At 37.5% G+C, this 132451-nt stretch overlaps 4 protein-coding genes across 10 annotated transcripts; 2 read left to right on the forward strand and 2 right to left on the reverse strand.

The window, feature by feature from the left end:
- Nucleotides 1-2983: 2983 nt before the first annotated feature.
- Nucleotides 2984-61143, reverse strand: LOC124160390 (eukaryotic translation initiation factor 4B-like). Its single transcript, XM_046536227.1, has 11 exons — nt 61044-61143; nt 60477-60599; nt 60211-60395; nt 41026-41145; nt 39593-39788; nt 27934-28410; nt 27162-27384; nt 22829-22922; nt 20199-20283; nt 13136-13269; nt 2984-4245 (listed from the first exon to the last, which is right to left on the reverse strand). Exons 1-11 carry the CDS (start codon nt 61054-61056, stop codon nt 4150-4152), a joined length of 1746 nt encoding a protein of 581 aa, XP_046392183.1. The 5' UTR covers nt 61057-61143; the 3' UTR covers nt 2984-4149.
- Nucleotides 61144-61193: 50 nt separating this feature from the next.
- LOC124160398 (leucine zipper transcription factor-like protein 1) lies at nt 61194-82350 on the forward strand. 7 transcript variants are annotated; one of them, XM_046536242.1, is made up of 7 exons: nt 61194-61417; nt 61605-61770; nt 62206-62429; nt 62990-63075; nt 71593-71787; nt 71891-72011; nt 81539-82350. In XM_046536242.1, the coding sequence occupies exons 3-7, from the start codon at nt 62418-62420 to the stop codon at nt 81656-81658; spliced, it is 534 nt and encodes a 177-aa protein (XP_046392198.1). In that variant the 5' UTR covers nt 61194-61417; nt 61605-61770; nt 62206-62417; the 3' UTR covers nt 81659-82350. The 7 variants fall into 7 exon arrangements, 6 of the variants coding, with proteins under 6 accessions (XP_046392198.1, XP_046392226.1, XP_046392208.1 ...); XR_006865158.1 differs by lacking the exons at nt 62206-62429; nt 62990-63075 and adding an exon at nt 66002-66153; XM_046536270.1 differs by lacking the exon at nt 62990-63075 and having other exon boundaries at nt 61195-61417.
- Nucleotides 82351-84360: 2010 nt separating this feature from the next.
- Nucleotides 84361-98126, reverse strand: LOC124160429 (ras-related protein Rab-8A). Its single transcript, XM_046536286.1, has 6 exons — nt 97963-98126; nt 97246-97306; nt 95004-95142; nt 92373-92462; nt 85805-85918; nt 84361-84959 (listed from the first exon to the last, which is right to left on the reverse strand). The coding sequence occupies exons 1-6, from the start codon at nt 98084-98086 to the stop codon at nt 84855-84857; spliced, it is 633 nt and encodes a 210-aa protein (XP_046392242.1). The 5' UTR covers nt 98087-98126; the 3' UTR covers nt 84361-84854.
- Nucleotides 98127-109267: 11141 nt separating this feature from the next.
- Nucleotides 109268-119673, forward strand: LOC124160438 (evolutionarily conserved signaling intermediate in Toll pathway, mitochondrial). The gene is made up of 4 exons (XM_046536292.1): nt 109268-110144; nt 110258-110484; nt 116098-116308; nt 119306-119673. The coding sequence occupies exons 1-4, from the start codon at nt 109667-109669 to the stop codon at nt 119626-119628; spliced, it is 1239 nt and encodes a 412-aa protein (XP_046392248.1). The 5' UTR covers nt 109268-109666; the 3' UTR covers nt 119629-119673.
- Nucleotides 119674-132451: the final 12778 nt, after the last annotated feature.

Here is a 132451-nt window from a genome sequence, read left to right on the forward strand (position 1 = left end):
ATCATCATGAATTGGTTTTCTGCCCACTGGCAGGTCCCAAACACCTCAGTTTCCTTGTACCATTTTTTTAACCTCACTTCATCCGTCGTATTCAGCCTTCTTCCTCCTCTTTTCTCCTTCCTCTGTTCCCTTGACTGCTGCATTTAAAATTCCGTTCCCTCTGGAAATATGCCCAATCCAACTCCCCTTTCTCTTTTGTATAGTCCTCAATTATGTTGTTTCCTCCAAAAATTTTTCAAGCACCTCCTCACTAATCCACCCACTTCACTCTCTCCAGCCTCCTCATATTTCAAAAGCGTTGATGCTATCCCTGTCTCTTCTTCCAATGGTCCACATTTTGCATCCATAAAACACAACACTCCACACTCAGTATTTCACCCAGGGGTGGTTTCAGGATCAAATTAGAGGGGGAAGGTTCATGACTGGGGTGTGGGGAGTATGAAATACTTCTCAAATTTCTCTCACATTAAGGATATGTAGCCATGCATTTGCATGTATCTTCCCCTGTACTCCTCCTCAAGGGAAACTATTAATTAAACTAATTATATAACATCAAAGATTTTTGATAAAATTTGGGGAGATCTTGACCCCTGTGACTCCCCCATCCTGAATCTGTCACTCATTTCACGTCTCTTCCTCTTCTCATTAAAAGCTTCCATTGCTATTATTGTCTTTTTCATTGTTTTTTATACAGTCTTACCCAACCTGGGTTATATTTGTGGTATATATGTGGAGTTAATAAAAATGGGAAATACCTTTGGGAAGGCCCTGAAGACCAGAAAAACAGGAAATTTAGCAACCCTTTGGTCCCAGGCTTTCCAGATTTGAGGTCCTCAACTGTATTACTTCCAAGAAGAATATTTATTAGTCTATGGACGAGGGCATAAAAAGATGAAAATTTCAATGGGCACACTTGGAAATAAATTAGTGACGTCAAATGAAACCATATTTTCTCTTTCATTGAAAATGTAATTTTTAGTTTTGTCAAAAAATTCAAAAGTATCCCTTAATGAATGATGACTTAGAAATCTTGACTAAGAAAATTGATTTAACCATTTTGATGGATTATAAGTTGAAGAATCAATAGATCTCCTTGGAAGTTGGAGGATCAATGGACAACCTTCTTTGTGTATACATACATATTTGGGAGGCAATGCGAGGTAAAACAGGGTTTGATACTGTAAGTGTCGCTATTTGGCCGGTGACAGTTCGGGTTGAATGGACGCTTTGAGAGAGGCAGGGCCTTACCTCATGGTCAAGCAGAGGTTTATTTTTTTGTATGTGAGTGTTTGGATTGTTACTGCGTGCGAGCAAACGATGTGAGCGTGATTCATTTTTCCCTCCCCCGCCCACCTTCAATTCCCGCTTTCCCGAGTCCCCGTGTTGTGAAGTGAACGAAGACATCCCCCCTCTACCCCCATGGTAATGTGACTCGAGAGGGCATCCATTTACGAACCCTTCCACTGCCCCCACCCCAGGTACACCCCCCCGACTTTTAGGGATAAAAACCCTGAGAGAGTGGTCGCCGGGAGGAGAACGAGTCGGGTCACGCTGGGCGTAAGATTGCCAGCTAAAGAAAGAAGTCAGCCTGGTTTTTTGAAGTGTTGCTGGCGAATACGCAGTTGGAGGAGATTTATCAGGATGTGGGGTGGGTGGACGGGCTAAATTGAAGTGCGACAGGAGAAAGGAGACTGACCGGTAATTTTCCATTGCCAAAGGAAAGCCATCCCGCACTACCCCATCAAGGAGACACGGCGGAAGGCAACAGGCCTCACCAGGAGCCGCAAAGAAAAGCAGGAACTCAGCCCTCAGCGTTGATGCGACCCGGATCTGACACGTACTACTGCCCCTGCCCCAAACTAAGACATTTCCCTCCCCTCCCTAGTTAAGAAGATTCCGTACCAGTGTCGTATACGAACCCCAAAATCGTCCCCCCCCCATTCAGTGCAGAAGAGCCGTAGTTGTTTCACTTGTGTTTTCTCAGTTTTCTTTTGATGTTGTATTCAGTAAATTCTCGCATATGCCCGCAAGGAAGCGGGAATCTGATGTATGATTATGTAGCGTATTTCTCCGAATATAGTCCCCCTCTGAATATAATAAAAAAAAGTTTGAATTGAGTCCCCCCCTTTACTTTTACCTCAGGCATTCTTGGAAAGAAAGGGGGGACTATAATCAGACATACACGGTAATTACGGTTAATTGCTGTTTTCATTAAATTTGTGTTAAACAAAGGATTTGTAGAAGGCTCGCATTCTTTCAAGCGCATCGATCACCAAGAGGTCACCCATATGTTCCTTTCCCTTCTCGTGCACCCTGTCCCCTTCCCCTTTTCTTGTCCACCCACAATCCCTCCCACTCTCCCCTTGACAAGAGGTCACAATACCGACAACCTGAATTTAGTCTGTTTGTCGATTAAAACTGGGCAATCATTGAGCACTTTTTTACTTAGGAGATCAGTTTATTTAGTGGATTTTTGTTTATCTCTTATAAGGACCAGTGGATAACAAATTGGTTACTTTCATGAAGTATTCATTCTTATCTAAAATAACACATAGGTTGCCTTTATCAGCTTTTACGCAATTTTTTAAAGAAATAATTTGGTGGAGATTGTTAGGTGAAACTTACGGACTTTCTGTTTCCTGCAAGGTTGCTTCTTATTTGTTTCTGACATGCCTTCCTAATGTAGTCTTAGGTGGCGTTGTCGAATGATCTGAGGGATCCTTCAATGTGAGCAATTAAATCATCAACAGGGAGGGATTATGCGGCCATTTGAGTATTTTCCTTTTGCCAGTTTTGAGGCCATAGAAGCTCAACCCCCATTATTACTAACTTGAGTCAAATATGTCTTTTTCTGGTCTTCTTGAATGCATTCATTCACATCGCAAAAAATTAAGATTTAGAAGTGGCAAGATGGGCTCAATTGGCACTAACATAAGGCAGCAAAAATGCTAACACTCAATTCAGTATTTAAAAATGCTTTGAGAATTTCACGAAAGGTTTATTATAAACAACCATGATTTTAGACAGCTCAGATGTATTTCGGGCCACTTTGATGTCTTACTTGTACATAACTTGGTTTGAAAAAATGCAGAAATTTGTAAAGGAAGGAAATATCTTAATTCACATCTCAATGCATATTGAAATGAGGAAAAAAATATTCTATGGCATATGATTTGTAGGACCTGTCCAAGAATATCATTGGTGCACTGCATTTATCCAGACATCAAGCAATGACTCGGAGGATGAGCAGAAAGATAGTCATGAAATTACATTCTGGTCCCCAAAATTATTCAACCATCCAATCAAATTTGACAAAAGCCTATCTCAGGCTTTTGCAAGTTAAATGTAGCCATTGAGAGGACAAAAAGCTTTTCACCATTGTAGTAGAAAGAAGATAAGGAAACTTAGGTTAGTACATCTTGCAAAATTATACACCAACACATTTAAAAATTGCACTCACTACAAAAAGAAAGATGATGCATAGTATTAACAACCAGTCTTACAATAATCCTTGTAAGGCATACGCAGAAATCCAACAGGAAAACAATAACTCAAGGACCAAAGGAAAATATATCAATGTGCAATGGCCTCAAAGGAAAACAGAACTGTTAAAATATTTTAATTCCATTACACTTTACCATTAATTATAAAGTAAAAACTTATTTAAACTTTTTAACATCCTGGGTAGTAAAAATTTGACAGCATTTTTGTTCCAACATGGTAGTACTTTTAGTGGCATTCTATAACTATTAAGGACTATTTCAAATTTAATGTTGCAGCTCAATGTAAACCCATTTCCAATCAAATCATACTTCAAGGTTTACTAAAAATCATATACTTAAAAATTTTGGTTACAATAGTTTTGGATATTTCTGGTCAGCCTTACTAATGAAATATGCCATTACTTAACACATAGAAAACTGCAAGCAACACCACTATTCATTTCATTTTAGTCAGATGCACACAATTCCAAACTTCAGCCTTCAAAAGTGAATTTCAGCCCTGATTGTTCAGTCAAATTTCAGCAAGAACCACTGGCACTGGCTTTGTGGTTTTCCTAATTATCTAGAATCTGTGATCCAAGCCATTTGGTAAAACCACAGGGAATAATGCAACCCTGACTCTTCCTCCCCACCTATCAAGAAGAACCTAATCGGAGTGGTCAGCATCTTCATCTGGATGTGTTTCATACTTTTCTGGATCTTCATCTGGCAGCGAGGCAAATTTGTTTGTGGCAACAAAGCTCTGTAATGGAAACAAGTACAATATGAATGGAAAACATTGAAAAAATTGAATAATAACAATTTGGGGAAATATGGAATATGCTAAAGAAAATATTATTCTCTATTATAGATGGATGGATATAGGATTTCTTTTGATCCAGATTCGGGTCAGGTTCTTGATTTCAGGAGTCGGTGGGATATTTTTAGACACCAAATGAATTTTTAATTTCCTACTACAAAACAAAGTATGTAAATGTCAAGTTTCGTCTTGTTTGCGTGTGATTATACTAAGCTAGTTTCTTGGAAAATTGTGCTGTTTGGACTATTTTAAGTATTGGTCAAGCCTTGTTGTAACCAGAAAGCTTTGTGCCAATCAATAGGAGGGAACACTCAAAATTAGAAATTGGATTTCGTTATTTTAAACCAAAAAGATATGAATGAAAAACACACACGCCATATTACAGAGCTCAAATTCGATTTTTAACCGAGATAAGTAGCTTTAAAAGTCCGCTAGGAGCTTTGGCTACGCCCACGACGCGAAACATATTTCTATTGGCTGAAGCCGTGTGACGTGTGAACCTCATGAATGCCGCGGGAGTAACGCTTGAAGAAGCCATAAACACATTGGGTTCGTGGAAATAGTGGCCAAAAGTTAATCATCATGGTGAAAAAAATGCTAATTTTGTTCTGGCTGATTATCGAAAAGTACTGACATTATCAACTGAGGCTTGATGAACAATTTTTTTGTCTTAAAACGAATCATTTCATTGAAATGAAACTTCTTAAGATGAAATGTTTAAAATTTTGATAGAGACAGTAATCACGGGAATTATAGTGGATGCTTTAATTTATGGACATACCATCCTAAAATTCTTTACCTATTAATGGTTTTTAGTTTCCGGATGTAAATTATGAAATAAATAAAAAAATGTGCTATAGTTATAGCTGTTTTCTTGCTCTCTGAAGTGAGCAAGTTCGGGGTTCTCTCCATTTCTTTTAGGATTAGCATTCAAATTTCGTTGGAACAGCATTTTTAAAGCAGAGGCCTCGCTTTGGTCAACTGTGCTCCTGATAATTCTTCGAGTCAGTTTCGTTCTATAAAAAATGGTAAGCAGTTGTCATCAAAATGATAGAGGAACTCAGAGATGGGGATTTTACGTGAAAATATCCATTAGTTCCCTTGTACGGTGGAACTTGGTTATAACGGCATCGGCTGTAACATCAACTCGGGTTTAACGTCACATTTTATACAGATCTGCCAAAATTGAACATTTTATGTCGTACGAAAACCCGTTTATATCGTCAACAAATATTGCGACGCTCGGGTATAGCGTCAAAAATTTTGCTATTCTTAGGTTGCAAAAGTGGTAGTGTGTTTGTATAATGTCCCAAAGTTACCACGTAAAGAAACCATGTTTAGAAACATCAAAAGCAAAAACATGTCACAAGCTGGACGTTGAGCTGGTGACAGGATGCAATTCTTTTGTTTAATTTGTGTCTGGAGGGAGCGGGGGCTGTCCTGCATACCTGGGTCTTATCCCTTCCCACTCCCACATTCTACAAGGTCACTGACACAGGCACACTGTATTGCGTAGTTTGTTTCGTTAGTTATGGTAGATCATCAGTCACATCATAGTAAACAGTGCTGTATATAGCAGAACGTTTGAGTTTTTACTTTGACCTTTCACTCAGATTTAAGGCTGCTTTTTTTATAACGTCACTCGGATATAACGTTAAAAATCTTCTGGTCCCTTTGATGATGTTATAACCAAGTTCCATTGTATTTACATCTGAGCCACACGTACAGTTACTTTCAAAAGTTTAAGGACAAAGTTTGTGGCACCACTAATGCTTTTAAAGAAAATTTAGTATCCTATACTACTTCCGTAGTTTTCTCCTCTGTTCCACTAACATTCCGCTTGTGAGTGAATATTTATATGCACTCAAAGGGATAAATTATTTTATACTGCAAATTTATCATTCCGCTTCCATTTATGCAGGATGTAATGATTATTTCGTATGCATTTACTGCATACTTGAACCGGTTTTCACCCTTACTTTTTATAATACTTACTTTTTGAGTAATTTTATGTTACCAAGGCGGCCAAGTGGCCATCGATTTGAGCTGTGCTAATAAAGGTTGAGGGATCGGGACTGTCTTTCATAATTTTTCAGCTTTTTCTCTCGTATTCTTTCTTATTCACAGGTTGTATTCGTTATTTCGCTAATACGCTTTCATCGAAGCTAATGCAAATTTTTTAAATTAAGAAAAAAAATGGTGGATAAAACCATGAAGTCGGCATTATCGTACAGTTTGAAGCCTAGCGAGAGGAGTCACACATTGCATTGTATAATTTGACAATTATTCTAGTATTCATTCTGTATGCATTTGCCTTAATAAACCTGGCGGCACTGTGACTCAAATGTGCTTATTTCTGCTTGTTGTGAGTAATACGATATCGTAGTATTTCCTGGAGTACAAATTTGTGATTATGATGTATTACTTTGTACTATTTGACACATCACAAGGTGAGCGTCGAAGACCATTTCCATTGCAGGGCTTTCAATGTTCAAGATAGAAACAAAGAATGAAAACCGGGGCAAATGTGTAGTAAATGCACATGAAATAATCATTAAATTCAACATAAATTGAAACATAATGAAATACTTGCAATCAAAAAGTAAAATTTCCCGTTGAGCACGTATATATTTAAGCACATACGGACTTTTGCGAAGTGTGGCTAAAGACAACAAAAGGAGTAATGGAAACTAAATCCCATTGAGAAGCAGAAGAGACTTACATTAAAATGGCCCTCATAAATTCTATAACAGCCCATCTCTGAAGGAATATGCTGTCTCCGTGCAGGGTCGTACAACTGCCTTCTTCGGTCTGGGTCATTTGGCACAACAAAAAAAAGCTTTTCTTGTGTTTAACGAGAGGTAGATTCACATTAGGCACACAGCAGTACACCTAAGCTTTCCTCCCACTCATTTAAAATTCTCCGTTCCATCTACCATTTATTTATACTCGAAATAACGCCTACGATAATGCACTCCTTATGCAAGCAATGCAGATATCATGAGATTCACACGTCATCAACATGGCGTCGCCCGAGAAATACGTTTTTGGCGCGAAATTCAAGATGAAACTTCAAACTCTTCTAGGGGCGAAATTATTCAGCGCTCAATGGTAAATTTTGTGAGAGGCTTTCTTACACCCATTGCTTTATAAATCAAGCATACTATTTAGTAGTGTAATCCCTTCTATTAGAGCTTAAAAGCTTAAACTTTGCCATAGATGCCTAATGTTTAGTCTCATTCTCATTTGAACCTCATGCGTGTCATACAATTTCTGTAAGCTATTGAGAGAAAATGGAGAATTGACGTGGAATTGAATAGTGGAAAATAATTACCTAACGAGCTAATAAATTTTTGAAAAAATGTTAAACAACTGATATTTAATGAAATTATGTAAAGCATAAACAATCGTGAAGGTAATGTACAATTTTAAAAGACTAATTTAGCTAGTAATTATCAAACCGCATTCCACGAAACACCTAAACTGAACGAAGAAATTATAAAATATACAGGGTGTCAAAATGACACCCTCCAGCATTTAAGGTAAATTTGAATTTTTAAGACGGACAAAAGAGAGAGGGGTATCCTTAACACTGTCATCTTATTAAGCCCTAAAAATGATTGAAAGTCACGAAATATTTTATTCTGCAACACTCTTTCAAGGCCAGCTTTGAAAAGGTGTTCACGTAGGATGTCAAAATGACACCCTTCGGCATTCTAGTGTTAATGGAAAACAGCAAATCATTGACGAATCCTTGTTGATGACTATGCGAAAACCTCTTAGTTTCTCAGAAATTAATATGTAATGCTATTCACAATTGAGATAATTTAAAAATCTTTGACTGCACTTCCACTAGCAAGAAATGTTGCTCTTTCAAAATCATCCAGACCATCAATCAACTGCTTGATAGCATCCCACTGTGGTGTAGTTATGTCAACATTAAAACTCAGTTTTAAAGACAGCCAATATTATTGTTTGCTTCTGTTCCAGAATTGCCTCATTACACTGGACGGCATGAAAATCGGCCCTGACACCATTCCTGCTCATTCTTATGTAAAATGACCCCCTAAATCCAACTATGAACTCAGTTTTTCCCCATCACTCACCACTTTGGGGGAGCTCCCCCCTCCAATTTTAATCACTTTTCGGTCATTTGGAGGAATTAAAAGGACTATTTTGGCATTTAAATTTTTTCTAGGGGTTTTGAGGGGAGAAAAAACCTAAAAAATTAAAATTTATGTTATATAGGTAAATTTGGGGGGAATTTATCTCCATAAATTGTGTAAAAACGCAGTTAAAATGATCAATTTTGCATTTTTTTTTCTGCAAAATTTCACGTATTTAAAAAAATTTCCAGCTTCCGGTTCACATCATCCTCCCCCGAATCATAAAAATATATAACAGCAAGAAACATCAGTAATAATAAAAATGTTTTGATGCATAGAATATCAACAATAATTAAAATATGTAGCAATTGCTCGGAAACTTCACTTTACTACGCTGGCCTGTCCTGCTCAGGCTTGGACGGAATTTCTCTTGCTTTCGCAGCTAAAAAAGGAAAATTAATACTTTCTCGATATACGAATAATATAAGATTGAGATTTCTATATTATCATTGCAGTTAAAAAGTATTCTTTCTCCTTAATCATGGAGTTCATCAAAGTATCAGCCTCTCCAATCGATTATGAATATTGAAGTTGTCACTTTCCCTCGGTATACCTCTAGTGATCGCAGAGTCAACTCTTTCGGTGTTCTGGACAAGGATAATTTTTTCAAAGTAGTTTAAATTGTGCAAAAAAGTAAAAGTTGTTTTACTCCGGCTTTTTCCATGTGAATGTCAGTATGTGGGCTTAATTTGTGGTTATTACCGTGATATAATGTGTAATTATATTATGTGTGAGTAAAAATCATCCTCATCGCTTCAGCTATGATCGCGGTGAACTGACTTAAACATCGCAACAATATCCTCTTTCTTTAATTCTTAAAACCGCATATAAATTTTACTCTGGCTGCCAAATTGGCGGTCATGGCTAGGATTAAGCTCCACGTGTTTGCTGTACCACTTGTTAGAGTAATTTGACGAAATACTTGGTCAAACTACTATTGCCACTTCTGAACTGCTTCCTTTGTGAATACAACAGCCGCACCCGAGAAAAACATTGCATCTTACGGAACTGCCCTGTACAAGAAAGCTTCAATCATGGTTATAAAAATGTCGCTCATGTTTCCCTAGTTCCGACAGAAAATATTCACTTGCCACCATTGCACATCAAGCTAGGACAGATGAAATATTTTGTGAAAGCAATTGACTACACAGGAGCTGAATTTCAATTTTTAACTTAAACCCTTCGTTTTAGTGAGGCTAAAACCAAGGAAGAAATTCGTGGGCCCCCAACATAGGAAACTTTTCCAAGATTCGATGTTTATGAAACACCAGAATCATAAAGAAAATTGAGCTTGCCTTCGATTCTGAAACATGTGTTAGAACTTTTTGGGTGACAAAGAAGTGATGATTATGTCGCCCATGTCGAGGAATTGCTGTCAGCGTATTAGGCCATGGGGTGTAACATATCAGTAAAAATGCATTTCCTACATTCACACCTGGACATTTTCATAGAATATTTTGGAGCAGTTTCAAATTAACATTGAGAACGGTTCCATGAAGATACATATCACCAAAGGAGAGGAGAATTTTAGAGAAGTTGAATGCGGGCATGTTGGTATGTATATTAGGCCTACTGCTGGTTTTTGTGTGAGAAACTTCTACCTCAGTGCATAAAGGAAATCAAACACCAAATTACTTATGTTATTCATCGTTTTTCACATTTGTTATTTTTCTCTTTGTTGATGCGCGTGTGGTATTGAGGGCGCCAGCGTGGTAGCGTACCTTCAGAACTGTTGGTACAAATTTTCATTATTTTTTCTATGCCGTGTTCTTAAATATTTTTATTATTGCTAATATGAGCTGTTGATTTATTTTTCCATCATTCTGGGATATTTCGGGTAGGGGAAGATGAAATGGGAGCTGAAAAATGAAGAAATTAAGTGAAAAAATTGCGAAAAAAAAGGAAGGTTGATAATTTTTAATGCGTCTTTTTAATCATTAAGGGAAACTAATCCCACCAAATCTACATTCTTACCATTAATTATCATGTTTTAGAACTTTTCACCCCTCAAAAACATAATAAAAAAATATAAATGCTGATATAATCGTTATCATTCCTCCAAATTATTGCAAAAGTGATGAAAATTAGAGGGGGGGCTTCCCCCCGAAAATGGTGGGTGATGGAAGAAAACGGATGTCATATTTGGATTCAGGAGGTCATTTTAAATAAGAATCAGCAGGAATGGTACCAGGGCTCGAGAAAAAATTATTTTTTGCCGTCCAGTGTTATTTGTAAAAGGGAGTTCCATCTGGTGGGTTGATCCTGGATGCGCATAGAATGAGAAGTGGTGAATATAACTTTTTGAGGAGTATTCATGGAATGCATTCTGCCAGGGGCCCTCAAAGGTGGTCGTTGAAGTCACCGACGAGATGACCCTGCATTTTTACTACAATTTAATGAAAATTTCGATTCTTTTTCAACTTTAACGTGTCATTACGAAGCCGTCAATTGCCCTAAAGAAAAAAATTGACATCAGGGGAAGCCTGCATGCTTTTAGACTTCAAATCTGTTATGATATTTCCGATTAGTGGAACAGTTCAGGAGCTGTAGCTGAATGCGTGACGGAAGGTACCTCAAACGTCGTTTTTTTTCCTACCATTTTCAATTTTTTTTGGGGTTTTCAAGGAGGAAACTGGGGGTTTTAGGATATTTTACCCCGATCATTTTCGGTTCCCCATGTCGAACGATATCTATTCACCATTCTTATCCGCAAATTTGATGTAGTTTGTCTCCTTTCCTAAAACGTCGCAGCATGCACTTAACGGGTAGAGTCCTCTATGTTGTTCCGGAGTCAATTACCAACAATGTATGCATCATGTATGGTGTGAAATTCAAAGTAGTCAAGATCGTACTTTCAGAATAATTTTTGAGATCTCAAATATTGTATACTTCAAGGTATTCAAGTTATTTGAATATTTGCTGATACTATTCATTATCTACATCATAAACCTCACCCATGCAAATGTATAGATGACTAATCTTTATTGACGAAATGTATATAACTTGTAGAAACATTGATATAATCAGAATTCAGTTTTTGAATACATTAATTCTATGGAAGAACGAATACGACAATAAATAGTGCATTTCGCCAAATAAATGGAGGTCAGATTACTGCTTGGACTGAAATAAATGTAACTCCAGTTATTTGTGTTTACGTTTCAAATAGAGATAGGTTGAATAACAGATTTCTTGAACTCAAATATCGAATTCGAATATTATATCATTGCTCGAATATTCGAATACCTCGATTACTAAAATTGCTCAAAGCATAATAAACGTACGTTTCTTCTTCTATTTCACTTGATGAATATATAAATAAAAAAGTATTTAGTGGAACCTCAATCTATCGTTTTCAAGGGGATGGACGAAAAAACGATGAATGCGGGAATGTTTGACTAGGTCGCCTATGCAGCAGGAAACCCAAGATTTTGGTGAGTAATTGTGTAATTTTCCTTTAAAGAATTCAAACAGAAATTTACGTGATTTATGGAATATTTTAATTTTATGGAAACAATTTGGGCATATAGTTGATTCAACTAACATCTCTCTCAAATATCCTAAGGGGACACACCACCTCGCGAAAAAATGATTTCATGCCGTCTCGGCATCTACACTGCTACGATGGATTTCTGTCTGATGTATACATTCTTATCTACCAAACCCCAAAACTCAAGTGAAAAAGAATTATTTTGCAGTAAGTATGTTAAATAATTACATAATAGAGGAGACAAGAATTATTTAAATTAAGATTGGTATTTGAAATAATGACACAAATATTGATAGTTACCTCTGCACTGGCAGTTTAACTTGGCTAAACCTTCGAATTGTACTCACAAACTTTTGGCCAATTTCTGTTACAACTTTTTCACCTAATTTTTGATAAGGTTTCCCGTTGATTGCTCTTCATTATGAATGAGGCTACACAACAAAAAAGCCTCCATTGCAACATTAAAACTTCGTGCCATGTCATGTAGGTATAGTCCGACATAATCAGCACAGCCAATCATTGAAGCATCCACCTTGGGATAATATTTGAAGAAGCCTTTAAGAAACCTGATTCCATGATATGCCCCTAAACTTATTTTCCTTTGCACCGATCAGATCCACCAACGTTTTCGAATGCACACGCAATTCACCATAACTTAAAACACCCTGCACACTGACGAGATACAACAAAATGACGTCACATGCCGAGGAGCCAATAGCCGAGCATTTTCATCTGCTCAATATCGATGCAAAAACAATGCATATTAATTATTACACAACTAAGCATCAATTAATGCTTTTAATTGAAAGATCTGAAATTTAATTGAAATCAACTGCATTTCAATCGTAATCCTCCTTGGTGCAAATACTCTATTATTTCCAATATCCATGAAAATTCCCACTGCTACTAGCGAGAACAGCAATAAAGAAAAATTAGTTCTTTTGGCATAAATAATCTTCATAAAGGTTTTGAAATTTTCTCAGTTTCAGAGAAATATATATCATCAGTCAACTTCAAACCATTCTAAAACATTGATTTTTAGCTGGAGACATAGTGAGATATGGATTAGCACTAAAACCATCTCACTGCAACATGAATTTTGCATAAGTCATGCCACGGTGAGTTCTCAGTGAGAAATGGCTAAGATTCATTGAGAATTGTGGCTAATAGTACTTACAGGAGGACCTTCTTTGACATACTGAGGCATTCTTGCAGTATTGTCTTGATCAGATGAACGAGAGTGTGGTCTTCCGGTGCCTAAATGCTCTTTACTTTCATTGCCGTCAGATGAGTCTGCACCTTTAGAAGAACCTGAAATATAGGAGCAAACAAAAATATTGAATAATTGTTAATTATAAATTAAAATATATGTAATTCTACATTTAAACAACCAAAAACTGAATTTGGATGAAAAAAGTTGTGTATATGACTGACAAGGAGACTTCACATAAGTGATGTCAAGAAAGAAGATGAAACCTTTTTATTTGAAAGTAGACACTCAGATAGGAATACTGTTGAATGGTTTTGTCCATATATGCCCGGATTTGAAAGAGAAAAGCATTTAAAAATATGGTCACCTCGCATTTAATAAAAAATTTTGCCCATTGTTTCAAGGTCGATTTAGCCTAGTGGTAGTGCTTTGCGTTTCTGCTTTGAAAGACCAGGGTTCGAGACTCGGAGAGAGAAAATGTTTTCCAGTCTGCCACTTTCTCCATTTTTTTGTAATCTGTTCCATCTTCTTCAGATTTGTTGATTTCAGATGTTTTACATTTTTTTGACTAAGTTGATATTGATGTCAGTAGCTTACCCTTGCTTCGAATTTTTCTTTCCGTTGCCAATATTCATCCAAGGAGGAGTGATAAAACTGTGGTGCTGGCATCGAAGTGAAGGGAACTTATTTCCAAAGCAAAAAATTTTGAATGTACTGTCTTCAAAGAGTTTCCCAGGTTCCAAGTGGGAGAAAGATATGAAATCAGAGGGAATGAAACTCGACAAGCTTAAAATGATTGACAAATGGGTACATGATCGCTTTGTGGAAGCCAGAAATAAGAATGAGCCGGTGATGACCCGGACTATACAAGAATAGGCTATTTCAGCACGAATTCAGCATATCTCCAGGATTTGAATTCTCTGCCAGTGCTTCAAGGGGTTGCATCTTTCAAGAAGAGACACCAAATGTGCAAAGTAAAATACTTCAACCTCCTGTCTAGGTTGTTACTTGTTAAAAGAACTTCATTCTATCCCTCAGACCTTCAACTATTCAAGTGTTGAGGACAAAATTTCTTTCTTCCTTTCCAAAATCCTACTACACACAAAATTTTAGCCTTTTAACTTCGAACTCAATATCTCAGAACATGGAATTCGCTTAAATAGGTTCTTGGCAACAAAATACATGCGGGAAAAGTTATTAAGCAACATAAATTAAGTTAAAAGGGCATTTCCTGACAATTGCCAAGTTAAAGAATAAACTACTGGACAGCAACAAATGTAAGAAGAGCAATAGCGATACTTAGCACTTGGAATACTCAAAATTTATCATATAGGTATACAGGTAAAAATCTACTCACAGGAGGAACCTGAGAAACTCTTCAAAGACAGTATGTTTAAAATCTTTTGCTTTGGAAATAAGTTCCCTTTACTTCGATGCCAGCACCACAGTTTTATCACTCCTGCTTGGATAAATATTGGCAACGGAAAGAAAAATTTGAAGCAAGGGTTAGCTACTAGGTATGGTCAGATCGGATACCTCAGATCCAAATATCCATGGATATTGCCCTTCATCGGATACATAGGATCTTAAGTTGCGGACGACATCGGATCTGGATCTGATATTTTAAATAATAGATTCAGTGAATTAAAGTGGAAAGAGTTCTGATTCTCTCTTCGAATGCACTGTCGCATGCAATTCTTGTCCTATTCATGAACCATTTTGTTTGAAAGCTCTCGCAGAGGTTACATAGCAGAATTTCAGCCATGGAAAATAAAAAAGGCGGAATGTGACCAGCACATAATGTGACTCTTCTCAAGAGATTGAACAATCATCTGGGGAATCTCAGCGTCATAGGATAATAACTATCCCTACCCCGTTTCACCAACTGACCTTTTCTGTCCTACCTGCTTCAATTCTCTGTTTCTAGACAACAAATGCTAGGTGAGTGGCATTCTGGGCCCAAAGATGTCTCGATAGCTTCGACAATTAGATGACATGCACGATATTCATAAAAGAATTAGACAATATTTATTCCATTCCTGACAATATTTATTTTTCAGCTCAAATTGAAAGCCACTAAGTATTCTATTTACACTTAGACTATACTTATATGCAACAATGTCCAAACAGCAAAATTGTAAAAGAAACAAGCACAGCATTAACCCCTCAAACAAGTAGAGACATAATGGAAACACCAACTGCATGCATCACTTAGCGTAGAGGTTTTCTAACTAATTATAACACCTTCATAATCGAAAAAAACTTCATTTTTAAAAGAAATCTATAGTATATCCATGATTTTTCAATGTTTTGTTTCCTTTCATGAAGGTAAGTAATTGTGTTTTTATATTTTGGAGGTCCAAAACCCCCGCATCTCACCACACCACTGGTCAGTGGTTTATCTGAAGATTTTTCCTATTTTATATTTGAGCATGTAAAGATAATTTTAAAAACAACTTGAAAGCCTGTGAAAATGATTTTTAATTTATAAAAATATTGAAATGAGTATGAAAATCTAAAAAGCATTCCTTTGATTGAATATACCCAGAATAACCTTGAATAATTACTTCGTTTAATAGCAGGAATTTGAAAATGCATTTGGATCCGAAAATATCCGATCTTAAAGATCCGGCTCCGAAAATCAAGGATCCGATCCGAATCCGGATGCGAAAAAAATCCTGAATCTGTCCATCCCTATTAGCTACTGACATAAATGTCAACTTAGTCAAAAAAATGTAATAACGTCAGAAATCAACAATCTGAAGAAGATGGAACAGATTACAAAAAATGAAGAGAGTGGCAGAGTGGAAAAAATTTACTCTCTCCGAATCTTGCACCCTGGTCTTTCCTAATAGGTTAATAATTGCAAAGTAAACAAAATATCAACACAATCTAGGAGAAACGACGTTTTTATTCATGAAATATCTCTATAATGTATTCCCAAATAACCCACTTCAGAGAATTGATGTTTGTGAATTAATGTTCTTTCAAATTATTTGTATATGACCTTAAAATTCCGAGGTGGTGCCAATGGCAAGATGGTCGCTATGCCCTCACATTATTCATGGACACAGAAATCATTCAAGCTAATTAGAACATACACAATTATGTTTTACACGGTGAATGATGGTCATTTGCAAGATCATCCCATAAAATTTCACTTCGTAAAATGGCCTTTATTTCAAAGGAGGACATCCCATCAATTCTTGTGAACTCAATAGACATTGTAAGCAACTTTGTAGAATGATCTTTGGTGAAACACTGTGAAAAAAAAACTGATTTCTATGAGAAGTGACGGGTGTAAATAGATACGTGTACAGGGATTGTAAAAAGTGAAGAATAATTTGACATTCCCTACGAAGGAGTAGTTTGTAAATAGTGTCAATAATAAAATTTATGTGGCATGGACGTAAAACGTTTTCAAGCCTGTACCTCATTAGTAAGCACCATCCAAGATACCATTAGTAAGTACAGTGGCGGACAAAATTAATGCAAAGCTCATGGGCATCTGAAAGTGGCAAGTTAAGGAACTACTTGTCTTCCAAAATATTGCCCTCGTAATACTCTCATACAACCAGAAATTTTAAAAGCTATACGCCCCTTATACCAGGGAAATAATCATATCCATCGCATTATGACTTGGTGCAGAAGATTCAGGCACACATTCTTCCCCATATTCTCAGAAGCATGCTTTGCCCATGACTCACCTAAAATGGAATTTACTCTCCTTAGGACATCAGTCAACACAGCCGACATATTGGGCATTGAGACTGCCTTAGGACACAATCGTTCCAGTGGCATAGAGGGTAAAGTATCATGCAACGAATCAGAGGTTCAAAGGATCTAGTCTCATGATGATTTGATGATGCTCACACACTGAGGACATTTTTGTGATCTTAAAACTGAGCAAAACCTATCGGGAGGCACAAAGGATGTTGCATGGTTGCTGTATTCTAACGCGATTATTTGTTGAAATTCAATTCCTACCTTGCAGAACCATTAGGGCAGTTACCTGTGAAGTGTATTTTGACTACCTTTTCTGCATCATCCAGCCCCGTTTCAAGGCTCCGAACATTAGCTGCATGTGCGATGTGTCACGGCCTGCACTTTTTCCCCGTTCAAGGGATAACTATTAGAGTTCCTCAAAGGAGAATGAAAGTATATTCTTGAGCCACCATGAAACCTCTGAGAAAACAGTTGTCTGTTTTCAATTCAGTATTGTGATGCTTTTCTCAATATTCTATGTCCACTAATAGTTTCCCCGAGGATTACATTGAAACAACTTTATATAATGGAATAGAAAAGAAATGCGAAGCCAAATTTATTCAAGTTACGGAAAATTTTATGTTCAATTTAAACTTCAAATATTTCTTTCGTGTAGATATGCAAAGCAATTGTTCAATTTGGTCACAACCCGATTGCTCTCATGCTCAAATGAGAAGAGTAAATACACGTTTGTGAACTTCATAATAGGGTAGTTTCCTTCATCAAAGAAAACAAAAGGCATTGATGGCGATTCGTTACCCACCATTAGTGTATTCATAATACACAAATTATTTGGTTTTTGAAATACCGGTTTAGACGAATGGCAAGGGTCAAATTTTATCCTCATTTGAAAAAGGCCAGATTGGCGCCCATGCGATTCCACTCCACGTGACGTCACAGGGACCTAGTTTCTACACGAGAGGATAGGAGTTATGCATCGTCAGAGGCTACCAATGCATGCATGAGGCACAGAGCTCAGGGAAACATGTCTTAATAATCACCTATTAAAACTGTCTAAGGTCGGAAAGTTTTCTTCGCTTGATAAGGTATTAATAAACCTTTTTTAAGCCATGCGCTACCAGACAGGAAGGTACTCAGCTACCTGTTAGCATCCTGCGTCCTATCAGCGCTCAGAGCCTCGATCAAGGTCACCTACCAGGCGGGAGGGGGAACCAGAAATACGTCACACGGAGAGATTTCCTTACCCGTCGCGTTTTCGCGCGCTTGAAATTTTTCACTTTTCATTTGATCGCGAAAAATAGATATAGTCATTTAAAAATCTAAAAGCGTGAAATACGTACTCCAGGAGTAATAATCTTTCGATTTAGGCAATAAAAAAATAATAGGAAACCACCCTATTCTTTTGAAACTTGATACGAGGTTAGTACCAAAAGTAAGGTTCACATATTTTTTACAAATAGAAAACTTGGTTAATTGTTATTAATTTTCACATCGTTGAAAAGCTTACACTTTTGCCTATTTTTCAACGTAGTCTCTATTTTTTTTACACACTTTTGAAGACGGTGCTCCAGCTTTTGTATCCCTAAGTTGAAGAAGTCTCCTGCTAACCCGATGAGGAAGTGTGTGACCTCTGCTTGGACTTCATCATTGCTCTTGAAGCGTTTGCCACCGAAGTGTTTTGTTTCGGGGGTGTAATGGAACACCCACGTTTCATCTCCCGTGATGATAGACTCTAACAACTTCTCCTTATTGCCTCCCTGCTCACAATGTTGAAGAAACTTGCCAACAGTCAAGGCATTGCTCCTTGTGTCTGTCAGTCAGCATCCAGGGGACCCAGCGAGCACACATCTTGTGATAACCCAACGTTTCTGTTAAAGTTCTTTCAATTGTGCCGAGGGAAGCTTGAGGAATGCGTTCCACAAGTTCACAGATAGTGAACTTCAAATCTTTGACTCACTGTTGATCTTCTCGACAATCTCATCTGATACTGGAGGTATTCCACTCCGTCCTTCATCGTGAACTTACGTGCAACTCTCAGCAAAAGCCCTGCACCATTTGAGGACGTACTGAACGGACATGCACTCTTCACCATAAACTTCAGTCAGTTGTTGTTGAATCTCCACGAGCGATAACTTCCTTGAGTGGAGAAATCGGTTTACTGCTTGATCCTCACACTTGGTGGGAATGGGGATCAACACTTAGATTGTTGATGGTTGCAAAGCCGACCAAGAGTAAGGGAACCACTGCACATGGCACAGTTGTACAATTTAGCACCTACTTTGGCCTAGCACCTTTCCTCAACATAGCTCATTGGGAACCTTACTTTTGGTATAACCTTCTAAATAATCACATACATATATGATCCCTACATATGCATATTTGATTAAGAACAAATTTTAAAAATTAGATCTTTATTACAATAGATGTATCTGAACTCAGCTTTAAATGTTTTTTAATTCTATAAACTAACATTAAATGATACTCAGAAAATTACAAATGATCAATTTCATGTTATGCCAAGTTATTTAGAAAACTGCAAATATAAAGAAATTTGAATGGGTTGAAAGGGACTAAATGGAAATCGACTCTATGATTGAGTAAATAGGATAGAATGCCTTGTTTTCTAAAATATTTTTTCGTGATAATCAAATTATAATTAATATTTTCCTAGCTAAACGTTAATACATCTCATAGACTGATATATTTTTCCTTGCGAATTTCAGGCATAATCAATCCATTGATTCTTGAATCTATTCCCTCTTTTTCAAATAATGTTTTTTTCAGAATACTCAGATCTAGCTTTGCCATTTAATTTTGTGGCTGTTTGAACAATTTTTATGCGAGTAACGGCTTTGCCACCCAAGTGCGAGGGATGGTGACTCTCCGCTGCACCACAACCAGCTTCGGCAGCACACTCCTCAGAACAGCTTTGCCGTTCCGCAAAGCTCTGCCCCCTAAGCCCCAAGGGATGGCTTAACCGGCCAGGGGAAAGGGTAGCGCCTGCGGTAGCCGGCTTCTACGGCACACTCATCAGAATGGCTTCCCCGTTCCTCGAAGCTGTCCCCCAGGGGGCTTTGCCAGCAAAGGGAAAGGATAGAGTCCACTGCACTACTTTCACTTTTAAGATACACTGGACATAAAGAGAGCCACTTTTATTTTTACCACTTACTTTCTTTGCAAGAAAAGACAGAATGGCACTAAAGTATCCACCATCCACATTATCACAAACAGGATATTTAAGAGAATAAGAACATCAATCTAGTAATGTACAACTGCAATGTAAGGAATTTACGATTAAACTTACCAGACCCAGACTGGGAATCATTGGCAGCTTGCATGTCATCATTTGCAGGCCTTTCCTTATCAGTAGATGAATCCCTGGCATCTCTCTGGAAAGGAGGGGAAAATGGTCAATGAAGTCACGGAGAAAAAGTGAAACATATCAATAACATGGACATGCACAATACAATATTTAATTATATAATATGTAGTGGCAAAGTCTAAATTGTTTATTTTGAATACATTAAGCTCTTGATAATATGAAGTCATCGAAGAATTGGCATTCTGTAGTGACAAAGTAATTTCACGAATTTTTATGAAGATGCACAAAATATTTTCTTTTGTTTTTTCATAAATTCTCTTGTTAATAAAATGAAAAAAAAATTGCTTTATTCCACAATTTGTTTTAAGGTATGACTAGTTTCAACAGAGCAGCAGTCATCAGATAAAAAGGGTTGAATCAAAGACTTTTCTTATATTCGTTTTTAGGTTATGGGGTGGGGGGGGAGGGAGAGGAAGAAAGTAGGAGTAGGAGAGGAAAGGAGGGGGTGGGGTGGATGAATGTTGGCAGGTTTGTGTGTTTTGCCAGGCTGTTGATGACTAACGTTGTGGTGAGAGTGACCATGGGAGTGGAGAGCAGGAGAGAATTGGGGCTTTTAATGGGAGGGGTAATGAGGCTTCCAGGAAGGGGAAAAGTTTTTCAAACAGAATGTCATTAAGAAGAGTATGTTTCTTCATTTGCCTCCTTATCTCCAACTCCTTTTTTCTGTCCATTCTCCTCCATTTTTCTTTGCAGTGCAGAATTTTCGTGGTGAAATCACTAGTGGGGTTTTCTTGCCACAGGTGTTCCGCAAAGTGGGACTGGGAGAGGTTACACTTCCCGAAACACCTATTGTGCTCCTCTGCTTTCATCTGGAAATTGTGGCCTGTCTGTCCAATAGAGGCCGAAGAACTATTGTTGCATTCTAACAAATATATGCCACTATTCTCTTAAGGATGAATTATATCCTTGGATTTATTAAATTTTTTAAAAATTGTCATTATTGTAAAAGGTAATTTTTCCCACTTATATGTATCTATGAAATATGTAGCATGTTTTTTCCTCTTAACGAGAGTTTCTTGAGGAGCATTTTATCTACCAGGGCTCTGTTGTATCCATTCGCCATTGCCATTGATTTAATTCTTTCTAAATCTTCACTAAATTTCTCTTTGGAGAGGGAAATATTCAGCAGTCTATTCATCAGGAAGTGAAATGTCGGTAACTTAGATCATGGAGTAAAATAGAGCAACTCAAGCTCACATTCCATCTCTAACTTCAGGAACTTCTCTGCTTCTGAAAAAATCGACTTCCTAAATTTCCTTTAACGAGGTTAAACACAAAATTGATTTTTGAAAATTAACAGAGCTATTTTACTAATTCTGGTAAAGAACTCTTTGGTGGACACAAAAAACCCTTGGCATCCTAAGTTATTCCTGAAAATATTTTCTCCATGATTAGTATTTGATTCCTGTCCTCAATTGATTTCTTTCCAGAAATGTTTTTCCTTCCAGTTTATGCATCCATTTTTAGCCAAGACCTCTAAAGGAGCTTAAAAAAATTGCCAGACTTAAAAAATGATGACTGAGCTATATGGCCACACAGCTCTGAGTTATGAAATCAATATACGCAACGCAACCTGGATCAAATGAAACAAAGCATAACTTATGCTGGACTAATGATAAAATATGGTTTTGTTATGCATGAGAATGAATTAATTTCCTTCTCCAATGAATTAATTTCCCTCTCCAAAGAGAAAAAAAACCTTGATTTACAAGTGTACAAAACTTTTCCACATAATTTCATCAGAGGTTTCCCAATAGTTGAAGGAAACATTATATTACATTCTTATATTGAATATTTTTTACCTTCAAATGCTAGTTAAATGAACATGACATGTTATTTTGTTATAACTGTTTCCCTCGCTTGTTATTATTCTTGTTTTTGTAGAGTTTTTCCCTCACCTGATCAGTGACAGATGAAAGGAGTTCCGTGAGTCTGGGCTTACACATGAATTTCCATGATTTGACAACTTAATGCCAAAAAGGTCACGAACTTAAATATTTACAGGTATTTCATTGAGACTCCAACAATGCGTTTTATTTTGAGAGTCTAAAAGGGCGATATGTGTTCTTTCAAGAAAAATGTCTGCATAAAACTGCCAATCGATACAGACTTTAATTATTGCATCCTAAGAATAATATCAGCTAGACACTCAGGAAAATTATGTATTACTTTAAAACTACGTTATCAGTATGCATCAATTTCAGCATTTCTTTAATTGCAGACCCTAATTAAAGTAAGCGATGAGGCGTAGAGCTGAATGGATGAGAAAAACAATAATTTCAATTATAAACACGCAGATTGAAAATCACTAGGTGAATCACGGTATTTGATTGTAAGTACTAAAAATTGTTCATTATCACTATAGGAAAGATTTTTAAGGTTAATACAGCAAGACTGAAGAATTCACTCGACTTCTATCGTAAGGCACGATGACGTAGCACCTCCATACACTGACACCCCGCAGCGAAGCCATGGTATTTCTGGTCCCAACAAATTCGTTGCATGGAGATTTTACTGTATTAAGAGTTATGTCACTGAAATGGTTAACATACCTGATTATTATCAGTAGCTCTCTGTGAACGTCGAACCCATACATTCTCCTTACGAGGCCTTTCTTCCTCTGCATCCTCATTCCCACTCCTTGGCCTGAAAAAAATGGGTTACTAGTTAAGTTATCACTCCCTCACAACACTATCAGCAGAGATTCTTCAATGACTACCAAGCAAACCCTCGGTCCCAACAAATAACCAAATAATCTCCCTAAATCCAAGGCATCTTAACATCGAGAAATCTAAATATTTTCAAGCGTGGCCCTTTACAAATCATAACTTTTTTTGGAGAATCACGATTACTCCAATTTCGTGACAAAAAGTTTTTCGTGACCCAAGGATATCAGACCACCACGGTTAAGAAACTTTTTTTCTCACATTTTAAAAACTTCACAAGAATTCTTCTCAAATATGATTAGTGGCTGCACAGCTCCCAAATTACAATTCCAACTCTCTCATTCAAAGGTAATTCAGCCAGGGCCAAGGTATTCACACCCATGGCCAGTTACAATGACCTTAGACACTGTTATCTCATGTTCCCCAATTTACCAAGCCTCTGAGCTAACAAATCAAGGACAATGGCAACCTCAATTTCTAAAGAAGCAAGAGACTGACCGTAAGGGCAGCCCTCTTCCATATAATTGGGCTTCTCAAACCCATTTTTTGATAAACTGCTTCCCAAAGTTAACAACTGAAAGTCTCCAGGTCCCTAATTTCAATAGCACCAAAGATACCAAAGAATAGTACTTCTCTTATATGTCTCACAACACACTTTTCCTCTTTCGCCAAAATTTTGAATCCATTATATTCCAAGCTGAAACTTACATGATAAAATTTAACAATGAATAAAAAATGTATTCACAAACCCATATTTTATATGAACTAACAAGAAGAAAATAAGCCGCCCAGCCTTGGCCCAAGGCCCCAAACTAACATTTAACTGGTCAAGACTACCAGTTCACAATCAAAACCATGGTGTGCATTCACTTTTCATTTGACACTAGTCATAGAATATTTATCACCATATGTTTGAGATAGAATTGATACAGACAAAACATTTGATTTAAGATGTTGAATTTGATGTGCACCATGTTCTTGATTCTGAAATGTAGGCCCGTAGTCTTAGTCTACCCTACATACCCCTACATATTAAGGAAGGTGGCTATTCATGAGAATAAATGCAGTGGAACCCCTATCTATCGTTCCCGCACTGATCGTTTTCCCACATTCATTGTTCGCCGTTCCTGGTCCCAAATAAAGTTCCATAAGGCAATGTAATTTTTTCCCGCATCCATCATTCTCCGAAGTATCGTTTTCCCGCATTGATTGTTTGAAGATCGTGGTCCTGTAGTATAATTTTCCTGCATCCATCGTTTGACGAAAATGAGACGAAGTGTTTACAACGTGTTGTTTGTGGCCAATAATGACAGACACCCACAGGAGATTGAATTACTGTAGGGAGAAGCTGAGTGCTGTGCCATAGTTACAACAGCGCATTTCTCAAGATCCGCTATCCCCCTCCACTCAGAACTCGCCTCCCCCCCTCTGAAGCTTTCCTCTTCTCCGAAATAAAAAAAAAAGGTCTCAGCTCGCGCAGGGATCGCATTACGAAGACCATAGCTTCGAAACAAAATACCAAGTTACAAGAGAACAATAGAAACGTGTTTTGCGCCCCCCCCCCCCTTTTCACACCTGCTGACCTTTTTCAGCCTAACTGCTTCAAAGTTCCCAGTTTCTGGAGGTCACGCCTGCATGAATCACCTATTAGCCCAAAAGGTGTCTAACAATGAATTTCCGCAATTGGCATTATACTTTTATATTCTGTTTCTCCCTACTAACAATATGAATTCATCTACTCATCTGGCGCTACGATAATTAAAATTAATTTATAAGTTGCCTCCTCCTTAGAACAAAAAATTTCATGGCGCAGTCATATGTTTATGCTTCACCCTCTGCAGTTTGTTCTGCGTAAGACGCACGCGATAACATCAGTTCCGAACTTCACCTCGTACGAGTGGTTCCGTACTTTCCAATGTGGGTTGACTTCAAACTAGCTAGTGTTTTTCGTGTGGGTTTAATAAAGTAAGGTTTCATTTTTTTTTGTTTTAGTTTTATCTGTCTTCGGACCATCGCCCTTCCGAAAACACAAGTGAGTACTTTAAAAGATGGACTGAAAATAATTGAATACGAAGAAAAGTATCCGGGATAGAAGCACTTGAATATTGGAGAACGCCTCAGGCTGTCCGCTAGCACATGACGGTAGGGGTGGGGGTAGAGCGAGCTACCAGGTGAGAACAGAAGTGGAATGAAACCGAGGCTCAGGCGGGCCGGCCGCTGACGATTGACGCAACATTGTTCACGCTTTACACATGGCCTAAATTACATGAAAAATATATTTATTAGACAGGAACATTACAAATAATGGACTTTTTTCTGGCCTATATGATCCATCTCACAACCAATCAATGCGCTGGTGAAAGCGGTTGTTTTAGGCATAACATGCACATTGCTCTCGTGAATACTTGTACTGGAAATGGCGTTTCATGGAGTTTTACAACAGAGAGAAATCCATAATAGCAGGGTAAATGCCAGGTAGTGAGCAAACATTTTTAGTTAGGTGGTGTGTTCCTTTAGGATGTTTGTAAGAGATATTATTCGAATCAACAATATGACCTAAGTGTCTCGATAAAGTGCTAGTATTCCTGTAATTGGCTAAAATCTTCTTTGAATCCTTTAACAAATATCATGATTATGCGCCAAAATCCTGCGTTTCCTGGGACATTGGCAACCTATCCAAACATTCCCGCATCGATCGTTTTCCCGCATTCATCGCTTTTTTCGCCCATCCCCCTGAAAAACGATAGATCGAGGTTCCACTGTACTGATTACGATTAAACCACGAGGAAAAATAAGGTACAGGCGGTCCCCGACTTTCGTACACAATGCGTTCCCGAAAACTTGTACGAAAGTCGAATGTACGAAAGTCGAACCATTGACTTCCATACTAATTAGGGGTTACGTTCCAAAAGAGCGGAATATACGTACTAAAACCTTTTTTTTCACGGAATTCATTTCAATTGACTTAATTTTAATAATATGTTAATAAAACTCCTCAAATCATCTAATTTCTTTCGAAAATATGCAGAAAATGCAAATAAAAGTTTAAAAAACATGAACTCCGTTGGCTATCGAGTGAAACTTCCTCTTGGCGTTTAAGTTGACATTCCACTTATTACGTCCACTATAAATAAAAGGACATATCAAGAAGCATAACAAAATGTATTTGTTGAGCCCGCACTCTGGATACCTTTTAATTTTTACACCAAAATTCGATATTTGGCAGGTGACATTCGTGATCGCGTGTATTCTGCATGTTATTCAAAAAAGACAAAATACAAACGGAATTCGGGTGATATTTCGTGCAATATCGTTGCTGAAGGTTTACATGAATTAAACAGCACTCAAACGAAAAAACACAATGAGAAAGAAGGTCTTACTAGTTTTATTGAAAGCTATTCGATGTCTAGTCAACTTCTTTTGAAAAATATCTTCAATGAAGGCATTCTTCTTCTCATGATAAAGGAGCCTATAGCAGGCAGTCTCTCTCCCAAATAAATCACCCAGATTAGAGTCAATTACCAACAGTTCCCTTCATTATATACGTTCGTATTGTTCGCATACACTGCCGATACTGCCATTTGAAACAATTGAATGTTGGGATGCGCAATAAACATCGCGGGAATTTAAAAAAAATTACAGACCCACGTCCGAAAGTCCGAATTTAGCGTACGAAAGTCGAGTAAAAGGTGTCAATTTTGAACGTACGAAAGTGCGAATTGTACGAAAGTCGAGTGTACGAAAGTCGAGGACCGCCTGTATTTTAATTTTATGGAAAGAATTAGGGTTGATTCAACAAAAGTTGATTCAACTAACATCTCTCTCAAATATCCTAAGGGGACACACCACCTCGCGAAAAAATGATTTCATGCCGTCTCAGCATCTACACTGCTACGATGGATTTCTGTCTTATGTATACATTCTTATCTACCAAACGCCATTTCAGCGGCACACCTATCTGATACTCGGCTTCATCCAACTTCTTATTTTCAACAAGTAGCTCGCTTTACCCCCTCTCCTACCGTCAAGTACTAGCGGATAATCCGAAGTGTTTTTTCAAAATACACGCGCTTGTCCACCGGATTTTCTTCTTATACAATTATTTACAGTCCATCTTTGGAAGTTCTCACGAGATAAGCAGATGAATTCGAATTGCTATCAGGGAGAAACCAAATATCCTGAGAAAATATCCCTTCAATTTTGTAAAAAAAAATCTTACCTAGGATCTGGATTACGAATGGATGCAGGTGCAACAGCATCACTTGTTCCACGTTCTTTTGCTAGTCTCTTTTCAATTTCCATTTCCCTAGCAGCTGTGTCCACAGGTTTGGCACCACCAAAAATGGATGAAGAAGCAACAACCGGAGCAGCATCAGGCTTCTTCTCTTCAGGGGGCTTTGTTCTTGGGGCCAAATTGAGTTTTGGTCTGGCTCTCCCTCCATCTAATAAATGAATAACCATTCAAACCAATTAAATAATGAATATGAGTTTCTCTAAAAGCATTGAATGCATGATGAACTCATATTTTAGGACAACAAGGAAGGTTCTTTAATTTTAGTTCCTTAGAGAACTACGAAAAATATTTTTATAATAAGGTAAAGCATTAAAGAAGATACTAGTAATAAGGCTTTATCATGCACAATGCCACAGAAAAACAAATAATTGTGAAACAAGAGATTCTTTGACACAAATTTTATCAAAACTTACACCATTAAAAAATTGGTGAATACTTAAAAAGCCGTGTTAGCATTAAATATAATGATAATATGAAAATAATGGTTGAGGAATACACATATTACTCCATTTTATTAGAAAAATTAGAATGCCAAATTCCACTAGAGAATTTAGGGAGTGAGTGCTCTCCATCCTCATGTCTCATCATTTCAGTCACCTTCTTATTAGCCTCAGAAGCTACTGATCATGCATGGTGGTGAAATAGCCGAAAAATATTTGCTAGCAAGATACTTCTTAGAGAAAACCAACATACTTACCCCTTTCAGAACCACCATCATCCTTTTCATCACCTCTTCGAGGAAAACCCACGTCCCTCCGAGCGGCATCTCCACCCTCACGTCTCATCATTTCACGGTCACCGTCACGTCTCATCATTTCACGGTCACCGTCGCGTCTCATCATTTCACGGTCACCGTCGCGTCTCATCATTTCCCGGTCACCATCACGCCTCATCATTTCACGGTCACCATCACGCCTCATCATTTCACGGTCACCATCACGCCTCATCATTTCACGGTCACCATCACGCCTCATTTCACGGTCACCTCCCCATCGCTCTTGGAAGCCACCACCCTCTCTATCCCGGAAACCTCCACCACCTCGATCCCTGAAACCACCTTCCCGGTCCCTGTCCCAAAAGCCAGCCCCAAAATCTCGCCGACCACCACCTCCCCTGTCTGATCCTCGGTCAGATCCTCGTTCAGGTCCTCTGTCAGGTCCTCGGTCTCTGAACCCTGCAGATCAAAGTATGCAATCAATCATAGCACCAATGAGCTTTAACAATATACAGTACACTCCTGATTATCCGGATTAATGATGGGGAAAGACAGCACGAATAATCGGAAAACACAGATAACCCAAACTTTCACTTTAACGTCTTGTAATGTTCATAATTTACGTAAAACAAGCAATATATTATTATTTATGCCGTTATTCTGTTATTTTAGAGTGCTTCCCGACTCGTTGAGAGCTTTTTTCGTCAGTTTCATCTTTTTAGTGGTGATAACATGGTTGTAATCGTATTATTAATGCTCCATAGAAGGCCTGGTTTTGAAAACCGCACATCCTTGCTGTGTGAATACCGATGCGGAAAAGTGGTACAAAAAATGTTGGAAACTAAACTGTCAGGCACCACGCCATGTACCCGCATCTCGCATCTGTGATCATGGAGCGCAGTCGCATGGTGTGAGGCTTGGAAAACAGGAACACAGTGCTCCCGTGAATACAGCTAGCACGCGATCACTTCCGTTTTACGAAGGGGATTCTAACGGAAATAATAAGCTCTGTGTATCCTAGGATTAATGCAGTAATTCCGATGCGCCCATTTTTTTTTTTTTTAAAGATTACGGAAAATATTGAGTGAGAGTGAAAATCATGCACGGATAATCCGCAACACGGATATAATGCAGCAGGATAATCTGGAGTCTGCTGTATTATCTTAAAAGGCTTAGTTTTCATCTCTAACTCAGAGAAGGCCTCCATCAGAGAAGGTGAACTTTGAGTAATAGTTCGGGCTCATTTCTCACCAGACACAACCCTATCACACAGAGGCAACTACCATTATCCAGCTCCCAATTATCTGGGCTATTTTCACTCATTACACAAAAAATTTGAAGGGTATTCTGAAGGCAACAAAAGTGAAAATCTTTTAGATAATCAATGTAACTTGATAAAAAGCATCTTACTAAGGAAGTAAAACATATATACATCCAATAACATTGTGTAAAAACAAGGAGACATCACCAAATTGATGTTCAGGATCTGGATGCGGATGCTATTTTCTCTAACTACAGGCGGTCCTCGACTTTCGTACAATTCGCACTTTCGTACGTTCAAAATTGACACCTTTAACTTGACTTCCGTATGCTAAATTCGGACGTTGGTCTGAATTTTTTTTTTAATTCCCGCGATGTTTATTGCGCATCCCAACATTCAATTGTTTCAAATGGCTGTATATGCGAACAATACGAACGTATACAATGAAGGGAATTGTTGGTAGTTGACTCTAATCTAGGTGATTTATTTGGGAGAGAGACAGCCTGCTATAGGCTCCTTCATCTAGAGAAGAAGACAGCCTTTATTGGAGAGATTTTTCAAAAAAGTTGACTAGACATCATCAATTAGCTTTCAATAAAATTAGTAAGATCTTCTTTCGAATTGTTTTTTCGTTTGAGTGCTGTACAATTCAAGTACACCTTCAGCAACGATATTGCGATATTGCACGAAATATCACCCGATTTCCGTTTGTGTTTTGTCTTTTTTGAATAACATGCGAAATATACGCGATCACGAATGACACCTGCCGAATGTCGAATTTTGGTGTGAAAATTAAAAGGTATCCAGAGTGCGAGTTCAACAATTACATTTTGTTATGCTTCTTGATATGTCTTTTTATTTATAGTGGACGTATTAAATGAAATGTCAACTTAAACGGCAAGAGGAAGTTTCATTCAATAGCCAACGGAGTTCATGTTTTTTTTAAACTTTTATTCACAGTTTCTGCGTATTCTAAAGAAATTAGGTGATTTGAGGAATTTTATTAACATATTATTAAAATTTAGTGAATTGAAATAAAATCCGTGAAAAAAAAGGTTTTAGTACGTATATTCCGCTCTTATGGAACGTAACCCCTAATTAGTATGGAAGTCAATGGTTTGACTTTCGTACATTCGACTTTCGCACAAGTTTTCGGGAACACATTGTGTACGAAAGTGGGGAACCGCCTGTATATAGGTAAGGTAGAAAAAGTGTCATGGCTTTCTTCCACATAGGCCCAGGTCTAGAGATATTCACATGTAAAGATTTTGCACAGCATGACATCCCTTGAGTAATCGCTACCTCTTAACTACGGCCGAGTCGGCGCGGTCAAGGGCACTAGTCCTCTAACCTTGAGTGCGTGTCCCGGGTTCTACTCCCAGTGTCGGCAATATTTTTTCTCTCTTCTAATTTTTGAAATCACCGTTACATTTTATCCCCATTCGTATTGTTAAGTTACCTTGCGATTCTTTTATTTTCATATCACTTTATAGATTGTAAATGAAACTCCGAATTGTGCCTTGGGGGAAACTCCGAATTGTACCACGCGAATTGGGGGACATATATAATGACTTACACGCAAATTTCCGGGGAATTTAATCATCCTCGCCCTAGCCATTGCTCCCACAGCCTCTTCGTACATTCGTAATCGCAAGTCTTTCTTCTCAACAAATAAACACCATTGTCTATCATCACATTCAGTTACTGATCCCAGCCAGTTTCCACTCCTACCCTTCCAGTGACAATGACCCTGCTTTCCAGCAGCCTACTCAAGCCGTTTTTGAGGTCTTCTTTGTTTAGCTTTCACACCCGTTTTCACAAAATTGGGCCTCGGCGCCTCATTCAGGGATTATTGAGGGTCAGCTGTGGAGGAAGGTTGTTGGGACAGAAGTCTTTGAAGGATGCTAATAAGGCAGGTCATAAGGGAGGCATGGTGAGTGGAAGGATATTCTGTTTAAGGATCGAGATTTGTTAGGAAGACAGTGGGTGGGCTGTGGAGAAAATCCAATGGAGGGAAAGCCTAGTGGAAACGACATTTTGAATAAAAAACGTTGAAGCCGGAAAATACCGGTGCTTCAGAAATGGAAAAAGACATTGAAAGGGGAGGCACATGCGTCAAAAACCAGGAAACGATTCTTGAATAGATGTACAATTGCTTAACTGATGCGAGGCAGAGGTGGGCATAGGTGCACATGATGAGCACATTACACAGAAATTCACGTGTAAGTAATTACATACGTCCTCTAATTCGCGTGGTAAAGCATAATTAGGAGTTTCGTTTAAAATCCAGAAGTTGATATTAAATTTGAAAAATCATGAACTAAAAAAAACGAATGGGGATGAAATGTAACAGTGATTTCAAAAATTAGGAGAGAGAAAAAATATTGCCGACTATGGGACTCGAACACGGGACACCCACGACAGGTTTGAGAACTAGCACCCTAGCCCGTGCCGCCACGGCCGTAGTTAGATAGTGGCGATTACTCAAGGGATGTCATGCTGTGTGAAATCTTTATATGCCTCTAAAACCCGGGCCTATGTGGAAGAAAGCCATGACACTTTTTCTACTTTACCTATAAAGTTTCAGGTAATAACATCCGCATGCAGATCCCGAACATCACTTTGGTGATGTCTCCTTGCAAGTCTTTTTTTTGGTCAACTTGATGATTATATCAAATTAAAAGGAAGTATTTAGATGCTCCCGGGAGAAATTGAAAATTCAGCTGCATTCATTTCCATTATTGACCAATGCATTTAAAACTTGACTGTGTACTTACATAGCACATTACATAAGCACAACCACAGTCGTGCAAGTATACATTTACAGTAGACTCTCATTAATACGAACAACGTTATTACGAAGTTCTCGTTTTTACGAAGCAAAGGGTTGGTCCCGACGAAAAGGCCTATCCAAGCTGTAGGAAAAGAAACGTTATTACGAAATTTTCGTTATTACGAAATTACAAACCTCAGTCCCGGTCCTAGCGGTTACAAAATGAACTTTATTACGAAGTTCCACGCATAAGCTATGGCATTTAGATGGATATTCATAACGCAATGTTTCAATAATCACGCCAAGTATAAGTTCTCCTCGTGCACTGTGACCAAGAGTGTCATTTATGGTTCTTTCTTCACCATATGCGCAACATCATATAATACGCTTCATTCCAGAGGAATCATGGTGAAAAACTCATATTACAGCTTGTAAATTTCATGTACAGTTAGTTCTCTTCCTAGGCACATTCGATTTACGAACTTTCAGAGACGACAGCATTCAAAAATTTCAAATTTAGAATTTCACACCTTTTGATCTGCCTGTTGCTATGCGGTGCAACGTAGAGGAAATCGTACTCATATCGGCATAATCTGAACAAAGTATCATTCATTCCGGTGTGAAGTTAGGAACTGTTCAGAGTTTTGCCCGTTGTTCCTTGCCGCGGAGAGCAATTTTTTTCGGCTCCGGCTGCGTTGCACGCCCAGCTAGATCAGTTCGTCACAATCGAGAGTTAGCACACGATTGCTATGAAGTGTTGCATTCTGCAGGATAACCGTACTCCTCGTTGCCTTGCATACAGTCCGGCCAACGAGAGTTGTCCGATGACGGCACAATAGGAGGTGCGGATAACTCTTCGCCAGCACGGTATGCAGCCAATCGCTGTCCCCCAAACGCACCTCACACCATCACCTAGTCATACAACATTGTCAAATGCATACAGATCAGCGAAATAAGCCTGATCCGCTAAAACATGTCCTTTCTATGAATCCCCAAAACAAGTGATTCTTCCACTGTGTCCTTCACGTTCGTTGTCCTTTCCGTCTCCTTTCTTGATTGAGCCCTTAATAGGCATGTCACTTTCTTACCTGGCAACGCTACCCCGACCTAGACTATTCTGCCTGTCATCGGACAACTCTCGGCGGCCGGACCGTAGGTTTATCAACTTAGGAACAAGGTCTTGGAAAGCATCTAGTTCGTAAATCGGACTTACTGTACTCGGGAGGATATCAACCCTCGATTACGTCATGCCGCATGCCGAAACGGAAATGAATTTTCCTGTTTATATATATTTCCGCGTAATTTAATCGAATTTATCACATACGGTTTTTTCGACGATTCCTAAAAGAAACGTTCATACGAACTTCGTTATTACAAACCTCCGGTTTTTTGGTACCGTGAACTTTGTAATAACGAGAGTCTACTGTATAAGTCCTTTTTGTTTAAAAATAAACCATTGCATCAATTACATTAATTAAATGCCAATAATAAATCTTCTGCCTTTTATACATAACGTTGATCGATGAATCTGGTGGTTTCACTGTCACAGTTAATACACGTAGGAGTGTCTAGGATTACGAGCAAATAACACACAAAAAATACCAGTAAATAACTACATTCTTAGATACATTCACACACACATACACTCAATCTTTCACGCACAGAAACATACTTTCATTCTCTCATATCTCAATAAAATAACGTGAAAATATCATCATTTGAATATTTACTTTGCTGGAAACATCTAAGAGTATTTCCAAAGCACGAAGCTAATTAAAAGTGAGCTTTTATTCAGCCAACTCCGTCATTAACGTGCAAAGTTAGTGGGGAAAAGCTTTCAATGACGCAATATTCATTTACAGATGCACACAACATGAGAGAACGAGAAAATGCAGCTTAATAAAATCTTCCGCCAGAAACATGTAAACAATTACGCAATTAATATTGTGTGTCAACTTTTTCTTAACTTTTTTGCTGCATTCATTGCCAACACTCAAAATTTCAATGCCGTTACGTGGGTACTGAAAAATTCTTTTCCACGATAAAGATTTCTGCTTGAACTTCATTTTCTTTTAATTCCACAGATGGAAATGTCCAAACTTAAGAATACAATTTTTAAATAGTTGAAAGTCGGAGTTCGGGTGTGCATGCTGTATGCATAACGAGTTGTATCGTACAGGAATGAGCGCAACCACATCCATCGCTAGAACTGCAAATTTTCACATTCATTGCTGACTTGGGATTTATAAGCAATTTTTCTGCACAAATTAATGAAAATTCCTTCGAGGAATGACAAATATGGGCCACTTTGTTATTTTTAGCACGAAAAAACTTGATAACTAATCGATATTTTTTCTACCATAGGTTGTACGAGCGAATATCTACTTCTTTGCGCTCGCATTCGAAAATTAACGTAATCATTTGAAATACGGTTATCACTTACGTAAGTACGGATTTACGCAAGTTGAGACATACGTAACTCGGGGGATGCCTGTATTGACTTCCATACTAATCTAATAAGGGGTTACGTTCCAAAAGAGGGGAATTTACGTACTAAAAACATTTTTTTTTCACGGATTTTATTTCAATTAACTAAATTTTAATAATATTAGTGATGGCTCGATTCGATTCCTCAATTCTCGACCAAGAACCGGAATCGAAGACGAGTACTTCTCAAGGTGAAAAATCGATTCCGATTCCAGTAGTACTTCAAACCACAAATTTATATACGACCGTGTTTCCAACAGTTGTTTGAATTTTCCCGCCACGTAATCGTAATATCAAAACATATCTTCTTCTTCGAAAAATCGAGTCGAGTAGTTAAGGTTACAGAACTTTCGAGGCTAGTAGGTCCAGCAATCTGCCGACAGGAAGCGCTATCATGAAACTCATGTAATAATACAGTTTTTAAAGCCGATAAGTCATTCTAATGCCTTGGCATTGGTAGTTTCAGCTCGCCGAATACACTATAATTGTCGAGGTGAGCGCCGAACACTTTTACGCCAGCCGCGGCGGCCAATCGTCTTCTTACCCTGCGCACACTGGTCCGAAATCGGAAAAAGCTGGAATGAAGTCCATAATGACCTTTTTGCAGATATAGACTTGAAACTTAGCGTAAATTCTCATAAATCATTACGTGATATAGATTTGCATGCCATTTTACATAAATACGACCCTTTAGTGAGATACAGTGGCCCAAACATGACCAATTTTTCAATACCACGCGAGATATCGTTTTTCCTCAAAAAATCTTTGAATTTATCCAGGTGGTTTTGCATTGGTATGAGTTTTATGGAATAAAAAATGCAATATTCCTTTGACCTGGTGCTTTTCCTATGCTTTCAATGACTTTTGAAGATTTTGGCTCTCATCTGTTTGGTTTTACAACGCAAAATGGCCGACCCGTTTTTCACGTGAAATTTGACATAAAGTAGACATCTTTCGTCTACGAAAAATACAACTCGGAAAATTTGAACCACAATATAGAGTAGTGATTTCTAAAGAGTACTAATTAGAAATCAATGAAAAAAAGTTTGCGACGAAGGAAATAAGAGCAAAATTTCAATCACGCGTCAAGGCTGAGCTACACGCCGCATAACTCTGAGGCTGATGTTAAAAAGGATTATGTATAGATCGACTAGGCCATTTAGCGCATTACTTGAGTGAAAATACTAAGGATTGGATATTTTTCGGAACCATACCACGCATAAGAAATATGGCTTGGGTATTGAAGTAAAGCGAAGAGATTTAGTCATCATGCTTAAGAGAGAGAAAAATGAACTGTTCCCATGAAAGGCAACAACCGATACCCTTTTTCTCCCTTTCCACCTTCGCCGAGGTGAGTCGCGCAGAAGAAGGAGTTTTCACATTACAAGGCTCTTTTAGCCTTTTTTATTACGGTGTCCGTCCGATGTGATATTCATTTGTAGCGTTTAGTTTCTTTCTTGAACTCAAAAAAGCAAGAGATTTTAAGGTTGATTAAATGACGTGAGAAGCATAGAATTTTTTTGGCTCTACAAAACTAAAGTTTAGTTCTATAGTTCGTTTGCTTTGTCCACTTCAATTCCATGAAGATTCAAGATCCAAAAAAATCGTTGATATAATTTTTAATAAAAATTCCAAAGTCTCCGAAATCTTGCAATTTTGGTAGTAAAGTACTTGCCCAGCCACACAAGTGTGTAGAAAAAGGCAATTTTCTGCAGGCAGTAATACTGTAACATGGAGACGTCAAAACCTGCTGGCCGAGCATGTAGAATAATTGGTTTTTCTGCTTGAGAATTTGAAAGGGCCAAATATTACATGATTCATATACGTAGTATGTAATCTTTATTATAGCTGTGAAAATTACTATACTCAGGGCTCTCCCTGGTAGTTTGGATACATATATATGGTCGACATATTACTTGGGGCTAATTAATTTCAATTGTCCCTATGGAACTATTGAAGACATTAATTTTCATTCATCTCCTACTTCTGACAATAACCATCAACGATCCTCATTATATTTTCCTTCTTACATTAGGCTAGACATTCATCATAGAATATTGGATTAGAATATATTGTAGTATGTATTATTGTATTGCCTGGTTCAGAAATTGTCATACTCGACTCGACTTGATACTTGCGAGTAATTTTCAACTCGACTCGAGATCAAAAAGTGCTACTTGGAAATCCATATTATATTCCGAAGGAGCAAATGCAGACTAGGGAGCCTGTGACAGGTATATGGTCAAGATACAGTGATGCATTTGGAAAAGTAAAGTTGAAGCTGAAGGGGAAGCTTAGTTATCAGAGATGAATGCACCACCAAATTCCTTCCCTGGGAAATACTGGAAGACTACTATCTCCTACCCAAGGCTAGCAAGACGTTTCTTGCCATACCGCCATCCACTGTGTTCAGTGAAAGAATTTCTAGTCCTGCAGGAAAAATATGTGATGTAAAACGCAACAGGCTTTATCCTGACACAGTGAAGATGCTTTGCTTTCTGAGCAAAAATTTAAAGTCTGTAAAAGGAGAATTTTGTGGGACATTATTGATAATAATAAGATATTATCAATAAAAGATAGATATTAAAGGAGATACTTTTATTTTAAATTTAAACGAGTGATAATATTCTAAAGTAATACCTATCATGTAACGCCACTTTCCAGGTATGTCCTGTGTTGAAATTTAGCTATTATATTTTAATTACATAGTGATGATATGAATGATGAATTTGTCAACGGATTCTTTCACAGAGTAATATTTTTTAAGTGGTTTTCTTGTTGCCTGGAATTAAGTGATATTTTTCTTGGAGCCATGGCATCAGAATCGATGGAATCGGTATCGGCAGAATCGGAATCGAAATGTTAGAATCGGAATCGATAAAATTTTGGAATCGACCCATCACTAAATAATATGTTAATAAAATTCCTCGAATCATCTAATTTCTTTCGAAAATACACAGAAAATGCAAATAAAAGTTTAAAAAAAAACATGAACTCCGTTGGCTATCGAGTGAAATTTCCTCTTGGCGTTTAAGTTGACATTCCACTTATTACGTCCACTATAAATAAAAAAACATATCAAGAAGCATAACAAAATGTAATTGTAGAACCCGCACTCTGGATACCTTTTAATTTTCACACATTCGGCAGGTGACATTCGTGATCGCGTATATTTCGCATGATATTCAAAAAAGACAAACGTAATTCGGGTGATATTTCGTACAATATCGTTGCCGAAGGTGTATATGAATTAAACAGCACTCAAACGAAAAAAACACAGAAAGAAGATCTTACTGGTTTTATTGAAAGCAACTTTTTTGAAAAATCTCTCCAATGAAGGCTTTCTTTTTCTCTTGATGAAGGAGCCTATAGCAGGCAGTCTCTCTCCTAAATAAATCACCTAGATTAGAGTCAACTACCAATGATTCCCTTCATTGTATACGTTCGTATTGTTCGCATATAACCCATTTGAAACAATTGAATGTTGGGATGCGCTGTAAACATCGCGGTGTAAGATCCCCGATGCTCGAGGGGGCGTCGTCGATCAATTGGCAGGGATTTTTGGAAGGACTCATAGACTATAGACTTCGGAGAGATCATTTTATTCACCCGTTCACATTATCCGCTGTAACACGTCTCTCTCCGCAACGTCCGCATCCCAACGGCCCCCTTCGCTTACCTCCCCTCCTCCCCCTTCCCCATCCTCAGCCATCGTCTTTTTCTTTCACCCAGCTCTGCAGTTTCCCACGGGAGGATGGAAGACGAGAGTAAAGCGACCCGACTCTTCACAGAGACAGAAACTCATGACTCGGGAAGGAATATGAAGGAGTGTGTAGGTGATAGGTTGGGAGCTTGGAAAGGATGGGAACGGAAGTTGAGTCTGCTGTTTCTGTCTCTTACAGCGGGAATTTAAAAAAATTACAGACCAACATCCGAAAGTCCGAATTTAGCGTACAGAAGTCAAATAAAAGGTGTCAATTTTGAACGTATGAAAGTGCGAATTCTACGAAAGTCGAGTGTACGAAAGTCGAGGTCCGCCTGTAGCTGAAGAAGTAGGTGATGGATCAAAAATATCTGGTATCTTAATTTTTCTAACTCTATCGCTATCGAAAATAGTAAAACAAGGGTAAATGAGCCCATTCAGTGGCAGATCCAGGATAGGGACAAGGGGGGGTCTAAGTGGGTAAAATATTGCAGCAGTAGTGGGGGTCGGAAAAAAATACCATTCAATCTAGTGTAAATTGGATACCCAACGGGGTAGATACTAGATAGAGCCCCTATATTGTAGATTGTACCAAATAGTATTGTAAGACTAGAAGTTTATCTTATCAAATGCACACAGAAGCATTTCTTGCGTAGGTAAACCAAAAGTGTTTTTGCATAACTCAACTTAACTTTGTCTCTCAATGAAATCCCATAATTTTTTCGTACTAAACCAGCACAAATAAGTTTCATACACACACATTAACCGGGTGACAATAAAATGATAATGATTTTCCAAGATGTCTTCACTTAAAGATAGAGATCCACCTTAATGAAAAGGAATAGAAAAAATTGGCCTAATAATTAAAGAGTTGTGGACTGGTGTGAATGTTTGGATTTCAGTCCACCGGCATTTTTTCTCAAAACTGATCCAGTGAGTATTTCATGATACAGAGTTTTGCATTACTTTCTTTCCATTCAAATATCTATTTCATTTACTCATTCCAGCATATACATTTACACCACCCAGAGCACTGGATGAAAAAGGATAGCTAAAAACTCACAGAATTTTCCTGAGCAAAGAGATGAGCATATCTTCAAGGTATTGGATTATTAATTGATCAAACACAGACATTAATTCAATAACAGTGTAAATTTTCAAGCTCTCCTAATAGATCCCTAGGGTATTGTCATCTCTATATTACAGGCTTCTTTGGAGCAACTAAAAGGATTATGTAAATAAAAGGATGTTCATGAAAAGAGTCAGCTGCCTTGGTAGAAGTATCCTGAGGCTCTAAAAGCATTTTCTTGATGTTTAAATACTCTTTTCCTATGTTTAAGGTAAAATGACATAATCTTTGATGTAGCTTAGTCAAGAAATACTATTAGTATTGGGTTCTGATTTTTAGTACAATTACCAAAGCCTCCTCGATCACGGTCACCTTCCCGGTCATCATCTCTTGGCCCTGAGCGCCAGTCTCCAAGAGTGCGATCTGGACCATCCATGTCCCGACCCATTCCTCCACGTCTCATGTCACGACCCATACCACCCCTGCGGTATCTGTCATCACCGCCATCAGCCACTTCCACTCCTACTGATCTACCTTTCATATCCTACAAAAATCCAAAACAAATATTATAAAATATCAACTTGAGTACTAGCATTTCCATTATCCTCTATACATGTCAAAAAATCAATTGTAGGATTAGGGTAGACATGTGAGGGTCAATTCTGCTTCAAGCCGATAATTAATTACAATATAAATAATAAATATAAAATAAACCTGTACAAACCAACATAAATAGGAGTGCTTCATTGAGATAGGATAATATGTATAAAAAAAGTAATGGGATAAAAAAGACAAAATTCCACAAGCATAATGAATCAACAATAAATAAAAACCAGTAACGATGAAAACCAGATAAATCATATGGAAAAAAAGTTGCCTTCTCTCTGGGATAAAAAATTATGTGGCGCAGTCACATGGTCATGCTTCACCCTCCGCAGTTGGCTCTGCATACGCAGTATGCGATAGCATCAGTTCCAAATTTCACCTCGTACGAATGGTTCCGTGCTTTTCAGAGTGGGTTGACTTCAAACCAATGAATGTTTTCCGTGTGGGTTTAGTGAAATCAGATTTCATTTAAAATTTTTATTTTTATTCTTTTTCAGACCATGGCCCTTCCAAAGAAACAAGTGAGAACTTTAAAATACGGACTGAAAATAATAGAAGAAGAAAAGAATCCAGGCTAGAAGGGCGAGAATATTGCAAAATGTCTCGGGTTGTCCAATAACACATGACAGTGAAAACAATAAGTGTGATGAAGCATACATGAAAAATATATTTATTAGACTGGAACATTTCAGATAAAAGACTAATTTTGGCCATTGTAACACACCTCACAACCAATCACTGTAATGGCGTAAGCAGTTGTTTTAGGCATAACATGCACATCGCTTAAGTGAATACGTGTACTTAAAGTGGCATTTGATGGATAAATTTTTTACATAAGACAGAAATCCATAATAGCATTGCAAATGCCAAGATGGAGTGCTAACATTTTTTAGTCAGATGACATGTTCCTCTAGAAAATTTGAAAGAGATACAAGTCAAATCAATCATATGCCCTAGCTGTTTCAATATATATTCCTGGAAATGCGGTTAATTTCTTGTATGAATCCTTTAATGAATATAATACGTAAGAACCAAAAATCATGTGTTTCCTGGAACATAGGCAACCTAGTCAAACATTCCTGCATTCTTTTTTTTTCGTCCCACCAAGGTTAAAGGAGAGGAAGAATTAATTGCATCCCAAAATTCATAAATCAGAGGTAGAATATAATACTTACCCTATTTGTGAGGTGCAAAGCCTTCTTCAAGCTTTCACGCTCCTCAAATTCCACATAGCCAAATCCTTTCAACTTGGAGCCCTCACGGCCTTCATCCCTAGGTAATCTGAGGGTCTTGATCTGAAAGAATATGTAATATACAATATGCAGATAATGATGATGCAGAGGCTTGCAAGCAATTAAAATGGAAGAATTAAAAATAAAGAGTAAAGTAATAATTAATTCCTTAAGGTACTTAATTAATTAACTTTTCCCTCGTCCTGGCGGGAGAGTCATAATCCCCATACCTAACCATGGGAAAGATAAGTCCGACCCAAATTCCTACTGACCGATATCTCTCCCCAGCTGCTTATGCAAATTAATGGAGAGAATGGTTAACAGGTGGCTCATTTGGTGGTTGGAATGCCGAAACCTTCTCTGCAATATTCAATGTGGATTTAGAAGAGGCCGCTCCACCTTGGACCATTTGGTGAGGATAGAAAATTACATCCAAGAAGCCTTCCTCCTCCGCCAACATGTAGTTGGGATGTTCTTTGATCAAGAGAAAGCCTACGATCGAGTGTGGCATAGAAAAATCTTGCGTACTATGCATGACTGGGGTTTTATGGGCAACCTACCGATTTTTATTCAAAATTTTTTATCTTATCGTAGTTTTAAAATAAGGACAGGGCAGTATATTACACATTCCTACCCTTTTGACAATGGAGTTCCTCAGGGCTCCATCTTGAGGGTCACCATCTAAGTCTGCAAATGTTTTTAAGTTTTTAAGCCACATATCGTGGGGAGCAGACCGTACCACCTTGCTCCTACTGTACCGCACATTTGTGCGGTCTAAACTAGACTACGGCTCCTTCGTTTATGCACCTGCTCCCTCTTCGTATCTATGAGCTTTAAATTCTTTGCATAACATGGCGCTACGACACTCCCTTGTGATATCGTAGGACTTGGCTTCTCTCCAGTTATGCAGCCAAAATTCTATCCATGACGATCACCCATTTTACGACATACTATTTAAACCCCGTTTTATAAATGTTTTTAATCGAAGGACTAGGGCAACGAGACCCGTAAGTATTCATTTTAACGATTTTATTCTCCATGTGATTTACATTTTCCCGACATATACCCTGTTACGTACTCTACCCACGCTCCTTGGTTGACTCCCACTCCTGTTGTTCATATGGTTTTACTATCTCGACCAAAATCCGCCACTACTCCCTTGGAGTACCAGCTAATTTTTTATGTTTCAGGGGAACCACCCCCACTTCATCCCCATTTACACTGACGGATCAAAGTGCAACTCAGCCTGTGCAGAGTTCTCTACTCCCCACGGAGCTATGAAGGCGAAATTACATCCTCTGTGTAGTGTCTACACAGCGGAACTTTTTGCAATTAAGTTGACTTTGAAAGTTTTAAGTGATGATGATGGCTCCTTCGTCATATGCACCGACTCACATAGCTCACTACAATCTCTTGCTGGTTTCTCACCCATGCACCCAATTGTTCAAGATATTCACTCCATGCTGCTATCCCTCTTGAGAAAGGGAGTAAATGTTTGTTTTCTCTGGGTTCCGGGATACGACGGCAGAGCGGGGAATGATAAAGCAGACATCTTGGCCAAGGAAGCTCTAACAAGGGGAGACCACGTACCTTGCTCCGCCTTTTTCAATGCCATATTTTTTATGGCAGTCGGGATGGCGAACACATCTCTGAACTGATAGTGGTTCCATAGAATGGGCCTTAGATTGGCTGTAATAAATTAATTTCTAAGTGGTATTTTTAACCAGCACTATGTAATCCCAAAATAGCGCCCTCCGTCCAACAACAATAGTTGGTCTAGTGGACAGAATGTCCAGCTCCGACTTGGGGGGCTCGGGTTCGATACTTCGTCACGGCAATATATTTTGAAGTTTTCATTTTGATCATACGGCGACAAGTTTTTCACTAATGTTAATTGCAGCACGCATTGGCATGAGAAACAATTTTTATCATCACAACGGCGTTTAGGTATTTAAATGTGACGAAGAGTACACATCAAGGCTAGTTCCCCACGAAGACCTGAGAGCGTCGCTAAGAAAAGCTGTACTTGAATAGTGGAGGGAGTTGTGGAGAACTCAGAACGACAACAAACTACGAAGCATCAAGGCAACAACGTCAGCTTGGCCCTCCTCCACCAGGAACAATCGAAGGGAGGAAGTAGTAATAACACGGTTGAGGATAGGGCACTGCCCTTTGACTCATGCCTTCCTCTTTACCGAAGAGAAGCAAGCTCCTCAGTGTGATGAGTGTAGGTGCCCCTTAAGTATCCGACATATCCTTACAGTGTGCGATAAATACCGTGATGAGCGGATACGGTTCAATATAGTAGACTTTGAATCCCTTCTCGGAGACTTCTTTAGCAAAATATGAATGTTCCTACTTATTTTATGTCAATAAACTAATTGATGACCATTGGAATAAATGATGTGAATCAAATGACCGATCAGCGGTGCAGAATGACCGAGCCGTCGACGCACCCAAACACCCAATTCTACTACTTATAATTAAAAATAAAGCCATCCAATTTCAGGCTTACAGCTCACAACAAAAAGCATTGAAATATAGCTAGGAATAACAAGATCAAGAAGAAAAATTCCATGATTTTATATACAGTAAAACCCCTTTCTTGAGATAGTACATTAACTTTAGCTAGTCCACTCTAATCACATGCTGTTTGAAAATCCGCAAAGTAGGCTTACATGTCCTGGCTATATTCTGTGTTCTTCTCCACTGAGGACCTCATTGCCACTATTGAATCAAGTTAAACTTTCCTTTTCTGAAACCAAAATGATCTTTGCCCAAATACTTGTTTTCCCCAGCCTCCATTTGTCTGTTTAATATCCTCAGTATCGCCCTGTGCAATTATAGGCTACACTAAACTCTCCCTATGACCAAGTTCACGGGACCGAACTGAATGTTCGTAATAATGAAGTTTGTATGGATGTTTCTTTTAGGAATCATCGAAAGAAAAAAAAACATGCTATGTCAAAATTTCTAGTCTCTTCGATCTCCTGCACTTATTATCTTCAGAGCCGAGTATATGTTATAGGGCCATTCCATGGAAATAGGTAACTTTTGGAAATAAAAATATTTTTTTATATTTAACTTATTATGTCATTATTGTCTTCTTATAAGGCTATATTATGAGTATTTACTAATTATTTCAGTCAAATGTGCTTAAATATGTAGGTGACATAGGTTCAAAGTCGTCTCTTCATCAGCTGTTCAAAAATTACCATTTTCATAGGATGTGTTGCCATATCAATGCCTGAGTAAATGCTATTTTTATTTGTCTTGGTAATTATAATGTCAAAATATAGTACCATATAAGAGTTTCTATCACTAAGTTATAAAAATTTTGCAATAATATAATGGTAAAACACAGTGTTTAAAAATACATTGTTTCTTTGTCCCGTACGTAACAAAAAATAGATGACTTTCTTTTTTCACCAAGTTTCTTGATAGACAGCTACTCAAAATATGATTTTCTAAACAGGTTTTGTGTCAAACTAAATGATTCTAATGTTAAAAAAATATTAATTGAATTTAAACATAGCCTAATGTTCAATTTCTTTCTGTCCCGTACGTAACGTTACGTACGGGACATTGCACAAAATTGTGTGCAATACACATAAAAATGAATTCACTATGTCATATCATTACTTAATGTTTCTTGTACATTTGGATGTTGTAATTAGTGCAAACTCTAAAACAGAAAATGAAGCCAAGACGGGCCGGGCACATTTAGGCCAGAAAAGTCTTGGTTTACGGTAATTAAAACTTAAAATAGTGCGCTTGGCTCTCAAAGTTGGGGAGTTTTGCATCGGTTAGCAGACGGGCCAGGTATTATGTTTATGTCATAAAATTACGAAGTGGCAGAGGACTAGGTGCTGTGGTTGAAAGTATGCATTGTAGTAAACATAAGAACAAGTGAAATTTTAGGTGCATAGAGGGAGGGTAGAGAAGGTTAGTAAAAGTAAGGTGAATGAACAGGTAAAACATGATTGTTTAACTCCTATGTTTTATTTGATTTTGTCACCCCCCAATTCTTCAAGACAGGAAGTAGGAACTTAGTTTCTTTTGCCTCAGTGTGTGGTAGACCTCAGATGTGAAATCACTGGGATAGTTGTTCTCCATTAGATGTTTGGTGATTCTAGAATCTACAGTCGCCTTAAGCCAGCATGTCATACATGTTTCAGTGTGCGAGTGATTATAGCACATGTTATTTTTGTGATTGATTACTACGAGGGGATCAAGGTCAGAAAATAATCTATGTGGACTACGTGAAGTATTTTTATTTAAGTAAGTTTACATAAGCACCACAGAGTAATGCCTGAAACTTTTAAGATTAGAAATTTAATATTTTTTCAGAATTTAAATGGTGGTGGAAAAACCTAAGTCAACTGCTGCTGCTAGAGGAAAGAACATGCATGTTAGTCTCAAAGCAAATGATCGTGATCGGTTCTTAAAAAAAGAAAGGAAGACAATAAATTAGTTAAGAAAAAAAGCAGAGAGAAAATATTACCGACAAAGAAAAAGTATGAAAGGGACAAAACGACAGGGAAGAGCAGGCAAACTTAAGCTAAAAAATCCAGCTCACATCAGTTCTCCTGAATGCAATTCTGGAGAATTGACTGAATGTCAAGAGACTAGTAAGGATGAAAATGATGCTCTATTCAATCTGCCAAGGATTTTGCAGCAGTCGCTTTTGAAAATTGTTCAAAGACAAGTTGTATTGTATTGTTGTTCAACGTTTTTTTCAAGGTATATTCAAGGAGTAGATTATAAAAATGATACCATCATCGAAGTGAAGCCTTGGGACAAAGTTCAAGCAGCACCACTTATCCTTAACTTTCAAGTGATATGCAACAAGAAAGTTTTTCAGGACAGAAACACGTTAAAGATATCAACTTGAATTTAGACCTATTTGTATAAGTGAAGACAGAATTTAGAGGTCAGTGGGTTTTAGTGCAATATAATGGCAATTTATTTTGAGGCGAATTCACAGAAATTGTCTCAGAGAAGCAACTGTAAGTTGCAGTCATGGTACCCAGTGGCACAGCGAGAGGGGGAGGGGGGGTTTGGGGGATAAACCCCCTCCCCAAAGAGCTCAGATAAATTTTTAAGTTTAATCTAATTTAGTTAATTGGATTAACATTACTTATAGATTATTGTAAGGATTAATAAAATATCCCTCAGAAAGTCGTAAAACTCCCATTTTGACAACCATTTATCTTAAAAATTTTCTGGGGAAGGGCCCTCCCACCTCCTGCTTGCCTTGGTAGGTATTCCATACCCCCCAGATCCCCACTATTAGTCGTGCCTAAAACCCCCTCTAGCCTTAATTCCTAGCTGCACCCCCAATTGTGCCCACCGGTCCTCCAGGGCATTATAAATGGCCAATGCCGCCCGATTGTATCGTATACAATAAAGAGAGAGGTGATTAAAGCAGAATCTCCTCCTACAGTGATGAACAACAAAAGACCATATAAATTTAACATTAAAGATCTTAAAATACGAACTCTAGTATCTTTCTCATAGTCTTTTTTATTAATACCATGGTAACAAGATTTTAGTAGTTGCATAATATTTTTGTATAATAATTGTATTATGACTAAGCTACGCTAATTGATCAAGAGAATAATTCTTATAAACATATGATCTTCTTCTATTGTAATTGGCTTAACAACCTTTTCTGATAAGTGTGTTTTTGACCATGTCAACTCTGCCTGTTTTCAATAACTTTTAACCTGAAGTATACAATGTCCCGTACGTAACACCCTTGTCCCGTACGTAACAAAAGGTAAAAAAAATTGTAACTCAGTTAAAAAAATTTTGTTGATAGTGTTAAACATATATACCTGAAGCACCCTTATTAAGGTATATAAAAAAAATAGCACAGCATTATGAAAATTCTAATTGAGCTGAAATATCATTTTTCTTAACATGAGCCAAACAAGTGGTTGACCCAGCTTGTCCCGTACGTAACACGCACTTATTTTTTCTTGCAACAGTTACAACAAAGTGTTAAAGCCAAAACTATAGCTTGAAAAATAGTTTAGGCCTACACCTAACAATTTATAGCTGTTTCAATGAAATACAAAAAATATTAAGAGCAGAAATAATATTTTAATGTTGTAAAAATTAGTACAAATGTCCCGTACGTAACGGTGGAATGGCCCTATACGTGATTTAATTATATGCAAGTCAATATACGAAGAAGATGTGTACCGAGACCTTTCTCGTAAGTTGATAAACCTATGCAAGGCATCGAGGAGAGTGGTCATCCTGCTGAATGCAACACTGCATAACAATCGTGCATTAACTCACAATTGTAACAAACTCATCTAGCTTGCAATGAAGCCGAAAAAAATCGCTGTCTGCAGAAAGAAAGAATGGGGCTATTTCATCTCAAATCAGGCAGATAGTGCAAAATCATGTCAGGTGACCATTGCCGATTTCTCTGAAATTTATATATGTGAAAGCAGTATCCTTATGATGAATAATGATGCCTTAATCTCAGCTCAGAACTGAACCGTCATAAAGTTACCGTCCTTTGAACATTGCAGTGTCAGGCCTCAGAGTAGAAACTGAAAAATCACATAAATGCTGATTACTAAGGAAACATGGCCTGTAATGCAGTGGTTATTGTTTCATTTTGAAGAGGATTCATTTATGCACATTATGGCATAACTTGCAAGTCATTTGAAACAATAATAAACAAATAGGACTTGTTTAAACAATAAAAATTAGTCATTATTTAACACGTTCGCGGCTATCGTGAAATTTGCCGTTTCTTCCCCATGGGCGTCAATTTTCATAAAAATTAAATCGATCCAATCATGTTAAAATTAATGCACACTTCTTTGGTATAGTTGAAAATGATGAATTGCAATAAATTTTGGAGAACCTATGCACTTTAGCACCATATTTAGTTATTAATTAATCCCCTTTTGTGTATGCAACCACGCATTACACGTTTTATTTTTTCTGTATTTATCTATTGTCACCTAAAATACTTTCAAAATGTACAAAATGGAAACGATGAAATAATTTATCCACTTACTCTTATTATGAGCCCAGAATGCAATATTTAGCTATTAATTAATCCCCTTTTGCATATGCAACAACGTATTACACGTTTTATTTTCTTCGATATTTATTTACTGTCACGTAAATACCTTCAAAATGTACAAATAAGTCGTGCTTTTAGATATGAAAACCATGAAATAATTTATTTACTCTTCTTATAAGCCCGGAATGAAAGCATTTAGTTACAAGTATCGGAAAAAATTCGATATTTCATAGTTTTTTTGCAACTGTTTCGAATTTATCTTCTGAGCCTTCATTACACTCTTTCTATTTCGCTATGATGCCTTGCTTCGGTTTTATTGCTTTGGGAACAAAATACATCGGGAGGAAATCATAATCTCGTTCCTACTGTCATTGTTAGAGGTTCTACGCTTTCAGAAAGTCGCGAAAATGATTATCCACAAAACAACCGGGAAAACCTCTACCTTTGTGACGCTGGCGACCGACCGCTCAGTCAGTAGCACCCTATACGAAACAATAGCTTTCCCTTCTCTCGCCTTTCGGGGTGGACGCTCCATGGGATTTTGTAGAGACTCAAGACGGGCCTAACTGCACTTGTCCGGCGCTAAGGAAAGGCTAGGGCTGAGGATATTCTGCACCCACCCTCATGCCTCCTAGGAGAGGGGTGGTGGTTGGGGCGGAACCTTTGAATCTATTATTTCCATAGTCTGCGGATAAGAAACCAAATTATTATTGTCATAGGTGAAGCTTTGCTTGCAGTTTTATTGCAGGCAGACCCACTCGTGGGTGCAGTTATTATCGCTTACCCACAATTGGGTGTTGCAAGTAACCCTTAGGAGGCTAATCCCCCGACAGTTTCATTTTTGACTAATCTTGTGCGGCATCGCTTCTCACATAGTGGCCTTGTCGCAACAATGCAATCCACACGTCGAGTTTCAAATTAGTCGAGCTGAGTGGAGGGCCTTACATGTACAATGGTGACAAAATTTTCCTTGCAGTGAGAGAAGAACTTTCAGTCTTGACTAATAAACGAGTGCCACTTGATATACGAGTCTAATTTCCTTGTCTTTTTGTGGAGCAGTGATTTTTGTGTTATTAGTGGCAAAGAAAAATTAGAGGAGATGGCTGACTCAGATGCATCTCAATTTAGTTCTGACTCCGATGATTCATACATTCCATCCAATTTCGAAGAAGACAGTGAATCTTCATATTCAGAGGACGAAATTGGGGAAGATTCTCCTGAAGAGGAGGAGCATGTCGCGTTATCAAGCTCCAATGAATGGGGAGACTGCACAAATGGTACAGATGGTACCTTGGAGAGGTCGATTACATTTTAGGCAGTACCTGCCTGGAAAGTCTCATAAATATGAAGGTACTGCAAGGATAAGTAGGAAGAGATGCCTCAATTGTTACGAGAGAATACGTAAAGAAAAGGGAACGAAAGAGGCAAGCAAGAGGTAAAAAAAAGTGAACACATTTTGTGAGGAATGTGATGGACACCCTACAATGTGCTTGGATTGTTTCAACAAAATTCACCATTGACATTGTCAAAGAAAATAAGTGAATATATTGAAAATACAGGCATCCCCCGAGTTACGTATGTCTCGACTTACGTAAATCCGTACTTACGTAAGCGATAACCGTATTTCAAATGATTACGTTAATTTTCGAATGCGAGCGCGAAGAAGTAGATATTCGCTCGTACAACCTATGGTAGAAAAAATATCGAACAGTTATAGAGTTTTTTACGTGCTAAAAATAACAAAGTGACCCATTTTTGTCATTCCTCGAAGGAAATTTCATTAATTTCTGTAGAAAAATCGCTTATAAATCCCAAGTCAGCAATCAACGTGAAAATTTGCAGTTCTAGCGATGGATGTGGTGGCGTATGTGGTTGCGCTCATTCCTGTACGATACAACTTGTTATACAGCAATCTCTGAAGCGCCAACGCAAAGGTACGACTTACGTAAATTTCGACTTACGCATAGTCTGCCGGAACGCATCTCTTACGTAACTCGGGGGATGCCTGTAATGTAAATGAGTGATTATATTGAAAATAGTTTGAAATTATATTTGAGATTCGGCAAGTTTTCGTTGTGCTCACATGTATTCCCCATTTATAAAATTGTTTCCATTGACCCAATTAGGATATCCAAACTGAAAATGACATTAATTATAGTTTTGAAATGTTATCTCCATTTTTTTTTCGATCTAAATGATTTTTCCGGTGGGTGCTACCCTCTACATATCTACGAAAGTGGAACATCTTCGATATGCGAAAGCCATGTAATTGAAACGGTGAGAGTAGTAGTATTTCAACGTGTAATCAAGGAAGGTAATCGTCCTTCTTGTAGGGCCATCTTACAGTCTTATTCCACGTAAATAGTAGGAATATTTTAGTTAACCTATCTTCGTCGTAAAATGTAATAAAGCCAAACCAACTTGATTTATATTTCGCTATACTTTTGATAAGCGATGCAAAACATAAAATTTACGTCTAGAGATTGCCGTGTCATAGAAAATAATGGATCAATAACGAATCAACTATATGAAGCTCTCGTTTACCTTCAATATGACTGCAATATTCTTTACTTTCTTTTATTACTGAATAAGCTTCATAAAACTGCCTGCGGAATTGATATGATTGAGAACTTCGTACGCAACTCAACTAGAATTTTTTTAAACCCCTGTAATAGACGGATAGGCAACCCGCAATGCAATAATTACGTATTGCATGAAATTATGGAAGTTGATTACCGATGATAGAGTTCATTTGAATATCTTTCCGATTAGTTAAACTTAAATTGAAAATATTTCACGCACAAATGCAAATACAACATCAAATACTGAATCTTTACATGATTGCCTGTCATTTTACTTGCTACCTTTCTCTAGGCAAAAAGTTCGGTTTGGCATCAGTAAAATGTTCACTAAAAACACCTTCATGGGCAATGAAGAACGTAATAAGTCCGTCCTCATGGGCGCACGTGGCCCGAAGCTCCTTGAATTCGCATGGGAAACGTGACCACCGGTGGGTCATGCCACCCATAGAGCTTAGAAACGCATGACCCACTGGTGGGTCATGCCGCCCACGGGGATAGACCAGCCATGACCCACCGGTGGGTCATGCCGCCCTGAACGTGTTAACAATTTATGACTAAAAAAGGCCACCTTTTATTTTCCTTAAAATTTCTCAGGGGGTAGCTTAAATGTTCTGCTTTCAATAAAAAAAATAAAAAAAAGGTAGTATTTTTATACTTTTTGTTTTAAGGCATGTCATAGTTAGGCATGTTTTCGACTCTTTTACACCAAGATTGCATTCCTTCAAGGGGATAAAAATGAAGTTTCATTCTACTTAGCATTCATAACAGTGAAAAGTTCATATCTGAATGATTGATTACATCTATTGAGTGAAAGCAAGTTCAATCTTGTTTACTTCCACGGCATCCAATGTGTGCAAACACCCACTGCTACTGGCTGGAAACGGTGAATGAGTCGCAATTTGCACAGAGTACTTTTCAATGGCACTTTACATAAGTCTTCTACTATGGGCCATGTGGAACAATTCGATGGACCTTGCGGATGTATAAACGAGACACTTATGTCATTCACTTCTAAACACACTGCAGTGATTTTAGAAATTCACCAGGTTTTTCGGAAGCACACGATGACGTCATTCATGGTGAGATTTTGAGTACTGTATGTTTTTATATCTGATTTTGCTAGTGTCACAGCCTGTTTGATTGTGTGGATTACAGAGAGAGCTATAGTTGTCTCGTGTCTGTTAACTACCAAGACATGAAACTGTTGATGCCATGTACAGGTGCCATGTAGCTTTCACCCAATCATTTTTTGTCTACATAGGGTGGTTTCCTATTATTGTTTATTGCCTAAATCGAAAGATTATTACTCCTGGAGTGCATATTTCACGCTTTTAGATTTTTAAATGATGATATCAGTTTTTTGCGATAAAATGAAAAGTGAAAATTTTCAAGTGTACGAGAACGCGACGCCTAAGAATGAATGCTGCGATGCCCTAAAGAATTTAGGTTTCATAAAGAGAACCTGTCTAAAATTTAACAATCTTCATGCTTTAAGGACTATTTATATAGCTCTGGTACGCTCAAAATTAGAATACTCTATTGTAAACTGGTCACCTTATTATAACACAGACTCAATACGGCTTGAACGGGTCCAAAACAAATTTCTCAAATTTATTAATTTCAAATTAGGAATACCTCATTCTGATTACAATACTTCATATCTTCTATCCCTTTTAAATCTGAAATCCTTATCTGACAGGCGTTCCTCCATTGATGCCCTATTCCTTTACAAAATTATTAATTCTTATATTGACTGTTCCCTTCTTCTTTCTTTAGTAAATTTTAACGCACCCCGACATAATTCCAGAAATCCGCACCCATTTGTTATTAACTATCATAGAACAAATTATGCCTTTAACTCCCCGCTATCTAGAATGATGAGGAATTTTAATAGACTCGGCCAAAGTTACGATTTCTCTATGTCCTTTTCCAGATTCAAATGTCACCTGTGGCAAAGATGAACTTTTTTACTGGAGAACATGTTTATACTTTAAATTTTATTTTGTTGTATCTCTCTACATGTTTTATTCATTGATGTGCAATTCTGTATAGATTTTTTTTTTCTTCTTTTTCTGGGTTTACTGCATGTGTGTTCAGTATTTTGTATTGTTTATCATATGTAAAACTATATGTATGAATATGTTAATGGGTTATCCCGTAAATAAATGAATGAATGAATGAATGAATGAATGCTGCAAAAAGCCTGTGTTACCTCTGGCTGCTTGCTGCCGAGCATGGCGATAGCGTAGAGTTCCCTTCTAGCAGGTAGTGCTTGGTTTAAATTAGGATTATTAATACCCTATCAAACAAAAGAAACTCTCTGACCAAAGACAATTTTAATAGGTGATTGTTATGGGATGTTTCCCGGAGCTCTGTGCCTCATGTATACATTGGTAATCTCAGATGATATAAAACTCCTACATACTCGTATAGCATCTAGTTCTTTTTTTCTTGAAAGGCCTGTTGATTTTTTGGCTCCTTAAGTTTCTCTAATTGCCAGGTGTTCTTTGCTGATTTCTTCAATTTCTTGAATTTCAGATGGCATTTCATCATCACTAGATTATGATCACTGTCGATATCTGCCCCCGGGTAGCTTTTACAGTCCTTTATCTGGTTTCTAAACCTCTGCTTCACTAAAATATAGTCTAGTTGAAATCTTCTTTTGTCTCCTGGCATTTTCCATGTGTATTTTCTTCGTATGTGATTATATTTCATACAGGTTAATATTGATATCTGTACTTTTTGCCAGCGATAGGGTTGTACTTAGTCTGGAAGAATCACATTCCAATTCTCGGAAAAGTCAAAGTGAAGCATCAATGCCACACCAATTAAAGTTACCAACTTCTCTTTTTGAATAGCTTCCCTTTCTATTTTACGGATATAGTGGTGATACACACCTTTCCTGGTTCAATCCTAAACTTCAGCAATGAATTTGTCTGAATGAATCTTTTGTCTGAACGATTCTCAATGGCAGTGAACACATCTTGCTGATTAGGAGTTACACAAGAACAATCTTTATCATCATCCAAGTAAAATGAGAGCACAATGTTGATTGAGCACTATGAGGAAGAGGATGCCAAAAGTATACATCTGCATTGGCCCATATTCCTAGTTGCTTTTTAGCTTTGCATTATATGTCAATTTTATGTTTGATTGAAACTGGAAAAGCAGCCATATTATGTTGTTTAGATTAACTTGTGGAAAAGAATGATAAAATTTGAACATGGTCACTCATAGACATTTCACTCTCGCTTCTTCAAAAGCTGCTGAGACATTATTTTCCCATGAAGTATGTTTGACATTTATCACTTTATTTAAGTAAGTAAATTCTTGCCTACTATGAAACTTGCATTTTACACATGCTAATTAGCTCAATTTAGACAAAAAAATAATTAGGTGAAAGGAGCACCCGTACATGACATCAACAGTTTCATGTCTTGGTAGTTAACAGACACAAGACAACTATAGCTCTCTCTGTAATCCACACAATCAAACAGGCTGTGACACTAGCAAAATCAGATATAAAAACATACAGTACTCAAAATCTCACCATGAATGACTTCATCATGTGCTTCCGAAAAACCTGCACATAAAAAATGTTTTAATTTTTGAACTTATTATGTCCTAGATTCATGTTGTAAATATTTGCTTAGATATAGAAAATGGTTAACACAAGCATTTCATCACACTTGAAGGAGGACCCAGCACTGACTACCAGAGTCGTGAAAAGGGATTTTTTTTACATATAATATTTTTTTAACAACAAAGAAAGCAAAAAGCCATGAATTTTATTTTTACTGGTGGTGGGTCATACCTTAAGGAATATTAGAAAAAATAATTTAGCTTGATTCAGATATTGCCTCAGGTCCAAATTTGATGTTTTATAGAACCATGTTTTTGACGCAAAATTTTGTAAAATCTTATGAAACATATGAGTTTAGAGAATTTCCAATATCCCTTAGGATATTTTTCAATTAGTTTCTGGAATCCTCATGACTTCTTTAGTAAACCTGCAAATTTTCATAAGAATCAGACGAAAACTTTGGCTGAGACAAATTATTTCCCTCTGGAGGTACAAGTGCCTCTGGAGACTGCATTCATTGAAAAGCTGCAGTTTCACCCCAACTTCAAATGGTCGTGAAAAAAAAGCTATTAGAGATAGCCAAGAAATATTTTACACTGTTTCATTCCTACATGGAAGGATGAAAATTGCCAAGTTTCATCAAAATCTGAGTCGGTGGGTGTCATGCCTGGATGAACTGACATGGAATGACCCCATTGCATCCATGCAGAACTTCGTAATAACGTTTATTTTACTATAGATTGGATAAGCCATTTCGTTGAGACCAACGATTTGCTTGGTAATAATGTTGTTCGTATTAATGAGAGTCTACTGTAATAGTTCTATGATCTCTGCATTCTACAGCTTTCTTCTTTTTACTATTTCGAAAAACCTCCCTTACTATCTCATTCTTGACTGTTCAGAAAGGATACTATCCATTCCCACCACTTTCCTAGCCTTCATATTACAATGGCTCTCTTGATTTCGGCATCTAAGATCCGCTGCCCAGCTCCTACACTGCACTTTCCTCCTCTACATTCAATGTTTTTGGCCTGTTACTGCTGTCATACAGTTCCTCCACATATTCCTTGCATCTACTATGAAGGTCTCGCTAGGTTGACATCCTTCCACATTTAGCCTTAATTTTTGACATGGCGTGCCCACTTTTTCTGCAAAATAGTGACCTAACCTTGGTGTTCAACTTGCCTACCTTCCTTCATTTTGAAACTTGTCCATTTCCTCACAATGTTTTTTCACCACACCTCTCTTGCCTCCTTAGTTTTATGTTGTAGTTGATAATTTTTTCCATGTTCTTCCAGTTCCTTGACTCCATTTCATTTATCATTTCCAACATTATCCACGGCTTTTTAATTTTCTCCAAACAATGTAACTGACTGACTTCTTAGCTGCTTGCAGTTCCGAAATAATGCCACCCTTCACCTATTGTTTGCATAACCTCAAACTCACTGATACTATTTTCCACAAGTTGCCGGTATTATCTCCCCTTGGGCTTCTTCAGAGCTTCTATTTTCCATTTCCTCACCTATCTAATTTACATCAGTCTTTTGAATCTTACGCTGCATTTCATAAACACTAAGTTATGATTTGAATCCGCATCTGCCACAAGGAAGCTGGGTGAGTTTTTCACACTATACTTAAACATCAGTCTTACCATAATGTAGAGTACCTTATATCTCCCCATATCTCCTTCACTCTACCATGAAGAACTTTGCCTTTTAAGATGATTGAACCATGTGTTTGTGATGAATAACTAGTTTCTCCTGTAAACTGCTACTGCTTTCTATTCTCAGTCTTTTCGCATTCCTACGTCAAATTTTCTTGTTTTGTCTTTATCCCTTCCTTCCAGAACTGTGGCATTCCAGTCCCCCATAAAACTAGATTTTCTTACCCTGGATCTTAATTATTTTTTCGAGCTGCTCACATACCTCAACTATTTCTCCCTCCCTAGGATTGCTAGTAAGCATGTAGACTTGAACCAACACAAGGTTGGAATGTCGCACCTTAACTTCTACCACAAGAGTCCTATCGCTAGCCACTCAATACCTACTAATCTTCCTCTTTATTACTAAAGCTATCCCTCGTAGTCTAACTCCCCACCACTTGGTTCGTGGGTTGTGCCTCAATTTCTACCTCCAGAATCCTATCACTTACCTCATCAATATCAACAACTCTCTTACCATGCTTCACATTTCAGACCGAAGATACCACTTGTTACTTCCCTCCCCACCACCATATATAAACCTAAACCCATCACTCCAGTAACACCCACTATCCTTCCGCATCAAGGAAGTTGTAAATATCTGGAGGCGCTGTATTCGAGTTTTAACCCTTTTACTGCCAGCCCATTTCAGGTGGGATGTGCGAATACTGCCAAGGCTATTATCCGGAATTTGAAAACATTTCAGATTTTAAAATTTTTCCGCTATTAAATTTTATATGATACATCTAGATTTTTTCCCAATACTTAAGATATATTTATATCTTATGACCATAGATACATTATGAGGATTTACTAACATAACAATCATTGAAAAGGCCACAATCACGAAAAAAAAGTCAAATAAATCGGACCGATAAATCAGCCCCTGGCAGTTTTTGCTCAACCAGCGAGGGCTGATATATCGGCCCAGGGGCAGTAAAAGGGTTAAGTGTCGTCAGAATTCCACAATCTTGGTTTGACAATTTTCGGACTTGGTCTCAAACAGTGTACATGTATAATCAAGTTTTCTATTCCTTGAGTCGCCTCTGATTTATAAAATGAAAATGCAACAATAAATTCTTGATTGTCGTTGGAGATTTTCGATCGTTTGTCATACTACTGTGTATATTTAGCTGTCCACATAGTCATATTGTGGTGATAATATATTGCCATGAACATACTTTCATACTATTATTGCGACCAGTCCGCTATCGTAAGACATCCATTGGCTGTAATCTTATTAATTACCAGTAGAAGTGCAGGGGAATGCATATTTTATGCTTGTAAAATGTTATTTTCAGCTAAGCTAGTTGCACTGCTGAACCATGTAGATTGATACATAATAATTTTTCCTTGGGAAAAGATATTCGAGGCATATATTCATAATGATACAAAAAATTTCTATTGTGTTCTTTTGCAATGGTTTATTTTAGCGTAACAACGATCATGACCGAATATTTCACCAAGTAGTTAGCATTGACACTTACGGGATTATCAATGTTTTGGTCAAAGTAGGCATGCCTTTCCTACCCAAGCACCCCCCATTCAAGCCACAATGAGCTCAACCCTCGGAACCAGTTATGCCCACTCCAGTATATTTACAACCTCCTTGTTCCGCATCACTTCCGATAGTACCAAGATATTTATCCTCCCATTCTCCATTTGATATTTTCTCGCGTACATCATTTTCCTAATATTCCACATCCCTACATTTATTGCCGCCTTCTTCTTCTCCATCGTCTTAATCTTCTTTCTTGGATGCTGCACATGTAAAGTCTCTGCAAGGTTTAGTATCTTGACAACTACGCTGCCGTGAATGACACCTGTCCTTTGTGGATGGGTCCTGTTCAATGAGTTCTAAAGGCTCATTCGATTGTACTCCATGCTTTCAGGGAAGTTATAGTTGGTATGGTTTCCCATTTTTATTCCAACAAGTTCCTGTTCCTAACTACGAGGAAGGTGGTAGTGGTAGTCATGTGAGTTTTTCATTGTCTTTAATACTGTGTCTTACCCATTGCAAACCTCAACTTCACAAAGTACTTCACATTTTATGAACTACTCTCCTGACCCATACTGAACATGTATAAATTACATGACAGAACTTTCAATTTTTGAAACCTCCAATCCGTCATTTTGCCAAGCACATACCCTTTTTAGAGATTCCACCTCCGTTTTGTGAAGTCCAGTGGTTTATCAAGTGTCCATGGCAATGCAGGGAGCTTCCCCATCAGACAATTGAAAAGAGCAAAGTAATATTTTCAACCAGAGGTTAGGTTCCTGCCTAATTCAACAATGACATCACCAGACAATGGAAGGTGCATGGCAAAATGATAGAGGCTTAAGTCGCCTAGTATGACTCCCCCCCTCTTCCATGGCAATTGTTTCCCCTTTCTTGGGGACTACAGCCCTATTTCAAGAAAATTGGCACCTTTTAACCAATGATATTCCCAGCAGGAACCAAATAAAAAGTCCCAGGGGTTTAATTAAGTCTCTTGTAAGGGTTTCCCACTATGATTGGAATTGCAGAAGGCTCACACCCAAGGCAAGTTTCAGCTGAGCTATTCATTTGCTTGCTGCATTAAAACTACGGGGTGCCCAAAATTCTTCTAAAGCAATAAGGGATTCCTGTTGGCTACAGTTATAACATTGGAGCAGAGGATGACAAGGGGGAGTGAAAAAAGTGGTGTGTTTTTAATGTCAGATAGTCATTGCTGTGATGTATTTAAATCAACTTTACCCTCACTTGCTTGGTCAATACTCAAATAGTTAACAATTCAATAATAGGTGTGCAGATTAAGGCCCCTCAAAAACAAGGTATTGGCTATGTCCTGAGTAAGCATTCAAACCTGTCACTTGTTAGGATACCATCTGGACTGTATAAGAGGGACCAGTGTAGTCTAAGATGATGAGTACATGCAAAGGCAGATTTAGGGAGGGAACTTGTGTCCCTCAGACAGAAAATTTTAAACGTAGTTGTTATCACGTTTGTTTCGTTTTGAGTAGTACAGAGCCTCAAACATTCAATTTCATATTAAAATAAAGAGGATATTTCATACAGAAATAACTGTACATATATGGTTATCAGTCTCAATTATGAGAAGATTTTTTGCCTGTCAGACCCTTGTGCCACCCCCAGAAAAAATTCTGGAACTGCCCTTGTGAACATGGAAAATAGAGGAAATAAAGAAGATGACACTGGCCAAGCATATCCACTAAATTAATGTCTGTATGCTCTTAAACAAGGCACACATGGATAAAGGTGGTTGTTTACATCGTTTATCAGACCATTCCCATAAAAAAAAGGAATTTCTGCTAAGTCTCAGTATCGTAGTTGTTATTTATAGTCATCTGGAAACACACAACTTGTCATTTATTTTAATTTGCTTTTAATGCCATACCACCTAATTACTCAGCATGCAATGTGTCCTCACTTGTATTGGCACTGGTTGATGGTCAACTTTTGTCTTTCACAGTTGCACACTTTCTCGTAACCTTGTTACATTAAATAAACATAGTCGAGTTATATCTTTCACAGACTTGATTGCGTAATTATTTCTCCCTGGAAAACACCCCAAATGCTATAAAAAATTACAATGCTAAAATTCTCTACAACATCAATTTCTACATTATTTAATCAATTGAAATATCTACATATTTCATCTTCCGATTAGATTAATGACTCAGCCAATAATAAATGTAATTACTTGCTTTATCTTCAGTCAGGCCTTTCGAGAATTTTCGCTAACCTAGACAAGGAAAATATTTCTAAAAATTTATTTGCAGGGATATTACACGAATTCAATCTAAGACTTCTCGATATCAATTGCGGGTAACATAATGTGAAGTCTTCGGTGAGTAATACTTGAGAACACAAAGGAAGGTTTTATGTTGACGTACCTGCTATTAACACGGGGATAAATCATTGTAATATAACAAACTTTCAGGAAAAAATCGAGACATGCCGAGAAAAACGTACGACATGGAAAGTACTTGGAACACCGGGGGCGAGATGGGTGCCCGACGGACCGAAAAACACTAGTAGTAGTAGCTCCACAATGAAGGAAAATAATGCTCCACGCAAAAAAAAATCATTTTTACGCTGACTATTAACTTATTCCATAAAATTAAAATCGCAAAATAAAATACTAGAGGATCTGTAATGATTCTGTCAATGACATTAGTACTAAATGTTACAGCCGAATACACTTACCTCAAGCCCTTTGAAGAATTCAACGATGTCTTCATCCTCAACTTCATACGGTAAATTTGAAATATATGCAATGTACGGAGCCTCATTAGGTATCCTTGATTCATCAATAGTTCCGGGCTCTCTTGCTGCTCGGGGTGCAGTGGGCAACACAACCTGCTTGTCTCGACTTCTTGAGTACGAAAAATCTGTGGTAAATTGAATAATTAATGTGAATGACACTACACCCAATTAAATAACGGAACGGCAAAAAAACAATCGTGGGTTACCGTCGTCCACGTCCTCGTCTGCCCAACTGGGTTTCCATGCTTTGGTCGGCTCTGGTTCCTCCGATGCCGCTAGAAATGCATTCAAGGCTAGAGTTTTCCCCTTGGTTTTCTTGCCTTTTTTCCCTTAAACAAACGTATGACAGAAATAAAATCAACCGTGCAACATGTTACATAAATTACAGAGGCTGAAGCCTTAATACACGAGTGACGTTGGGCAATAGGAGGCGTGTGATTAAGCATAAAAATTGTGTTTCCAATTGATACTAATCGGAAATACTACTTCTAAAATGAAGCAGAAAGTCGCCGTCACGGCAACTATAGTCTCATATTTACATTAAATTACCAGAGAATTAAGACCATGTGAATTTCTAAAAGAATATGGCACCGCAGCGGAATAATCCACCGGTTAAAGCTTTACTTCAGACAGATTACACACGTAAAAGAAAGCATTCCCTAAACAAACAATGTCCCTGTACTTTAATTTTCAATTGCATAATGTCAAGGTGTATTTTTAAGCTTCAGAAAACATACAGAACAGTTCACGTGACTACGCGAATACCGACGTACCTGATGCAGCCATATTGCAAGTTTAATATGTATCCCGGACACACGGTTGCCAATTTGCAAGATGTGACGAATCCCACGAAACCTATTGAAACAAATGAAGTTTCAGCCCGGCAGCAGCGCAGTAGCTCCTCCAAGCGCATGGAGTTGAATTACGATGAACACACCACACCACCTGAACGCCAATGTAATCAATGCCAACCATATTCAAATATTTCAGGCTCATCCAAGCAGTAATCTCGTATGTAAGGGGGTAAGGATATATGATCGTTGGTCCAAAACTCCGCTGCAACAGTAGACTAATTTGTGGGAACAAGTATCTTTTATCGGAGTTTCTTTTGACCCAGTAATCCGAAGTTGTGCCGAAGTGACTAGAGGTATTAAACTTACGTATGATCCTGTCTTTATTAATACTTAAACTATTTCTACATTTTGGTGTAGCTGATTCTCTACCATGGAATTATAAGTCATTATCATCATTTATTGAATTTAATGGTTGCACATTCCGTGGTAAAATTCTTCGTACCTTGTCATAGCCAGGTTTTTACGTTTTGTCTCTTGCAGGTATTTTATCATAGGAGAATAGTGTTGCCCTCAACGTTCTTTATTCAACCAGAATGAATCATAGTCACAATCGGTTTCTTGTTGAATATATGGAGTTCGCCAAGTTTCAAAGGACTCAGCATGTAAAAGCTATTGAGAATTGCTTTAAGAGATACGTTGATAATCGGTAATAATCCCTGTTCCTTTAATTCACCGTATTATTCTTAGAATTAAATTTTCACGTTGAGTTTTCGCGCACCACACATTAACGATTTATAGCCTGCGGATGTTAACCGCATGTAGTTTTTTTTTACACTTTTAAGGCCTGTTTACACGATACATTAACACGTACGGGTTAATGTACGTTTGCGTGAATGATTTTTGTGGACCGGAACGGAACATGTACGAATGCATGAACCAAATTAGAACAGGTTCTATTTTCTGTGCATGCATTCGCACAAGTTTGGTGGTTACACGGTGCATTTTGGCGTTCATTCTCGCGTTCATACATTTAGACATTAACCCGTACGTGTTAATGTACCGTGTAAACAGGCCTTTAGAAACGATTCACTCAAAATTTAGCTACCACTGTAATGTAAAGTTGCGTTTTTCACTTTCCCAGGTTACCTTGCACAGCCATCCACCGTAATGGACCAAAATTGAGCATTGCCACAATTGCAAGCACTTTGGCTTATTTTCTTTTTGTTATTACTTACGCACTTTCTTAAAATAACACTAATAAATTTATGTATTGAGCACGAATGGTGTTAAACAACTCATAATGAATGAAATCAACCTCTCAATAATTTTTGAAATATTTTATTGGGCTGCGGCATGTCCGCCATGGTATGTACCTCATTTCAATGACACTTTCAGTTATTACCAGTTGATCTGGCTATGGCCACCCATACAAGATATATCTTGATGTGTGGACCAGATGTTAGGGGGGTTAACATGATGTGTTGAAGTAGTGAAGCTGATGGAATGATTTACAAAAGTTTCTTTCTCATCCCTAAAAGCTTGGAAGTACTAGGCAGGGAATGTAGGACTAAATCGATGAAGGCAGGCTTACACGCCCATCAATACATGAATTAAGGCCTACATAGTAATATTAAGGTGACCAGATTTTAACATTTGTTACACAGGACACCATTAACTGGGGTTCTTGATTAATAATTTGGTCTATATTGAGCAAGAAAAATTAGGAATGCTAAAATAGTATTTTAATATATATTTTTTAGTTCAAGTACAATTTACAAATATAGTACAGTAAAAATTATGTTGAGTATGATTTTATTCTTTGGCATATATCTTATCTGAGTGGATTGTGTTTTGGTAGATTGCTGTCAGGTTTTTAAAGGTCATAAAATTTTTCTAATGTATTTGTTAAATTATATTTCTCACAGAAAATGGCTTTCAAAGTCTCAAGAATTGATCTCCAAACTTTATTTACTGTAGAAAAAAATGTGTTCAGCCTCAGCATTAATTCCAGGCAAGGACAAAGCATATTCCACAATTTTTAGTGCATTATTGTAGGGAGCATGTTTGTTTAACACTAGAAGGACGGCAGGGGTCATTTGACCCATTTTCAGAATTGAAATTAATTTTTCTCTGTTGAAATATTTTTTTAAATTTTGAAACTTTTTGACTATTCATTTCGGTCTATATTTTGATAAATATCATCTGTAATGTTTTGTTTTTAATTTTAATGACAAGTTATACCTAGAAGGACGGCTGGGGGTCATTTGACCCACAACTTGCTTTCGTGCTTTTTTCTACTTTTTTCTTGCCCGTGGGTTCTTTTGTGCTATGCATATCATATAATCAGCTACAGGCTAGAGTGGTAGATGATTTGCTTGATTTTAAAACTGCAAATACCTGGTTCAATGCCAGTTTCGTTCCATGGACTCCTACCTGTATTTCAAAACTTAGGCACAGTGACTTGTGCTCAATCTTTCGATATTTTACGGCCAGCAAAGGGAAATAAAACGTACTCAATCATTGCTCTTCGTGAAATTCAAGCAATTATCAAATTTTAATTTTGTACTTATTTTCTTGTTCAATGATTATTGTATTACCCTCACCGGAAAATCACGCGTATCCCATGAGTGTTGTCCGTCAGCCTAGATTCAGAGCTCATAGAGATACTATTTTTAATCAACTCCACATCAGGTTTACGAATAACTGTTTCATTTTTCTGGCTTGATGGCATTGTCACTCGGCCTTGCCCCCTTATGGGTGTCCCGCCGTAGTGCCGCCTAACCCTGTCGGGGTTTGGGGTGAGTAGACTGCACGCTGGGCTCCAGGGCAAAATCTTGTCTCCTTTCGAGAGAGCGGAGGAATTGGTTGGACTGTAAAATTGTATATCCTATCTTTGGAATACGCACATAGGGCAGAGAAGCATTACTGCAAGTTATTGGAAAATATGAATCAGCACCTGGTTGGTGATTGAGTCCCTGCATTTCGAACGGCAATTACCGTTACTTCTGAAATTTTTATCCTTTTTTATTTCAAATGCTCTCTGGCTCTCTATTCCTCCAGTGCAGCTGGCGAAGTTTCTACCATATTACGCTTTCGTTTGTAGATTTTTTCGCGTGTAAGTCAATTGCGAGTTGAGGAAGAAAGTAAGAAGTTGAAAAAGATATCAAGGGAAGAAAACCGTCGCCATTGAAATAGCTGTTAGGGAATATCATACACCAGAGAGTGTTTTTCGAAGATTATCAGTCTGGAAGTGAATCAGAAACATCAGTTCAAGGACCATCTGACCAATCCATCATCATCTGGGTGTGATGGAAGCGACGATTCCAATTCTGAAGCCCAAGATAGTGAATCCGATGTCGATTCAGCCGTGACAGCAAATGCACAGCTCTATCCAATGAATACAGCTGCCCTTTCATGCGGGATATTCCAAATAAACCTGACAAATTTGGAATCAAGTACTGGGTTTTGACAGATGTTAAATGAAAATACGGCCTAAATGAATTTCCATATTGTGGCAAAGACGAAGATTGGCCATGAAGTCAAGCGTTGGGGAAAGAAATGGTTATTAAAGTGACCGTAATTTACAAGAATGCAGGAATAAATGTGACTTGTTACAATTATTTTCCATCCTTCCAGATAACAGAAAATTAGAAAAAAAAATGAAAAATTTCTCTAGTAGGGACGGTCAGAAAAACAGGCGTGACGCACAAATATTGTAATCCATTCAACGCGAGTATTCAAAAATACCTTTGGCCATACTCTTACGTAGTATCAGACAGAATAGAACAAGAATGTACTTTTACTCAGCAACACGAATTCAAAAGACAATATTTCCGAAACGAATAAAGGAAAACCAGACACCATCCTATTTCATAATAAAAACAAAGCGGGAGTAGACATGATGGATAGCATGTATCAATTTATTTACACGTCTCCAAATTTTTTTTCCAGACTTTTTACGTTGTAAATAATATTTAATAATGTTGAAAAGTGTTTTAAATGAACTGATTCAACCATTTATACGATAAAACTGAATATTGGATGAAAATGAGGCGATTTATTTCAAAATACATTTTAGGGGTCAAATGACCCCTACCCGTCCTTCTAGGTAGCACGGAACTCCCGTCCTCCTAGTGTTAAAAAATGGTGAAATATTTCAAACCATTTGTTCCCTCTTCTGTTTTGTGCTCAAACCCAAGATTTAACCTTTTCCTTATCAATATACTTTTTTAATCATGATATCTTATTAAAAAGATCATTGTTGGAAATATTACCAAAAGAGAGGTTTTGGGTAATGTGATCAAAAGATTTTTTCTCTTTGTTCCAATTAAGTTCATATTTTAATGTGATCCAATGAAAATGTTCAATATCATTGTACTTAGCTGTTCTTTTTCAAAAATTTGTCTCCCTTCTGCAAAATTATTTTTATCTTAAAGTTTTACATGTTATTTTACTCCTTTGAAACAATTCCTTGGCATCACTTAAGGAATAGGGTGGTTTCCTATTCTTTTTTATTGCCTAAATTGAAAGATTATTACTCCTGGAGGACATATTTCACGCTGTTAGATTTGTAAATGACAATATCTATTTTTCGTGATTAAATGAAAAGTGAACATTTTCAAGCTCGTGAATATGTGACGGCTAAGTATGAATGCTGGGAAAAGCCCGTATGATATCTGGCTGCTGCTGTGTGTGGTGAGCTCTGTGCCTCCTGCATGCATTGGTAATCTCAGAGGATGGCATCGCATGGGTGCCAATCTGGCCTTTTCAAATGAGGTTAAAATTGACCATTATCATTCGTCTAAACTGGGATTTCTAAAACCAAATAATTTGTGTATTATGAATAAAGTTATGGTGGGTAATGAATTGCAATCAATTCCTTTCGTTTTCTTTGATGAAGGAAACTAACCTATTATAGGATTTGACATCTTTTTCAGAAGAATAATAGGAATGAACTTGCTTGTAGGAGTCCACTGAACAAAAGGATTCCAACTGACTGTTCCATTTCCTTTAATTTAACCCCAGAGAACAACTTTAAGTTTAGGATAAATGGAGAACACATCTGCAACATGACTTGAAGCCTCTGAAGGTAGATATTTCATAAACAGATTAATAGGTTCCAATGAAATCAGCTCTTCTAGTAGACTGGCTAGCCCAGGCATTAGGTCAGAAGAAATATCTTTATAAAACTGCCTGATCTTTTGGCATGGAATGGGTGTAAATGATCATTTTATTCAATTCATATTTGTTTGAATTAAGAATGCAAGTTTTGAAAAACAAACTTTTTCAGAGATATAAAAAAACACCCATGCAATGGCATGAAAGAAAAATATTGTAGTTCATGGTCCTTTCTTTTAGCAGTTCTATGCTGTGGAGACTTTCTGCAGTCCACAAATTTTTTGGCATATCTCGTAAATTTAGGAAGTCTTGAATGTCTTTTTGAAAGAATTTCCCCCTCTTACAAGTGTCTATAAACTTCACGGAAGGATGAAAACCCCTAACCCTCTCACCCAACTACACACCTACTGATAACCCACATCTACCTTAATCCTGTACTTATGAGACATACCCTTCCAAGTTATCATATGGTCACTAATGCTGTCCTCTCACTGGGTTTTTCCATCTCTCACCACAACCCATTACCTCTCCCCGGTTCTCCCCCTCCCAACACTCCATTCTCCCCTCCAACCTTCATTAGTCCCTTCCAGGTAAAAAATTTACAAGACATGCCAAAAAAATTTTTACTTGAAAATGACCTCTTGAGGTTGAAAAATTTCGTACCAAGAAAATATATCCGAGGAAGGAAACGAAGTCGTTTTTTCATTTGTGAACTTAACTTCCACAAAGTTGAGCTGGAAACCATTGAATGTTTTCTGAATGTCATCTGATATCACTCTGCCATCCAAGTCTCAAGTCTCTTCCATTTGCAGTAAAGTGAGGTTAATTTTTCCTCTTGGGTAATATTTCTCTTTAATCATCTATGTGGATGTCCTTTTCATCCATCTTGTGTTGATCTTCATCTATAGGAAGTTGCCAGAATTCATATTCTGATATTTCATTGTCAGAAACCATGCGCCAAAACTCGTCATCTTCCTCAACTGTAAGGAAATCCTTCCACCACATCTTCAAGCAAAGTGATCATGATCAACATTTGTGGAAAGAATGGCCTTAGAAAAATACAGAAGCCAAAAGAAAATGAAAGAGCAGTCTATGCTGAAAGACTAATCTCACGTGATTGTCGCTTGGTCTCAGGTGTGAAGTGGAATGCTCAGGTTTCATCACCCATGACAATTGAGTCCAAAAATCTATCGTTTTCATCTACACAGTAGCAAATAAATTCACATGAAACTTGTTGCTGTTTGTGGTCTTTAGTTAGCATTCGCAACACCCATCTTGCACACACCTTCCAATACTGCAACTTTTCCGTTAAAATCCTGTGTATGGTGTTTCTGGTGCATTGTCAACCACCCACCCTATAGTCCGGACTTGGCCCCAAGCGACTTTTACCTGTTCCAAGTTGAAAGAACATTTGGCCGGAAGGCGATTCAGCTCCAACGATGAGGTGAAAGATGAAGTTCCACATGGTGGCGTGCTGGTACAACATGGGTGTACAAAAACTGTCACAGCATTTACAAAAATGCATAGACCAAAATGGCAATTATGTAGAATAATAGATAATTGTTCAATCTTAAAAATTATGTGTATATCATAAAACATAAATAGTTTTTTCTATTTCTAAAAAAATTGGAGACCCTACTTTTGGCATTACCCTCATACATGCCATTGCATGTTCTCTAAGACTAATTAACAAAGGATATTAGGGGGAAGGCTACAAGAGGGATCTCCATTTCATTTTTCTGCCCCAGGATCTGCAAGATTCTTGGCACTGCTAGTTCAATTTAAATGTTCAAGAGACTTTACTGAAAGTAGAACTTTATCATGAACAGCCTTGGCAAGAGAACATGTATCTGGGGAAAAAAGGGGAGAAGAACACAGCAACTGTTCTTGGTTGATGACAGTTCTGGGAAAAATTATTAGGAATAGCTCTTTTTCTGTAATTCCTCACTCTGCATTTCCTGGCAGAAATACCCTAGAATATTTCCCATCTTACGATATCCTATATATTGTAGATTGGCTCCATTAACACATCCAATGCGGGCCTGATTTTCATGAAAGTCATCAGAATCGGCTGATAAAAAAAATTATTCTTTGCTTAATTTGTGTTTAGTACAGTTCCTTATGCATGTTAATATATGATTTGAGCAAAAATTTTTTATTATTTTCGCAGCAATAAAAAAATGAGCGTGTAGACTATATTTCAGGATAAGTTCAAATTTTCACATAGTTTGCAGTAAAGCTATTTGTGTTGCTTTGGTGCCGGGACATTGTTGTCAGGGATTATCATAGGTAAAAGAAAAGACATATGCTATAGGCTGAGTTATGAAATCAACATACGACAATGCAACCCAGATCAAATGAAACTTGAAAAACTTTATGTACTGGTGGAACGAAAGCCTTCCTCTCCTAGCCACCGTGGATTCAACTATACACTCATTCTGCCAAGTGTAATGCTCTGTGTCAATAATATGGTGAAAGTGCTACACAATAGACTTAATCTTGAAAATGGGGTCCTTAGATGTTCCATCCAACGAATTTCTGGCGAAATGCAGAACATGTCTCACCATCATGTCCCGGATCACGGGACATGTTACAAGAGAAACAATGATGCCCAAATTTTGCATCAGCACTCTAGTAATCGGGTAGCTAGTGTGAAGAAATAATCCCCATGTGGAAGATAAGTCTCAGGAAAACTTTGAACTCCTCTGCTGATACGGTTTTTCCAGTCCGCACATACGAGCTCTTTTGGAGACGCCACTAAGAAAGATTTCCTAGACAAATATGTTTGTGTCCTTGACAACTGACTGAAAAAAACCTACCCTTAAATAGGAGATCAAAATAACCTTGTGGCCTGTCTCCCACCCAAAAGAGATATTTGGAGGGTCCATCAGATTATCAACCCACGCAATACTGTTTGGTTGAGAGGGTGTTGAAGGTCGAGGTTCGGGGTAGGGCGAGGGAGAAGGAGGGGAAGTGGGGATGGGAGAGGGAGGGAAGGAAGAAGCAAAGGTAGAGGTTGTGGTTAGGGGTGGAATACTGGAACCGCTGGCTCCAGAAAAAGGGCCTAATGACAGTTGCAATAAATATTGTCTCCATCCCATATGGGTCCCTTACATTTTCTTCTCCCTCATCCTCGGAACCACTCTCCACATCAGTCTTTCCCTCATTTGCCAAATTGAGGAAAGAAATATATGTCCTCATAGTCTATTTCTGCCACCATATAGGTCTCCTTTGCAAAAGGAAACTGCTCTGAAAAGTAAATAATGTTACTGCAGTGTAGAGAAGAAATGTTTAGAGCTAAAAAAAATTGTGTTTATTAAAACTTCCAAGAATATTAAAATGATTTACACCACTAGTATTAAATCGGAGAAAATTACGACCATATTTCAACGATAGTTATTCATGTTAACAATGCATAACAGCAGTACTATTATATAATGTTTGACGGTAAGTGAATTTGTGCCATGGGCAACCTATGCCAAACATCTTTCTGGTGGCTTGCGGGGTACTATGCGCACGTAGATAGAGGAAAATGGGTAGTTATTATGGCTACTGAATAATTTATGACATCAAAAGTCAGATCACACACTTCGGTCATGGTAAAGATAACACGTTTTTGAATTTTTCGTAAAGAAACTTGCATAATAAATCTTCGTTACGTTTAATTCTTTTGATGTATCACCAACTTCTAAATTTATTCACTTTTTTGTCACCTTTCCATACATCACTATAAATATGAAGGCAATCAACTAATTAAAATGAAATACATATATGTTATTTACACCGTGTTGGAATGAATTTTTTTTTTCCACCCTTGCGCCAGGTGCTACGGAGAATTTTTCCTTTCTCTGAATGATTTTTTTGGAGAAAAATAAAATATCCTAATATGTTAACATAGGCAGCAAAATGTAATTAATACGTATGAGGCTCAAAAAATGGAGAGCTATCCTTCTTTATAGTTCTTTAAATTTTACAAATAAAGTAAGCAATAATGAGAAAAGTACTAAAAAATATTTAATATAGAATGCAAATGTATTGTTTAAAAAATGTGTATTTAATGTAATTTGGCGTGAAAAAAATTAAAACGATAAAAAAGATAAAACGGTACCTATAAACTACAATATTATAAGTATCTCATCCATAAATATTAATAAAAAAATAATGACATACACTTGCGTGGAGTGCCAAATACATATGAACAAAAAATAAAGGGAGGTTTCGAGCCCATAACTTCTGTTCATATACTGCTATTTACAAATGGTGCACACCGTATGAAAGAGGGAAGCCTGCTGAGTTACGTACGGAGGCAGAGAAGTTGGCTCCCGAACTCACTGGCATAGCACTTCAATAGTTGTGCTCTGCACTGAATGTGATAATGGTATCCTATCAATAGCATTCTGATCAAAATATTAACGTGAGTTCACCATGGATAACTTAAGTTATCGATTCAGTATTTTTTAAAAGGTTGGTCCAAAAAATGTGTTGAGTGAATTACTTTTCAAGTTATTAATAAAATAATGAAAATTCATTGTACACAGCCCCAGAATCTTTAATGTTAGTTATCAAAACCCAAGTGATAAAAGTAGAAATATGCTTATGTCCAGGGGCGGATCCAGGATTTCTTTCTGGGAGGGGCACAAGCAAGGCCGTATCCATGATTTTGTTCAGGGGGGGGCACAAGGATACCTCGTTATACAAAACGAACGAAATGATAATGGGACCGTATTAAAAATCTAGCATATTTATAAGGGTCTGGGGGGGGCACGTGCCCCCGTGCCCCCCCCCCTGGATCCGCCTATGCTTATGTCCAAACCCCTTGTCAGCATATTTCTGCTTAATGAACAAAAGATTTATTTTATGTGTAATAGCTTTCTATAAATACATACCTATTTGTTGAAAAAATCCAAGATCCTCTTTTGATGATAATTACGTTCATTAATGATAACTGTGGCCACACTCATGTAGTTAAGACTTCTATGGTCAGCACAAAGTATGACACAAGGATGTGGATATGCAATTGACCATGTGGCTAGTTCTGAAAACTTGTCAGTGCAGTTATGAGCTCTTACAATGAAGGGGGTGAACACCATATCTGATGGAAATTAAGAATACTATGGCCATCCATCGTACATATGTTGTTGTTTGCTGCCTGCTTTCATACATGTAAAAGGCACCCATATGGTGTTTTTAGTCATGGAAATGTACTGTGAGCAGCGCACTATAAAAAGTCAGTGTCTGAAAGTGGCCACTAGTGATGAATGGGGTGCCCTTTAAGAATGGACTTGTCGAAGTCGGTATGAATGCATTGAGAAGTAAATCCCTAGTTTTTTCTGTCAGAAAGTGGTATTTACAGAGATCACTTGAAATTGTCACAGAAATTCTAATTTTTCTTTCCTTACTCTACATCAAGTCTTTTAGAAGGAACTTACACAACTGAAGAGGTAGCGGAAATTATTCTAGAAATATGTCAATGTATTTGTGGTGACATTGAATCTGAACTCATCAATACATCTCACATGAATGTTCTACTCTTGAAGCAATTATTCACACAAGCGGAACATTTAGGCTTTGCACTAAAAGGAAATATATCAGAAATGCAAAATGGGTTAGTATGATAAACCACAACAGAAATTTTTTTGGGGAAAACGAATACATGGATTAAAAAGTTTGACTTATTTACTTACACTTATACATAATTGACTTTACAGAGATCTTTTAGAGGAATTCAGGGAAAAAGGCCTTGGTGATATCTCTGAGAATTCTCCTGAGAAGTGCTCCACAAGTGATGACGATGGCAGAAGGAGGGCAGGGGATGATACTCACCCTGAGGTGAGTTGAAATTTATTGGTGATTTACTAAAGATTGAGAGTTTTAATCCCATTTACAGTGAAGACTTGTCAGACTCCACAGACATTACTGTCAACACTTGCTCCCAGTCTCTGGCAGCAATATACTGAAGGGCTGCTCCCTCTTTGAGTATCGAGTGTTCAAGAGACCCCATAGTTACTCCCTATTATTCCAAGTTCCCAGAATCAAGAATTCAATAAAAATAATGGTAAATGTGAGGCCTGCTCGGCACAATCGATAGATGTCCATAGATTGTGCCGAGGGTGTTGTGCTTGCCTCCTTCATTCCTGCTTAACTGTCATATCCGAGGGATACAAATGTAATGTAATCTTGTCTACTGCAGGTGTCTGCCTATGTTACTTGTAACTAGCCCTAGTGCCATTGGTAAACATGATGATTAAGGGTGTGCTATACCTCCGAGAAAAGTGTTTCTACAGACTTCAGTTTGCTCGCCATTTGTTAGTATACACTCTAGAGAGAACTTGTTTTGGATATGGTTTAAGCTAAGATTACAGTTATCGGCAAATGAAAAAATTATTTGTAAAGCAATTGTTACTAATTGGTTATTGGCGCTCAAAAACACAATAAAACGCCAGTTTTCTCAATGTGATTCTACCACGTAGAAAACACGATTTGAATTTTTTTTTTTTGTAGATGAGAACATTCATCCTTCTTCTTGGAAATAAGATACGTTTCATGAATGCCATCTTTGTAATAACCACCCTGTAGCTCAAATTCCTGAGCGTGTTTTCTCAACGAGAAGCGATCGATCCTTTCTTACGCTCTTTTTTTCCATGGCGCTGCTGGTGATGATCCCCCACTCTCGAGGAAAGAGCTACCCACCCCATAGCAGTCTCTCTCACTACTTCCCCTCCATCGTCTCTTGTTTCCCCTCCATCTGTGTTGTTTCCCCTCTATGCTTTCACCGACCCATGTCGGTCTGACACGTGGTCGGACCCCAGCAGGCCAACATTTTTTTTTTCTTTATCATCCGAAGCCCCGTGTTCTTGTGTTGTGAGCAGTGTGTTTGAAACGAGGCTAGTGTGAGTTTTCAAGTTTTCTGTTCTTATGCATGGAAAGTGAAAGGAAATCAAAGAGGAAGAAGAGTATGGAGGCCAATTGAGGAGAGAAGAGGAAGCATATCTTTTGTGGGAAGGTGGAAAAGAAGTACTAGGAATAATGGTGAGTATATAAATCATTTTTAAGTGTGCTACATTATTAACAGTTTGTATATCTTTGGACGCGTATTTTCATCCACGTAAAATCTTTAAAAACGCGATGCAGCCAATAAATAGACTATCAAATTATTTTAACCATTTTAGTCTTTCCAAACCTGCAACTAAAGATGTTATTTACACTGAAGAAGGAGAAACTGCTTCAAAGTAAGTACCTCTTGATAATGTAGTGGCTATGATTATAATATATTAATTTTTTGTAACCAAGCATTGAAAATAAGATGAATCTAGAAAATATACTGCACATTATCAGTTAGGTTCTAGGTTACACAATTGCCTTTTAAGTTTTTGCTGAAGCTAACCAAGAATAAATATTTCACCGAGTATAGAGTATAATATAATGTGCATATCTTCATTTCATGTCTAAATATTTTCAAAAGTAACCGTTATGCCATCAAAACACGAAATGAAAGGTATCACGTCTGTTTATTTGACTCGCATTTCCGACAAATATGTTTCTTAATAACTTGCCACCGAGGGAGAAAACTTGGAGAAGTTATTTTCTTATGCAAAAATATTCTGATAATTAAAATTACTACTATTAATTATTACGCGAGTCACTCAAGATAAAGAATTGGAACTTAAACTACTGTATCATTAAGCAGGGGTTGATGTTTGGTTGATGTAATACAGTTATGACGTCTAGTTGACCAAATTTAATCGTTATCTATCTCCTATTTGTGTAAATTAGCTTGTTGTATGCAAAAAAAATAGATACATGAGATCCAATAAACCTGCAAACCAAGTTTTACAAGTATAAGACAAGAATTTTATTTGTGTAGCCAGGGACGGATCTAAGATTTTTTTCTGGGAGGGGCACAAGCAAGGCTGTATCCAGGATTTTGTTCTGGGTGGGGCACAAGGATACCTCGTAATACAAAACGAACGCAATGATAATGGGACCGTATTAAAAATCTTGCATATTTTTGAGGGTCTGGGGGGGGGCACGTGCCCCCGTCCCCCCCCTTGGATCCGCCTATGTGTGTAGCGGTAGTGACGAGAAAACAACCAATACACACGGATAAAATAAGAATTGTCAAGTGAGAGTGAAGACCTATCCTTTAAGTACCCCTGGTACTTATGCGCCTACCCTATACACTAAAAATGGACGTTCGCTTTGTGTAAGTACTTAATTTTTTCATTAACTATATGAGCTACAGCGACAATTTTTGGTATATATCAACATAATGATGCAAAATTATTAATAATACATTAACGTGCTTGATATTGCAATCCATTTTTGTAATATTCTCTGATAAATGGTACTGTGACATAAATGTCACATTGGGCGGATCCCTATGCAAATCTTCAAAGTTTCGAATTTTATGCTCTAGTTAGAATTTATTGCATTTCAACGTTTTTTCCTTCGCATTCTCGCCAAAAGATTTATTATTTATCAATTAATCGATAATTTGCGTGTATTAAATTTTATTCCTGTAATTACTTTTGAATTAAAATTTTTAATAATGTTGATATCGATAGCTCAGAGATATTTCGCTGTGAAGCTTACGGAAAACGAAGACTTTGACGAAGTATAATCAATATACCTTGAGCCACCAGAAGCAATAATTGTCACTGATGAGGACATTGCAGATGACCAGGCTGGAGGACTAGTGGAAAATTGAACGGGAAGACAACTTCGGGCAAGAGTTGAGCTTGTTTTGCAGCTTGATAATGATAATACTAATGAATTTCAAGAGAAGTCTGGAAGAATTTTGTACCTTACACGTAAGGAAAAGGATTCGAAGTCAACGAAGCTTACATTACTTCTCCAACAGAAAAAAGTAAAAATAGAAGCAGCCAATTGGCGACGGGAAGTTCTTTTTGTAAGGTTAGGTTATTCCCCGAAACAGATCTTCCTGAATTGAGGAAAAAATCATGTGTACACATTTGAAATGGTTTTTTTCGGATGACATTTTTTTCTCACAGCAGAATAAGATAATTATACTACGTTTATTGTTTTTTCATCTCCTAGTATCAGTATAGAGGAGATGAAAATTTTCATTGGAATTTTACTGTTATGGGGTTGTAACAAGGTTCCATCCAAGCGATGCTCCTGGGAAGATTCTGGGGATGTTTACAACTCAATGCCTGCTGTAGCCAAGCAAAGGAATAGATTCCTTGTGATAAGTAAATACCCTTACTGTGCAGACAATACGATGCCTGGCATGAAAGACAAATTGTGGGAGCTACGCCCGTAGATCACTAAATTGAAAAAACGTTTCAGGGAGATTTTTCCCATTGAGAAAACTCTCTTTTGGCAGGAGTATGATTACGTATTTTGGTATCCATCCTTGCATGCAATTCATTCGGCGGAAGACGATCAGTTTTGGTGGTGGTGGTGGAATATTTTTCCTTGGCTTTTGGATGTAGCTGTTTATAACCTGAAGCTGTTCACAAGCGAAATCTGGTCCTTACATGTCACAATTAGAGATCAGGCGTGTAATAGTGCAAACATAACTGACCATACATCGATGCGAAGCCAAGTGTAGCCGCCGTACTACTTCATTTTCAACAGAGGCAGACAGTGAAATATGTTATGATGCTAATGATCAATTAGTCCCTGTTTTACTAAATAAAAGATGGCGTCGCCGTGCTGGACAAAACTTACCACTCAAAATGGTACGTATACGCCGGCATTGAACTCTAAATCAATCTATAGTTTATTTGAAACAAATTGATTCAAATTTCATTCAATTTTATACTGTATTACACTCTAATGTGTTGTGAGAATAATTTTCAAATATATATATTTATTCTGTGTTTTCCAAAATTGGGAAATGCATTTTCAACTGTTTTACTTATTAGCCATGTAGAAATATTATTTAAATGTACCATCAACAAATACATTGATTGTGTCAATTCGAGGTTCTGTAATTTCATAACACTCCTGACGAAAACTTTACATAAATTTAAAATAATTTTTCTTGTTGTGTATTTGACAAGTTTATAATATAAACATTATAAATTTAAATATTCCACATTTGTGAGATAACATTGAAAAATCCAGAAAATTTGTACATCTTAAAACATCACACTTTACTTTAAAAAATTTATAAATCGCGGGCAGTGGAACTCTGAAAATTATTGCTAAATTTTTAAACAATTTACTTTAAATTTAAACAAAAGCTTGAAAATAGTGTACGTAAATAATAATATGTTTTTCTAGTGTTTTTTATCATTGAAATGAACTGTGCAGCTCAAATGCGAAAAATATTTGCTTTTTCTGGGGAAATATTACCTTGCACTAAAAGTCAACAGATCCGCCCAATGTGACATTTATGTCACAGTCTGTATCTCGGAAACTACACAACCGATCAATGTAATATTTTCAGAATGTAGTAAATATGAGACCCTTAGCATTCCCCTAGAATTTCAATTATTAATCTCAAAAAAATATTTTGGGCGGATCCAGGTTAAAGTGTCTCAATCTTGATAATAATACTACGATTGACTGATCAAATTCGATATGTTAATCATGTTTCATGGTCAGGCACACGCAGACTCTTAGTCTACGCATTTCTCTACACACGGATATTCCAAGTGTAGTAATTGGTCCGTAATATATGATGACACATTGACCAATATTTTCCATTTTAATGGAGGAATTCTGCTATTTTGTCTAAGCGTTTCAATTTCAGTGATAGCTTGGGATGCTGTATTCGAAAAAGGACGAATAAAATAACTTGCATTTCTAATGAACTCAGAATGAACCATCTACGAAAATTATCTGATTTGTAACTCGAGGTTCGGTTCCCACACAAAATTAGGGCACATGCCATATGCTTCGAAATATGAGTTTGCCATTGGAATTTTACTTAAGGAAACATTTCTATGGCAAATAGGCTTTCAATTTATGGCAATGGCTCTCAATAGACTACGCTCACCTCATTTGAATCTATGTGAATAATAAAGTAAAAGTGAAAATAACGTGTTTCAGTGGGTATTTATTTTGTCTTTATGTATTTAAAACCAAGTGCATTATACAGTGGAACCCCGATCTATCGTTCCTGCACTCATTGTTAGCCGTTCCTGGTCCCAAATAAAGTTCCGTAAAGGCAATGTAATTTTTTCCCGCATCCATCATTCTCCGAAGTATCGTTTTCCCTCATTGATTGTTTGAAGATCGCGGTCCTGTCGTATAATTTTCCTGCATCCATCGTTTGACGAAAATGAGATGAAGTGTTTACAACGTGTTGTTTGTGGCTAATAATGACAGACACCCCCAGGAGATTGAATTACTATAGGGAGAAGCTGAGTGCCGTGCGATAGTTACATTAGCGCATTTCCCAAGATCCGCTATCCCCCTCCACTCAGAACTCGCCTCCTCTGAAGCTTTCCTCTTCTTCGAAATAAAAAAAAAAGGTCTCAGCTCGCGGATTGGATGTAATTTTCTTTATTTTAAACTACATGTTGATAGCATTACTGTTAAAATTCTCTCTCATTTCACAGGCCTGTATAGTCGGCTTTCGAACTCAAAAGGTCGAGTTTATTAAAGTGATGAACAGATACTGTATTTGTTCCAGAAGCAGGACTACAAAGTCGGAGGTGAAAGAGCTATGCTACAAAAATTGGAACAAATCCTCGACAGCAATGGAAGCCGATATTTATTAGTCGAAGGGTTCAAAACAGGTATAAAGATGAGCAAATTTAATATCATTGGTTAATTGGTACGATAATATAAGGCACGGAATACTTCAGTTTTATTGTCCTGGAAGATACTATAATACTGTCATTTCATTCACAGGTGCTGGTGACAGCAGCGTTACGAATAAATGGATTGAAGTACTGCCCTACGGTATCAAATGCCCAGTAGTTAGAGTGCATAAATCATTTATTGTGCAATTACTGCAACAGGGTGAGGGAAATCGCAAAGAAATCAAACATAATACGGGAAGGGTGTCAGTCACTTTGCGTCAGAATAGTGAGACAATATCCCTCGGAAAGGGACACCTTTTTGTTCCTCGGCCGTCACAGTAATTTGAGCAAAGCTGATAATTTGAATCCACACCCCCTTGATAGTGTTGTAAAATGATATAATGTCAGGAAGCATTTTGTTACCACATGAGGCATTAATACTTGAGTCATGGATAATGGTAGAAATAAGTACTACATGGATTTTATTGGAACTTCGGTATTACAACGCGGAAATGTCGGGAGTAAAGCCAATAAGGGAAGGATGTAAAGGCCTGTTTACACGGTACATTAACACGTACGGGTTAATGTCTAAATGTATGAACGCGAGAATGAACGCCAAAATGCACCGTGTAACCACCCAACTTGTGCGAATGCATGCACAGAAAATAGAACCTATTCTATTTGGTTCATGCATTCATACATGTGCCGTTCCGGTCCACAAAAATCATTCACGCAAACGTACATTAACTCGTACGTGTTAATGTATCGTGTAAACAGGCCTTAAGGCTAGGGCGTACCCAGGATCTTAACTAGGGGGGGGCAAGCCATGGTATGGGAGGGTGGGGGCAAGCCAATTTGTGACATTTTACCATGGAAAAGGTGAATGAAACCAATATTATAAGAAAATTATAACAGCGTTTTATTAGTTTATGATGTTATTTCCTAGAAAAATAGTTTTATTTAAGTTACATATCTTATAATAATAAATATCATTTTTCGTGGGTTTAAAGAAAATTTGTTGAATACTTTCGTTTCAATTCGGTAATGATTTTTTAAAAAGACTTTTGTGATTTTTGCTTGTGGAGGAAGGGCAGCTGCCTCCCCCCCCCCCCCTACCCCTCGCTGGGTACGCCCATGATGCAAGGTTCTATTTTTTCCTGGGAGAAATTCAGGAGGAACGTCTGCTTTGTTCTTACTCATGGTCCTTACTATAGCCAATCATTTTTTGAAGAAGTTCTATTGCTAAAAGTATGCTGGTACACCAGTTGTCACTGGTAATATTTCTTCCTCCGCATTCAATGTGCTCTGCTAAGCGTTTAACAATTTCATGAGGTGAATTGGATTCTTTGAAAGGGCATCTGGCTGTGTGCCCATATAAATTTCAATTTTTTTAAGTAAAATTTCCTAGCATCCACCACAACAATGACTTCAATACCATATATCTTTGGCTTTTGGATAGATAGTGCGTAAAAGGACATTGGCCAGGAAATGGTATAAGTTGCTCAAGGATCGCGATGTACTCTGATGGTGTATTTGCACATTCAAATTTGTTGGAAATTTTATTAATGAACTCAGTAACTGCGGCTTACTAATCACTTTTCTTCCTTTCTATTCTAGTGCTGAGGTCATAAAAACTAATGCACGGTAGGGAAAAACCGATAGCTCAGTGTAAGGGAAAAAATTTGATAGACATCTTTGCTTCAAATCTCCCTGAAATCAACTTTGGAAGCTTTATACAAACCTGAGAGGATAGGAGACCTATGAGATCCGATTATTCATATTCACTCAAATGCCTAGTATCGAGATCTCTTGCATAATTTTCAGAAACTGGATCAAAGTAGAGATTTGTGATTTTCACTATTACCCATACCTATCTAATACTTCCGCGCAAAAAATAAGAAAATGGTGATGGTTCTTCATGTACCCTTTTTGCACATAGTGTGTTCTAAGAATATGGGTCAAAATGTTTTCTTACCTAATCCTCCATGGAATACATGGAAGGGCATTTTCGTTCCAGTTCTTCCATAAGCTCTTTTTCAGTGACATATGGAGGTTTTGACATTCAAAAAATACTAAAGATAAAGTGAAAAAATCCTAACATAAAGTAGTTGAGTATGCAACAAATGGTTCGAAATGATACCCATTACACTGGTTTTTTTACTAAGCTATCAGTATATTTCTAAGAATCACCAACCGGATATTTAAAAAAATTATTATAAATAAAAAACTATAAATAAATGAAATATTACCATACATACATTCCTTTACCTTGCCTTTTCTGCTCTTCTGCCTGGATTTCACTTTTCGGAGTAGGTATCAATTTTGGTCCTTTGCCAATGACAGCTAAATGTTACTCTTGTATGTGTTTTCACTGTGGCAGAAGAAGTACTACTGAAAGCATCGGCGATTTTATCAAGCAAAATACGAGCGAATGCATTTTATTCGTCTTTACAATGGATCGGTTACGAGAATAAATTGTAACACTTACGGTTGCGTCGGGTCAAAACATCGGTTGATCGAAACTAAGGAACACTTTGAACATTTAATGTTACTTAGTTGTAGAATTACAAGAAACTGGATACCAGAAAAACTTCAGTCAGGCGATATCATTTTATTAAAAAAACATCAAAGAAAAAAAGATGTCAATATGACCCGATGCGATGTATTCAGGGTAATTGGCCTCATCAAAGCTGCTTGTGATATCTGATCGAATACGCAATTTATGTTGTTCTTACCATATAAATTAATAAGTATTAAAGTTGTTTGAAAATCAATTTTTGTTCATTAATTAAATTTCATATTTCTCATTAGTGTTCTCCCTGTAGTGCTTTGATTACTACATATTTCATTCATACTGGGAATATCATAAAAATTATAAAAAATTGTGAAGTTGTTCTTTAAAAAATGTTTCATGAAGTACGCGCATTTTGGTTATCGTAATTGACTTTTACGATGCTTTGAATAACACTTAAAAATTTCGTGATGTGAACGTTGACCAGCTCTCCCCTTTGAGGAGAGTCTAATAAGTAGAGAACAATGCAAGTAATCGCCATTCTTCATAGAAGCCACCCGTACTTATCAGCCTCATCGAGAGCAAGCGTATTTGGATTCTGCTGAGAAACGTCCACCGAGTGGCTGAGATGGAACTAATGCCACCAGAGAGCAAAAATCAACCTCCGAATCCTGACCATTCTCAATTCACCCCTCCACAGTGAAATTTGATACAGCATCGAGTATTTTTTTTCAGTCGGAGAGAAGCTCGACCCCTACTCCTTTCCTTTTTTTCCTTCGATCAGCGACTTCTCCCCTCCACCCAGGGAGGCTTCCCATCCCATTGGCAATAGAGGCCGACTTCGCAACTATAAAGTCCGGCGACCGTTACATTTGGATTTTTGAATTAGGATAGAACAGCCTTAAGTGGAGTACAGCCATGAAAAGCTAATATGAATACATGTATTCACGTCACTGATCGACCAAATTGATATTGCTGACAGTTTCAATTATTTTTCAGAATTGCCCCCCTGAAAATGTTATGGGTTGAATGTACTAATTGGCACATAATTTGTGCTGAATGGGAAGAACTTTTGTTGGTAGGAGACTGACCTACAGCATTATATTCCTTTTACTACTTTTCAGGCAGAAAAAACTATGAATTTAGAACTGGCACATGAAAATTTGAAGAAAATTCTCTACAAAAAGAATGAAGTCATCAAAGGTCTGAGGGAAAGACTGAAGATTTATGAAGAAAAAGAGTAAAGCAGAAATAAATGGGGCATGTTGATTAATCTTTGAGAAAACGTGAAGTGTATGGTGAAATTAATTAGGTATATATAAATATGTATACCTAGTGCTTGAGATGACACAGTGCAAAAATTAAAAATACATTCAGAAATACATAAAAGAAATGCACATACTTTTAAATTTTTGTCGTACGAAATAGATTGTAACTGCTTGCATTCATGATTTAAAATATTTTCAGCGTGAAGGTAGCTAAAATATCTCATAGTTATTTTTTTCTTTATTGTCATCTACTCATTTATTATAGGAAGTTAGTAAGAGGAACATTTTAGTGTCAACCCCTCATTTTTTGTGGCTGTGGCTTTCTGTAGTTCTAACTTGTGATGTTATCTGTGAACAATGATTTTGGCACATGAAATCAAAGCTCTTTCTTAGTAGTTCGGTGTTGCCATGAACAATTTTGGTTACCATTGCCATTAAAATTAATTTAATAAATTTTAGTATGTTATGCACTTATCAATTAGAGTGAAGTTGCAAAATAGTGATTTTATTAAAAAAAATGATTGGATGTATTCAGCATTGAATGCATTCTGTTGAGCTAAGTCTGACTCTATAACATCTACAACTCTTAGGTAATCCATGGTGAGTGTAACTGTACCCATACTCTTATAACATACATTGACAGCATAAAGTCAGAAAGATGACTGGAACCTGTTTTATTAATTTTTACCCTCTGATTTCAGGCTTTTTCCATCTACCACAGCACCGTTGTCCTTGTCCTTTTTCTATTCCATGTTCCTTTCCCTTTCTTTCCTTACCTGTGAATTTATATGCATATTTGCGCTTAAGGCGTCGTGTGAATGAATGAAGTAGTGTATCGGCCATATTGGCTTATTTCACTTGGGCTCAGCGTGCCCCGAAACGCATGTTCCTGTCTCTTTCCTGCTATCGTGTGAGTGTGTATCTTTCCTTTCATCCTTGTGTCCTCGTCCATTCCTTCTGCTGGTGAGTGGTGAGCTGCCCCAGTGCCATCTATTGGTTACTCTTGTGGGCCAAAGCAAAGGGAGTTTACTGTATATAAACCCCCGCCGAAATCATGGTGAATCTAAGCGTCCTGGTAGCGCAACTGGTAGAGCACCTGGCCGGCAACCAGGAGGTTCTGGGTTCGAGTCCCAGTCAGGCCGCATTTTTACCCTCTGATTTCAGGCTTTTTCCATCTACCACAGCACCGTTGTCCTTGTCCTTTTTCTATTCCATGTTCCTTTCCCTTTCTTTCCTTACCTGTGAATTTATATGCATATTTGCGCTTAAGGCGTCGTGTGAATGAATGAAGTAGTGTATCGGCCATATTGGCTTATTTCACTTGGGCTCAGCGTGCCCCGAAACGCATGTTCCTGTCTCTTTCCTGCTATCGTGTGAGTGTGTATCTTTCCTTTCATCCTTGTGTCCTCGTCCATTCCTTCTGCTGGTGAGTGGTGAGCTGCCCCAGTGCCATCTATTGGTTACTCTTGTGGGCCAAAGCAAAGGGAGTTTACTGTATATAAACCCCCGCCGAAATCATGGTGAATCTAAGCGTCCTGGTAGCGCAACTGGTAGAGCACCTGGCCGGCAACCAGGAGGTTCTGGGTTCGAGTCCCAGTCAGGCCGCATTTTTACCCTCTGATTTCAGGCTTTTTCCATCTACCACAGCACCGTTGTCCTTGTCCTTTTTCTATTCCATGTTCCTTTCCCTTTCTTTCCTTACCTGTGAATTTATATGCATATTTGCGCTTAAGGCGTCGTGTGAATGAATGAAGTAGTGTATCGGCCATATTGGCTTATTTCACTTGGGCTCAGCGTGCCCCGAAACGCATGTTCCTGTCTCTTTCCTGCTATTGTGTGAGTGTGTATCTTTCCTTTCATCCTTGTGTCCTCGTCCATTCCTTCTGCTGGTGAGTGGTGAGCTGCCCCAGTGCCATCTATTGGTTACTCTTGTGGGCCAAAGCAAAGGGAGTTTACTGTATATAAACCCCCGCCGAAATCATGGTGAATCTAAGCGTCCTGGTAGCGCAACTGGTAGAGCACCTGGCCGGCAACCAGGAGGTTCTGGGTTCGAGTCCCAGTCAGGCCGCATTTTTACCCTCTGATTTCAGGCTTTTTCCATCTACCACAGCACCGTTGTCCTTGTCCTTTTTCTATTCCATGTTCCTTTCCCTTTCTTTCCTTACCTGTGAATTTATATGCATATATATATATATATATATATATATAGCCAAATGGTTTGTAGTGGCATTTTTGGTTAACACTACTTATCATTCAAAACCTGTGCAACACTATTGCATTGGCAATCAGTACTTATTATATTATCCAGCCAATTATGGTTTCTAATGACAACTCCTCAGTCAGTTGAATCGTGGAATTTCTTAAATTAAAAATCAGGAAAATTTTATTACCACTAGGAAATTAATTTGTTTTGATTATTATGATTACTGTTTTGCAAAACAATATTTGAGAATAAGAAAAAAATGTGTACTTTAAGTCATTTAGTGATGAAGAAACACTAAATGAAATTACAGAGGTCATACATTTGGAAGAAGAAAATAGAAAAAATAAAATTTACAGCAGCATTGTAAAACTGGAATTAGTTCACAAGTATCTAATAAAAGCAATGGATTCCATTATCATCCCACTCAAGGAAAAATAGATTCATAACACATGGGCATCGAAATAAACTTTGATGGTCAAATACCGAAAGTTTAATTCATTCACTAATTTACATGCATTTTATTTATTCTCATCAAGTAACTCTTTCATTGGCAAAAAAATATCAAGAGAAAGGGTTACACATCTTGAGAAATAGCTTCTTATATGATACATAGTATCTGTGCGTGTCAACAAAAGCACAATCAGTGCATATTTATACATTGCCTGTATGCCATTCTTTCGTTCGTCAAATATCAGGAATAGAGAGTCAATTTTTGCTGTAACCATGGTGAAGCAGTAAGAAGATCTCCCTGCTGCACATCTTCATTCGCAGCCATGAAGCCCTAGTGTCACTCACTCTCTCATTTGTGCTTAGGGATGCTGGGGATGGCTGGCCACCACCATTCAAGTGGCATCAGCAGCTCTTCTGGGGTAACAATAAGAGGTCATGGAAGCGATATGTGGTATGAAAAGGGATAATTGAGTGTTTTATTTTATAGTGCTTTGCTCCCACTTGCATCAGATCTCACTATCAGCATGCACAGCGCCATGGTGCTCCTCCTGCTTCTTCATTGTTTTCATCCTCAAGTGCCACCTTACGAGATCCTTGTCGCTCAGTACTATCAAATATGCTAGCCTGCAATGAGTTGTTATTGAGCTTTAAATCTTATTTTACTATTTTCAATAAAGTTATCTGTACAGTAAAAATACAGAAATGGACTCAATAATAATCTACTGCAGAGGAATAAGACTTAAAAATATTGTACACAAATCCCAGCTTCACAGTACATGCATATTTCTCACTGAAAGGATAGAGAAAACATGTGGATAAAAATTTATAATATTATAGGGTAGGAATTTTTATGAATCTAATAAGGCAGATTTCAAACGGATCCAACACAAATGATACGGTGAAGATAGTGTTAAATCAGCGTCAGACAGCTTATGCTGTTTGAGATTGGCTCAGTTGTTCCATGTAGGTCGAAGGTTTCAAAATGTTTAGCATTTCTAATTCATGAGGTGGAGCTCTGTGTGAAAAAGATTTATATTGTGATTCTACTCTTGGAATCTTGATGTATACAGTCTATGACAGAATATTGGACTTCACATGCATATTAGAATATATATGAATTATAACACATGTTTACATCTCCATTTTTTTATGTGCTCCTTTAATGTACACCATTCAAACAAGCCTATGCTCAATGGCTTCAATTGCAAATCAGCAGCATATAAGTAAATTTTTGCTACTTTTGCGAAAACATTTGTCTCTTTTAATGATTTTTAAATTCGGAGCAAATGGGTATTAATCCCTGCAATATTATTAAACAATTTCCACTAATTCTAAATACTCATGCAAAATATTTTTTGGCTTGATTTGTACAACTACTATCATGTGCTACAAACAGTTTGTTTAATTGTGTGTGATCATGCATTCACCTTATTTTAAATTATTTTTAGTTTATACTCAAACCAACTCACCCTTCTTTCTCTCTGCTCACGGATTCGCCTTGCTAATGTCAAAAAAGCTTCTTCAATATTTATATTTTGCTTACAAGACACTTCAAAGAATGGCATATCAAAATTTTCAGCAATCTGAAGAGGAAATCAAAAATAAACATTAGACTAGTTTTTACAATTTCATCCCAATTAAAATGCTTGCAATGAGAGAAAGAGGATGGAAATGAGTGAATTAATGCCTTTAATGAGGCTGCATATTACCTTTATTCAAATTCATAATTTGTACGTAAGTGGTCAATTGCACACATGTAAGACATCGCAGGAGATATTTTCAATGATTAAAACATGTTATATTCTCTGTCAGAGTCACATTTAACCATGTTCACTTCAGAATTACCCCCCACACAGCAACTTGTTGCCAAAGGACGTCAGCTGCGCGTCCGGCGCATCCTCTCACTGTCCGTGGATTTTCAGGACAGCCAGAGGACGACCGGCTGCCATCCTTTCCATCCGTCCACTCACTGTCCGATCTTGGACATCCAGAGGTCGTCCAATCAGTGCCCCATCTGTATGAAAGTTTTGACCTTGACCACACTTGTGAAGTCCTATAGGACCGAAATTAATGTGGACAGTTTCTTGGATAAAATTTCTGAAGGTCACACACTTAGACGCAAAAGAATGAAAATTGAGTAATCTATATACAATTGCTAATTTACCATGTTTTACGCCAAGAATTTTCATAGTGCTTGTTTTATGATCATCAAATAAAGTATAATGTCGTAAAGAGAGATATTTAATACAAATATTCTGGACGCCTTGATAATTCACGCCGAAAGTTGTAAAAAGCCATCACACGAAAGTGTAAGTGCAAGTGACTACATTTTTTCATGGAGACAAAATTTTCAAGTCGCTGCAGTGTTAAGGCTCCAAATATATTAATAGCAACCATCGTGCCGTGAAGCCCAGTACCCGGTGTTTTTAGAAGGTGAGTACAATTTTGAAAAAGATTCGATACTTTCCCGGCCAATGATGTGAGTTAACTTCTCTCAGGATTCCCACCGGGTTAGAAGTTCCATTTCCGCTGACGCCTTGGCGTGTCTGCATTGCGGTGTCCTGTTCCCTGAGTCAGAGCTTTTAACGGCGGCAGAAATGGAGTTTCTAACCGGTGGGAATCCTGAAAAAATAATAATCCACAATACAACTTTAACTTATTGAGTATTCTTAAATATATACACAGAGGCTGAGTTAAGGACCTTGGAGGAACACATACAAAAATGAACCTTTTGCTGATAAGATGGTAGGACATGTAATTCCAAAATATTTCCTGCATTCCTGCAAAATATTTGACGTTCATATTTCAATGTATTATATGTTATGTTGGCCATATAAACAATATTCTAAGCTACCAATCATATTAAACAGATAGTCTACTTGAGGAAAATAGGAAGAAATACGTATTGTACTGTACAGTACTGCTTCAGATGCCACCTGGTGTATTATGAGAAGGGTGATCAGTGATGATTTGGCCACAGAATTTAGCTTAGCTGGTGCTGGCAGTAAGCGATCCTTCAGAGCGGTGGCGTAGCCAGGATTTTCGTTCGGGGGGGTTCCAAAACCAGGGTGGAAAAGTTTTGAAAAACCAGGCACTAAGTAATAGGTTTTAAACTAAGTTTAACACTTTTCATAATCGAAAAAACTTAATTTGTTAAAGAAACATGTAAATTCCTGATTTTTCAATATTTTGTTTTCTTTTATGAAGGACAATAATTGTGTTTTTATATTTTTTTATATCCGTAAGTACATTCCTATTGGCTTTTTATTAAAGCTGTCTAGCTTCTTCGTGGAAAAAGTATCTTCTCATCCATGGCTCTAAATGTTTATTTTATAACAAGGTCAATGAGGCAACAAATTTTTTCTTCAAGAAAAGTTTCAAAAATGTTTAAGGCCTACTGTGGACAGGTTATGGACTGGAGTTTTCATGGTGGAACAGTCCATACTGCTTTTGTTCGATATCCAGCCCAAACAGCCACAGTTCCTAAGCCAGTAGCTGTGCCATTACTCTGAGTATCATGTCGATCTCCTTCTCCCTCATCTTCATCAATCAAGACCTCAAGGGCAGAACCCATTGATCTCATGTTTGAGAACACTGCCATTTTTAAAATAAACATCTTAATCTGACTTAAAAATAATGACATGGGTAGTTGTAGGTCCATTACTTATTTTTATTATTTGACTTCACTACACTTAATGAAGTTTCTTTAACACATCTTGTCTTTTCAGCTGGAGGGCATTGAAGGGGAAGCACTTGGTAGGTACTCTTCCGGAGAAAGTCTGCGAAGGCATATATCCATCATTTTCGAAGGAATAAAAACAATATGTTACCGACGGCGATTTTATGATATTAGGTTTTTCATGTCACCACATTTTATATATTTTATTGTGACCACTTAGCTTAGTTGCACATAAATACACCTCAAAAGAGCTAACCCTTTCTTTGATTTCAATGTTTAATATTTAAATATGTTACAGAATTACATGGGTGTAACATATTCCACAATTTTTTTACATTCTACCAAAAGTGCCAATTTAGCAATGAAACTGATTATTTCCCACCATATTACACATGCTATTATTGACAGTTAATTACATTGTTAGAGTGGATAGATACCTAGGCTGCTATTATGGATAAGCGTTGCAAAAAATAGCATACGCTATTCTGCGGGTCATTATAGCAACGACCCCGTATTATGAATGAAGCGTAGTAATAATTTTGTTCGGAATAGCAGCATGCTATTTCTTGCGCGAGCTATTTGGAAGCTCCGCCTCTTCCCGTATGAAAAACTTTCTGAACAGTTTGCGTAACCAATGAGGGAGAAGATATTTTACATATTTTTCTGTATTTTACGGAATATTGACTTGAAATTATAAATAATTGCTTTATTTACATTTAAAAATTATATTAAACCTTGGAAATATATAATACGCTTTGAAAATCTCATTTAAGAAATCAGCTGTTTGTTGTGGTTGTGATAATTTCCCAATGGCTTCAGACAGGTGGGTTAGGTCATAATTTCGTTGTTATAATGATGATTTATCGGACATAAATATTCAATGATTTACCTATATCCGATCGGTCCTTTACCGTGAGATATATGCTATGCGAAATAATCATTGAAAGCTAAATATGTTTGATTTTCTTCGTAAATGTGTTAGGCTTCGAAGTCTGTTTGTTGCATATCAGAATTAATATGTATCAACTTTTATTGTATTGCTCGTGACGATATCGTTTTACTGTATGAACTAGAAGCTTTCGTTTCTAATGTTATCTATATATTATATGACTCCCTAATTTCAGTGTTCATTCTCTGTTTAGGAAATGAAGTAGGTGGCAACGTCACAGCTGTGCTTTCATGTATTATGATGGAATAGTATCGATATTTCAGCTGCATATTTGGAAAAAGCAGAGGGAGGTGATGGTGAATTTGAGGATGGATGGAACAGCTGTGAAAAAGTGAATCTAGCAATAGTGAATCGTGTGGAAAGTGCTGTTGTGTCAGTTATCATTGTTTTCGTATCAGCTGATTTTATTATGTGCTCACTGAAATTTTTGATAGACCCTGAACTGTGCCGATAAACTGAAACTTAATTGTGTGAATAACTTACTTGTCTATAGAGGAAACAATTTGTATTCAATTCCACATGATATATATTGCATTAATGATGTAGTGCATGGATATTCCATTAAACGTTTGTGGTGAATCATATTTGTTCGGAAACTTTATTGGTGTTCGGAGAAATCCTTTGTTTTCAAGCAAGTAATTCAAGTCGACTGCCCGTGTTTATAATTTAGTAAATTTTTAGTTTTAATTGTAGAAGGCAGCGAATAGTGGGGAAAACAATTTCGACTCGTTGCATGTATTTGTATATACTGTCCAATTGAGGAAATGAACGGCTGATCAAAGTATATGGTATTATTATGGTAATATATGGTTTTCATTGAAAGCTATAACTATTAATATATTTGGCGAGTTAGTGTGTTACCACAAGCTTGAAATTTTTCAAGAATCGACCTGATAGCCTACATTGAGGATATTTTTAGTAGCAAGTCAAGTGATGAAATAAAATTATGAGTTGTAAATATGAATAAAACTCGGAAAATTTGGGCTAATCGTAGTAATTCTTTGCATTAATTGTTATTGTTTTCGTACTGTCGATGAAGCAAGCTTGAGCTTCATATATTAAGCTCGAATGTTAATTTCTAACCAAATCACTTAACTAGTTAAATATTCATCACTTATGCTACTATTATTTAATTAAAATAAAGCTGATATCATTTTATTTTTGGCTATTATTCCATTTTTCAATGCTTGATTAGGTTACTTTAACCTCAGAAAAACAATTCGACATCGCAATGCGCACGTTTTCTGGTTGCAATACCGAATTGCTCGGCATCGAAGACCGCGTAATATTATAGCAAGCCTACCGGTTGCAATTCGCCGTTCATAATAGTAAATAGCAACGGGCCTATGCTATTCTGAGAATTACGTCTTCCGGTGTAGTAAAAACACGAATTGCAACCGTTCGTAATACCAAATAGCATAGGCGTTGCAATACGCTATATTATAGCAACATCGGTTGCAATAATGAAGAATAGCATAATGCTATTCCATCCATAATAGCAGCCCTAAGATATCTTACAATGAGATTCACAAATGATGTTTATACTAAAAATATTTATAAAGAACAGTTAGCTATGTATGAAAGTCTAAATTGCTCACAAGAGCAGCATTTTAAAACTTTTCTGTGCTATATACACAAATAACATCAGATGCTGGGTTGATAAATATTAATTCTGGGTTATTCTACAAGTAGACAGCAGATATTGTCCTGCGCACGGATGACCAAGTAAAGGCCCAGGACAGAATTTGCTTGAAATTTCTATGACAAGCTGAACAAACCATATGATACCACATTAAGCCTTCATTTACTCAAAACGTCTGATAAACAGTATTTTTTACCTGAATGACCCTGACTGTTTGCCACAAACAAATATTTTGAACTGTTCTTTTTTACTGAACAGGTTCAAAGTGAACGGTTCATCAAAATGAACAGTTTAACCAAAGTTTAACCAACCTCTACAAAGGTTACCTTAGCAACCCAAGGTTGCCTTGAGCCTTGCAAAGGTTTTCATTCGGTTGGATGTGGCTGTGGTAGTCCCTGTTAGGAACTTATATTCCTGTAAACTACCAAAGGAGGGTATTCTGGCTTTGGTTTCACAAGACAAATTTTACGGCCTTTGGAGACATTTTTGACTGTGAATCTATAGAGGCCATAGAAACCTTTTCTCATTATTTAATTATTGAATAAAATGGAGTTTTTACAAATTGTAGGGTCTGTAACATAGTTTTTCCTATCTGTATGATATGGACAGGGAGAGAAGTTCATAAATTCTTATCAATTCGTTAAGTGCAGGTTCACTATTGGGAGTCTCTCCTGTATTCCCAAAACTACTAGTGCTCAGAATATATATGTTCCTGTCTCTTTCCTACTATCGTGTGAGTGTGTACCTTTCCTTTCATCCTTGTGTCCTCGTCCATTCCTTCTCTTGGTGAGTGGTGAGCTGCCCCAGTGCCATCTATTGGTTACTCTCGTGGGCCACAGCAAAGGGAGTTTTCTGTGTATAAACCCCCGCCGAAATCATGGTAAATCTAAGCGTCCTGGTAGCGCAACTGGTAGAGCACCTGGCCGGCAACCAGGAGGTTCTGGGTTCGAGTCGCAGTCAGGCCGCATTTTTACCCTCTGATTTCTGGCTTTTTTTCCACCTACCACAGCACCGTTGTCCTCGTCCTTTTTCTATTCCATGTTCCTATCCCTTTCTTTCCTTACCTCTGAATTTATATGAATATATATATCCAAATAATATATATATAAGCAAAAAAATCGTATATATATATATATATATATATATATATATATACGATTTTTTGGCTTAGCCTGCCAATGGAAACATAGTCCCGAGTTTCCTCTATACTTCAATATGTTGTCGTTCATAAAAAGAGTGTGTTACAAAAGTAAATACCTGTTAATGTCAATAGGTGCCAAAGAGATGAGTTAAAATTTTAGCTCACACATATGGCAGATAAGATACAGATATATTTCTCACAAAAATATGAAACGAGAAAAAGTTTGAGCCTCAATAAAAATTTATTCAGTTTGCCTTAGTCTGGCTGATATAATTTCATACTTTTGCACTGGCCAAGATATGAAAGTTTTCCTTGTAATTTTTTAAGCACTACTCATTTCTAATAAATTTATTCAAATATTCTGGAATCATTCACTGTGAGCATACCTAACATAAAAATCATTAGTATTTTCTTTATTCGCGAGTAAAAGATTCCAAAAATCACACGAACATGTACACATACTTTCCCAGTTAAAAAAATAGTAGCATTTTATAAAATTCTACTAATTTTAAGGGATATTAACTTTTCTTTTCACCAAATTAAAATAAAAAATATAATGCTTCACGAAAATGTAACCTCATGATAACATCCTTATTGTAAGTTTTTAATTTAATTATGTTTCTTACCTTTCTCCCTCTTTCTGCTTCAACAGCTCGTTGTGGAATGGCATCACTCTTGTTTCCTACCAGTACTTTTATTACTTCAGGTGATGCATTCTAAGGAGAAAAAATATGAAATGGCTAAGATTGCTCAGAAAAATTACAATAATTCAAATATAAAAGATATTTTGGCCTAATATATACCACCTGAGCACAGGGGTGCCGACTTACAAAAAATATAGGGGGGCCCAAACCGAGGACCTTGCCCAGGTAAATTTTATAAGTTTAGTGAGTTTTAAGTTTTTTAAGCATTTTAGAAGAGTCATATGATCACCATTAGAACCCTGATCACTTGAATCTCGATATCTGGACACTCCGGTGAAAATTGACTAGCCTGACACATTTTTTCCTCACATCTGTAAAGAATTTTAGGGGGGGCTTGGGCCCCTTCAGGCCCCATTATGGAGTCGGCGCCACTGCCTGAGCAGGAATTAAAGTATATTATGATGATGATTCCATCATTTTATAAGTGAAACTGAGAGCCAATGGATCGAGAGATTCCTTGTTTATTATGTGCATACTAGGGCAGCACCTATCTTTGAAAATTTGGAAAAGTCATACTTTCATGTTCTTAAAATGATGAGATAGATAAATATCCATGTGCTTCAATTTTATTACTATTGTCTATCTTAAAATAGAGCATGTTAGCGTGAATGTGGTGTTTCCAAAAACTGTACAGCATCAGGGTAGTATTTGGTTTAAAAAGGTCTCCATGAAAATTCCAGATAATTTTGTTTTAACTTTTAATTTGTATTGTTTTTTTGTAGTTTACTATGGTGCCTGAATGCCTAGCCTTGGTTCCTTGCATCGTGAAGTAAGCTTGCGTACCACTTGAATGTTAAGTTAAAACAATGCGCTTATGCTGAAATAATCTTCACAGCTGCAAAAATGTGATGATGGAGATGGCATCATCTCCAAATCCCTAAGAGGGGCAATCATCCACTTTAAAGCCCTTCCAGGGTAGAAATACTGGTACTAGAAAACTGCTGAACAAAATAGTACTCTATCCTGGCCATATAACATTTAATTTCCTTTGCTTAACTACTTTAATCCATGATAAAGAATTTGCCTAAATAAATATTCCTTTCCACCTAGAAGGTTCATTTGAGTAGTATAATTAAAATTCTTTTAGAATTCCAGAGAGGACCAAGACTCACCCTGTTACCAAATGTTAAAAATAAACAAACAAATGCCAAAGAACAATCTCCATGTTATCCATTAATAGGATGGGGTGAAGCGCTTTTTGGTCGCTGGGCAGAAAGCTAACATAAAATCATACAACCATTACCTGTTTGCAGGGTTCCTGAGAGTTCTGTACTCTTAGCGTAAATATTTCCACACAATATTCAAATTTGTGCATGAATATGTATGAGTATTTGTACTTGAGTATTCCAAATATTAACAGAGCTGTTTATTACCACCATATTACCACAAATACTAGGTAAAAGAGAAATAACACGTTTCCATGAATTTGTAACAGTTATGTGATATTATTTTGATGTACAACTTAAATAAATTGTAATAAGAACATCAAACTACCCTTTATAATTTAAATTGATATAATTTAATTCCATAATGACTCTTAGTTGGATGCAGGAAAATGAAATTTTTAATTCCAAGAATTCATTTGGCAGACTAAAACTATGGACACAAAATTCATTTTAAAATTAGTTCAAAAGATCATCAAAAGTTTGAATTGGAAAGTTGCTTACCTATGTGAGAAACCAATAACATGATCTACTTTGAAGCGATAATCATCACATGCCTTAATCATTATTTTCCAAGTGAAATAAAGATGGCCCCTGTGGGAAATTACTAAAACAAAAAACTGCTTTAAAGTGCGATACAGTAATTTTAGTTGGGATAAAATAAAATCTGAATATGGGACAAAATAATGACAATGGTTTCTTAAATGAATGAAAAATCATTCCTAAAAAAGAGCTTTTTCTCTGCCTAATTGGAAAGGAACAGTTAACTATCAAAAATATAATGCTTCCTGAAACGCGAATTCCACCACATTCCATAAATTCCGCGCTAGAGGAAATCTCTAATAATCTCCTGTAATTGAGACTGAAACGGGAAAAAGGTTCGTTGCGCCCTTAAGTCATGCTACCCGCACCACAAACATGTCATGTATTTGCCTAACGTTTAGGATAGAAAGGAACCCAATATGTATCGCATGTAATATAATCACCAGGATGATTGGTTCCTTTGCACAAGTGCGCGAAGCTGCGTACAAAGTTACATGCAGAACTTAGTATAAGTAATTCAATTCTGGAATATGGACACAGAATTACTAAACGTAAGAAGTAAAATAATGACAAACATTGAAGCTACGATAAAAACGTGATGCGCCCTCACCTTGACCGAGATTATACATTTATTATTGTTGGTCAGTGAACGATTCATTGAACATATTCAACTGCCATTACGTCGGTCCCCTTCCGCTGCTTACTTTCCTTACTATCCCACCTGAGCAAAGGTTTTTCTCTCTTGTGACATCCTGTTTTCTATATGGCACCTCGGGAGCCTCTAATGACACCAATGCTAAGACTCACGTAGCTGGCGATGTTGGCCACTGTTGGTGTTGGGCCTCACCTCCTCTATGTTGCGCAGCCAATAGGAGAGGTGGTTGAAGGAGTCCATGCTGGTCACATCGTACATCAGAATGATTCCCATGGCACCCCGGTAGTATGCAGTAGTGAGCGTCCGGAATCTCTCCTGCCCCGCAGTGTCCCTGATTGTACGAGGATAACCATTAGCTTGTTGAACGAGGAAGAGTTAGGGCAGCATGAAAACTTCATCATTATTTTATTTATTATAAAATAGATAGAGGGTGAACACGCGTTCTCTATGAAACCACGTGATGACAAGTTACATCGCCAGAAAAATAAAAACAGCAAAAGGTCGGTTTTTATTAATCCCACTCGGAGCACAAGTTCAGAGTGGGAATAATTAAAACGGTGTAGATTAATGGTAAAATATAGCCGGAAATTACCAGATAAATATAAGGCATTTATTGATACGAAATCTCTGCTAGATCAAACTATAAATGTATTCGTTAAAATGGGTTCAGTGCTAGCCGTCGAGATTTTTAGGAGATGTAGGAAATTCATTTTTTTAAATTTCATTATTAATTCAATTCGCAGAATGCAAATCACAAAGGTTCAAATACTGAATAAATTGTAGGAATTTATAGTAGTATTAGATTTGAGTTATTATTTTCCGTTTTTAAGGCAGAAGTTAGTGAAAATTATTATCAACATTTTTATATACAGACAAATCTCATGTAGGTGAAAAGAAACTTACTCATACGTGAAATGGAAATTATCATAAGAATTTATTGGTATCACTTCCGAGGTTTCTCAGCCCGCTTTATTACCACGAAAATATTTTTTTAATTAGAATAGATATATGAAAAGAATACGGATAATAAAGGAATTCGAATGTTTTCCAGGCCCATTTATTCTTTCCTGGTATGATCTTTCTAACCGTGTTCAATAGCACGATAAATATAAACTAAGATGAAACTTTGTAAGGATCATGACAAAAATAGACATTCATGGGTTCCTGCTAACAGCTGATAAATTTATTATTTTGTATTAAGATATTTTTTCTAAATGATCTGACGCACAAAAGACAAATTCTGAACTTGAGGTAAGGTTCAACAGATGTGTTTTCCAAAAAAGTTATGAGACGAACATGCTTTTGAGGGTGACCTTTGAGTGCTGATTCTCATCAGTAACGGCATCTAGGTGAGGCTAGAACTTAGAGATGGATAGGGGCGGGTTAATTGAATGCTTATACGCCGATTGACGACGATTTCAGTCGCTTGGAGGACACATAAGGAAAGCGCCAGGTCGGAACTCAACACGCTATTTTTTATTTTACGCTTTTATAATGTTCACTCACAGGATAGGTGCCCATATTCAACAGAAATAGAGTTCATTTTATTCACCATAAGGATAAACTATTCCTACGAACAAAAAGTTACAACAGTGAATCGTGTCAACAGCGTCAGTAAAAATAATACTTAATGTTCTGATATAATTAGGTAAAATTTCAGGGCACAGAATCAAGATAGAAGCATAAAACACACCAAAATATTGTAGATCCCGAAGAATTCATTAAAAATTTCCATCTCATATATACTTTAACATTTGTTGAAGCTCTAAGATTTATTACACGCTACATATATACGTAATCATCACCAGGAAAACCCTAATGAATCAATAAAAAAACTTCTGTTCAACGATAAACACGCAGGAGAAATTCTTTTTCAGTAATGAGAGTCGCAACAGATCATACATTTAAAAAATGGTTATCGAAATCTGAGATTGAAAAGACAATAAGCAGTGACTAATGCGAGAAATGTAGAAAACGTGAGATTGACATAAAATAGAATAAAGTTCACCTCACATTTCCCTACAGAAATTGGTCATTAAAAATATAATTTAATCAACTAAATCATTTGCCGTCAGGGTAATCCTAATTATAGTAATAGGGAAGAGCTTAAGGAATAGCTTGAGAGAATGAAATTCAAAAAGACAGTGCAGTCTACCGTACGATGCAACTATGTTTATCCAGTGAAATCATATTAGTTAATCACCAACTCGCAAAAGCTAAATTTACACACTCTTCCACACGAAATAATCTTCTGCATTGCCATATCTTGCGGATATATACTTGAGTATGGGTCAAAGTGCAACAAAAGATTTTTTGGATTCAATTTTTATAGCAAGGGGCTACAATGCGGAGGTTGGGGACATTCGAGCTAACGAGCGGGCACTTCGCCGACAGTGGTACTAAACATCAGAATATTATTTGACTAGAACCTTACCATATTTGCAGCTTAATAGGTATTCCATCCAGATTTATTATTTTCTGCTTGAAGTCGATGCCTGAAATGTGAGAGATTAAATGAGTACCTTAAGAAAAAAGTTTCAAAGACAGAACTCTCTAAATAATTCACCGACCAAGAGTATTTTTAAATATTGCTCCCGCAAAACTGCAACCAGAACAAGTAACAATATGCAAAGGACCTGCTTAAATATTTCACATTCTATTCATTTGATTCTTTGAAATAAAATACATTAAAAAAGAAATATAAACATTACAGTTGCGGAGCTGGAATCGATTGGACGATGACAGTTGGGGAATACCCGTTACTCTAAAGGGAGCACTGAGCATATATGTATATTTGAATAAGTCAAGGATACGACCTATTTGTACGGAAAAAACTCATCCTGAATCTGATTTTAGATCCTTACTCACTTTATGCCAAAAAGTACCTGACACTGTAATGGCATATCTGCTGATATATAAACACACGTACGTAAGTCAAATGTTGTTTACGTTTAAGTGGAAAAATATACTCGCAAAATCAAAAGTTACAGTCGTTTCGACCACATTACAGAGTCCTCCAATACAGAAGGCAAAGTCAATATGCAAGAAAATATGGGGAAAATCGAAAGAAAAGACCATTCCCTGGAAATTTGAACGGTTCCTCCCTGACGACAAGGCCTCACGAAGTGGGACAATATTGCAAAGGACTCACCGATGGTTGAGATGTACGTGTCGTAATATCGCTCGTCGCAGTATCTGTGAACAATGCAGGTCTTCCCTACGTTAGAATCTCCGAGGACGAGGACTTTGTACGTAGCGGCGAAGTCCAGCGCCATGTTTGCTCGGTCCGAGGGTCGAAGAGATGGCGAGGACGGTGGGATGAGACGGGAGGGGAGGTCACAGAAGGGGATGAGAGGCGATCGATGGCGGAAGATGCGGGGGGGAGGGGTGAGGGGGTGCCAGCCAAAGGGGAGGTGGTAAGGGAATGGGAACATGTCTGGGAAGAAGGGGTGGAGGGAACGTATCGGTGTGACTCAAGGTGCGCGCAGGGGAAGGGTGGGGAAAGACGGTTTGTTGGGAAAACAGGGTGAGACGAGGGTACAGACGGACCAACTGTTGTATTTTTTCCCCCTCGACAACACGAAGAAGGGAGGGGGTCGTCACGCCCAACCCCCGGGAGAAATGGTCACGATGAGCGGTGGAGAGCATTCCTTATTTCTTTGGTTCACATGATGTTCGGAAATGAGTCAAAGTACAAATAATTAGACAGAAATTGATTAACTGACACAAAAAATCAGCCATATGAGTGGTGGTGATGGAATTAAAAAAGTAAGAGACGAAGTCTTTCTAAAATTAGACACTTGTCTTTAGCGATCTAAACAAAACGAAAAGGTATATTTGGCGAAATACGTTATCTTATTTTATCCTACATTATTATAACGCCTTTGGTTTTTTTTCAGACATGGAATGAGTGCGGGGCCGAGGGCGTGGCGAAGGGCGGCTGGGTTGCGCTGTGTTGGGGAAGAGGTGTAAGGGGGTCAGTGGAGAGGGGACAAGGGTTCTCCACCATAAAGAGCGACGGGCGACACCTGTTGATGGATCGGTAGGAAGATGGAGAGGCGGAATAACAAACGGGAAGGCGAGAAGCAGTACGGAGTTTTGAGTATCAAAGTGTCGCGCGCATGCCAGGGGATTCGAGAAAAACCGCTTGATAGCCTATGACCTATTGAATACGCAGCGGTGGTATCGATGTAAGGAGTTGATAGCCGAATCAATTAAACCCAGCGGATGGCCTTCAAATCGGTGGAGTCAAAGATGCCATGTGAAGTTTTAATGATCCGAGGGCTATAAAAGCGGAGGGGCCGAGAGAGAACACACCTAGACCCGACCTATTTTCCGAGTCCCCGTGTCAGAAGATCTCTCTCCCCCCCTGAAATCCCAACCTCCCTGATTCCCATTTCCCGTGATATATATATCAATAAATTGACAGGTAAGGAAAGAAAGGGATAGGAACATATAATGGAAAAAGGACGAGGACAACGGTGCTGTGGTAAATGGAGAAACGCCAGAAATCAGAAGGTAAAAATGCGGCCCGACTGGGACTCGAACGCAGAACCTCCTGGTTGCCGGCCAGGTGCTCCACCAGTTTACCAGGACGCTTAGATTTTCCATGATTTCGGGGCGCTTATGCACAGGAAACTCCCTTTGCTATGGCCCACAAGAGTAACCAATAGATGGCACTGGGGCAGCTCACCACTCACCAACAGAAGGAATGGACGAGGACACAAGGATTAAAGATACATATATACTTCGAAATGTTCCTCTACGAGGTAAATAACATAAAAATACCACAGGTTGGGCAGAAGCACATGGCGCAAAAAAAGATAAAAAACACTCACGGTACTAAATTACATATTCCTCTTATAATTTTCTTATCTACAATTTTGGTTTGAACAATTTTTATCATAAAACTAACCGTTTGGCCAAAAAATGCAAAAAACTCATTTTTGTGACCTTTGATCTTGAATAAAATTTTTTGCACACACGGGATCGATGGGGACTTTTCAGGATTTCATTAGAATGGTATCCTTAAGATTCATGCAAATTTTCAGCTTGTTGGCAATTTATGCGAGGGTACCCCTATTTTTTGGGCTAATTTGACCGGACTATTATGTCAAACGTGGGTATATTGTTGCAATCCGCAACCCATCCGTGTGATCTTGTCTTCTAGCTGCTCTCCTGTTCCGGATCCACTTACATCAGTTCCAGATCGGTGAGTCGCTTCCATCTTTCTCATCTTCCTATCGTTCCCTTCCTTGCAATCATTTTTCCTTTTTTATTATTCACCTACTTCCTACCCTAAGTCCTCCTCCGAAACACACTCACTTACCAACATGCCTACGATGGACGCGATTGATTCCATACTGAAGTCTATAAAGAAATCTTCCATCAAGCTAGCACAATTCACATGTCACGCATAGTTCCTCTCGACGTGCTTATTCTTGGGAATCATACCAAATGGTCTTATTATAAAACTTCCCCTGAATGGCCTGCCACCTGACCTACGTCCATCTTTTAACTCTTTCGCCTACCAAATTTCCTTTCAGTTCTGCCAGTCAGTTCTCACTAACATAAGTACAATAACCTGGTCACCAAATACTATTCACATATTGCATCCCTTATCAAAATTATTAGACAATATATGCCGAACTCTCTGGCTTCAGTTAATTTATGAATTCGAATCACCTTCATAACCATTTCTGAGAATTGTGAAGTTTTTACATCGAAAAAAAATCCTGAATATATATAAGGTATATTATGACTCCGTTAATTAAATATCACGACTGTTTTTGATCATCAATTAAATGGTTATGAAGGTGACCGCGATAAGATGGCATGAACGCTAACGAGAAGGCGACGACGGTAAAGGCTTTCAAATTTCTTGTTCATTGGTAACGTATTACAATATTCCAGTAAGGACGTTGGTCTCATCCACAATCCCATTTCGAGCACGCACCACTAACTTTGTCATTTATGAGCTCAGTAAGAAGAACCACAATCAGAAGAAAACCGAACGCAACCAAATACACGCGCCATGTGAGAGAGAGGTGATGACAACAGCGCAGCGTTTAACTTAAGCTGGGGGTCCAAGGCGAGATGATCCGACCCCCTCGGCTGAGCCGTGACAACGTCTCTACACGGCAAGATCAGCCGCCAGGACGGCTGATCCATAGATCTTTTATACAGATCTTTATCCTATATGAAAGATCTATTGGCTGATCCTAGGCGCTGAGCCGAGCGTGTAGAACATGCAGTAGGTGCTGGCCATAGAGGTTACTGGAGGGGGCGCGCCCTATCCCCTCCAATAGCGGGAAGTGAAGCCAGGGGTATATGTAGCCAGGTCAGGGGAGTATATAATCTTTGCAGGGGGGCGTGGCCAAATTGCGCATTTAGCCATGATGCCACGCCCCGCTATAACACAGGGTCTTACGAGGCAACGACCAATTTTTGTTCTTAGCGCATTAAATAATGCCTTTGGGCATTTTTCGCGAAAGGTACGAAGAAAGTAAATAGTAATACATGCCCAAAGAATAAATTTATGCTGGATCAGAGCCCTTGTGACTTGCAGGAACTCAAAAATCAACGGACAATGAGGTGTTTATTAAAAAATAATTGACGAAATGTTACTCGAAAAACAATGGCTGCAATTCGATAATTGCATTAATTTCAACTTAATGAATCTTAATCCGGACATTAAAGATCGATTGAATATGTTGCTATGCAACCGTCGTTTCTTATACGAACATAGTAGTCACCATTGAACTCGTCATGAACTGCTCCTGTACGATACAAATATTGACCGAACCCGAAGTTAAAATAATTTTTACGACATTACACAGAAATAACTCACGACTTTGTTTCATATAATTCCATTTTCACTGTCAAAGTCCCCGAAAAAGTGCGGTGCTACCTCTCGTAATGCAAGTTAGTGCACTACGAGTGCGTACGTTGTTGAGCGTGCTCAACTAAGGACGAAAAATTACGAAATCACTACGTTTTCCATATAAATTATTTTATTTTTACTACCTAAGCCCCTGGAAAATATCCATACTACATCAAGTAATGCCCCTTTCCACGCGAGTGAACTCGTCGAAGAGCGCGCCTCTAAATTTAACCTGACGAAAAGGTCGAAACATTATGATTGTCAAAGAAAAACAACATCAAGCATAAAAATTCATTTAATCGGCAAATCGCAAAAAAATTAATTTTTGACAAAAAATCATTTTGACATTGATCATATACAAGATTCAACTTTGGCAGATCAACAGCAAATGTAAACATAAACAATGCATGAGTGAGGCCAAAAAGGCAAAACCGATATACAAACCGTATAACGCGATTATTTTATTCTATTTTTTTACTCACCAGTGGCTGTTATCCTTCTATCTGTGCGATTATTGCACCCGTAAGCCGAGCAGCAAACCATCTGCGAATGCAAAGTTTACATAGCATATATCTGCCTAACGGAACGTTTCCGGGTATAGATAATAATATCCAGAGAAATAAACACACTACTAAATATTTACGTACCTTTATATGACCTCTGTAGCCTCTGGTTTCAGAAATGAATATTTTCTTTACATGTACGCTTAAGGCAAATTGACGAAGCGGGGCCCGGCATGATGGCTAAATGCGCAAGAGTACCGTTAGGGTTTGACGGGTTTGGCTTCACGTCAGAGTGCATATCCCCATCCAGGGACCTCTATGGTTCGGGCCATAGAGCTTCTATGGTTCGGGCAATACGGGCGGAATGTGCCGAATCGGCGGCGGAATGAAATATCTGCAATAAAGCCGGTGTCCCACGGTCAAATTTGCATCAAAAATTTTGTGATGATATTGGGCACGCGAAATGATTATAGACTTAAAAAATACATTTTTACGATGAACTAAGGCATCTTATAGCCTTGACTGTGCGCAAAAAGCTAAATAAATCAAGATAAAGCGAGAAGCGATCGTATTAAATACATTGATTATGAATGTCATATGTAAACATGGGCGTACCCAGCGAGGGGCAAGAGGGGCAGCTGCCCCCATAGAAGCAAAAATCGCAAGTCTTTAAGCAAAATCAGTACTGAATTGAAACGAAAGTATTCAAAAAAATTTCTTCAAACCAACGAAAAATGATATGTATTAGTATAAGATAAGTAACTAAAAGAAAACTATTTTTTCAAGGAAATAATCTCATAAACTAATAAAGCGCTGTTATAATTTTCTTAAAATGTTGGTTTCAATAGTCTTTTCTATGTTAAAATGTCACAACTTGGCTTTCCCCCTCCATCCTAGATCATGGTTTCCCCCCCTAGACCATGGCTTTCCTCCCCCTAGACCATGGCTTCCCCCACTCTAGGTAAAAGGAAGGGGTCCTGGCAAGTATCACATAATTTTTTCCGCAAAAACCAGTTTATTACGATCTCGGCAATCTTCAATAAAAATAATTAAACAAATCGTTTTATTCATAAATCCAACACAATGAAGCCTAGATTAACGTATTTACACTGAAAATACGCATTTTGAAAAATCCTACGTGAGATTAGAAAGAAGGCGTGGAGCAAAATCCCACGATATATCACAAAGGGTGTAGGGAGGGGTACAGCGGCGTAGCCAGGGGGGTCCGGACCCCCTCCCCCCGAAATATAAAAGCACAATTATTTTCCTTCATAAAAGAAAACAAATTATTGAAAAATCATTAAGTATTTTTTTTTAACAAATGAAGTTTTTCCGATTTTGAAAAGTGTTAAAATTAGTTTAAAACTCATTACTTAGTACCCTATTTTTCATAAATTTTCCCCCCTGGTTTTGGACACCCCTCCCCCCCCGAACGAAATTCCTGGCTACGCCACTGGAGGGGTCCATAAAAAGGCAAAATTATTTTAGAAATATTACTTATTCACTAGTATATTAACCTAACGGTGGCATTCCTAGAAAATGAATACAGACTGTCCCTAGGGTCGTGTGTCATTTTTGACCTCTAATTAGTTTTGTTGAGTGTAATCAAAATTTTACAATTTTGACCTTTTGATCTCACAATTTGAATTTGCCTTATGGGGTTTCAATGGAAAAAAACTCGAGATAGAAAAAGTCTGAATTTCATTGACCAAGATTAGGTTTTCGGACACGAGAAACCCGAAAATAACACTTTTAATTACGAAAATTCAACCGTTGACCCTGTAAGGTCACCGTCAAGGTCATAAGTGTGGCAAAAAGAATACCATACCAACAAAGGTCATATAGGTAAACGTCTGGCCATCATGACAACCAAGGTATATCGAACCATAGGTTTTGAAGGGTGCCAAAGTCGGTTAGGCAGTTCATAGATATATCCGTATAACAATTTATTTTGACCTCCGAAACATATTGGGGGTCAAAGATCATAGAGAAAATATGCAACGCGATTATCCACCCTTCCTTCCGAAATTTTTCCATTTCCTCGCAATATTTTCCGACAGGCCTCCCATGCCCTCTTTTTTTCACGCCGCAGTTGATTATTTACTTGTCTTAAAATTCTTTTTATTTGCCGCCCAAAGTGAAAGACAAAACTCCGTTTAAAAAGATATTGGCTATGTCCGAAACCATAAGGTAAAAAATAAAAGAAATGGATGAAGCTTTTATTTTGATTGCATCATGCAAGGTGATAAAAATTTGACGATTAAAGAGAATTATCATAAAACGACAAAATTAATAGGATAATAAACTGAAATGTGAACATCGAGTTTTAATTGTGCTAGTCAACCATCCAACCGCAGAAATGGTTTCAATCAAAAGAATGTTTACAACGCAAAAATGGTATTTATATTTTTAATGTCAATGCAATTACAATTTACAAGTATGACGCATTAAAAATTAAGTTGAGTATAATTTTTTTCTTTGGTATATTTCTTATATTTGAGTGGTTTTTTTTCTTCATTTCTTTTGCGGAAAAGGTCATGAAATTTTTCACACGAATTTATTTAGTTGTATTTCACACATTGAATTGCATTCAAAGTCTTAACACTTTTTCTGATGCAGACACTTCATTTACATTGGAGAAAAACGCGTTCAGTGGTAGCATTACCTTGTGGTAAGGGCAAAGAATATTCCTTATAGTTTTAGAGCACTATTGTATGGAATATTTTGTTTCAAATGATGAAATATTTATAACTATTTGTACTTCATCAAGACTTGTGCTGAAGCCCAAGAATTTAACCTTTTCTAACCAATACATTTTTTAAATAATGATACCTCATTAAAAAGATCATTTTTGGAAATATTATTATATGAAAACTTTTATGCACGCAATGATCGAATGATTTTAGAGCATCATTCCAATTAAGTTCATGTTTTCATGCAATTCAATGAAAATGTTCAATATAATTTCAATATAGCGTCCACTCTTCTAAATAATCTTTGCAGTTACTATAGAAATTTTTAACATGATTCATGATACCAGCACGGTTTATTGCACCCACTTCGAGCTCACTTATGCTCTTACCGTTGGTTAATGGGAGAAAATTACTCTCTAACCGCTTTTGATTCAGATATTTTTAACTTCATTCGCCACTTTGATTACCAAAATTTCATAACCTTCAATAACGTCAATAGCATTTTGAAAAAGAGGTGATTGATTGTGTATAATCTATAGCTAAATTTGAGGATTCTTTTTCAAACCTCTCTTCAAAAATTCTAGGACATTAAACCTGTGATAGAAAGTAGGAATTCATAGAGTGTTATAATTTAAAATTTCTATCTACAGCTGACGACAGAGGTAACTAGCGCGTTTTACATTAACCAAGTATTTTTCTGATATTCGACTTCCGCAGTTTCACAAAATTCTTTCAGCATTTGAGCACGCACAGTGTAATGTAGAAATAAAAATATATTGTAATAACAATATTTTCCACATCTGCCGGCAACAAATCAGCAGCTGTTTGAACGGCGTTATGTATCATGTGCGCTGCAAAACCGATTTGATAACTTTATCAAATCGGTTTTGCAGCGCACATGATACATAACGCCGTTCAAACAGAGGGAGGGGAGGGGGTTGAGGGGAAGTCTGTAGTAAGTGGTGCAGGCCGTACCTCAGCGGTGCCGCGGTGCGGGGTGGCGCCCTGGGGGGGGGATTGCATTACGACGGACGACTAAACGCTTAGAGATAGGTAAAAAAAATAAAACAGAAAATCGGCCCTAAAGAACTTAACTTTTACGTTTTACATAGGAATAGCACTTTTTCGACCCCAAAAATCTCAATTGAGGGTCCTTAGTACTTAGGGCCCTTGGGGCACGGGTTGCCGTTATTTTAAAGTAACCAAATTTTAACACGTGAATATAGACCTCATTTGGATAATTTTGAGACCAGGAAAACATAACTTTTAGCAATTCTGAAAAATAAGGGCCGGCCTACTGTACAGGCCTTACATCCGAAGTAATGACTATGAAAAATGGCATGGAAAGACATCCTCCTAGCTGCTTATGCTAGTTTCTTTTCTTCGTCTCCATAAATTGATTTTACTAAAAATTTCTGTATATTGGAGGAAGATGGAGGAGTATTTAAATATCTTTTATGCACTTGCGTCTCCAAGTGCTTCGAAATATCATTCCTACTGCCGTGAAAAATAGAAAATTATCCGTTACATTTCACACATTTGACAAAGTAATTGCTTCTGATTTTTTTTTAATAAAACGAGATTCATTTCTTAGATGGTCTTTGAATTCGCATCCTCTTTTCTTACGCATAATGACAAAATTCTAAAAAATAAAATTATGTCATAAATTGTTTAAAAAATTGAATTGAAAACTCTGTAACTATATACGTACAAAATTACATGAAAACATTTATTAAGTTATTCAATGAATTCAACATAATTGATTGTTATACAGCAAATTTATTTTAAAAATTATTTTAATCCAATCCTCTCTTTCCTTCTAATTATAAATATGTTAATAGGTATTGTTTATTCCCAGAATAGGGTAGTTTCCTTCATCAAAGAAAACGAAAGGCATTGATGGCGATTCGTTACCCACCATTAGTGTATTCATAATACACAAATTATTTGGTTTTTGAAATACCGGTTTAGACGAATGGCAAGGGTCAAATTTTATCCTCATTTGAAAAAGGCCAGATTGGCGCCCATGCGATTCCACTCCACGTGACGTCACAGGGACCTAGTTTCTACACGAGAGGATAGGAGTTATGCATCGTCAGAGGCTACCAATGCATGCATGAGTCACAGAGCTCAGGGAAACATGTCTTAATAATCACCTATTAAAACTGGCTAAGGTCGGAAAGTTTTCTTCGCTTGATAAGGTATTTATAAACCTTTTTTAAGCCATGCGCTACCAGACAGGAAGGTGCTCAGCTACCCGTTAGCATCCTGCGTCCTATCAGCGCTCAGAGCCTCGATCAAGGTCACCTACCAGGCGGGAGGGGGAACCATAAATGCGTCGTACGGACTTTTTCCCTTCATTCCTACTTACGCGTCGCGTTTTCGCGCGCTTGAAATTTTTCACTTTTCATTTGATCGCGAAAAATAGATATCGTCATTTAAAAATCTAAAAGCGTGAAATACGTACTCCAGGAGTAATAATCTTTCGATTTAGGCAATAAAAAAATAATAGGAAACCACCCTATTTTCCGTAGCGTACGTAAATCGTAGGTGTCACTGGCAAGGCCAGCGCTAGACCTTTTTCCACCATCACAAAATATAAATAACACGAGAGCTGTCTGCTAAATAAAAAATATGCATTTATGAAATAACTAAATTACTTAATACCTAAATCATCTTAATGCTGATTTGTTGATATCCCTTTTTTAATAGCACTACCGCGCAGTTCAATTTGCATTGCATAAGTGACCGTTAAAAAAATTACTATATGAAAAGGCGTTGCCGCGTTACTTCGTGGACGACCGGCAAATTCTTTACACCATGACCTTTTTCCTCTTTAAAATTCCCCCCGTTTCCAATTTTTTTGTAAGATTTTATACTTTTATAACGATGTTCTGAATGATGCTAGACCGCTAACGAGATAAGAAAAAAATCTGCGGAAGTGTACAAAGGGCTTTCTCTTCATTTTACTGCCACAATATGTTTTCGTCGCTGCCAATGCCGAAAAATGCCACTTTTCATTTATTGCAAGTTCACCAATCCAACCATGGTTGAAAGAATACTTCTCGTACATATCACAAATAAATATTATCACTCTTAATTGAAAAATCGCCAAGAAAATGGTCAAAATACCGCAGTGATACAGTCCCCATTCGTAGGCATGTACTACAACGATGCGCTTCCCAACCGTGACGTCACGCCGCTTTAAAAGAGGTTGGGGAAGGATGGGAGCGGAGGGGAGATATGTTGGCCACAGGGCGAGCCATGGGTAGGGGTGTGGAATCGCGGGTGTACTTGCTTGTCGATTTGGACTTTAGTAAGTTATATGGTCTAAGATTTGGACGAAAAACAAACGAAAGACGATGATTATGTAAACAAATTTGGAAGATTGTGGACGTGAAGGATTCTGTCTTTTTTATCGAGCGAAATTGTCTGAACAGGCTTTTTGAACATTTAAGAGGAGAAAAAAAGAAATTAGAAGGAATGATGAAATTGGCTTCGGCTGGAAAGGGGGTATGAAAGCGTTGGAATAAGCGTGCTAAACATGTTGGAGAAGGAGTTGCAACCATGGTCGCCGATGTTCCCGTATATTATCGATAATAATTGACGATAAGAGAGGATATTTTCATGTCCCTTAACAGCAAGGCTGAGGGCAGAATAAATCGCCAGGGTACAAACATGAGGCAGTTATTCCCGCGAGGAAAATGTTATTAATAAATGATGGACATAGTGGCTGAGAAGCTTCTAGATGTTATGAATAGTGCTGTAAACGTGCATTTAAAGCACATTTTTCTCTCCTAACCCAGCAGTTACTAAAATAAGTTCCTTATCCTATAATCATAGTGATAGAAACGGGCAGCTGTAGTGTTTCATAGGTATAATCGTCAGTTCATATTGGTAATTTCTCCAGCTGCTCGCTCGCTTGCATTGTATGCCTTCCACAAATCACGTCTGTAGAATTTGGACTCGATACCTTAAGTAAATCTTTTATTCTTTCCAAAAACATCCCTCCTTGTATTGCGATTCAAAAGATCGCTTCCTACTTATCAAAGATCAACTCATTATTTCGGATTTCCTAGTTGAGTTTACATCGCCTTTCGAGACCAAACAAAACCTTTTAGTATTCCATACAGTACTTATGAAAAAAACTCAACCGGTTTCGATCTTTTCAGGTCTTTATCTAGAGGTTTACGATAATGACCCGAAAGGGTGGAACACCGGTTGGGTTTTCAATTTATACGATTTATACTGAGAGGATCAGTGTGAATTACAACGATTACAACAGTTTATTTTGTGGACCAGCGCTTGGCGACGCTTGGCGATGCTTCTTTGTCAAAGGCCCTGTGATTGGTTGTTTTCATCGTTTTCATCCTGGGACATCGGCTGAAGTATGAGCGTATGTATGAGAACCGTGAGAACTCCAAACGTGTTCGCGTTGTCTGCTCTAAGTTTCATTCGTTTCATTTCTTGCCGTTAACCTTTCCTCACTGAGGCTGAAGTTTGTTTTTACCCGTGGGAGTGGACTCTGGAGATTTCGGAGTTTGTTGACGATTGCACTTTGATTGGGTAACCTGTAGAATCTTTTATGTAAATAAATTATGGAATTCGTTCGATATGACTGTAGTCTTTTGAGCTGAAAGTAATGGATGGTAGTCACCAAGAAGTCTGTTTGTAATTGTTATTAAAAATTGAAACGACTTTCGTGTGAGAATGGATCACACCCATTGGAATTCATAAGCTATTTTTATTACGCAGAATCTATGAATAATCGTTAAAATGTGGTTCAATAGAGTATTAGTTCAACCATTCTGCGTATCTTGTTTGATAAATCGCAGCATAAAGACGTCCGATGTTGAGAACCTCATGCTATGCTCAAAGAGGGTGATCACTGCGTACAGTTTTTGTCGATCCTTTTTTACTCGAAGCATTGTCTTCAGTGAAGATAAAATTGACATTGTACCTAAAGACTTTTTCGAAAAACTTGGAACCAAGACTAAAGACACATATTTAGATATGGTCAGGATTTACGAATCTAGATCCCCTCAGAGGCGGGGCCACGTCGAATTCATATATGCGGCCCTCAGACACATGGAAGAGTTTGGTGTGCATAAAGATCTTGAAGCGTACAAAAGTTTAATAAATATTTTCCCTAAGGGTAAGTTTATTCCTACTAATCTTTTCCAAGCTGAATTCATGCATTACCCAAAGCAGCAACAGTGTGCTATTGATGTCCTACAGAAAATGGAAGATAATGGTAAGTAAATAGAAATATTTTTGTTGTGATTTTTTTGTGTTTAAGGGTGAACCAACTGATTGGTACCTTTGAATTAGTCTTCCCATTAATAAAGAAAATACACTTATTTTTAGGTGTTATGCCTGACCCTGAGCTAGAGCAAATACTAGTGAACATATTTGGGAAAACAGGACATCCCGTGAGAAAATACTGGAGGATGATGTATTGGATGCCGAAATTCAATAACATAAATCCGTGGCCTCTTCCTAAACCTTTGCCCAACGATAGCTTGGAGCTTGCTGTACTTGCCTTAAAACAAATGAGTAGTGTTGATTTACAGAGTGTTGTCGAAGTATTTCAGGTAAGTAAGCAGGATTTTATTTTATCATTTCTTAATGTAAAATAATTGAAGGACCGTTGAAGTGTATATTAGTGTGCTGTTGTGAAGAATTGGTTTGAATTCATGGATAAGTTTGTGATAACATTATAACTCATTGCTTTCACTTACATTATGTGGTAAAAATGTGTGTTAGTAACTTTTTGGTGGGCACAGTTATCTGGTGGGTACAGGTCATTCCATGTCAATTTCTCTCGAAAAATTAAGTTTACACATCCGCACCCCTTGATTTTTATGAACTTTGCATTTGTCAATATTTATTGTAGTTGCATATGCAGGAAACTTTTAATACTTTTATACTGAGTACGAGGGAGTGAGCAGTGAAAATCAAGTTGTACAGAAGGAAAAAATTCAATTCTCTTCAACATCTCCTGTGATTTCTCTACCACAGCCATTATTCCACACCTACCACTATCCTGCTATATAATAAATAAATAAATTTTATTGGCTCCAGGAGCTTATCCTTTGGAGCCTATTTTAGGAAATACATAAACACTCAGACTGAAAAAGTAATACATTAAAAAAAAGAAATCATTAAAACACTGGTATGATGATAGTGGACTGGTAAGCAAAGATAACAAATTCTTATGTTAATTCATACATTATCAGTCATTCATATTTATACTACTACTAGCCGACCCGGCAAACTTCGTACTGCCTAAGAATCAATGAACTACACCATTTATGAATTAGAATGAATTACACCATTTATAAATCAAGAGTGGCTGTATCATTTTTAATCATATTTGATTTATTATAATGAAATAAGGATACAAATTGATAAAAATACCTAAATGTGTATCAAAATTGCTTGCCAGAAAGACATTTTCTTTATTGAATCTACATAGGGTGGGTTGGAGCATGTTAACGAAGATTTTTTAAAATGAATTTTCTTACGTTTTAACTTAAGAAATTTTTGGCATTGTGGTGTTATAAAGCAGTTGATAAAATATAAATTATACGCATTCAGTTGTTGGCTATTTGTGTTATTAACCGTAAAAAATATTTTTAGGTCTTAGGCTATTACGTAAACTTGGCCCATTCACGGGGCAGGTTAACGCAACGCTAGACCAGCGCTTGACTGATGCTCAAAATCGTGTAAGAAAACCCCAATGAAGCAGCATTCGTATCAAATGACTTTAGGCGGGCCAATTATAGTATCTCTGTTTGGAAAAAATGCACTGCTTTATTTGCTACATGCATAAACACCACGGTGTGCCCTACACATTCAGGTTTAATGTCTTGCGTCAAGCACCTTCTGATAAACAACAGTTTTTGTTTTGTTATCAGGCGTGAGATAAAGCGGAGGAAGCTAAATAAATATAGCGGAGCAAAGCAGTGACACAGTGAGGGGGGTTTTCGGAGAATAAAACCCCCCCCCAAGAGCTCAGAGAATTCTTTTATAAAAATTTTGTTACTAATATTGGGGGAACGAATGAGTCACAAACAAAGCATATTTAACTATTCACACAGCCGCAAAACCCATCATTTTGAACGATTTGTATTAAAAAATGAGTGGGGGAGGGCCCCCACACCTCTCTCTTACCTTGGCGGTATTTCTATACCCTACAGACCCGCCAGTGTTAGCTGTGCCTACAACCCCCCTATCCTTAATTCCTAGCTGCGTCCCTGAAGCGAAGTAAGAAATACAGCGGATGGTTTACAGACTCTTAAACATACCACATATAATTGACCATGAGAAAATCATGGGTTTTCATTAGCACATGAGAACAAACATCACAAAAACTGAAAGACTGACTATGCAATTTGTTAATCCTTATCACGAATGCAACATGAATTGGAATTTGAATGCGTCTAAGCTCAAAAGGCCGTATAAGCTGGGATCATGGAATCTTCGGATTGAGAACTTCCTCATCTTTGAATTTTCCTTTGAGTATAGTCACGTGATTCACATTCATTATCAGTTTTTTTTTAATCACCAAACACGTTCCGTTGGATAGTTTTGGTTGGTTTAGGTTTTGAAAGATCATGAACACAGAGCCTACCTTTAGCTGTATTTCCTGCTGTGGTAAGCCAGGTACTCACGTCCAAGGACTTAAAATATTCAGATAGATAGTTGGTGACTTCATCTTCGTTTATTACACAGTTAAAAGATTTGAATTGATGCTGAGTACCAACTATTTGATCCTGATTTACCTAGTTTGAGACATCCACATCTTCGTTCTAGTCCGTCGAAATTGCTCGCTCAATCAACCATTTTAATTTTTGTGGTGATTAGTCATATTTTGGAACATTTTGTTGATGAGCTCACCTTCCGATGAAACTAATTTGCAAACATTCCGAGGAAGTGAAATCAAACGGCTCAATTCCTGAACAGGAACACGGACATTACCGATCTTACACGTGCACAACCTTTTTATAATCACCATCTTGGGGTGGGGTAACGCACAAGAGGGAGGGGGAACACGTTATGAACGGGAAAAAACCTGAGTTCCCATCCTCCCAAACTCACTCACACAACACTCATTATCTTATCTAATCAACATTCATCCCCACTCACGCATACACACTTTCCTCCACGGGCTGTGGTCTGGGGGGTGGGAAAGGTTAGCGGGTAGGGAAATGATTGCGCTGATTTAATGGCACCTCGTAATGGTGTTTGAACCATTAGAGTATATATCTATAAAGTGTCATCATAATATTCATATAGGTATCATGGCCTGAATGAACTGACATGAAGTTACAATAGGAGGGAACACTCAAAATTAAAAATAGGTTTTCGTTATTTAAAATCAAAAAGATATAAATGAAAAACACACACACCAAATTTTAGAGCTCAAATTTGATTTTTAACCGAGATAAGTAGCTTTGAAAGTCCGCTAGGAGCTTCGGCCATGCCCATGGCGCGAAACGTACTTCTATTGGCTGACGCCGTGTGACGTGTGAACCTCATGAATGTCGCGAGAGTAATGCTTGAAGAAGCCGTAAACACACTGCGTTCGTGGAAATAGTGGCCAAAAGTTTATCGTCATGGCAAAACACAATGTTAATTTTGTTCTGGCAGATACCAGAAGTGTACTGACATTATTAACAGGGACTCTGGACAATTTTTTGTCTCAAAAAGAATCATTACATTGAAATGAAACTTCTTAAGATGAAATGTTTACACTTTTGAAAGAGACAGTAATCACAGCAATTATCGTGGATGTTTTAATTTGTGGACTTACCATCACAAAATCCTTTACTTATTACTGGTTTTTAGTTTCCGAATGCAAATTGTGAAATAAATGAAGAAATGTGCTATAGCTATGGCTGTTTTCTTCCCCTCTGAAGGGAGGAAATTCAGGATTCTCTCCGTTTCTTTTAGGATTAGCATTCAAATTTCATTGGAACACCATTTTTTTAAAGCAGAGGTCTCGCTTTGGTCCACCTATGTTCCTGATAAATATTTAAGTCATTTTCGTACAATGAAAATTGGTAAACAATTGTCATCAAAATGAAAGAGTAACTCAGAGATGGGGATTTTTGCATGAAAATATCCGTAAGTTCACTTATATTTATATCAGAGTTACACGTACAGTCACTTTCAAAAGTTTTAGGACAAAGTTTGTGGCACCGCTTCTGCTTCTCAAGGAAATTTAGTATCCTATACTCCTTTCGTAGTTATCTGCTGCACTCCGCTTACATTCCGCTTGTGATTATATGCATGCACACAAAGGGACAAATTATTTTATACTGCAAATTTATCATTCCGCTTCTATTTATGTAGGGTGTAATGATTATTTCGTGAGCATTTACTGCATACTTGCACCGGTTTTTACCCTTAGTGGTTAAAGTAATTATTATATGATTTTTGTCATGTGACGGCCGTGACTCAGGTTGCCGCGGCGGCGGCCTAGTGAGCAACGCTTTGAGCTGGGATAGTGAAGATTTAGGGGTCAGGACTGTCTATCATAATTTTTTCTGCTCCTTTTCCTGATTATTAACAGGTTATTTATAATCGTAATTTCGCTATATTTGACATTATGCTTTTATTATTGCCGATGCGAATTTTCAAAATGAAGAGAAAAATGGTGGACAAAATCCTGGCGTTAGCATTAACGTACAGTTTGAAGTCTGGCGAAAGGGGTCACACATTATAATTTAGTATTTTTCAATTATTCCTTTTCGATTAATGATAGTTCAAACTATTCGCTAGTATTCATTCAGTACGCATTTGCCTTTGGTTTCTCTGTTTTGCTGTAAGATTAGAAAAGTTAAAAAAGAAAGAAAAGTTATTGTTTACTACTTGTTCTTCTATTTATAGAACTGGTGGCACCGGGAGTCAAATGTGCTTCTTTCTGTTTATTGTGAGTAATTCGATATCGTAGTGTTCCTGGAGTACAAATTTGAGATTATCATGTATTAGTTTGTACTATTTGACACATTACCAGGTTAGGGTCGAAGACCCTTTCCGTTACAGTGGTTGGCTTTTAATGTGCAAGATAGAAACAAAGAGTGAACACCAGGGCAAATATGCAGTAAATGCACGCGAAATAATCATTATATCAAACATAAATTGAGGTAGAATGATATATTTGCTATTAAAAAGTGAAATTTCCCATTGAGTGCGTATATATTTAAGGACATACGAAATTTTTGCGATGTGTGGTCAAAGACAACCAAAGGAGTAATGGAAACTAAATCTCTTTGAGAAGCAGAAGAGATTTACATTAAAATGGCCCTCATACATTCTATAACAGCCTATTTCTGAAGGTGCAGTCTCCGTGCAGCGTCACACCACCGCCTTCCGCAGTCTGGGTCGTTTGGCACGACAAAAAATACTTTTCTGGCATTTAGCGAGAGGTAAATTCACATCTCGGCACACAACAATGTACATAAGGTTTCCTCCCACCCATTTAAAATTCTCCATTTTATCTAGTATTTACTTATACTCGAAATAACGTATACGACAATGCACTCCTTATGCAAGCAATGCAGATATCATGAGGTTCACACGTCATTAACATGGCGTCGCACGAGAAATACGTTTTTGGCACGGAATTCAAGTTAAAACTTCAAACTGCTCTAGGGGTGAAATTATTCTGCGCTCAGTGGTAAAATTTGGTGAGAGCCTTTCTTACACCCATTGCTTTATAAATCAGACAAAATATTTGATAGTGTAATCCCTTCTATTCAGCTTAACCTTAAACTGGGATGAAATGTGATTACTACAGTTGCACCAGCCAGAGTAGTCACGTGTCAAGTAGAAGGAATGAATAAGAGGTATGAGAAAGAAAAAATGCCATGGCCAGAGATTAAAAAATTACTTTTGCAAAGAAGGGCTTAGTGCACCCTCGAGGAACATTTTAAGAAAGGGGATTTCTGATGTTTCACTTTCTGGTGGCAATGCTGTTTGGGAAGGTGAGGGTGTAGGTTGTGAATGGGGATAGCAATTGGCCAAACAATATGTTCAGTGGGCAGGTCCATTCTCTTCTGTCAAAACTGGCCAGCTCCACTGTACTGTATTTTTTAATGTTTTGGCAATGTCCCATGAACAAATGATTTCATATTCATGCGTATTCTTATTGTTATTCTATAAAGGTGGATTACAGAGATACATTTATCACCTTTCAGACCAAGGCTGTGGAACACTCGAATGAGGACACCTGGCTTGTTAGTGCTCACAGTCCAGTTCAGGCAGAATTAATTGAAAATCATTCAGAGAAATCTCCAATGTTTGTGGAGGGAGCTTTTCGTGTTTGGCTAAGAGACAAATCAGTCAATTATTTCATTTTAAGATCAGATCCTGTCTCAAAACCTCAGGAAGAAATACCGGATTATGATGGTCAGTATTATTATCTACTTATTAGTACAATAAAATTTTTTTTAGTGTTTTAAGAAGAGTTTTTCTTGGTGTATTAAATTGATGTATCTCTCTAGGTGTTTTCACCTGGAGAAAGACTGTATATCTGCTGGCATTTCAGTTGCTTCCTTAATTAAACTATGTTTATTCTTTTTAGCCAGCTTAACACCTGTTAATTCTGGTTCATATGGACGTATTGGCTACCTGTGTTCCAGTGTTTCAGGATTATCACCCTTGGTATCTTGTTAGAGCTGAAACATGCAAGGATTATATATGTTTATTTAAATTTTTGAAAAATAAGTATTTCAGTTGGAAAAAACATAATTTTTCTATTTTATCAGAAGTTGAAAATTACCAGAAGACTCATTTCCCCTCTCCCTGTCATCTTTTTCACCCTATTCCATGCTTATTCCTTTTCTTTGCAGTAGTTATTTTCTCCTTTTTGTTTTCACTGCCACATGAATTGTTTTTTCTTTATTTTCGCCTTTATTATTTTTTTCTCGAAACACGTCGACTCTAGTGTAATAAATTTTTATGTGGAAAGTGCAAAGTGTTTCACTTCATATCTTATTGTAGATATTGTTATTATTATACGTTAGAATGACCTAGTAGTCATCAAATTATATCATTACTATGCAATATTAGTTTTTTTTTCATTCAGTGGGTAAAGTTTCCTCTCAGCCCTAACAATATTTTCTGATATGAAATTTTGAGATCTGGAAAACTGTGTTATGGCCTGATGTTGGGCAGTTAGAAACCGGTATGGGACTGATATGGAGCCAGTAGGGAACCAATATGGAATGTATGGAATCAATGTGGAACCACAGTGACTGGGTATGGAACAAGTTGGTGACATGTGGAACTGGAAAGCAAGGAACCGATTGGGAACCAGTATAAGTTACGTATAACTCATAGGAAACAGATATGACTGGTTGGGAATTAATTGGAGTGGTAAGAAACAGGTGGAGAAAAGACTTGAGGAACACACTTTTGTGAATAGAATGGTGGTATATAATGTGACGGGCAGCTTTCACATTAGATCTCAGGGTGGGGTGATGTAGGAAAACAAGCAGGTTGAATTCGCGATTAACGAAACAGTGGTAGGGAATATGGAAACCTCTATTCACACATGCAACCTCAGGAACACATTTACAATCAAACGAGCAAGATTTATTTCCATGTCTGGTTAGTAGGGGACCCAAATTTACTGACAAAAGATTAACACAAAATAAATTCATGACCATGAAAAACAAAAAAAAAGTCATCAGTAAAGACTGAAAATCCACTGGCAATAAATATAATAACACTGTCGGATCAAGTTTTGAGTTTTTTTACGTAAAATACTGAAATATCATCAGCACACGGCAAAAGGACACTCTCAACGGTGGCGGAACGAAAGTTCAGTCTTTCTTAGTTAATTTGTCAAATTTGATTCGCTGATAGAAATAAGGGGGACTCAGAGGGATGGAAGTACCACCTCTAGTCTTCCTTTACCGATGACAGGGTTGGTGTTGCAGGCGAAGGTGCACTTGTGGGCCATGTCAGGCTTCCAGGCGTGGGGTCTGTGGCTGTGAAGAAGTGAAATTGGTTGGCCGATAACTTGGCCTGCCTCCTTCAGCGATCCTTGATGGAAGCCCAGGTTTGAGGCGCGTGTGTGAACAAAAGACCTGGCCGTTCATTGCTCATCTGCTGGGTGACAGTATGGTCTGACCCAATTTTCATGCTGGCTCGGGGATTCAACTCGACACCTCTTAAAGTCAACCGCTTCTGCTACATCAAAAACCCGCCCGCTTCTGCTTGCTTCTCTTCAGCCGTCGGAGAGGGGTAGGGAAGGGAAAAACATGTGATTGCCTCTCAGTATTTTACTTAAGTACTTCAGTGCCACCTATCTCACTTGTACTTCTTCGCGTGGTTAGCACACACTTTTGAATCACACAATACTTTTAAAAAGAAAAACATATCAGCACTTCGACACTTATATCTAAAAAACAAGAAAATGGGAGAGGAAACTCAGACCTTTTTTAAATGGAAATAAACCTTGAATTTAAATTAAAAAAAAAGAGCAATGCTGGCAAGTGCTACTGCCACAGTAAACATGGCTAGACGTTTTATGGGAATGATAAAAGCGTGAAATTAATAAGGATTCATGGATATAGTGGTCGACTGTTATTATGAAAATTTCATATGTCATGGGTATTGTATGGTATGGGTCTAGGAAACTGATTCTGCATCTTCTTCCTAGAGCTATCTCAAAGTATGGCATTGAACTTAAATTATCAGGATGCCTGCGGTTTACTAAACACATTTACTAAATCCCTTTGAACTCATCCTTCCATAAAAAAATTTAAAATTTTTTTAATGTAATAGGAATTTAGAGAATTAAGAGATAATATCCTAGAAAGTTCATATAATAGTCTAGAAAGTTCCATGGCTATGTAGGTATAAAGTTTCCAAGTTCCATCAGTTACTCAGATTCCATATCCAGAGCTCAGGTTTTATACCTGGAACACCTATTCCTATTGCATATATGTATTCATATTTCATAAGTTCCACATCTGACTTAAGTTTAATACCTAAAGCAGACGCTTCATGTTTGAAACATCCACTTGTTCCATATCAGGAATATTTGCTCCATAAAGGGAACCTATGTTCCATATCTTAAACTTCAGTTAACTATCTGGAACCAATGTTGAATCTGAAACATCCACCTATTCCATATCTACCACTTCAATATCTGAAACCTTGGTTCCAAAGCAGTTTCAGGTCTTGCTTTGGTTTGGAGCAAATTGATCATTTTTGATTGGGAGGAGAATGATAAAAATTTGACTTAATTTATTTGATGAAAAGAGTTAGTAGCTGCAGAAAATATGTTATCACCCCTCTGTGGAATGTAAGACAATATAGTTATGTATTAGCTCAAATGATCCAGAAAAATTGCCTGAGCTAACTTTTATCTTTAATTTATATTTTGTTCTTCAGATGTCAGTGGACTAAAAACCCCTTTTGATGAACCCATAACTGAATCATCAATCCAGTTGATGCCTAGTGTACATGAACAAGAAGAGGGAACGATTCTTGGAATGTGTGCCTCTGGTACTTCAAGTAGATCATCACTTCTTTCCTGGATTAGAATCCTCCAAAAAAATAATCCACGTCTTGTAACAATACCAATTCTGTTTTCTTTGCGATCACCAATTGGAGAAATTATACCCATAAATCAGGAAGTAGGAGATAAAGATTCAAGTGACAGAAAAATATCTAGTTGTGAAAAAAGTGAAATGTGTGATAAAGACAAAGTATGATATTTTTGTAGCATCTTGATCCAATTAAATTATTCATAAAGAAAATGCATTTTGAAGACTGCTTTCGATGATGTGGATATTTATTTTTTCCATTGCTCCAAAAAATTGCTGATTTTTTTCTTTTATAAGTTTTGGTCAGTGAGTGAAATCCAAATCCAGTGCTGGTTTTATATTGCTCCTCTATTTTCCATTAAAATTCCCTAATGGCAATAGCAGTGGCAGTGACATGGTATGTAGCTCAGTGAGTTTGAATGTTTGGTTACTGACGGAAGCGTCCTGGGTTTTAATGACTGTTTAAGCCTTTGGATGCGTGCAATATATGACATTTACGATACGAGGTGGCTCATAGCATGGAAGTGGACCCCCTACCCTATATGTGTGAAATTCACATGCCTGACGCTTAGTCAGGAGTGAGCTCAACCCTCACATTTTCAAATAAACCTGTGAGTTGAAGGACTGGCTGAGTGAGTGATGTTAGGTATGCTACAACTGATTGTATTTTGAGTTGATCTCTTCAATTAGATGAAATGACAGTTGAAATTTTATTGGGGGAAGGAGGGAGGGAAGATTCTCCCTTCCCACTAGTAACATACGTAAGGTGAAGAAGTAGGAAAGTAATGCAATGGTTTTCAGTCAGTTGGTAATGGAAAAATAGAGCATTGTGCGTAAGAGAGCAGGTGAGGAAGAGTTGTTCTGCTTTTCATTACAAGTTCTTCCAAGTCTATTTGTTACCAGATCTTAAAATTCTCCAGGAAGTCGGGGTCATTATTCTGTGTGCAGTGGATTTTAGGAGTGGTGTCCCTGTTCTATTGATTTTGTGGTAGATGTTCAGCGATGAAGGAAGTGTCCAGGAACCAGGTATTTTAATAGCAAGCTATTGAGTTTTAATATTTTGTAGTATACGGCCCTCAATCTTATGAAGTAAATTTTATATTTTCAGTGAATGTTTCCTGGAAATGGGTAACATCTCTACCATGTTGTGATTTCGGTAGAATTTTGGGTGCTGTATAGAGCTGCTTTTGCTAGTTTATAGTGTTTCCTTCTATATATGTGATGATCATATTATCAAAGTAACCGCTGTTGATGTAAATAGCTCTATTTCTATTAGTTTTTTTCTATTTGTTTGCATTTGACAGGGATTTTATTCAAGAGTCTCTATAGAATTGACAGGGTTCCCACTCAATCGTGAAAACCTTAAAACCGTGAATAAGCCGTGAATTTCGTCTACCGTGAAAAAACCTGGAAATAGCCGTGAATTTCATCATAAAACCTTAAAAATCTCTCAAACTTATAGAAAAAGAACTACAATTGACAGATCAAAAGAAAAAAAGATATTGAAATCATGTTTCAAGGCCGAGCCACAAAGAGACACATTTATCTCAACACGTATATTCGAAGTGCAATTATTGGTCCTTGTGCCATGACGACACATTGATCTTGAGCCTGTGAGTGGAAGACCGGCAAACGAAGTGTTCATTAACCCTGACGAAAAATCAGACACTTCTTTACTTCCCTACCTCACTGCTCCCTCCATTTTGCCTCTCACAACCTTAAGCTTCACCTAAATTTTGATATTGATAGGTGACGTCATGAGAAATAGCACTTTCATTGCTACGTTTGAATTCACGGCGCCTGTGGCGGTTGATAAATTTTTAGTTAACGTGCGGGCGGTGATTGTTACGTCATCAATATTTCTGCCTAAAATTGCTTATCGACAGACCGTGAGTTTGACGATATTTACACCGTGAAAACCTGGAAAAAACAGTGAATTTTATGATTTAGTAAGAGTGGGAACCCTGATTGAGCAAAAGGCCAATAATTTTGGTGGAATATGTTGTCTGGATTTAAAATTGATAACTTGGTTTGTATCTCAGCATTTCTTTTTGGCTGAGAAGTCAAACTTATCCTCAACTATTGTTATCGAAATATTCAGCAAATTAATTTTTCTTCCACCCAGTTTCAGTTCCCTCATGGAATTTATACTTCGATTCAAATATTAAACATGACTTTTGCTGTCTGTTTTATTATCCCTGACCATTTGAAAATAAAACTTTAAAAAAATCAGTACCAACGAGGAAAGCTGTTGAGAGGAGGGTGTTTTCATGAAAAAAGTTTTTTCTAAAGTTGTCTGCACAGATTCGAGCTAGAAGCCATGAAAGTGGGGATCCAGTCACCAGGCCATTCTGGTACATATTTGTAAATTTCACTGTTGAACTCACAACTGTGTTGCTGCATGCAGATATTCATGAAGAAGGACTGATCCTTGTGAGTGGATTCCAAGCCCCTGGTTTTAATAATGATCAATCCTGCAAAAGAGAGGGTATTTAATATATACCACTAAGAAAGTGCCTACTGTACCTAGATGGAGGGTATTTGGCATGTGGACACTTGGGAAAAGGTTACTTCAAAATAAACCAATATGCCCTGGGGAAACATTTGCATATGCATCACTCTAGCCAACTTGAAAGATTTCTTGATATTATGTGTTTGGGAGAAGTTTGCTAAGCTTGGTATAATGCTTAATGAAACTTGTGCTTCAGAAGTTAGGTTTGGTTGAAAATGTGAGGCTTAAGATTTATTGAGACATAGAGCAGTCATGGAAGAAATTTGATATCCATGAAATCGAAACTTGATGCACGTACGTGGTGGAAGGGCTCCATATTAATAATGAAAGACACTTTCTTTCTTCCACAAGTTAATAAAAAATTCTCTTTTATTACCGGTTTTGGCTGTTACACCAGTATCAAATACAGACAATATGTGGTGGGGGCAGGTTTATGTATACTATGGTTGTTAATGTGGGGGGTGAGAGGGAGGTTTGGTTTCAAGCTGGGATTGGTAATTACTGAAGGAGAATGGGGGGGGGGGGGGGGATTTGGGAGGGTGATGAATAATAAGGGAGATGGGTTGGAAAAGGTCATGTCACTAACCCGGTTTCCATTTGTAGCTATCTCCTGAATTTCTAAGGCATCCGTCCTCTTCCTTTACTGGTAAAATGGAGTTTTTCTGGGTCGAAACTGCTTCGGTGCCCCATTTCCTAGAGGTGCCGGGCGAAAGGTGACATATCATCCTTGTTCTTCCAACACCCCCTGTTTTCCTTCATCCTTGTCTTGAAGTCTCATCCAGTTTGGCTGATGTAGCATGAATCACTGTTATTACACTTAAATTTATAAATGCCAGATTTTAATTTGGGTTCAGTAGCATCTTTAGCATTATTTAAGTCTTCCCAAGGTATTGTTATTATAAAAAGCAACCTTGTATTTATTTTTAGGGATAGCTTGGGTTACAGCGTTTGATAAAGGGCCGAGAAAAGGTATTTACACCATTTTGTTGAAATGCTCAGTTCAGAAGTTCAACAGGTAGCAAGGAACTTGACTTGGAGTGAGCAATATGTTTAAATTTCCTATTTAAAATCTAAGTGATTAAAGATAGCTCGTTTTCGTTGTTATGAGCAATTTGTTGTATGGTATTTAATTCCTGTTTAAAATCAGTTTCCAGAAGGGGAATGTTAAGTAGGCGATGAACTATGGCGTGAAAGGGTGCATGTTTATGGGAGTAGGGGTGGCATGAACTGTTGGGTACATATTACGGTATCGGTATGGGTGGGTTTTCTGTAAATGGAAAACGTGTCTATTATTTTCACTTGAGATGGTCAAATCTAAAAAAATTTTTAAGGTTTGTCCTCCAACTTCTGTGGTTAGTGTAATATTCTGGTGGAGACCATTTATAAGGGATGAAAATCTGCCAAGTCGTCACTTCCCAGATAGCACAAAGTAAGTGAGTTAACCGTTTCTTATGGTTTTCTTACGGAAAAAATTGATAAGCAGCTTATCGTAAGCTAAGGGACTTATATAAGGCAAGGGTAAGACGTTAGGGGCGTTTAGGTAAGGAATGCCGTCAAATATCCTCAGGCAATGTAAGTCACTTCTGTTGGAGCGCCAAAGGCGGCTGAACAGCGTACTACACATGCTACGCGGCTCATCTTGACATGAATTTAAAGGCTATTGGGGAAATTTAGCGAGTTTTTAGAAGGGCTGAACAACTGATAACAGATTTTCCCTTAAATAGAAAAAAATTAATAACTGCAAGCAACCGGCTAGTGAAGATATAACGCATAGTACAAGTACTCTATCCATGCGGCGGAAAGAAAAAAAAATAACGTCAGGATGGATCCGAACGTACGATCCTCGGAACCAAAGTATAACTCGCTAACCATTACACCTAGTGATGAGCGGAACTGTGATTTTCGGATCACTTCGTTACCTGTGACTGCTACTCATCAGTAACGGTGATTCTTAACTGTGATTGCGATCACCGAGGTGAATCACTCTTTAAAGTCATCGGTGATTTGTGGCGCTGCTATTCCTGCTACTTTGCCCAATTCCAAGGAATGAGCTCTTCTCAATAGGAACAAATAAACTTATAGAAAGTTGTAAAATTAGACAAAATATTTTTTTGAGGGAATAGTTCTGATTCCGAGTTGATATTACAACAATAAAGTAAATTTGATGTGGTAGAAGAATTGATAAGGGGCAATCATTTTTTATACGTATTTATAATCAAACCATCATAATTCAAAGCTTCAGCTGTATATTTCGCACAGAATGTCTTATTTACCATTAAATATGAATAAGACGTCGTTATTTTACCGTTGGTAGCATCATGGTAGCTGCCGAAGCTAACTTCACCGTATTCACAGTCGCAGTGATTTCGAGTGTTTGGTGATTTAGTCACCGGCAGTGATTTCGAGCATTCGGTGATTCAATCACCGGCAGTGACGGGCAGTGATTTCGAGCATTCGGTGATTTTGTCACCGGCAGTGATCGGCTACTTCTATTCAATCACAGGTGGCGATATATCGCATATCACTTGTTAGTAGCCAGCGCTATCATCACCGAATCCAGTGATTGAATCACCGAATCACCGATCACGGTGATTTCGAATATTGAATCACCGACAGTGACTGCTACTTTTCAGTAACGGTGATTCAATCACAGTTAGCGATATATCGCTCATCACTAATTACACCACGGCAGTTGTTGAAAGTAGGTGGCGTAGTTACTAATTAAATATCCAATTATGTAAAAAAACTTGTTTGGCATGTGCATGAAAAACTGAATTTATTCAAGGTCCATACATTTTAACATTTATGAATTTTAAATTATGGTTTGATAACCCGACGACTACAATACGTATTTTAGATGTTCCTTCCGGCATTTTTATATTATTATACGTTGGTATTCTTGTGAAATTGTGTTTTTCTTACGACCTTCGTTAAGCTATCAGTTCATAAATGTGAATGATTTTCAAATTATGGCGGTATGATGTTATTTCTCCTCATAATATAGAAGCGCCAATAATAAAAACATTGTTTTAATGCATAAAGGCCTTAATTAACACTCTGTAACGATGGGATAATAACAGCATCTACGGAAGTGCTGAAAGTTTGGCATCCATTTTGCCATTACTCTGGATGTTTGTCGCCCTGGCCGTAAGAAACCCATAACAAGCTTACTTGAGAAGCGACTTCCTTATTTCTTCCTTTCACCTTATCTCAATGACTTATAATGTGCTAGCTGGGTTGCTGCCCGTCCACAAATAAACTATGTCATCAGCATGTCTATACCAATAAAAAACATTCTAATGTAAACCGTCCTTAGAGTTAAAAGGTTTTCTTTCCCAGGTGTCCATGAATATATCTGCAAGGAGAGGTAAAAGTAGACAGCCCATGGCCAATCCTTCATTCATCTGGTATAACTTGTGGTCAAATGAAAAATAATTTTGCCTGGTGCAGAGTTGCATCAGTCTTAATAGTTCGGTGGCGACCTCCGAATTATCTAGGAATTTTTCCACCTCTTTGAGAGCCTCGTTAACGTGGACACATGTAAAAAGGTTTGAAACATCAAAAGAAACCATTATTGAATTACTCGGAAGAGTCATGGCGTCTAAAGTTTGTGAAAGCTCAAATGAGTTTTTAATTCCAAATTTCAGGATGTATGATGACTAGTGATACATGAAAATCGCACATGCGATATTGATGTGCTATACGTGAAGAAATGCGACATAGGCACGATGACTGGATAATATTTAAATAACAATAATCACCTCTGGTTTTTTGGAAGCAATTTCACTCACCCGTCCCCATACATAGTCGTCTAAGCACCACCACTCCACGGAATGTATATCACTATTAATTTCTTCATACGGGAACAGCAAGTTGTGAGACAAGGAAGCCCTATGCTGTACCAATTCTTCAGCTCCCTCTGGACCCAGGTCTTCCCTGCTTTCTTGTTGGCGACTCTAGATGCCCCAGACGTGGACTTGGCATTAAGGTTGATGTACTTCAGAGTTACTCCCAGCTTGAGGCAATAGTAGTGATGGGCAAAGTCGATCATTTTAGTGATTCAATCATTTTGACTCGAGTCACATAAGTGATTCAATCAATTGATTCAATCACTATGATCGAAAAGACTCAAATCAAGATTCAATCACTATGATCGAAAAGACTCAAATCAAGATTCAATCACTATGATCGAAAAGACTCAAAGGAGTCATGATTGAAAAGACTCAAAAGGAATCATGATCGAAAAGACTCAAAAGGAATCAAGATCGAAAAGACTCAATCAATGGATGTAATAAATCACTTTGAATAATCGAATAAATACTGCCTCATCTGCTAAGAGCATTGGTAACGCTGATTGCTATCCATTTTATCATTTCATATACTATTTTAATTGTGAATTCCTAGATGAGTAAATTAGATTGCAAAAATGAAGGAAGCAGTGTCATGAAAATATTTGGGAAGGCGAAACTGCCACAGTTTCTTAACACTAATAAAATAATTTCTAACTATAGTTGATCAAAATATAACACAAAATACACCACACACTATGCATGAATCTGATCTGCAGGATAATTTTATGAACGGCACAATAAAATATAACCAGCTTTAACTTCTACTTCTTAACGTTCTCCTACAGGAGTCATCTTAATATTTTCCTTTTACGTGTATTGGTGTTATTAATTCTGATAACTGCTGGAAAACATTTAAGAAAAAGATTACACAAGTATTCAGTTCTTCATAACATAGTATTTAATTTTATCACAACTATTTCTGCCCTGACGAAAAGAGATTAAGCATCGGTCGTTCCAAATTTTTAATCAAACCGGAAACCGAGATGATTGATATGAAACCGGAAGTCGGAGTGATTGATGATTGATGATCGACTTGTTTAACGAAATGAATCATGAGTCATTTGATTCACCTAGTGATTCAATCTTTTTGATCGAATCGTTCATGATCGACCCATCACTAGGCAATAGCTATTGAAGTAGATATTAAGTTCTGCTGCTTTGAACTTTACTGACAGTCTGAGATAAAGCTTCATTTTATGTGCCAAACTCGCACTTGAAATTAAATCGAAACTTGAAGCATGTATGTGGTGTAAGGGCTCCATATTAATAATGGAAGACACTTTGTTTCTTCCATAAGTTTATAAAAATTTCTATTTTATTACCGGTTTTGGCTGTTACACTATTTGATAATTATGAATCAGGGAATTAATATGAAATCAGGGAATAAAAAATACCATAATATAGAATTTTGAGCACCTTAAGACTAACAGTATGTTTTAAAACAGGGATAAGATAAAAAAACTGAATTTAACTTTTTGCACAAATTTGTGACATGTGTATCCCACTTAAGATGTTGATCAACATGAATGCCTAGGAATTTTAACTCTTCCACCACATTAAAGTTGTTATTTATGAAAAGTTGGGAGCATTTCTCACATTTGTAGCTTTTTTTCCTATGTTCTTGCATAAACTTGGGTATTTGCTCGATGAACTTCACAGTAATGAATGTAATATCTCCATTATTTTAACTGGTGATTTTAACTGCAATTTGTTAGTTGACGATAATTCATCACCTGACTTCCTGCTCTTAATTAAATCTTATAATTTATTACCTACTGTCAATATGACACCCACCAGAATCACGTCGAATTCAAAATATCTACTGGACAACATTGTATCTAACCTGCACTCAAGGCAGGTGTTAAACAAAGTTATTGACGCAACCATATCCGATCATTGTCCCCTATTGTGGTCCACAAATGTGGATTCACTCACTAGGTAGGAATATTTATTACTCAAGAGTCTATTCTAAAGTAAAACAGGACATATTTTTATCCTACTTAAGAGTCTTATGATTGGTCTGAAATTTACAACAGTGCATTATTTGATGCAGGCTTTCAACCCTTTCACGCTTACCTTCAGCACAGCTGTAATGTTGCATTCCTTCTTGTTCCCATGAAAAGAACTGTGATATCTCAAAAAAAAAAAACCTTGGACAACAGATTAAATTAGGTGCTACTCCGTTTTCCTCAAAAATCTCTCTGCTAGAGTGAAACATTCAAATGATCCTCTCCTACATGATGAGTTCACTTTCCAAAAAAGGAAATATAGGAGACTCTTGGTACATGCCAAAACATCTTATAACAATAATAGGGTACTTGCATCAAAAAATAAATCCACAAAGTGTCCTGGAATATTATACATGAGTCAACAGGGAAATTCCATGAACACTTTCTCCCTGGTATTGTACAGTCAGAGGATGACTTACACATTAAATGTTCAGACCTAGAAAATGAATTTAACTGCCTTTTTACACTCAAATCAGCAACCACTTCGACTTCTACCCCTTCCAATAACTCACTCCATCATCTAACCCCCAGTGGTGGCTTGCCCATAAGGACTCTCGAATGCCGCCCCTCCCATAGATTTGAAAAAGGAAAAAAAAAGAAATACCCATTCAATTAAAATTATACATCTAATTAGCCAATTATTTTTTTCAATCGCATACATTGAAAATGTAGGGAAAACACGCAAAAATAGCGCGCGTCCGCATTTGTAGCCGTGGGGCACTGGCCAGTACGTCCCAATCCATCACGATGCATTTATATGGAGAGTGGTAGTGGTGGGGGCTGCTGGTGCTATGACACGTCTAAGCTTGTGCCATATGGAAGCCTTGAGACGCCGCCCGAGCACATGCAGAGCGACATATCTAGTGAGTTGACATTGCCACTAAAGCTGGCGGCACTATAATATGGCGTCTACTTGGTGATGCAGTATTGCAGAATACCTTGTTTTGATTTAAATTTTATTATTATAAATATTTAAATTATATTATTTTATGCTAAACAAATTTATTACCTAGACAGCCTTAAAAACTCACTAAAATACACAAAATATTCAAACAATTTGACCCCCCGGTTAAGTGTGCACTCCCGAGCATTTGACTCACGAGCCGCCACTGCTAATCCCCCCTCTGGCCTCTTCATTTGCCCCTGCTCAGAACCTGAACTAAGAGCCATAATATCTACAATTGCCAGCAAAGACTTCTCAGGCCCTGATGGAATCCCAGGGAAAATATTATATCTTTCTTATACCTACATAAAAAAACCTCTCTTATTTCTTGTTAATGAATTCCTCAGGCAAGGCATCTTCCCGTCTTCTCTGAAACATTCAAAAATCATCCCTCCTTATAAAAATAAGGGATGCTCGAATAACTTAAATAATTATTGACCAATTGCGCTTCAAAATTTACTGTGGAAAGTCTTAGAAAAAATTTTCTGTAACCAATTAACACCATTCTTAGAAAAATTTGCCCATTGTCTTCTAATCAGCATGGGTTTCGAAAAAACCGTTCCACTTCTACTGCCTTTCTTCAAGCCACTGACTTCTTGTTGTCTTCTCTTGACCACAAACAAAAAGCAATGGGAATCTTCCATGACTTTACTAAGGCGTTTGATTATGTTAATCACTCATGCCTTATCAACAAAATTAATATACTGGGCGTGAGAGGTATAGCTAACAAATGGCTTCACTTCTACCTCACCAATCGAACACAAACTGTGTCACTCTCCGTGAAGAGTAATGGATATTGCTCGGAGAGTAGTACCACTTCTGTTGGTGTACCTCAAGGGTCCATATTTGGCCCAGTTCTTTTTCTAATCTACATAAACGATCTGCCAGCATCCTTTTCCAATATTCCTAATGCTGAAGTCGTAATATATGCTGATGACACAAACATCTTGTTTTCTGCCCCATCAGGGGTGCAGCTAGGAATCAAGACTAGGGGGGGTTTTAAGCGCAATTAATACTTTGGGGTGTGGAGGTATTGCATACCCACCAGGGTAAGTGGGAGTTGCGAGGGCCCTCCACCAAAAATTTTTTTAAGATTAATGGTCCAAAATGACTAGTTTTACTGCTTTATGAGAGATATTTCATTAACCCTAGCACTATTCTGTAAGTAATACTAATCTATTGAGTAAAATGGGTTAAACTTAAAATTTTCTCTGAGCTCTAGGGGGGTTTTTATCCCCCAAACCTCCCCCTCCCTCGCTGCGCCACTGTGCCCCATCACAAAATGATCTTATCACGAGTTCTAAATCTGCAAATGAAATCATTCTTCACTGGTGCATTGATAATGAACTGAAATCAAACACTGAAAAGTCACATATTGTTCAATTTGGTTGTAAAAGTTATCTGGAAAGTGTTTTAATTAAAATTGATAAAAAGTCCATTGAGAATGTTACTTCGACTAAATTTCATAACATATAACATTATTTCATAACATATTACATAAATTTCTAGATTCATATTTAAGTGGTAATATGTCCTGGGTTAAGAATATTGAAACTTTAGCCAATAAACTTAGTTCTATTTGTTACCTTTTACGCCATCTCTGAAACTCTGTTAATGTAGATATCTTACTTACTGCATACTATGGTGCTTTTTATTCCCTGACGTCAAACAACATAATTTTTTGGGGCTCATCACATCACTTATCCAAAATATTTACAATACAAAAAAAGGCAATTAGAATTATGTATATTAACCCAGTTATGCCGAAGGTTTGAAAAATGCGAATTTTACCCTGATTTTTTACATACTGTCAATAAAAATACATATGGAAACAATATCCGAAAGAAAAAACAATGTATCTCTTGCCAATTATTAATTACAAGGTGTTCCAAAAATGGAACACCTGGCAAATCCACTACTATGACCTACTCATTGATAGCATGCAAAAAAATTGATTCAGACTTTTATTAACTCACTGTTAAGAATGATATCCACTTAACATGCAAGGATACATTGCAGTTTTTGCATTGAAAAGTGGTATTTTTGTGGCATTGGACACAGTGAGTTTTCTTTCCCTGCTTTACATTCTAATGATTCATGCCGTCATGACGTGAGTCAAGTTTACGATTCATAGATTTCATGGTCTCCCTTTCCCACTACGCTCAGCATAGTTACCGTATGTCTCTGTAAAGTGACAGGTCTCTCGGCGATGAAATTCAAGAAGATCCATTGGCTTCACATCGTTTATTTTATGCAATTGCCAAGCATTTTGTAAAGCCAGCTCAAAGCAGAATAACCGGAGGGCTCGAGTACCATTTCTTTCCACAGTTTGATGCTTGATACTTGTCAATATTTTCATCAGCTCGGCCCATTCCTACCATATACTGATTATAGTCCTTGATTGAATTTGGCTGAGTAACTTGTATCTTTTTTCTGCTTTTGAGAATAACGACTGACTGTTGCAAAGGATTGACACCGGCACCAGAAGATGCAACAGTTACAACACTTTTATCATTTCGTCTACAAACAATATTGCCTTTTCCATCAATTCGGTAATCGAATGTGCCCCAATCTTCTTTATTTAGGGTATCATCGGATGGTAAAGGAGGTTTGTCTACGTGATCTTTTCTCGCTATGCCAGTTTCTTGGTGGACCATTGAATGAAGTTTATCAAGGAGTGCAATGCTTGTAAACAAGTTTTCGAACACAAAACGGTATTTACCGGGATGCTGCATTGTGAGTGCCTCAGTGAATTTCAAAACAATTGAAGCACCTACACCATATTATTGTTATTGAGTATTCGGGTATCAAAGCTGAAGTATATTTCATTTGGCACAAATTTCATACATCTGTCATTCAGACGCTCAGTTAGAGGTCGCAGCTGGGAAAACTTGTCCGTGTGGTTCAAGTTAGAATTGTCAGCAAAATACAAACTTGAAAATATTGTTACAAATCGGTCACGTCTCATTGCACCACTAACTAGAGAATTATGCGAATCTGGTCTTAACTCCCAAAGCATATGTTGTCTCGGAACAGAGACGTAACCACTCAGGAAAATTATTCCCAAAAAACACAGACAGTCAGTTCCAAGGTTCACTTCAATATCCAGAGAGTTCTAAATATTCTGTAGGGGTTTTCATTTCCGTGATTTGTTCTTCTGAAACTCTACCTCCGACTGGCTGGGTAGTCAGATCGGCTTTCTTCCATTTGCGCACTAATTTGGTTACTTTTTTTCTTTGAGCAAGAAGAGGTTGAGGCGAAGCAGAAGCCGATGCACCGCCATTTTCAGTGGTATCACCATCCAGTATCAGAAAAAGGTAAAAGTTCTCGTCAGAGGAATCATGAATGAGATGAGCAGAAGCGCGCAGCAATGAACCGGGAAGATTATTAATTGTTCCACATCTAATTACTTACTTGATTTAAAATTAAAGTGAATATTTCAGTGCACCTGAATGCACGCATAATAGTAGTGGATTTGCCGAGTGTTCCAGAAATGGAACACTGTAAAACAAAAGCTTATAACTAATACAAAATACGTTGTTTGAAAAATTTCTTCATTAAGCACTGCAGGTTAACTGTTACTGAACATGCAGGGAAAAATTTACAACATTTGGGCGTAATGGCAAATAGTTATTAATATAACATTAGAGATGATCACAGAAGAACTGCCTCAAAA

The sequence above is a fragment of the Ischnura elegans genome, chromosome 1, assembly GCF_921293095.1.
Source record: "Ischnura elegans chromosome 1, ioIscEleg1.1, whole genome shotgun sequence".
Classification (NCBI taxonomy): domain Eukaryota; kingdom Metazoa; phylum Arthropoda; class Insecta; order Odonata; family Coenagrionidae; genus Ischnura; species Ischnura elegans.

Bases quoted from the DNA above. Each gene is read 5' to 3' on its own strand.
- LOC124160390 (XM_046536227.1), bottom strand. The intron at 60,396-60,476 runs GTAACCCACGAT...AATTTACCACAG, and splicing joins AGACGAGGACGTGGACGACG to ATTTTTCGTACTCAAGAAGT. The intron at 13,270-20,198 runs GTAAGTTTAATC...CCTATATTTCAG, and splicing joins TGATTCCCAGTCTGGGTCTG to GTTCTTCTAAAGGTGCAGAC.
- LOC124160398 (XM_046536235.1), top strand. From the start codon at position 61,658: ATGAATCATAGTCACAATCGGTTTCTTGTTGAATATATGGAGTTCGCC. The intron at 61,771-71,592 runs GTAATAATCCCT...CTCTACATCAAG, and splicing joins AAGAGATACGTTGATAATCG to TCTTTTAGAAGGAACTTACA. The intron at 72,012-81,538 runs GTGAGTTGAAAT...ACTACTTTTCAG, and splicing joins GGGATGATACTCACCCTGAG to GCAGAAAAAACTATGAATTT.
- LOC124160429 (XM_046536286.1), bottom strand. From the start codon at position 98,086: ATGGCGCTGGACTTCGCCGCTACGTACAAAGTCCTCGTCCTCGGAGAT. The intron at 97,307-97,962 runs GTGAGTCCTTTG...CTCACATTTCAG, and splicing joins CACGTACATCTCAACCATCG to GCATCGACTTCAAGCAGAAA. The intron at 95,143-97,245 runs GTAAGGTTCTAG...TCGTACAATCAG, and splicing joins CCTATTAAGCTGCAAATATG to GGACACTGCGGGGCAGGAGA.
- LOC124160438 (XM_046536292.1), top strand. From the start codon at position 109,667: ATGTGGTTCAATAGAGTATTAGTTCAACCATTCTGCGTATCTTGTTTG. The intron at 110,145-110,257 runs GTAAGTAAATAG...ACTTATTTTTAG, and splicing joins ACAGAAAATGGAAGATAATG to GTGTTATGCCTGACCCTGAG. The intron at 110,485-116,097 runs GTAAGTAAGCAG...ATCACCTTTCAG, and splicing joins GTGTTGTCGAAGTATTTCAG to ACCAAGGCTGTGGAACACTC.